This window comes from Cajanus cajan, chromosome 1 (genome assembly GCF_000230855.2).
Source record: "Cajanus cajan strain Asha chromosome 1, NIPB_CcT2T_4, whole genome shotgun sequence".
NCBI classification, from domain to species: domain Eukaryota; kingdom Viridiplantae; phylum Streptophyta; class Magnoliopsida; order Fabales; family Fabaceae; genus Cajanus; species Cajanus cajan.
In genome coordinates, this window is record NC_138517.1 from 9,093,647 (window position 1) to 9,233,657 (window position 140,011).

Below are 140,011 nucleotides of genomic sequence, written 5' to 3' on the forward strand. Positions count from 1 at the left end.
CCAATACATTTTCAAAACTAAAATAAAAGCGAGCTCGACCGTCTTCGCGACCGCCAAGGCCCGTCTGGGCCGGTGGCGACAGATGGCGACTCCACTGGGGAATTTCTCGAGAGTCAGTCCCATTTAGTGACAGATTATTTTAACAAATAATAGTTAAAATTACTTCATTACCCCTTGTTTGTATGATAACATGATTTATTATATGGCTTCAAATAACTGTTGTATTTTTAAATTTACGCAATTGTTTGAAATAAAAACTGCACACAAACCTTTGCACACAACAGTTCCCTCTATACCCGGGGGCATGAGTGATTAACCATAGGGAGTGGATGTTAGTACGGCCGGTTGTCGAATGGGTCTATAGGTGCCCGTAGACCGTTGTCGGAAAACATCACTCAAGGTGATAACCATGAACTTGAGTCCGACGGTGCGTTGGAGCTTTCCATCGACCTACGACGAGAGGAATTGGGTCCCTATAATGGGGGCACCTTGGGGGCCTTTGACCAAGTGAGAACAGTTAGATCCTCCTTGAATATGCACTTTTCTGCAGGAGACCCCTACCTCGTGATTCGCTCGTGACTGTTCGTGGATGAGTGAATTGTTTGTGCATTGTTTATGTGAAATTGTTTGAGCATACATTGCATTTCTTTAAACATACAACATTCCTATTCTTTTAAAATAAGAATAAATAGGAATAAGAATCTTCCATTATACGGTGTTAACATCTACCTTCATCACATTCATATAGGTAGTTTCCCTTTTCACCCAAAAAATACAAAAAGATACAAAATACCCAAAGAAATAAGGAAAAAGGGTTATTTATCCAAACCAAGCAATATCATGCATCATCTTAGGGACATCCCGAAAACATGATAATGCTTAGTTGAATAAACACTATGCATGCATATTCACCACCATCATCTCATATCATGCATATAGATCATGGAGGGATCTAGGAGTCATTCATACATCTCTCCTAGTAATCCATTAATAAACATTAATAAAAAGAAAGGATTAGTCGATGCGTATGTTCAAGATGGATCGCACGCCATTCGTTATCAAGTGTAAGCCAACAACCGCGCCAAGCGAACACACGTCAATTCCGTTGTTGGTAATCAAGACAAACAAGGGGGAAGGTCCAACACCATTAAGGATCACAGTTCCAAGACCTTTCCCTTACAAATCAAATAAGGCTGTGCCGTGGATATACGACATCCACTCTTCTGCCGACAGCGATATCTCCAACATCGCTGGACTTGGGGGCATGACTAGGAGTGGTAGGATCTACACTCCCGATGATCTTCATAACAAAGCCCCCAAGAATAAAGAAAAAGAAGAAAAGAAAACCGAGGAAAAAGAATCCGAGGAGGAGACTGACAAGCTGTTAAAATTTATCCGACAGAGCGAGTACTCCATCGTGGATCAACTTCATAGGACGCCAGCAAAGATTACGCTGTTGTCGTTGATCCTATGCTCCGAACCGCATCGGCAAGCTCTGTTGAAAGTCTTGAACGAGGCATACGTGTCGCACACTATCTCCCAAGACGAGTTTGAGGGGATTGTTAGTCACATCAAGGCTAATGATCACCTCACCTTCATCGATGAAGAAATCCCCGCCGAGGGATCAAAACACAACAAGCCCTTGCACATCTCTATAAAGTGCAAGGAGTATCACATCGCTAAAGTCTTGGTAGATAATGGATCTTCCTTGAACGTAATGCCAAAAAGAGCGCTCGAGCAAGTGGCAATCAAGGGAATCCAAATGCGCCCGAGCAACATGATCGTTCGAGCTTTCGACGGTTCAAAAAGAGAAGTGGTGGGAGAAGTCAATCTCCCAATCCAAATTGGACCCACCATCTTCAACGTCGAATTTCAAGTGATGGACATTACTCCCGCATACAGCTGTCTCCTCGGCCGACCTTGGATTCATGATGTAAAAGCTATTCCTTCTACGTTCCACCAGAAAGTCAAATTCACAGTGGGTGACAAGCTGGTGACTGTACAAGCTGAAGATGACATACTCATCAGCAAGCCATCCACCATACCTTATGTGGATGCAGCAGAGGAAGCTTCGGAAACCGCCTTCCAAGCATTGTAAATTGCCAATGTTGAGACGTTTCCCCGAGAAATGAAGAAGGTAGCCCATATGCTCATCAAGAACGGATACTTGCCAGGACAAGGATTAGGCAAGGATTCCCAAGGAATCCCGAAGCTACCCATTATCAAGGACAATCCGGGAAAACAAGGGTTAGGATACAACCCTGTTAAAGATCAAAGAACGAAGAGGAATCAAGATCCTTCTCGACGTTCTTTAAGCCAGATCTTTAGGAAGGCCGGTTCACAAGCGTCAAGGCCGGTCGTCGTCGTCAAAATGTTTTTCTCCTTCCGATAGGGATGTATAGACTTAGTGACTATTAGAGATCACTCCTCGGGGACAGCCCGACCCCCGAGCCTCGATAGGGCACATGTTTCCATTATGATTATAATAAAATCATTCTTCATTAATTCTTTATTGCTTCTTTTCTTGCTTGCAATAAAATTCTAGACCACATTATTTTAACCCTGTTTGAATAAGCATAAATGAGGTTAAAATCATCTTGATAACAATAAACCCGCATCAGTTTTATGTGGAAATGTGCATGACAGCTTGGAGCACCTTTTCTTGGCATCAATAAGTGTCATCATGGATAAAAGAAATCCTAAAGATAATAAGCTCGGCAGGAAACCCAAAAAGGGGACTGCGCAAAAATAAGAGCAAAAGACCCGCTAGGAATCCCACAAAAGGGTGACTTAGGCAAAAGTTAGGGTTACAAAATGAAGACAAAAACCCGCTAGGAATCCCACGAAAAGGGTGACCTAGGCAAAAGTTAGGGTTACAAAATGAATACAAAAGCCCGCTAAGACATCACAAAAGGGTGTTTTAGGCAAAAGTTAGGGCCGTCAAAAAAAAGAAAAAAAAAAACAAAATAAATCCATGATGGTACCATCAATTGAATTCAACAAGGGGCTCGAGAAAAGCTATCCAAGTTGTCAAAGCACAATCATTAATAACAAAGATGTGCTTAACCTCATAAGTGTTTAATCGAACAAACCTAAACATTTAAGCCTACCATTGGCCAGCCATTCTTACAAAATCCATTTTTCAAAAAATAAAATAATCCCCTCTAAAACACAAACTTCTGAAAAATATACCCTTTCCTTCTTTTCTCTCTTGTCCCAACGATTTTTGAATAATCTAGTGGAAACATGGAGATATAGTGGTCAATAGGAGGGTTGACACATCTTCTAAAGAAAGGGAAGGATCATTTGGTTGATGACACCAAATCTCAAATATAATACGCATCATTCCTCAGTTACAGAAGTCGGCAGCGCACAGCCCGTCTAAGAGGAATGGCAAAATCCAAACAGAGAAACGCATTGGTTAATTCTTTTGAAAAGTGAATCAAATAGAATTAGGTGCATCATACTGCATACATGCATACAGATGATAGGTGTAATGGAAGATCACTTATTCTCTGTTTATCAAAAAAAAAACAAAAAATATATATAAACTTCAGAAAAAACAATGCGCCCGTACCATGTTCAGTACACCCGTACTAAAATTAGGGTTATGAACAAATTTTCAATTCAATACGGGCATACTGAAATGGATGCGGCCGTATTGGCCATAAAGAAATTTTCAAAGACCTCGTCATGAGGCAACCACATAAAATAGAAAAATAGAAAAATTGCTTGTGTATGACAGCAGCAAACAAAATGCAAAGATTCAGAAAATCAACAGCGTCATACAGAATAATTGAGCCTGGAGAGGCTTGCCGAAAGAATACTCTCAGAATAACTGAGCCTGGAGAGGCTTGCCGAAAGAATACTCTCAGAATAACTGAGCCTGGAGAGGCTTGCCGAAAGAATACTCTCAGAATAACTGAGCCTGGAGAGGCTTGCCGAAAGAATACTCTCAGAATAATTGAGCCTGGAGAGGCTCGCCGAAATAATACTCTCTCAAAATAATTGAGCCTGGAGAGGCTCGCCGAAATAATACTCTCTCATAATAACTGAGACATTTCTTTACAGAAAAAGCCGAAAAACAACAGAAAAGGCAAAAATACAGAAAAAGCCAAAAGATGACAAAAAAGGCAAAAATACAGAAAAAGCCAAGAAATGACAAAAAAGGCAAAAATACAGAAAAAGCCAAAAAATGACAAAAAAGGCAACATACAGAAAAAGTCAAAAGTCGACAAAAAAAGACAAAGATTTCACATCTTTCAGAATAATTGAGCCTGGAGAGGCTTGCTGAAATAATACTCTTTCAGAATAATTGAGCCTGGAGAGGCTTGCTGAAATAATACTCTTTCAGAATAATTGAGCCTGGAGAGGCTCGCAGAAATAATACTCCCCAGAGAAACCTCAACTCACGCTCTTGGACTCAAAATCCCCAGCAAGAGCTATCAAGCAAGATCGTCAAAGTCCCTAATGGAAACACGATCGCCCAAGAAGAATATCCAAGTCAAAGGACTTTAAAACTTCCTCAGTGAAGATAGCTCTTCAACTCAGGCGTTGAGTGAGGCTAAGCCTGCAGAGGCTTCATAAAAAATACTCTGGGATACATAAGATCCCCAAATCCCCAGTCGCCTACTCAAGAGGCATCCCTGCAAAAGGAGAAAAATCAAAAAAAAAAAAAAAAAAAATATCAATAAATATTCCCCAAGCGGAATCCGGCACTCAGCCGAACACTGAACCCCATTTCCCAGTCGCCTACATAAGAGGCACTCCTTCAAAAAGGAAAACCCAAAAAAAAGAAAAAAATCAATAACAATTCCCCAAGTGGAATTTGGCTTTTTAGCCAATCATTGAACGTCAAGCTGATACGCCTAACAGAAGAGGCTAATCAAAATCAACGACAGAATCCCCAGCGGATAACAGCCTACATAGAGGCTACAAAAATCAAAAATCGAAAAGAGACACCCGAACAAGGATAACCGGGATACTCCACCAACGTCAAAGGACGTCAGCCAAACATAAGGCATCGCTCAATTCAAGAAGAGCATCTGTGTCTACACCCCAAGGAAACAGAAATTCCTCAATGGGTACCAACAATGCAATGCAAGTTGGGGCACAGGAACCTATGAATGACTGCACATCCCCTAGACGGATCCCTGCGTTATCCAGCCCTCAGTGGCACCAAAATCAAAATCAAACCGTCAAAGCAGCATCGTGGACTGTGGAGACAAAAATCATCTCAAATCCCTGGAGAGGGCAAACTCACATTGCCAATGTCGTCAAGAACACGGAGGCAGACCCTGGAGAGGGCAAACTCACCCTGGAGAGGGCAAGACTCACGCACAAGTCTGGAGAGGCGACGACTAATACTCACCCCGGAGAGGGCAAACTCACCCTGGAGAGGGCAAACTCACCCTGGAGAGGGCAAGACTCACGCACAAGTCTGGAGAGGCGACGACTAATACTCACCCCGGAGAGGGCAAACGCACCCTGGAGAGGGCAAACTCACCCTGGAGAGGGCCTGGAGAGGGCAAACTCACCCTGGAGAGGGCAAGACTCACGCACGAGCCTGGAGAGGCGACGACTAATACTCACCCTGGAGAGGGCAAGACTCACGCTACCAAAGTGACTAGAAGCGCGGAGGTATGCACCAACCTGGAGAGGCTACTCAGCAATTTTCCCACCTGAAGACACTACAAGTCGGAAGGACGGCGCATCACCCGGACAATTGGGTCAACTCCTTTACTTGTCAGCCGGTACACCAAAAGGCCGTCCGACTAAGTAAAGGGGGGGCAGCTGTAGACCCCTAAAATTGTCCGGGTCGGAAATAAAACTCGAAGACCCTCAAAGATCGAAGGAAAAGTCAGCCAGAAGGACTCCTAGAAGACCATAGGATGGCTATCTGTAGATTTAGAGGTCTTAGAGTAGCTTAAAATAAGGAAGTGGAGGGAATGAAGCCCAATACGGCCGTACTACACTTAATACGGCCGTATTGAAGCTTCAACACGGCCGCAGCGAACTCAATACGGCGTATTGAAGTTTCTGAAACTTCAATACGGCCGTACTGAAATCAATACGGCCGTATTGAAGCTTCAATACAGCCGCAGTGAACTCAATACGGGCGCATTGAAATTTCTGAATTTCAATACGGCCGTATTGAACTTCAATACGACCGTATTGAAGTTCAAAAATTTCAATACGGCCGTATTGATTCTGTAGCCCGTATTGCGCCTATTCCCTATAAATATGACGTCAATTGGACGTCATTCCACACTTTTGAACAGAGTTTCAACCCTCTCCTTGAGTATTCTGGGGTTTTTGAGCAGTGTTCTGCCCTAGAAATCACTCGGAGAGTTGATCCGACGAAGTTCTTGAGCCCCGAGCCATTTTGCTTGAGGATCGAACCTAGTCGAAGGGAAATCCTCCGGATTTCCGTAGTCAAATTTTTATAGGAGGGAGCGAGCGGGCTTGTAGAGCGAGGGAACGCCAAAAAGCTTCCCAGTTTTACGAAATATATAAAAGCACGCTTCAAAGGTTTCTTCTTAAATCCTTCCTTTTACTGCTTTCTGTGTGCATATTTAAACTGTCATCATGTAGATAGTTAATTTATATTTGCTTAGAATAAATAGGGGTAATTTAGTAATTTTACACTGTTATTTTAGAAATAATCTGTCATAGGGAACCCGAAAGGGGCGCTGTGGGGTGCTAACACCTTCCCCACGCGTAACCGACTCCCTTACCCAACTTTGGTTGTAATGGCCAAAGTTGATTTATAAAATCAATTGCCTTATCCCTTTTTCCAATGTTTTGAGTAAAACATTGGTGGCGACTCCAAAGAACCCTCCTTTTGCGAAAACCACTAATCCATGGAGGGTCCCGCTTGGGATTAACATGGATTGGTGAGACATTTAATAAATAAATTGGATAAGATCGACAAGGTCTCAGTTTGAGAACAAGTCGTTCTAATAATCCAATACATTTTCAAAACTAAAATAAAAGCGAGCTCGACCGTCTTCGCGACCGCCGAGGCCCGTCTGGGCCGGTGGCGACAGGGAGGTTACTGGAATTTTTCCCTAATAAAAGTTAATAGATCTAACAAAAGTAACAATGATTCATAATAAAAGGGCAAGCATGAATTAATAATATTAAAGTAGACAACTATACTATAAAAAAAAAATAAAAATAAAAATAAGAGTCTGTCATTTGGTCGTATAAAAGAGAAAATTACATTTTCTATGAACAAGAGAAAAATACAATATTCTCGTAGCCTTTATTTGTTGAAATAGATGAATCAACAAAGGAAACAAAAAGATAAAACATATTTTTTAATATTAGCATATCTTATTTATAGGATTAAAATAATACATGGTTTTTATAAGAATTATATTTTGTTTAAAATGTTTTTAAGTTATATATTTTTAATTTTACGCTACAAAACTTATCTAAAAAAATATAAGATTATGATCTGAAAAAAAAAAAATATATATATATATATATATATATATATATATATATATATATGTATATATATAGAAAATCTAACAATGAGCAATATGCTGTGAAAATATTTAGCCCTTATAAGTTTGTAGCTAATTAAATGCATAAAAATGGGATGTGGAGTAGTTTTTGGTCATCTTTGGGCTTCGCTGTCATTTCAACAAATCATTGGGTAATGAAATGCAATTTACTCTTAAAAGAATTATATTCAGCCTTCCCAATGATTTATTTATATATCAGCATCTGAGCATAATACAACCATTTCACTGCAAGGAGGAAGAAACATTTACTGAAAAAATGTATACTTGTTGTACATGGACAAATGACAAACATCGGGGTTTTTTTTTTATCAATAAATTCTAATTATATAGGTAATGAGAATCAAAATGAAATAAAAGTTGAACAAATTTTAGTGAAACAGTCCAAATTTCAGACTGATTTGATCTGAAATCTATACAATACACAATCCTTAAATTTAGAGCAAGGTGCAAGAGGATGTATGTTCTACTAACTTGATGAATTTGGTCCTCACATTTATGATAATTGGTGAAATTAGTCTTTCATCCTAACTCTATTAACTTTATTTACTTGTCTGTCACATGTCTGCCACGTTAAGATGTGACAAACAACTAATCATCACATAGCATTTAGCATTAGGAATTAGTTTCACACATTATGTTAGAGATGTGAGAAAAAAATTTATTGCTTTTAAAGTATAGAAACCAATTAAGATCAAGTTTAGTCAAATTCTCAAGGCTTAAAAACAAATTATACCTTAGGTTATTTAATAGTATTATTACCTTTGAGATAAGCAATTATTGCTGTTAACTATAAAACTGGTAACATCTTGTTTTTGCCCTTATGTAACTTAACTGTACCGTGGAACAACACGTGATTTACCTGAAAATGAAATAAAGGTGATAAAATGAAAAAAAGAAAAGAAAAAAGAATGTACACTGTCCAAGAGAGAAGCATAAAGCGAAGAAAGTGAGTGTAAATCTATTAACTAACCTTCAAATTATTAGAACATATCATCCAACCTCTGCCTGTAAAGAGCCAAACGCTGTGGCCGGGTAATAACATTGTTAGTAAATTTAAATAATAGCTGTGAATAATGAATACATTTTGAAGTGTATTCTTTCTATCTGTTTCTTATGGCTGCAAGTGCCATTTCATCTTTCCAAAGCAACAAACATCAATTCTTATATCAAAACTTCTACAATGCTAAAAGAATCAGCATCTTATCAAAATGGAATGAAATATAAAAGGGGATATGGATGCATACCCTAGTGTAGGCATAAACTCCAGCTTCAGTTGGTCCTATTGGACTCCCCCTTCTAATGAATCTTCCTTCTTTGAAAATATAAAGCATTGGAATTCCAGTTGACAATTCTAAACTAATCACCTGTCAAAAGATGACACAAAAAGAATCATGACTATTTATGTCATGTGAACATAGAAGTTGCCATAATTATGAATACTTAAATCACCTCTTGGGAAGTTAGTTTGTCAAGATACATAATAATGGATCTCAGGGAATTTCCATGGGCTGCAATCATAATATTCTTTCCGGATAAAAGTTGAGGTTCAATCTGCAGTATAATGTCAATGGAATCAGTTCCCGTATAAATGCAATAATGACAAATTTTAACACACATAACACTGATTAATTTTTTTGATGATAGAACTTATATGGTCTTTCTAAATTTTCATAAAAAGGAACCTTGATACAAAAGACTAAACCACCTACTTGGTCTCTAAAATAGGCAACTGCTCTTTCAGCACACATTTCCAAACTTTCACCATTTGGGGGAGGTGTGTCATAACTTCTACGCCACTCATGTACTTGTTCTTTCCCATATTTGTCTGCTGTTTCTTGCTTATTGAGACCCTGTAGTTCCCCGTACCTGAAATCATTACAAGTATAGCTTATAGATTATATGTTGTACACAAGGTTGTAAAGCAGTAATAACAAACGATGAAAGTAGGAAACAGATTACTACATTCTTTCATTCAATTGCCAAGCTACTATGACTGGAATCGATTTCTTTTTTGTATCTTCACTAAAAACTTGACTCCATTCCCTTGCTTGTTCACTCTCATTGCGCATTATGATAGGCACCCACAGAAAGTTTGATAAGTAATAGTTTAGGAAAAGGCATTTGAATACTATATTGTAGAAAATGAAAACAAATAGAGTTAAATTCCCCTGCCTTCATAGTTAAGCGCTAGCCGTTTGATATTCCAAATCCAAATGTCACTTTCAAGAGGAGTATCATACATAAAAGAGTTACAACATATTTTTCCCCTATTCCATCAGTTATTATCGCTTATCACACAATTCTCTTTTCTTTAATATAGAAATAATTTAATGAAATATAATTTCTCTATGAAAGATAAATCATAGAGGTTCACCTTCTCGATCTAGAGAAACTTATTTAAGAAGCACTCCAACTAACTAATCATTTTCTTTCTCAGAATATAACTACATATTGAAAGATTTATAATGGTAGAACAAAAAGACTTAGTTGCTCTGCAACAGATTAATATAGCAACAAAGGTATGGAGAGTACCTCTATTATCCGCAAAATTGGAGTGATAGTGCAAGCACGTAGCCTCAAGCAACTTGGAAACAACATGAGCACTCTCGGAAGCCTTGAGAAAATGATCATTGAGATTAGCAAATATCTGCTGCAGATTGACGGAATGCTTCATAGAACTCGGCATCTGTTGCTTGATCTTGGTGCCCTTGGGCGGAGGGGTCTCCATCATTTCCTCAAGCACAGGAACAGGCTCGGGCTCAGGCTCGGGCTTGGGCTCAGGCTCAGGCTCAGGCTCAGGAACACGAAGATCCTTCTGAGGCGTGATAACCTGGTCCTCGTGAACAACCCTGGCGGGCTTTTCATGGAAGACCTTGGCCTGAACCTTGGAGAGGGCATCTTCTTCGGCGACATTGAGGGTGGGGCCAGCGATGTTCTCGATAGAGGGGAAGAAGTACTCCCAAGCGCCACTCTGGGGATCCTGCGGCATGGATTGGGGCCAGGGGGTTTGGAGGGAGAAGGGGGCATGCGAGGGGGAGCCTAGACCATTCCTACTTCGCTTAAAACCCTAAATATAAGCATATTTACATCGGTTCTTGCTAAAACCGATGTAGAATACTTCATTTTTACATCGGTTTTAGCAAGAACCGATGTAAATTTGCTTATATTTTTTACTTAATTACAACTTTGCCACCGCATATATCTTTTACATCGTTTCTTGGACAACCGATGTAAATATAGCGACGTAAAATAGTATTTTTGTAGTAGTGGTGCCACATGCACCATAATATGCAATCTGTGTCCATTGCATGTGTATCTTATTGTTATGTGTTATTTAATAATTATGTCATGAATGAGTGGTGTGTTATTGTTAATAGTCTACCTAGGCTATGTATATATGTATATCTTGTTTGTATTTAACTATCCAATTATGTCTTATGCCATGAGCTAGAGTAGAATATTTTTCATTCCCATTGTTTGTGTTTGTCTCTATTGTATGTTATTGTAGGTAATTCATATCATGAGGTTATGGATGTTATGAATGAGACTAGTTCTTATAGTTAAGTTTACGCTCTAATAAGATGTGATATTAGAGTTTAGTTATGATTTATTTTTCTTTTGAATTATGTTTTAGGACAATTGTTATTTTAAAGTATTAAATTTCATTTGGTTTCATTTTATTAATATGTGATACTCTCTATATTGAATATTTGAAATTAATTTTAATAACTTTTTTTATTCAATTTTATTTATTCACATACATGGTATATGTGAGATAGAGTGTCATAAGGCCAATTTAGTGTGCATCACTTATTCTATCTTTTTATTTTCTGTTAGTCTATATTACTTAATTTTTTAGGGACAAAAAATAAAGTTTATAAAACTAAAATAAAATATTAACTACATAAACTAAAAATGTTAAACTACTTAGAAAAAAAAATAATTAAACTATTTTTTTAAAAGCAAGTCTTTTGAAAAGGTTAGAACTTAGAAGTTATACATGAATTATTTTTAGAATAAAAAACTATTATATTAATTTCACTAAAATATACCCTTTGGAATTTATCTACACATGTTTCATGGCTAGTTTCTCCAAACAGAACAGCACGTCGGCACCAGTACAATAAATAACTAATATAGTGTAGTAAATGAAGTGGTTGTAGTTTCACTTAATATATATATATATATATATAAGAAAAATTTATTGCAGGATTACCTCCATAAATATGATGAGCGGAAGAAATATTAAAAGAAAGCAAATGGGTTCTAAATATGGAAAGAAAACTCTTAATTTTTGAAAATTAGTTTTAATTAATTTTTCATGTTCTTCAAAACGCCATTCTTCAATATAACTTATTATAGGATCAGAAACAGATATGCGATTTAAATAAAACCGAATATAAATATAATAATCGTGTTTTAAATAATCTTCATACAGATAAATCCATACATGACCATCTTCAAAGTAAATAATCATTTATTCAGAAAACTTACAAGATTTTTACAGACGCAGGGCCAGGGTTCTTAACTATGAAGGAGACTCAAAGGGAGATAGAAGTTTAAGGCTCTGAAGAGTTGTATCTTCTACTCTAAATGAGAGGCCTTTTATAGATAAAACACCAAGCAAATTATTCAAGATAACACATCCTATACATACACGTGTTATCATCTAAGAAAAAGAAAATTACAACTTGGCAAGCACTTACTTTTGGCTGCCTACAAAAGACAAAATACAACTGGCGAATCTTTACTTTAGACCACCGATGCAAAAGACAAACTAAAGAAAGCATCTTTTGGGAGACGTGGGAGACAAGGGACCCACGACTTCTTACTCAGATGCTCAATTATTCAAGATATTTCTTCTAAAGAAGCTGATAAATATAAAACTGCATTTGTAGTACCCTTTGGGCAATACGAGTGGAATGTAATGCCTATGGGACTTAAAAATGCTCCATCAGAATTTCAGAATATTATGAATACTATATTAAATCCATATTCAAAATTTGCATTAGTATATATAGATGATGTCTTAATATTTTCAGAATCTATTGAACAACATTTAAAGCATTTAAGAATATTTAAGAATCTAATTAAGAAAAATGGAATGGTCATATCACAAAAGAAAATAAAATTAGCTCAAACAAAAATAAGATTTTTGGGTCATGATATATATCAAGGAACAATAACTCCTATTAAAAGAAGTATTGAATTTTCTGAAAAATTTCCAGACGAAATAAAAGATAAAAATCAATTACAAAGATTCTTGGGATGTGTGAATTATGTAGCCGATTTTATCCCTAGAATTAGAATACTTTGCAAACCTTTATATAACAGATTGAGGAAAAACCCAAAACCTTGGACTTCAGAACTAACCAAGATAGTTCAGGAAGTAAAAGCCCAAGTAAAAACCTTACCCTGTTTAGGAATACCAAATCCAGAGGCTCAATTAATAGTTGAAACAGATGCCTCAGAACAAGGGTATGGAGGAATATTAAAACAAAAGCTAGAAAACCACCCTGAACAAATAGTGAAATATCATTCAGGAATTTGGAATCCAGCCCAATCCAAATATAGTACTATTAAAAAGGAAATTCTAAGCATTGTTTTATGCATGCAAAAATTTCAGCATGATTTAATAAACAAAAAATTTCTTTTAAGAATAGATTGTAAATCTACAAAAGAAGTTTTAGAAAAAGATGTTAGAAATTTGGTTTCAAAACAGATTTTTGCTCGTTGGCAAAGTTTAATATCCTGTTTTGACTTCAAAATTGAATTTATTAAAGGAAAGAATAATTCAATACCCGATTTTTTAACAAGAGAATTTTTGCAGGGATTCTCCCATGACCACCCCACAAAAGAAAATGGGCTCTCAGCCCAATCCTCCTGAAAAATCTGGGCCATCTAGCCTCTCGCTAGATGACTTTTCCCCCCTCATATTCTAAAGCCTCTCAAACTCGAAAATTACCAAATACTTTGAAAAACCCACTTGAAAACAAATTCACCGTCTTAGCCAATTTGCCAAAAACCCCAGAAAAAACCACTTCATCAACATCTACTAATATTCCAAAGGAATATCACATCCTTGAAAATTGTGAACATGTTGTTACCATCGAAGATCATTGGCAGGAAGAAGATCCATGGAAAATAGTTCAAAGTCTAGCTCCACCTCATTGGAGTTGGATTCCGAAAAATGAAAATTTAAAGAAAAATAAAAAAATTTATCAATTTATTCTTATAGATACAGGTTCTGTTGAAATCACACCCGTAGCAGATATAAAAAATCCATCTATAATAAATTATTCAAAGTTGAAAATAATCAAAGTACTGTCTTATTATGACTGGAAACAGCATCAGTGTTCCCATGAGAGAACTACTTGTGTGATAGGATGGAAAGGTTAATAAAAATATTTAAAGGAAAAGAAAAGTTTGGAGGTATTTCTCCTATTTTTTCTCATGTTTTTGTTTTCCATATTTTAGTAGCATTTTTTAAAACATTAATGGTTAAATTTTTAAAGCAATTTTCTTCAAACCATTTGAAATAAGGAATGTCTTCTTGAATTTCTTCTAAATAATTATAGTATTTTTCTCTAAAGTTTAACACAAATATAAAAAACTTGAATCACCATCATCAATTCAAACATCATCACCATCTCCAAAACATTTCAAGCTTAAAAAGGGCTTTTCCCCCTCTTGTCGATCTACTCAATTGTTCTTGCATCATCATTCAGAATCACTCTCCATGCTTCCCATAGCCTTCAACCCTCTTGGTCTCTTCTTGTTACTTTTCTTCTCCCTAACTTCATATCTCTCTTGGCACATATCAGTCAACCACGCACCAGGACTCACCAAAAGTAGGCTTCTTTAGATGATCTTAGCCCTCTTTTTGGGTCGTTGAGGAAGCTTGCAACCCTTCATGGCGAGAAAATCCTCTTCTTTCTCCTTGCTTGAGAGAGTGATGTAAAGCTTGGGCCAAACTAGGGCACGTTCCTCGCCGTTGTTGCCGTTGCCGGAGACCTTGCAGTTCTCCTCCGCCGAACCCCTCGTTGTGTAGTACCGGTCTTCCTTCTCCGGCGACGCCGATTTCCTTGTCTCGCCGACCGAGGACCGCAGAATCGCCCCGTCGGAATTCCTTGTGAGGCGATTAGGTTGATGATGGTGATGATTATGATGAGAGGCTTCTTTCTCAGCCACAGTGATTATGATGACCAGTAATGGTGGCAGAGCCTCCAAGTTAGGTTCATATAAATTCTTCAAATATCAATACTATATCGGACAAAATTTTTCAGGTTTTAGGCTCTGATACCATTTGGCACCAGAGTAGCATGATAAATATGATGAGCGGAAGAAATATTAAAAGAAAGCAAATGGGTTCTAAATATGGAAAGAAAACTCTTAATTTTTGAAAATTAGTTTTAATTAATTTTTCATGTTCTTCAAAACGCCATTCTTCAATATAACTTATTATAGGATCAGAAACAGATATGCGATTTAAATAAAACCGAATATAAATATAATAATCGTGTCTTAAATAATCTTCATACAGATAAATCCATACATGACCATCTTCAAAGTAAATAATCATTTATTCAGAAAACTTACAAGATTTTTACAGACGCAGGGCCAGGGTTCTTAACTATGAAGGAGACTCAAAGGGAGATAGAAGTTTAAGGCTCTGAAGGGCTGTATCTTCTACTCTAAATGAGAGGCCTTTTATAGATAAAACACCAAGCAAATTATTCAAGATAACACATCCTATACATACACGTGTTATCATCTAAGAAAAAGAAAATTACAACTTGGCAAGCACTTACTTTTGGCTGCCTACAAAAGACAAAATACAACTGGCGAATCTTTACTTTAGACCGCCGACGCAAAAGACAAACTAAAGAAAGCATCTTTTGGGCGACGTGGGAGACAAGGGACCCACGACTTCTTACTCAAATGCTCAATTATTCAAGATATTTCTTCTTCTAGGTTTTTCCACAATTGATCATTATCTGATGAGATCTTCAACCTTTGCAAGATATTTTGAATTCGCTGTTCAATTTTATTTTTACTTTGAATATTATGTTCTTTAATTCTTTGTCGAATTTGCACAATCTTTTCAGGTGATTGCTACAAATTAACAAAATCAACTTCATCGTCGTCTTCAGGATTTTGGGCCATCTGAATAGCAAAACAATCTTCAACATTTTCTTGTTCTTCATCTGATTCTGATCCAAGAGAAGATAAGGCATCTAATAATTTTTTCTTCAATAGGGCCTTTTCTTCTTTAGAGGTTGGTTCTTTTTCCAATGTTAATGGTGTTTCTATCTTTAGTTTGGGTTGGGCCTTTGTTGATGATTGAAGGCCCAAAGTTTTCCATTTTTGAAATCTTTCTTCAACATACTTAACTTCGAACTTTTTCCAACAAAAAACTTTGGTTTTTCGACAGATAGTCTTCGGATAAGTTTCTTCTTTATGCTGGTGTATTTCCAAAAGATGTGCCATAAGCCAGCTAATTCCCATGGTAGAACAAAATTTTATAAGTCTTAGATGAGGGGTTTGATTGGGGGTAAGGATTTTATATTTTCGATATATATTCAGAACATTTTCGGGTATTATAGATTGGACTGGGCTTATTTTAAAGAACCAATCTACAAACCAATTGGGTATTGGGAGAGGTAATTCATTTTTAAAACTAATGTACCAGGAGTGTTTTGGGTTTTCTTCTAAAAGGATATAGGTCCAGGCCTTTTGATAGTCAAAGTATGAATATGAAGGAGGGTCAAAAGGTCTAGAAAAGTTCTTTTCTGTGAAAGGATGTTGTTTCCAGTCATAATAAGACAGTACTTTGATTATTTTCAACTTTGAATAATTTATTATAGATGGATTTTTTGTATCTTCTACGGGTGTGATTTCAACAGAACCTATATCTATAAGAATAAATTGATAAAAAAAATTTATTTTTCTTTAAATTTTCATTTTTCGGAATCCAACTCCAATGAGGTGGAGCTAGACTTTGAACTACTTTACAACTTGAAACTAAACCGTTGTAATCGATTACCAAGTCTTGCAATCGATTACCAGAGCCTATTATTCTAGACTAAACAATAACATTTGTCTTCTGAAATTTAATAACAAGTAACTAAGTGTGCTATATAATCCTATCAGATGCAAACAATCATTGAAAAATGCGTTTATAGTATGTTAATGGAACAATTATTGATTCAAGATCTTGCGTATTTAATTTGTACAATTAATCAACTGTATATAATAACTCATTACTATTGTCCAACATATTATATTCATATGTTCTCATATAGTAAAACTCTAACAATAATAATTATAAAAATTGAATGATAAAAAGGTTATAAATACCTTCAGTAAATCAGAAACCTTCTCAGCAATATATCTTTGTTCAATATTGACTCCCTCCTATGTTACTTATGAACATGAATGCACATTATAACTTCATCAACACATTACACCTAAAAGTAAAACTTAATAAATTCTAGGAACAATATATATATAAATTATTGCAACCAAAACTACATGCCTGGGTGGGTTCAAAACTATATACGGAATAAATAATACAAAAACACAATAACAAAACTCCAGCAACTTAGGTACTCACCAATTCCAGTTTCTGAATTATCAAGATTCCCCTACTTTTGATCTAGAGACAAGCCAGATCCTACTTTTTCCTCAAACAGTTTTTAATAGGCAAACTGAAGTCAAGGCAATACAAAATTGCATTCTCTTAACATCACATCAGATATCAAACGTATCATGATTACCTTTATAGGATTCAAAGACACTGATGCTTTAGCATTATCTGACTCACTATCTGAATCTGCATTCCACAATTGGAAGAAATTCAGAAAAGAATACTATATATGTACTGAATAATAAGAGCAACAAACCAACAACGAATGAATTATCAAGCAAATTTGTGAACATGTGAAACTCCCAATGTAGCACTAGTAAATTTTTGTAATAGTCATTAAAAATAAAATAGTTAAAAAAAATTATGAACATCAAGTGGTATTTTTTTATTTATTATCAGTATAGAAGTATAACTATAATAACAATTGCAATTCTTTTTTTATTTGTCTTTTTTTTATATATAATACAATGAAAAAAATTAAAATGTGATATTACCTTTAGTGTGTTTTCCTGACTGAAATATTTTGAATTTCTTTTCCTTCTATGAGTAACCCTTTTGCTTGCCAACTTGGAGAGACAGAGAGAGAGAGATCATGTCACAAGAAGCTAAACATGTGTCGTGATTTGCCAAAGCCCTGTCAAGTTACTAAGAAATAAAAGTCTCTTTTTATAGCAAAGCATTATATGATAAAATTATATATGCAAGTAAGGATTCCAATTAGTGAGTCAAAATACCAATAAAGAAATTCAAAACTAACACTAGAATTTGAGCTTATAACAGAGGGAAAAGAAAGCAAGCTACAGAGACGGATCAGCACAAGAATTTCTAAGTTGAATTAGATACCTGTATGTCCCCTCTGGTTGCTTTACAACTGCATTGAGGAAAAAGGAAGCAGCAAGGCATCTGCGAAATTGAAGCATATCATCTCCACAAGATGAAGGATTCAGACCCATTTGTTGAACATGACCCTGAATCTGCCTGCAAATAGTATTTTAGAAATGAGAAAGCATAAATGTATGGACTAGAGTACATTATAAATAATATTTTTATATTTAACTTAAAAATAATAAAATTACCTGTGAATGTCACGAGCATGTCTAAGAGACCGGCTATTAATAAAGTTTTCCTTGCACCATTTTCTATAAACCTTTTATAAAATAATGTAGATTTGGACTAATACTGCCGTAGAAAGATCTTCAACACCTATAATGAAATTCTGTTAGAGAAAACGAGAGAAAACGACTAAAATTGTTAGAGAAATATAAAATAAAAGGGATATAATTGTTCTCACCGAGTTCAGCCAGAAAATCAAAGGCATCCAGCTTCCTAAAACCACACAAGAACCAAATAGTAAAACACTAACAATTCTAACCAAGATCTTACCTATCAATTCGGGTAAAGATATTCTCAGAAGACATAACCACCACTGGAATCTCTCTAAATACAGACGACTCCTGCAGAGATTAACAGAAGGAAAAAAATTAAAAATCAAGAAGAAAAGGGGGAAAACCCACTACTATTAAATCAGCAAAACACTAACAATTCTCCCTTCTCTCTTCCATTCATCTACCACAACAAATTAAATTTAAAATAAAAAATAAAAAATCTGATTTCTCACCTTTATCTTCTTGAGTAATTCATATCCAATCATCCCCGATATAGAATAGTTTGTCATAACCAATGGAGCTCTTATCCCCATCCAACCCCAAATACTACAGAGCCATGCTCCTACTCTCCACCACCGTCACTACCAAAACCAAAAACCCATTTCCAAAAACTATCAAAACCCATTTCCAAAAACCATCAAAACCCGATCCAAGTGCAAGAGAAAACACCAAAATTTTCCACCTTTAGTTACATACCTTTGCAAGACGAGATTTTTAGCAAGCGTTCAATGACCTTGCGGTTGACGTGGCTGTCATCAACGACAAGCACGTGCAAATTTCCAGCACCCATTTCTGGCATGAGAAGATCAGCGGCGGCAACCATGTTCCCTCGGTTGAATGAAGAAAGAAAAGGGGTGTGAGAAAAATAGGAGAAAAAAAGGGATATGTGTAGGGTTAGGAAATCGGGGACGGTGATGCGGTGGTTGAAGGAAGTGGTTGGAGTGGTGTTAGACGAGGAGAGTTTATCGAGCGCCGTGGAGTCGAGACGCACTTGAGCGCGGGACGTGGCGACGGCGAAGACGGAGGTGGAAGAGGGAGGCGCGGGTAGTTTAAGGGAGAAAATGTGAAGAGACAGAGAATGTGTGAAGAGGGCTCCCTTCTGCCCTCTTTTAGGGTTTCTGAAATTACCCTTTTGCCCTTCTAGAAGGCTTGGGTCAAATTGGGCCCAAACTGATTTGAACATTGCAAAACAAGGCCCAAAACGTTTCCAGATTCCGTGGGTCATTTTCGGGCTCCATTTTGACCATCTTAGGCTTCGAATTAGGAGATGCACATCAGTGAGACATTTGTAGCTTTTTCTCTTTGCTTTCCAACGCCACCAAGATTGCTCAATTCGGAGTCCTGTAGCTCCAGATATGGCCAAAAAACCGAGCGAAGGTCAAACTGTCCAGAAACAGAAATTTGATTAGTTTTGCAATTAGGCCCATAATTCAAATGACAATTAGCAAACATGATAAAATCACGAAATTAACCCTAAATGTGAGAAGTAATCAATGCCTTAATGATATGAATTGAAGCACTAAATTACGGCTCATCAATCAGTATATAAGAAAAAGGACTACAAATTTTAGTTCCTAGCCAATCAAACCATCTTGAAATCAATTTTCTTTTCACCCTAATAGTCACAACTGCACTAATAAGCTTTTTCATACACAAAATTACTACAATTACAACAACATGGCTGAAGTTCAGAAAAACCTTGCACTTCCAATCATGAAAAACTATAATCATAACCTCTATCAGATAACCCCTCGCATTGGCCGCAACATCCATCAAAACCCTCATACAAACACAATGGATGCAAAAAAATTTGGAAATCACTCAACTCTCCAACTAAAACCAGTAAGGAGAAAGCCTCATCTAAAGTAAATGCTATAAAACACGGGTTTGTGGAGTAGTTTTATATTGTTATAAATTTCTTGAAATGATTTTGTAATATAGTTTTGTTGAAATGATTTTGTAATTTTAAGGGAAATATGTTAACTGATATGTCAAATAAATATTCTAATTATTTTATATTAAATTAAAATAAAAATATAATAAAATATGTTAACTAATATGTCAAATAAAATACATTAAAATATTATAATCAAAAGAAATTTATTATTAAATCAAAATATTATATAAATCATAATTAAAATTATAATAAATTTTCTGATATTAAATTTATTATATATTAAAATTAATTACAGATTTGTATCAAAGAAATTGCTACAGATTTAAGATTTTATTTATTATGTTTTATAATAAATAAAATCCAATATTAAATCAAAAGATTATAAAAATCATAACTCAAATCTAGGTAAATATTTTGATATTAAATTTATTATATTAAAATTAATTAATTAAATATTTGTATTTAAGAAATTGTTAAAGATTTTAGATATTTATTTTAAAGTTTTTATTTTATTAAATTAATTAAAAATTAATTAAATTTTATCACTTTTTAATAAAGTAAGTGAATGATAATCAATTAACTAAAATTCAAAAATATATTTTAATTAAAAATAATTTTTTGGTTAATACGGTAACTAAAAAGTATTATAATAAATAATTAAACTAAAAAAAATAAATTTTATAATGGTTATTTTTTTAATGATGCTAAATTTAATATTTTAATTATTTTACAATAAATTAAATATAATAATAATAAAATATGTTGATTGATATTTTAAATAAAATATATTAAAATATCATAACCAAAAGAAATCAAGTATTATATCGAAAGATGAATAATTGATTTATACCTAATTTTATTTAAAATGTGATCCCAGAACGGGCGTTCTGGTTTAGGAACGGTCCGTTCTAGTTTCGGAACGGTCCGTTCTGGTTGCAGAACGGGCCGTTCTGGCCGCAGAACGCTCTGTTCTGGAAAATATAAATATAAATATACATGCTTATTTTGTTGTTTTTCTTATATTTAAATATAAATGTATAATTTTAATATCTCTATGATTCATATGAAAAACCTAATGGTGTGTTTGGATGAAAAATTTATATAAGGTAATTTATTTATTTGAAGAATTTCAAATTTCTTGAGGTGAAATGCTTTGTTTGGATGAGGAATTTACAAAGAATTTGAAATCCAAACATTTGTGAAATTCCTTAAAATAGTATAATTTCAAATTCTCCCAAAAATAGCAGAATTTGAAATTCCTCATATTTGTTTTTCTTATTTCACCTATATATTTTATCTTTTCTTTTCATTCTTTTAATTATTAGATATTCAAAAATATTTTTAAATTTATTAAATATTATCTTATATTAATTTTTAAAATTCTTAAATATTTCAAAATTAGCTAATATTTATTTTTATAAATTTTTTTTTAAAAATCTCAACATATAAATATATTTTTAAAATTAATTTTATCATGATGGAATCAAATTATCATATCTAACCTAATAATTTAAAATTTGAGATATTTGAATTGACTTAATTATCCAAACAAAATATTTTAACAATGATAGAAATTGAAATCAAAGTAATTCAAATACCAAGAATTTCAAATTCCTTGAATTTGTAAAATTACTCATCCAAACACACCATAAGGGAATGCAATTGTAAGAGACAATTATGAGTAAGATGTTTATTGTATGGATTATAGTACTTTGTGGGTTTTTAAGAAAACCCTGAGAGAAACAAATAAACTATGCAAGTTTATATTTTGCTTTTTGATTGTTCTGTTGTATTCCTTGTTGCGTGAGATGTATGAATATCTATTTAATTCCACAAATACATGAGTTTTGATTTAAGTTAAACATGTTTGGTATTTTAATTATGAAAAAGATTATGTTATTCAATTTTTGTTATTTGTGTTATGGTATGTGGGGTAGAGGGTGTCACACAAATGATATATATTTATTATTAATAAATACATAATATATATATATATATATATTATATTTTTATAATATTATTTATAAATTAATATCAATAATATTTTTAGTATATTTATACATAAACTAATAATTTGATAAATATAACTTATTATATATTAATATAATTTTACAAAAATATAAATATACATATCTTATCTACTATATTTATATTTTTGTAAAAGTATATTAATATATACTTAGTTATATTTATCAAATTATCAATTTATCTATAAATATACTAAAAATATTATTGATATTAATTTATTAGCAATATTAAATTATTAATAATATATAAATTTTATTTATTTAGTAATAATAAATATATATCATTTGTTACATTAATAAAAATTATAGTATATGTTAACTTAAATAAGCAAATAATTGTATAACTTTAAATTATTATATATATATATATTAAAATTTTAAAATTATTAAATTTTTAATGGGAGAGATTCAAATTGCACAATTATGATTTTTGAGGGACTAAAATTGTTCAATTAAAAATTAAAGGACTAAAATTGCACAATTACAATTATTTAGGGACTAAAATTATCCAATTAAAATCTTAGTGATCAAAATTGCACAATTACAATACTTGAGGGATCAAAAATGTAATTAAGCCAAAATTAAATTAATATTCTTTTTTTTTTTAATTTCACAAGTTTTTTTTAAATATTTTTAATGAATGTCTTAGTTTCTTATGTTCAAAATTGACAATTTTTTATTTAATTAAATGAATTTCATAATTTTTTCAGTCCTTTAATGAAATAAAATATTTTTAATTTTATTATTTTTTTAAAAAAAATTTAACATATTTTCTTTAATTATGCATAATTCTTAAATATAAAAGTTTCATAAATAAAATTTAATATTTTGAGAGGGAACAATTTGTCACAAATTTTTTCACAAAATATTTTAACCTATTTGTGACGGAATTTTGAGAGGGAACAATCCGTCACTAAATTTTTTCATTTTAGTGACGAAATTTGTGACGGATTTTTTAGAGACGAAGTTCATTCCGTCAGAAAATCCGTCACAAACATTTTTTTTTTATTTAGTGATGAAATTTGTGACGGATTTTTAGAGACGAAAATTTTTTCGTCACAAAATCCGTCACAAATATTTTTTTTGATTCAGTGACGAAATTTGTGACGGATTTTTAGAGACGGAATATATTCCGTCACAAAATCCGTCACAAAAGTCAATAAATTCTTGTCCGTCACAAAACTTAAAATTCTCTCACAAAATGCGTCACTATTAGCGATGCTATTTTTTCCGTCACAAAATTCGTCACAAATATTAATTTTTCTAGTAGTGATGAACTTTTCTTCTAGAATTGTTAACCTTCATTTTCTTCGGCACTTCCTCTCGATTACCCCAAGAACAATTGTTGCAATTCTTGCAAGGACATAAAAATTGATCTCCTTGGGCAACATTTTGAAATGCAAAGTCTAGAAAATTTTTCAATCCATCCAAATACCTACTAGATGATCTAGGTTGTTGTATCCAACTCTTATCCATAATTATTCTCTCATGAAAAAATCAATATACCTAAAAGAAATAAGAAAATTCAATATAGTACAATACAACAATTATTAGAAAATGAAAATTCTTAAAAAGTTGAAGATGCATGAATCTAATAAAATGGTGTAAAATTCATCATATGAATAAGATTCATTCAACTTATTAGATGGTATAAATGCACAGGAAAAGAAATAAGAAATTGATTATTTCTCTTATGAAAATCACAATGAACTTACCCTTTAAGAGAAATGCACTAGGTGAGAGTCTAGTAGTCAAAAATCTGTCATTTTCTAAAATGTACCTGCGCAAGAAGTTAATATGAGAGAGTTTCTACAAATTGGCTTTCCACTATGTTGGATTAGTCTTTTTTTTTTCTATCAGAACACTATGTTGGATTTTCTTGATCAACTACTTTTACTAGACTAAGTTCCCTGGCAAATTTTATAGAACTGTTAAATTAAATAATCAACTGAAAAATACGAGTCTAAACTGAATAATACATTGAATTTAAATCAGAGTAAGAAAACTTTGGCAACATGAATTCAAAGTTTTGATGCGTAGCACTTGCTGAAAAAGGTTCACCAACCCTTAACTACTTGTTTGATAATTGTTTCCTGCAACTTTTTCCATACCTGTGACAATAACATCAGTGAGGTTGGTGTACCTTCTTGCTGTTGCGTCTCTTCCTCTACCGTACGATGGGAGTGGTTCAATCACATGCCATTCACAAATATCCTAAAACAAATTTATATTTAGTAATTAAAATTAATACAAAGAATAACTTTGTTAATGGTGTCACACATGAAAGTGCCACACTAGGAACTGTTCCCCATTAAAAAAATGACAAGTCATAAGTCGTCAAGTGAATCCCTTTAAAAACGTATATTTCCAATTTCATCAACAAGTCATAAGTCTATGACAATGATAAATTATACTATTTTTGTTGTTGCATAGTCCTCAAATTGAATGCTAATTATAAACAAAAATGAGGGATCAAAATTGTTACAACTGGATAGTTCCAACCACATTCTGATGACTTATCTTAGAGGTGTATAGGTACTAGCACATAAATTTTGGGCCCAAAAAAATGTTATATATATATATATATATATAATAAAAAGTGTTGTTTCATTTATATCATGCTGCTGCCATGGCTTCATAGGGACACAATCCTCATATTAGAGGCAACATTCCAAACCATGGCCAGTTGGCCACTTAAATAAAGAACTTTTTCCATATATCTATTTAGATACAAGTTAGAAAATTTTAGAGAATTTTGCTACTAAAAAAAAAAGAAGTATCTCTAAAAATTCTCAAATGCACTTATAGTACTCAAACATGCTCTTAACTTTTTAAGGTCCTCCCACAGTCTAGCACATATGGAACAACACTACAGTCCAACAGTACAAAAAAAAATAACAAGATTGACGAGCCACACACAATACTATAAGCATAGTTATCAATCCCAAAAGTGGTGCAAAGGGGCAGATACTAAAAGAATTATAGTGTTATGTGATATCATGTAACAAGATTGCCACCCCTATACTAAAGTTTTGATGCACGAATTAATATAATTTGTGCATAGACATATCAGCCACAATTCATGATCATCTAATTAGATGATTAATCTGAATAGCAATTAGAAGCTCATGTTCTTAGAGCTATTAGTTTAACAAAAATAATGGAAACATCCAAAGTGAGCTTAACCAAATAATACCAAGAATATAGATGCATGTCTTTATGCACTTGAATGAAAAGTTCACGTTATCACTCATCTTTTAAAGTCCAATATCTATTTTCTCAAGCAACATTTGAATAAACCATCGATTTAGTAGCTCAAGTATCTCACTCCTAAATTTGAGACAAATTTGATAGATTTTTCAAAACTTGATGGACTACTTAATGATTTCTAATATCTAATAATTTGGGGGATTAATTATTTAATTTTCATAATTTAAGGATCACTCAGTAGTGGAGAGAGTAATACTTTAGGAATGAAATTGAGGGTCAACTCAATATATTCCTCAACAGAGAACATCCTAAGGGCAACATTCACATTCTTAGGCAGTCTCTTTCAGCTAAAACATGGGAAAACAAGGAAAACATCAAATTAACCATATCATTTCATCATTTGTTATTTCTATTCAGAGGTAAATGTAATACGGAAAATAGAGAAAAATACCTTACCACAGAACCAATCCAACTTCTTCCAACAGAGAACAACACACTGATTCTTAACTTCAACACAAGAACTTCTTAAGCACAGCAGAAATAGCTAGACAACAATTGTATAGAACAATGAACCAATAAGATATCTCGCTCACATCCTTAATTCAATGAACAATATGAGAGAATCAAAAGATGCTGGTAACTCAAAATTAAAAATCGTAAAACTTACTTTAACGTTTTGATAACAAGGTCAAATGATTATGTGGCTTCCGATTTTGAAGAGTAAGAGAGTAGAATGAGAGATGAAAAGAACTAGGTATATGAGTGTTTGTGGCTTCTGAATGTGAAGAATAAGAGAGTAGAATGAGAGAACGTTGCCATTGCTTAGTCTTCCAATTTTTCGATTTTTGTACTCTGTTTTTCTTTCTTGGTGCAGAAAAGCAAGTATTTAATCGATCTTTTGTTTTGAGGAATTGCAAGTTTTTGCCAGATTAAGCAAGTATTTTTTTTTAAATAATAAAATATATTTTAAATAAAAACTAGTTATTATTTAAAATTAGTAAATAAGTAAATATTAGTAAAATATATTATTAAAAATGTTTAAAATGTTAGATAAATTAGTAATATTTAGTGTTAGAAAGTAAAAAAAAATATAATTTAAATAAAACAATAACATTTATGATTAAAAATGTTACTAAAGAGTATAATTCAAATTAATTGGTAACATTTATTGTTAAAAATGTTACAAAAATATATAATTAAGAGAAATTAGTAACATTTTATTACATGTTGGCAGATAAATGTTACTAAATGTGATATATGTAGTAGTGACAATTGATTGTAGAGATCACGATATCGATTTTAGCTTTCACCTTTCCCTTTTCTTGATGTGTGTTATAAAAAAACTACTACTTAAAAGTTAAAAAGAATAGAGAGAAAATAGAACAAGTCAATGACACTATCATTTACGTACAAGAGTTTCACCAAATAAGGGAATAAAACGGGAATAGTAGTACATTATTATATATGAGCAGTAGTGCAATATTATTAGTAGAGAAAAAAATGGAGAAGACATGAGCATAGAAAAAAAAAAGATGAAAGTCACTTCAAACAATCCTCCAAAATCTGATGGATTTGGATGAGATTGTTTTATGAATTTGGTATTTATAGATGAGTTAATCATTCATACATTGCCAATGTAAAGTTTTTTACACTGACAATCAATCATATCTTTTAAATTATTTTATTATATTCTTATTTCATTAAATAAGCATCTGACATGACATTGTTAAAAGATATGATTGGTTGCCAGTGTAAAAAAAAAACTTTACACTGACAGTGTATAGGCGATTAACTCTTTATAGATACCACTAAAATGTCCTTCAAAATCTTTCTAATACAACAATTATTTAAAATCCTTATATTTTTGAATACCAATGGATTATTTTTAAGTTGCAAAAAGTCTCAACGAATGCCAATGGATTTTAATGGACTCTTTAAACAATCTTGAAAATTCATATTGAATACCTCTAAATTGTTTTTAAGTGACAAAATCTTGATTAAATACCAACAAACTTTTTTACTCAAAAAAGTCTTTTAAAATCTTGTGAAATCCTAAACCAATACAGTACTCCGTTCAATAACTCATGCTCTATAACAAATTTTAACAATTCAATCGTTGAATTTAAAGCTCTTAATGCACATATCAAATCTGCAAAATTTTTAAAAAAATTGAAAATTATTTAATACTTCGTTTCATTAATTCAAATTTACGGATAATTATAAAAATATTTTATACGTTGATTTGAATTAATAAAAATAAGTATCAAATAATTTTCAAATTTTTTAAAAATTTGCAGATTAGATTTATACATTAAAAACTTTAAATTTAACAGTTGAATTGTTGAGATTTGATATAAAACATGAGTTATTGAACGGAGTAAATCTAGCTAAACTTACTCTTTGAGTAAACGAATCCCTCTTTTATATATATAAGAGAATTATAATAACACCGGTATAATTTTTATTAAGTATTACACCGCTCAATAACTTTATATTAAATATGAATTTGTAACCGATATATTGAAAGTTTATATCACTTTATATGTTTATAGCAAATTTTGTTAAAATTGAACAATCTGAAGGTAATTAAAATGTTCATATTTTAGTATATTTTGAAATGTGTATATTACGTCAATTTTGTTTTTATAAGAATAAAGTATCAAATCATCTTGAATTAATATAAAATTTTGTATATATGATCTAAGAGTAAAGAACATTTAATCTAATGGTTGAATTTACAAAATTCGTATTTAATATAAAGTTATTAAGCGGTGTAATACTTAGTAAAAGTTACACCGGTAACTTTTATTAAGTATTACACCGTTCAATAACTTTATATTAAATGTGAATTTTGTAAATCCAACAGTTAGATTGAAAGTTCATATGACTTTATATGTTTATGTCAAATTTTTCTAAAATTTGAACAACTTAAAGATAATCATAGTGTTCATATTTTATTATATTTTGAAATGTATATATTATGTAAATTTTATAAAATTATATATATATGATCTAAGAGTAAAAACTTTTAATCTAACAGTTGGATTTATAAAATTCACATTTAATATAAAGTTATTGAGCGGTGTAATACTTAGTAAAAATTACATTAGTGTCGTTTGAACCCTCCTATATATATATATATATATAGGGAGCGTATCATATGAGAGGACATTTTATTGTGAGAGATGAGATGATTAAAATATAACCCTTAGATTAATTTAACGAATCAGATTAAAACTAATTATTGTCCATGTTAAAATATTAGATATTGCATTCACGTTCTTTTCTTCTCTTTTGTGATCGTAGACGCGCAACAACAAATATGATATTCGAACCCCCACTTCCCAATATGGCTACCACACTCGGCTCCATCAATGTCGTCTTCCCGTAGCTGGTGCTTTTTACATTCTCAGTTTGGGACTCTTAAATCTCTACCACACTCGGCTCCATCTCTACTTGGCCCTTTCCCTCTTCCTCCATGCTACGACGTCATCTTCTCACAGCCTGTGCATTTTGCATTCTCAGTTTGGGACTCTCAAATCTCTATACACCGTTATATTCCTTTGCCCTCAAAATGGGGTGCGTTCAATCTCTTTTTTGGTACTCGCTACACCATCCACATAACTCACTTTTTATAAATTTCTCTCGATTCAATTCAATTCAATTGTCTCTGTTTCAGATCCAAATTGGATGTCTACACCAAGTCTGCCATCAGAATGCAAGCAGGTTCTAGGATTGCCTTTGAACATGTTCGGTTTCTTTATTTTTTAATTTTTCTTTCTTTCATTTTCACGGATGTTGGTGTTGTGCAGGTAAGAACTTGGCTGAAAGCATTGTCTAAGAGAAGCTTGCAGCTTGTGTCAACAGGGTACCAGGTTAATATATTTCCCACCTTCTTTTACTTATAATCAATCATTCACTACACTTTTGTGCACCTGTGGTTTATAATTAGTAATATTTGCCAAGAGTTTGGTACTTCTAGAAATTTTATTATTGCAAGGAAGGAGACATACACTCTAGTATTGGTTCAAATTTATTTTGTAAATCAAACACTCTAGTATTGTTTCAAATTTATGAAAAAGAGTTTGTTCACATACTCACTATATAACCAACCATATTCAGTGTTCATGATAGTGATATGTTGAATTGGAATGTTTCTTTTAAATTTAAGAATACTTCTTAAAGTTAACTACCAGTCAATCTACTAAGACTATGCTCTTTCATTGTTGGAAATCTTAAGCACCGAACTTCCCAAAAGCTTATTCAAAATATCATCAATATAAATTAAGAAAGATAATTTTTAAAAGTTAAATACTTATAAGAAGTTAACTACGGTCAATCTACTAAGACTACTAAGCTCTTTTAAAAGTTAATAGGTTCTGCATGCACATTCATATGACTAAGGCATAAAATATTGGGTTCATTTGCTTAATTTTCTTTTAAATTTGTAATAAAATAATTACTTTTTTGTGTTTATTTAAACTTTTTTTAAATAACTCATATTTTCCTCTTAAAAGTATTTTTTAAAACACTTATTTTTTAATTTTAAAGAATTAAAGTTTTTTTTTAAAAAAAAACTATGCATTGCTAAGTTTTGGCTTATATTTAACTATTCAAAATAAAGGGGAAAAATATTCTACAGCACAATATTTTTCTCACTTGATTACTTGGTAATTCCTATCTGGGAATTCTCCTTTTGCCTCATTCAAATCTTGATTCTATGAATGCTAATTTTACTAAGGTTTAAAATGAAAGAGATTATCAATGATAATGAGATGGTGTAGTCGAGAAATTCAAATTCCTATCACATAAGCCAACCTACCTTTTTCTGCAGCACAAACATCATTTACATCATTTACTACTTTAGCATATATTTGCCACTCATTCTTGAAAGAATTACAAGGATAACTATATTATAATGGTTTCTCACTTTAGAGACTACTTTTTCTTCCAAATAGGAGAGTCTCATTTTCTTGAATATTTGTTAGTATCATTGGAAATTATTTATGAGAATGAAGGTTTCTCTATATTATAACTAATACAAAAGCCATGTCAATCATATGTTGTTTGTCCCTATGAACTTACCAATAGGATGAATTTTAACAAGAAATTGACAGTAGATAGATTTTTCTTTTGTAGTGAAAGGAAGTTTGGATCATACATGACTTTAAATAAATAAATGTGTCCAATAATTTCATCCAAGGTATCAATGCTCACTATTTCTTTCATCTTTTTTTCTCTTTGCTGTTAAAATCATAAGGTGATGATAGTGGTGAAATGAAGAAATTTTCATTTGTTGATACTTTCCATCTGAAAAAGATTTTGCAGCCATGCATGCAAGATAAGACACTGCAACATAATCTTGGTCCAACCAACAAGACATTGAGCCTAAATCATGAAATTTCTAACTGTGATCAAGAACGACATCTAATGTCATTCGATACTAATAGAAGTGCAATAAGACCTCCAAAATTGGCACAAAAGAATGACACAAGAGAATCAAAATCAAAAGCTGAAATCGAATATACTACCTATGGTTTTAATCTTTGCAAAAAAATTCTTTAGGAATATTGGATCCAGTAAAGGCATGTAAGTCATCTATTTTAGTTTATTTAGAATCCCCTTCAAAATCAACCAATTGTTTTTCAATATCCATGGTTCCATTTATCACTACAAGCAATTTTTCTTTACTTTGTCCAGCTTTGTCCATGCGCTTTAAAAAGTTTTCCCACGCATCTGAGATGAGCTTGCTTTCACTTTTTGGTTTAGAACACCTTTCCAAGACATTATCAGCAATATCAAAAATAGGTTTTCTATTTGCCAACTTAGTCCACCTATTCACAATATAATTACTTGGTATTTCATTTAAACCCTTCCCTTTTATAACACAAAGTATGTGTCTACATTGTATTCCATGAGATTTGAACATGTTGCATGAACAATCTGCATTGTGATATGAAGGATTATAAACCACTTCACATATTTTACCATTGACCTAGCTATTATCAATTACCTGCAATATTTCTTTTCCATCTTCCTCTTTCTTATTTTTAACTCCACAATCTAAAAATGCAATCCATAACTCATTTTGAAATATATAAAAATTCTCATGAGTATAAACATTTCTTCCATGCTTCTCCAAATCAGAATCCAACTTCAATGTCACATAGAATGAAGTGAATCATTATCATCAAGTGTAACATCCCAAAATCGCTGGGCTAGAGGCCCAATTGATTACCCGAAACGGGCCATTTCAAATGTGAAATGGGTCGTTCCGAAATAAGAGAAATGCCCAAAATTGGAGAAGCAGAACGGGCCTTTTTGGTTTGGAGAACGGGTCGTTCTGGTTTGAAGAACGGGACGTTTTGGTGGGAGAACGGGCCGTTCTACTGAGATTGAGAACGGGCCGTTCTGGTTTTGGAACGGGCTGTTCCAGTTGAGAATTTTGCGTAGTTTTGAAGGGTCCAAAACGACCGTTCCACTTTTGGAACGGGCCGTTCCAATAGGTGAGCCTGAAATCCTATAAATAGCGCCCCTCACCTCTCATTTTCACAAATCTCTCATTCTCTCTTCTTATTCTATTCTGTTCTCTCTTCTTTTCCTCTTCTTCTCTCTGAAGACCAAGGGACATTTAGAGGAGGAGACCAAGAGATTCCTGTTTTAGTTCAACTGCTGTTTATGGGCTTCAATTCTTCATCACAAATCGGCACCCATTCATTTTCCTAAAAAGTACAAAATATATAATTTAAGTAAAATGATAGAAAAAAACATGGTGTTAATAATAAAATCATAGCTTTTTTACAATCAAACAAAGTTACCTGAGGTGTGGGTGGCCTAGGACTTGTGGAGTTAAGGTTAGAACACTACAAAAAATATGCAATTTAACGACCACCAAAATCGGTCGCTAAATTGCAAAAATGGTCGCTATTTACATTAGCAACTGAATTAGCGACCGAATTTAATCAGTCGCTAAAACCCTGGTCGCTAAGCTATTTAGCGACGGAAAAATTTTCGATCGCTAATTAGCGACCGAAACTTTCTGTTGCTAATTCGGTCGCCACTACAAGAAAAATGCTGATTTCCAACGGAAATTTTCGACAGAAACATGTAAATTTCCGACGGATTTCAATCCGTCGAAAAAAGTGGCGTCGGAAAAAAAAAATTCGTCGGAAATAACTTTTCTGACGGAAAATTCCGTCAGAAATTTCCGAAGGAAAATTCTGTCAGAAATTTCCGACGGAAAATTTTGTCGAAAATTATAATTTTTTTTAATTTTAATAAATTTATTAATGTAACAATACTCATATTTGGCCTCCCAAGGGTTCCATTTCACGACTGTTTAGCGTGTTTTATCCTTACTTGTGCAATTTCTGAGAAACTTCCCAGAAGGTCACCCATCCCAGTACTACTCCAGGTCAAGCACGCTTAACTGTGAAGTTCTGATGAGTAAGCTACCGAAATGTATATGTATGTTGTCAGTATAACTTGTACAAATTAATTCATTTAAGTCATCATCAAATATACAATCTAATATTTGTATTATAATAATAATATATAATAATTTTATATTATGAATAATAATAATAATAATAATATATTTAATTATTATTTATTTATATGTACTCACTTTTATAATTAACATATACTTATTTCTATTTAAAATTATAATTTAAATTATTTAATTTTATAATTTATAATAATAATATAATTTTTAAAATTATAAATATTTATTTATTACATACTTATAAATTAAATTTTAACATTTTAAATAAATTATTAATTAATTTAATATATTTATTTAACTTAAATCAAACATATAAAATTCAAAAAATGTATTTATCCTTGTTTTTTTTCTTCTAATTATCAACTATTAATAAAATACTAACTTAAAATCTTATCTAATTATATATAATATTCTCATATCAAATTTAAAATCAGATATTAGTTATACAAAAATATTAAGATCATATAATAAATTGTCAATAAGATTTTAGTTAAATAATTTAAAATAATTAATGTTTTAATTATATTTTTAATTAGCAAATAATTTATTCCAAAACTAATTAATTTTTTATATATTAATTATTAGTAAAATTTAATAACTTTTAATTTAACAATTAATTAGATTGATGAAATTCAACACACACCATGAATTATTGAGCAGAATTACTTTACCAAGAGTTATTTTGTAAGTTATCTTAAATCAAACATATAAAATTTCAAAAAATGTATTTATCCTTGTTTTATTTTTTAATTATCAATGATTTTCAATTTAACGGTTGAATTTACAAAATTCACATTTAATATAAAGTTATTGAGCGGTGTAACACTTAGTAAAATTTACACCAGTATAATTATATCCCCCCTCATATATATATATATATATATATATATATATATATATATATATATATATATATATATATTAAATGTGACTTTTACTAAGTATTATACCGCTCAATAACTTTGTATTAAATGTGAATTTAGTAAATCCAACCGTTAGATTGAAAGTTCATATCTGTTATAGATTATATATACAAAACTTTATATTAATCCAAAATGATTTAATACTTCATTTTTATAAAACAAAATTGATGTAATATATTCATTTCAAAATACACTAAAATATGAACACTTTGATTACCTTCCAGTTGTTGTTCAATTTAACGGTTGGATTTACAAAATTCACATTTAATATAAAGTTATTGAGCAGCATAATACTTAGTAAAAGTTACACTGATATAATTATAACCCCCTATATTATATATATATATATATATATATATATATATATATATATATATATATATATATTTCAATCTCTTAAAATTTGTAAACAACGTTTTTGATCCTCGTAAAACAAACTAATTCTTATTTTGGTCTTTATAAAATATTTTTATTTGATTTTTTATTTTTCTAAAATTTAAAATCATTGTTGTTAGTCCTTAATAATCATTTTAAGATAGATAAATAGCATTTCTTTTAGTGATCTATAAAATGTTCTAGAGGTAACATGCATTGATAGGATATTGCTAACAATTGTGAGTAACATCTAGAATGATCATTTAACTTTTTAATAACTAAATAAGTAGTTAAAAATTATCACATGATAATATAGATTAAAGAAGATAGTTCCAAATTTTAGAAGATGAAAAATAAAGAAAAAAGTTTACTTAAACCAAAATCAAGACTTGCTCATTTTTCTAGAATTAAAAACATTTTTAAACTTAAAAATAAGTATAAAATTGACTATGGTTGACAAATATCCATTATGTGACATGTTTGAAGTGTACTAAAATTATATAATCTATTATAAATTTGACATAGTTGCTAATATAAATGAAGGTGCTCCAAATAAACATAACATAATTGATTATATCAATTAATTATAATACTAAATTATATAAAAAAAATACTATATATAAAAGAAGAGAAAGAGATAATATAATAATTAGTTAAATTATTTAATTTTTTATAAATTTTTTAATCACATAAAGTACAATTTTAAAATATTAAATATCTTTTATTTTTTACTTAATTCTCCTGTATTAAATAGCTAGTTACGATTTTTACTTTAATTGTCAACTTTTTTTATTAAACCATTTCTCATATATTTTATTTTCTTTTATTACTTCACTCTTTCAATAGAGCATTAATTTTTATACAATTAAATAATATAAAAAAAGCATTGTATTTTCTATTTATTATTATTTTCTTAAACCTAACAAATTAATAAAGTATATATACATCTCTTGTGAAGTCCCACATCGGTTAGGAAGGAGAACGAAGCATGCCATATATATGGGTGTGGATACCTTCCTTGTGTGGACGCGTTTTGGGGTGGCATGCGTGCCATTGCCAGAAGCAAAACCGTGAGGGCTGCGGCCAAAGCGGACAATATCCACATGCGGGTTGCTGGGCTGTTACATTTGGTATCAGAGCCGGGACCCGGGCCGGTGTGCCAGCGAGGGCGCTGGACTCCCTTGAGGGGGGGTGGATTGCCAGAAGCAAAACCGTGAGGGCTGCGGCCAAAGCGGACAATATCCACATGCAGGTTGCTGGGCTGTTACATTTGGTATCAGAGCCGGGACCCGGGCCGGTGTGCCAGCGAGGGCGCTGGACTCCCTTGAGGGGGGGTGGATTGTGAAGTCCCACATCGGTTAGGAAGGAGAACGAAGCATGCCATATATATGGGTGTGGATACCTTCCTTGTGTGGACGCGTTTTGGGGTGGCATGCGTGCCATTGCCAGAAGCAAAACCGTGAGGGCTGCGGCCAAAGCGGACAATATCCACATGCGGGTTGCTGGGCTGTTACATCTCTTGTTATCATATCATATATTATTTTAAAGTGGGCTTATGTTATTTTAGATGGGACCAGGTTGATCAATGGTGTGTGATTGATGAAGGAACCAACCAACATCATTAGAATGGTATAAGGTCTGCACCGAATATACTACGTTTGATCATTTTTATATTTTTAATACTGTTAAATTATTATAAAATAAGTCTTTATGATTGTAGTTCTACCCAAACATTTAAAAAATGTCTATGATAGATAAATAAGTCATACTTAAGATATATATTTTTAAAGAAAGTTGGGTTCAAACTAACTAAATTATAATAAAATATAATGTGACCTAATTTATTTTCATCTTTAATATTAATCGTACATATAAAAAACTTGTAATAAATAATTATAATATATATTTATTTCTTTAAAAGTTATATATAAAACTTTTAATACTACAAATATATATAAGAAATTAAAAATAATAAATTAAAAATAAGAAATTAAAAATAAAAAATAAAAATAATTAAAAATAAGAAATTTCCAACAGATTTATATTTCCGTCGGAAATTTCCGACGGAATATTCTATCAGAAATTTTTTGTCGGAAATTTCTGACGGATTTATAAATCCGTCGAAAATTTCCGACGGATTTATAAATCCGTTGAAAAATTCTGACGGAATATTCCGTCAGAAATTTTCTGTCAAAAATTTTTGACGGATTTATTTTTCGTCAGAAATTTCCGACTGAAAATTTCTGACGAAAAATTCTGTCAGAAATTTCCGACGGATTTATATTTCCGTCTGAAATTTCCGATGGATCCAAATCCGTCAGAAATTTTCCGTCGGAAATTTACGATTTTTTTGTAGTGCGCTAAATGGTTGAAAAGATTTTCGTCCCTGAAGTGTATGGGACCAAATTAGTGACCGAAAAAATCGGTCGCTAAATATTTATTTTTTATTTTATTAAATTTTATAGACATCGCAAAATTGGTTGCTAAGAATCACTCATATTTGGCCTCTTAAGGATTTTATTTCATAATACTTAAGTTTTTAGCATGTTTTGTCCTTAATTACACAATTTTTGAACACTTCCCAAGAGGTCACCCATCCCTATATTACTCCAAGTCAAGCACGCTTAACAATGAAGTTCTTCTGAGATAAGCTACCGAAAAGAAAATCTATGTTGTTAGTATAAGTAGTACAAATTAATTCATTTAAGTCATCCTCAACTATCCAATCTCATACTTATATTATTTTTGGATCCTTATCATTTTTGGTATATCTAGACCGTTATAAATATATAATAATTATATTACTAATAATAATAATTATATTATATTTAATTAATCTTTATTTATATATATAGACTTATTTTTATAATTAATAATCTACTTATTTCTATTTAAAATTAATTTTATGATACAATTTAAATTATTTATTATAAATAATAACACTGATATAATTTTTACTAAGTATTACACCGCTCAAAATTTGTATTAAATGTGAATTTTGTAAATCCAACAGATAGATTGAAAGTTCATATCACTTTATATGTTTATATCAATTTTTGTTAAAATTGAACAACAACTTAAAAGTAATCAAATTGCTCATATTTTATTTGGAATGTATATATTACGTTAATTTTTTTACAAGAATGAAGTATCAAATCATCTTGAATTCATATAAGATTTTGTATATATGATCTAAGCATAAAAAACTTTCAATCTAACTGTTGAATTTATAAAATTCACATTTAATATAAAGTTATTGAGCGGATTAATACTTAGTAAAAGTTACACCAATGTTATTATAACCTTTCTCTTTTAAAATATTATTTTTATAAATTAAATTTTAACATTTTAAATAAATTATTAATTAACTTAATATATTTATTCATCTTAAATCTAATATATAAAATTCCAAAAATGTATTTATCCTTGTTTTATTTTCTACATATCAACCATTAATAAAATACTAATTTAAAATTTAAATATAAAAATTTATTTAAAAATAAAGTTATCATAAGTTAGAAATATATATTATAAATATGGATCAAAATAAATAAGAAATTTTAACTAATATTTAGTGACCGAATATAATTTCGTTGCTAATTTTAACTAATATTTAGCGACCGAATAAAATAACATCGCTAATTATAAATAATATTTAGTGATCGAATTTAATTCTGTCGCTAAAAAAATTAAAATTTCTGATTTAGAGATCGAATTCAATTTCGTCACTAATTTTAACTAATATTTAGCGACTGAATTTAATTTCGTCGCTAAAAATTCAAAATTTCTGAATTAGCGACCGAATTGAATTCGGTCGCTAAATTTAACTAATATTTAGCGACTGAATTCAATTCCGTCATTAAAAAAATTAAACTTTCTAATTTAGCAACCAAATTCAATTCCGTCGCTAATTTTAACTACTATTTAGCGACCAAATTCAATTCTGTCGCTAAATTTAACTACTATTTAGCGACCGAATTCAGTTCCGTCGCTAAAAAATCAAAATTACAATTTAGCGACCGAAATAGCGACTGAATTCAATTTCGTCACTAACTTTAACTACTAGTGCCACGCCGGGCGCGACTAGGAGTGCGTCGGGCGCGAAGGTGATGTTGAGTCATATGTTGTTAAATGTGGTGAATTGTTGAGAAATGATGTTTTATGCTGAGCTGGGCGGTTATTGATGAATATTAATGCTGAATTAAAATATTGCTATACTGGGGACTGTTGAGCTGAGTTGTGAGTAGTAAGTTGTGTTGTATACTACTTAGCTGTGCTATATGCTGATTTGTTGTGTTGTGTTTTGAGCTATGTTAGCTCGGTCGTGAGTTGTTTGGCTGTACTGCTTAATGCTGAGTTGTATGCTGATATAGCCGCTAAGCGGTGCTGTTATAGCCGCTAAGTCGGTGCTGTTATTGCCACTAAGCGGTGCTGTTATTGCCACTAGAGTGGTGCTGTTATGGCTACTATGTAGTGCTAGTATTGTCGCTTTGCGGTACTGATATTGCTGAATGTTGTGATGTAGTATAAGCTGGTTGATGTGCTGATAGCTGTAGCTGTTTACCATTCATATTGTTATATATGTATATTGATTTCTTTTCACTAGCTTACCCTTTGTTGTTTCCATTGTGTTTGGGCTGCGATGATCATATTGTTATATGGGAGCAGAGCAAGGATAGGTTGGTGGCTGGTGGTAAGTCTGCAGCTGGCAGATAGAGCTGATCCTTTCGGGTGTTTTGTTGTTTTAGCTACTTGGTGTAGTAGCATTGATGTATTTTGTACACTTTGACTCTAGCCAGACTTGGACCTTGTATATATATATATATATATATATATATATATATATATTCTAGACACTATATGTATACACTTGTTCCTTTCTGTGTGGTATTCTGGTGTGCTGTGCTGTGTGTAGTGACTAGTCGGGTCGTTACAATTCTAGCTTAAAAAAATAACTAAAATCATTCTTTCAAACGGGTCGTTTCAGATGTCAACTTATGCGTAAAACCTTAACTCTAGAACGGTCCGTTCTTAGCCCATTTTTATTTTAAAAAAAAAGACTCTATGTGTTTAAGCAGAACGGCCAGTTCTGCTTTCGGAACGGGCCGTTCCACTTCCAGCATTTGCCCAAAATGGGCCACAAACCCGGAAAAAAAAATTAAAACAACTCAAAATTCGGTTCCGCGAGAACCGAATTCTGATAAAAAAAAATATTGAAGCCCAGAATTCGGTTCCTGGGGAATCGAATTCTGAGCATGAACAATGATTGATTCTAGCTGAGTAAATAAAGTTACACAGATGTTACTTTTGTAATTTTTATAAAAAAAATATTATTTATGTAAAAAATTCCCATAAATCTTATAATAGAAGAATGCGAATTGTTGGTGTTGTTAATTAAAGGGGGAAAAGAGTGTGATTTCTGGTGGGTTTAGGGTTTAGTGTTTAATAAGGTAGAAAACATGTCAAGAACTGTATATGACAACATGACTGGCTGATGGAGATTTTTGTCCACAAATCCTCATTTACCTGTCCCAAAATTTTGGTTCTTTGAAAGTACCCGTTGTTGATTCTCGTGCCTTCTCTATTATATAATAAATAAAAACATGTATTTAATTAATATGTCATTTATTTATTAATATTATAATTAAGTTCTTATATTTTTTTAATAATTCCTTTAATTTTATCTTTCCTTTTTACTTTTTTTATTCAAATGTTTTCCCTCTTTTTTGAATCCAATTAATATTTTTTTTGAAGCATAATTTTTTTACATGATTATTTATTTTAAATTTTTCAAATGTTAATTAAGTAAAAATCATTAAAGTTATTTTAATTTCTTAAATTTTAGTTGAAAAAGATATAATAAATATATAAATATATATTAATAACTATTTTTGGTGCATTTACATGTAAAAGTATAAATTTGTGTCTTTTTATTTTTAATTATGTTCTTTATAATATTATTTTCTACTATTTTTTATAGCTTACCCTTTATATATTTTTTTTAAAATATTAATCTATTATCATTGTAGTAATGTTTTTTTAATTTTAAATTTATGGTATTTATCTGCTATTAGTTTTTTATTTGAATCATATATATAGTCACAATTGAATTTCTTTTAAATAATTATTTTTAAAAAAAATTAAGATATTAATCAAAATAAAAATTTTAAAATTATTTCGATTTCATGTGTTTTAAGTAAATAATATATATATGTATATACATATATATATATATATATATATATATATATTAATAATTAGATTTGGTACCATATATAAATATGTAAAAAAAATTATTTTTTAGTATTTTTTAATTCTTATAAAACTTTGTAATTATCTTTATTATTATAACAATTTATTAGTACATATTAATTTTTTATTATGTTTATTTTATAGTATATATATATATATATATATATATATATACTATTTTAGATTATTAATATATTATCGTTATAATAATATTTTCATTTCTTAAAATTATATCATTAGTTTTCTACTTTTGTTTTTTTTTTTATGATATCAGAGTTACTAAAATTCATTGATAATTTGTTGAACAAATATAAGAAGGAATGTGTTTGTATTACACGCACTAGCTTGAAATTCAGTCGTCCTTACAAGTTTGTGGGTTACTGAATTTGTTTGTCTTCTAGCAAAACTAACCATACAGTTTTCTAATCTAGCTAAAAGAGTTTTTTACAGATACTAATAATAACACCAAATTTGGATAAATCACAATGGTGACTATTTAAGCTATGAGAAACACGAATACAAATCAATTTCAAATAATGTAACAATATTGAGGGTTCTTCTTCCACACATTTTAACACCTCTAGGGCCCCAAAGCTTCACACTCATGAGCCTTAGGAAACATATACAAATGGCAGGTTCTAACTTTAATGAAGGAGCCCATATGATCACAAGCACATGCTAACACTAAAGGAACCATGCAACGTGAACCATGTAGCATCATGAGACCATTATAAACAAAAGGTTGTTAGTAATGTTGCATTTGGGATCTATCAGACTGATGAGGGGCTTTCATTTTGAGACTATATATATATATAAACACACACACATACGCATTAGTTCTCATAACTATCATAAGCTAATACATGAACTCTTGCACATGCACTATGCAATGGGTACATGAGTTACAATTAATCATGCATGTGACACCAATTAAAATCAATTGTTAATTGTTAATTATTTCTTAAAGGCTAAGTAGCCTAGGAGTCTATGCTAAGTCATACACTTATTGTGTAAGCTCTACTCCAAGCACACAATGGGCGAAAATGGGCTTTAATAAACCTGATTGTCCCCAAGGACTAATCCCTAAGTTTTACACAAGGGGGTCTTTCCTAATGATGATCTCATATCATACTCTTCCAAACAAGTATGCATGTACGTCATCAACTATTCCCAATTATTTAATTGACAAACTCAATTGTATCAATTAGATATTAACAATTAGTAGTACAGAGATCCAATCAATCAATTCATACATAACTCATAATCGTATTGATAGCATACTTACATACTATAACTAGTTATCAATATTAATTAGTACAATAATTAAATATGTTCGTAGTTTAAACACTACAATTATGCAACATGATTCGATACACCTCCAAATATAATTATTATAAAATTGTCTAATAATAACCATATATTAATACCTCAATCATAGTCACTAACATATCAACATCACTAAGCATTTAAATCAATAACTTAACTAATTTAGCAACATTAATGATATCACACATTAAGTCCTTAGGCATCGTTGTCACCAAAACAACACCTTAAATCATTAACAATCAACTTACATCATAGTTTATTCACAATTGATTTCTCCTATGGTTTATCTTTCCTAAACACTAAATATAGGTACCTCAAACCATTTATAAGATCAAACACGTAAAGGGTAAAACCATTCAATACTAACACTATGAATCATAATCCCAAGCCACACCACTAAAACACTCTGGCTATAATTATTATAAGAACATTCATCACCACTATATCTTTTGAACATTAACTTAAATATTTCCTTATCATTACTAGATTGTATACCTAAGCTAATCATAGTTATCTCAAACTCATAAGTATAACTCATCTTAAGCAATAAAAGTGATAAAATGGATAAAAGACAAGAAAGTAATGGAAAAAAAAAAGCAACAAAATGAGTCACATCCATGACTCATTGATCACAATTATGACACTGGTCACTTGTGTCTACTTATTAATCACGCATGTGACTAGCTCGACGAATTCCAAGAGAAAGGTTAGGGTCAGGTTAGGGTTAGGATGCATCACAGCCATGACTCATTAGTCATGCCTGTGATGCCCATGACTCGTCACTCATGCTTGTGACTAACCAATCACAACCATGATTCCACGATCACACCCATGCATGACAAAATCTAACAAATATGATTTGATTATTTCAATCTCTTGTCTCGTCTTATATATCCAAGTTCACCAAAAGTGACCATTCCATTCAATCATAGATTTAAAACCTAAAAATCACTCTATTAAGCCAACAATTACATATATTCACATGCTCATACTGACTCCTCATACATACACCAAAATAATTTTTTTTAGGATTCTCATAGAAATCAATGGGTCATCCAAGATTCACAAGATTAATTTAATATACAAAATTAACCACACATATACATTAATAACATAAAATAGAGCACTGAAGAATCATATGGAAGATAAAAACACAACAAAAGTCACAAATTGGGATTTTTCCCTTCATACAACACATGCAGTAGAGAAGAGATTGGTGGTCAATCTCACAAGCTAACATACATCATACGCCCAAATCGAGACTACTTATTCCCTCTTATCTCGATGAAACCTAGAAGATGAATGTGGATCTCTAGAGTGTTCTCTAGCAGTCTTTGGTTCTCCCCTTTCTCCAAAGCATGAAGCATAAAAGAAAGTATTGAAAAGTGTGAAAATAAGAAATTAACGTAATCCCTCTTTTAAAAATCTAACCCTCATTTAACCCTTCAATAAAAATATTTAATCATAGTTTTCTTTTCCTTTCCCTCAAATATTAAAATTTATAAATAAATAATATATCAAACAAACCCAACCTAATTATAAATAAAATAAAAAATATAAGCAATTATAATAAAAACACATCTTTTCCAAAAAAAAAAACATACTTTTAATTACATAAATAATTAGAACATGTATTTTCTCAAAATGATTTCTATAACAAAATAACTTGACAAATCTTCTTTATTAATAAAAACACTCATAATTTGTTAATGCATATAGTTAATTTGTTGTGTATATGCAATTAATTTGTTGGGTTGTGTGGTGCATATGCCATGTTGTAGTGTTGTTGAAGTTGAATATTAAGTTGTGCATGTAACATGTTGATGTTTATGATGTTCACTTGCTACGTTGAATTATGATGAGTTGCATTATAATGTTGTTCTAGTTAAGTATCATGGTGTATTCTATTAACAAGTTGCCCGCTAATGTTATGTTGAAGTAAATAAGTTGCTTATGTTGGTAATATAGTAGTTTCATTCTTATACTGATGATTTGTTGATTATTTTGAATACTAGTTTACCCTTCCATATTTCTATTTTGTTAGACTACAATAATCATATTTAGTATAAGAGTAAAACAAGGATAGGTTACCGATGGAACTCCTTTTGAGGTGATGTTGGTGATGACAACGTTGACCATTTTTGAGCTACGCGTGTATCTGGTATGTAGACGTTGCTTGATCGACAACTAAAATTGTTTATACTCTTTTATCGGATTACTATGTGTGAATGTGTGTGTATATATCTATCTATCTATAAGTGTAATAACCTAAAGAGTCATTACATTTTAAGAAAAATTGTTATTTCTTAATTACGAAAAAATAGTATTATAATTAATATTTGAGATATGAAAAATATTATTAAAATATTAATAATTATAAAGAAATAATCATATAAATTTTAATTTTCAACCAAATAAATATTACTAATAATTTTGAAAGAATAAAAAATTAATATTATAAAATTTCATTAATTTCAAGAAATATAAAAACGTTACTACACTAATAATATATTAATAATATTAATAAAATAAAAATAGCAGAAGATTTATATTATAAGTTGAAAAAAAAAAACAAATTACTAAAATGATAATATCTTAATGATCTAAAATAGTAAAAAATAATATTATAAAATAAATCAAATAAAAATTCTAAAAGAAACTATTTATACCCATTATGTACAAGTACTAAAGTTTAAATATTAGTATATTTATTCTATGTTGTTTAATTAAAATACAAGAAATTAAAATAATTTTAGAAATTTGTATAATACCGTAACAACTTCTTGTTAACATATTGTTAACAAAGTTTGTTATTATATAAGATATAATTCTGAAGTTGTTATGTAAATTAGAAAAGATTGATTATTTATTTTTCTGTTAGAATCTAAGAGATATCTTAGGAACAATTTTGTGTATATAAACAATAGACTATTGAGGAATAAAAGCCATCTGGAACCATTTTTCACATGGTATCAAAGCAAACATGGCAGACATAATGGATAAAGGTGCTCAGAAGAAAAAGCCTTCGCCTTACGACTTGAATTCCAGTGACAATCCTGGAAACGTGATCGCCCAAGTACAGCTGAAAGGCGACAACTATGATGAATGGGCTAGAGCTATGAAAAGGTATTTGCGAGCAAGAAGAAAATGGTGCTTCATTGATGGAACACTACTACAATAACAACATTTTACATCGGTTCTTTTAACTATTCTACATCGGTTTTGAAACCGATGTAGTTACAGATGACGTAGAATGTGTAAGATATTCTACATCGGTTATTGAACCGTTGTAGAAAGTGAGCAAAACTACATCAGTTCTTTTATCACCCGATGTAAAATGTTGAACGTGATTGAATTAATTTTTTTTTATCAAAACTACTTTTTAGCAGGCTTTAATCTCTGTGATAGCAGGCTCTTTATCCTTTTTTTATTATATAAAACCATTTTTTCATCATTCCCATAACACGGTCATAGCTCTTGCAATTGCCACCGTTTGCTTCTATCCTCTAGATAGTTGAATCCTTCTCTCCCCTACTACTGTGTCATAGCCCTGCATATATAAAATAATGCTCTCAACAATTCATATGCTATCTAAATAACTTGTACTAATTCAGAATTTTTAATATACACACCAATTGCAAACTACTAATGAAAAAGACAAGATTTGAAAATTAGAAAGTTACCTTGCCGTGGTCAATGGTCAAACAAAGATCTCTGAATATTTGAACTTCAGGTCTGGAAGGATACTTGAAAATGACATGGTTAAATTCAATCTCTCCTCCCTTGACTTCTTCTAGTGTCAATCCAGATTCATCACTTGGGTCTATTTGTGATTTTCGATCAATAATAATAGCAAATATGGAAGCAGCATCACTTTTTGAATTAGATGAATCAGGGACCAAAGAACCAGATTGAGAAATTCCCATAGCTGCCATGCTGAGAGCAAAAAATACCTGGAAATCAGAAATCAATATCATCAATACAAGAAAACACACATGGACCCTCTCCTAATCGCACTCCTCTCTCTCCTCCCTCTCCTCCTCTTCCTCCTCCATCGCTCCAAGGCCCAAGCCCCGAAAGAGGCCCCATCAATCCCCGGCGCGTGGCCCATCCTTGGCCACCTCCCCCTCCCTTGGCCACGCGAATAGCTTGAACCAAATTGGCGAGAAATCGAAAATCAAAACAAATGAAAAAAAAAAAGCAGATTTGGAGTTTTCAGATCTAAAAGAGAAGAAGAGGGTTTCACAAAGCGAAAATGGAATACATAAATGCTTACTTGTGGATGGACGAAAGGCTGCATTTTTCGCAAAGCAGATTATGAGGAAGACAAGGAGTGCGTCGGCGAAGAGAAGAGCGAATGCGAAGGGTGTTTTGGGGTTTTGGAGTAGAGAGGTTCTTCCTCTTGTTGCTTGCGGCGGCTACCAAAGTTGCTGAGTGAAATCACTACTACAAGGTGTTCTCGGGGTTGACGACGGCCTGGTGCTTGGCGATTTGGCCGATGAGCCTGTCGCCGTTCTTAGTGTAGGCGACGACGGAGGGGGTGGTTTGCTGGCCCTCGGTGTTGGTGATGATGGTGGGCTTGCCGCCCTCCATGGCGGCGACGACGGAGTTGATGGTCCCCAAATCGATGCCGATGACTTTCTCATTGACGACTCTGAGAGGGGGAACTCTCTGAGGGGTGGTCTTGACCTTGATGAAGGCCTTGGTTTTAAGCCTCTGACCTAGGAATAGGATTCTGGAACCAGCGAAGGAGGGGGTTCCAAGGCCGTGTATTTGGGCGCTTGAGCAAGCCATTACTGCGTGAAGTGGAGGATTCTAGGGATTTTGGTGTTCGCATATAGGGTCTATTTCTACATCGGTCGTAAAGAAAAACCGATGTAGAATAATTCCTGATTCTATTTCTACATCGGTTATAAGCAAAACCGATGTAGAATATATTTGTATTTTTTATTTATTTACAAGTTTGCCACCGCATTTATAATTTACATCGGTTTTACTCCAACCGATGTAAATATAGCGATGTAAAATCTTATTTTTGTAATAGTGGAACCATAGTAGAACCCGAAGAAGGATCTTCAGACTTGGAAGATTGGTGGACTGTTCAAGCAATGTTGGTGTCATGGATTTTGAGTACAATTGAGCCAACTTTGCGAACAACCATGTCATACTTGGAAACTGCCAAGGAGATGTGGGATGACATAAAAGAAAGATTCTCAGTTGTGAATGGCCCACAAATTCATCAGCTGAAATCAGAACTGGCACAATGCAAACAAGGAAGGCTGTCCATGGTAGCCTATTACGGGAAGTTAAAGGCACTGTGGGATGATTTAGCTGTCCATGAACCAGCTTTGACCTGCACCTGTAAAGGGTGCACATGTGGCCTTGCGGGAAAGCTTGAAAAACGCAAGGAAGAAGAAAGATGCCACACCTTCCTGATGGGGCTAGACGATGCATTGTATGGAACAATTCGTTCCAACCTGCTCGCTACAGACCCTATGCCATCCCTGAACAAAATGTTCGAAATTCTTGTACAAGAAGAACGAGTGCGGAATATCACCCAAGAAAGAGAAGAGCGTCCGGAAGTAATGGCCTTAGCAGTTCAAGCAAGTGCGAAGGTCAAGGGGCGTGAAAACAAAAGTAAAATTGTTTGCACACACTGTAATAGGGCAGGACACGATGAAGCCGGTTGTTTTCTGCTTATAGGATACCCAGAATGGTGGGAGACCGTCCAAGAAACGATGGAAAAATAGCTGCACGAGGACGAAATCAAAACCGAAGTGGAGGAACAGGATCAGCTACCTCTCGTGCACCAAAGGGACTTGTACGCGCTAATGCAGTACAAAAATCTGATTCTAATCTTGGTGGTGATGCAGAATACGGAGGACTGAGCAAGGAGCAATGGAAAACTCTGGTAGAAATGCTTAATTCATCCAAAGTCACTCCAAATGAAAGCATGACTGGTATGTTTAAAAATAATGCATGGATACTTGACAGTGGAGCATCAAATCACATGACAAGAAATTTGCAACACCTGTGCAATGTGAGGGACGTGTCTGGATGTCCTGTTGGGCTTCCAAATGGACACACTGTTATTTCTAATAAGGAAGGAACAGTAAAACTTACTGATAATTTAAACCTTGAACAAGTACTTTATGTACCTCAATTGAAATGCAACTTGATTTCTATATCACAATTGTCAGATGAATTAAATTGTAATGTCCAGTTTGTTGGTAATATGTGTGCTATACAGGACCGAACCTCGAAGATGCTGATTGGAGCGGGTGAACGAAGGGATGGACTCTATTTCTTTCGAGAGACCCTCATGAAGAAGGTATGCAACGTTGAAGGAATGAATGAGCTAGAAGTATGGCACAAAAGGTTGGGACATCCATGTTGGAAAACTACTCAATTAATTTTCAATGTCAATGGAAGTAGAATTAGTACTATCAAAAATAAAGTTTGTGATACATGCCAAAGAGCAAAGCAAACTAGAGAAACATTTCCTTTGAGTAATAATCAAGCTTTTAATATATTTGATTTGATACACTGTGATTTATGGGGTCCATATAGAACTCGTTCATCTTGTGGTGCTTCGTATTTTCTTACAATTGTTGATGATTGCTCACGTGCGGTATGGATCTATTTGCTAGTTGATAAGAAAGAAGTCATGAAAGTGCTAAAAAATTTCTTTTCTATGGTGGAAAGGCAATATAACAAAAAGGTTAAAACTATGAGAAGTGATAATGGAACGGAATTCATTTGCATGAGAAATTATTTTCTAGATCATGGGATAATTTTTCAAACTTCATGTACAAACACACCTCAGCAAAATGGGAGGGTCGAACGCAAACATCGACATATTCTCAATATTGCCCGAGCTTTGCGATTTCAAGGTAATTTGCCTATTGATTTTTGGGGAGAGTGTGTATTGACAACAGGATATTTGATCAATCGTACTCTAAGCACAGTTCTAAAAGGCAAAACACCATATGAAGTGTTACATGGACAAAAACCATCCTACAATCACCTACGTGTGTTTGGTTCGTTATGTTTTGCTCGCAACCAACACACCAATGGTGACAAATTTGCAAGTCGAAGTCGTAGATGTGCCTTTATGGGATACCCTTATGGGCAAAAGGGTTGGAGAGTTTATGATCTTGAAACTCATGAATTTTTTATTTCACGAGATGTGCAATTCTTTGAAAACCAATTTCCATATCAGTGTTCTAAAAATGAAAAAGAATCCTCTCACTCCTTGCCTGCTGATAATATGGTAGACACTGCTCTTGACGACATGGAATCATCAACAGACCTTGCTCTCAACAAGGGGGGTACACACACAATCATTGTAGCATCCACAGGCTCCGTAATGGAGACTTCGGACATTGCTAGAGGTATTCTTGAAAACTTTGTTCCAGACACTCAACCGCAAACCCCAGTAGAGCACACCACCAACACCACAATGCCTAGTAATCCTGATGAAAATTTGTTACTTGGACGTGGGTATCGTGTAAAACAACCATCAACAAGACTTCAAGGGTATGTAACACACACTGCACAAAAGTTGAGTCCTTCCCCTAGCTCATCAGCTCCATCACATCCTTCAGGTACTCCTTATCCTATTGCTCACTATGTAAATTGTGCCAAATTTTCTTTGCCACACAGACACTTCCTTGCAGCAATCACCGTTGAAAAAGAGCCCCTATACTTTCATGAGGCAGTGAAAGATGCAAGATGGAGACAAGCCATGCAAGCTGAGATAGATGCACTGGAACGTAACAATACATGGAGCATGCAACCATTGCCTTCAGGGAAGAAATCTCTCAGATGTAAGTGGGTATATCGCATTAAGTATAATTCTGATGGCACCATCGAGCGATTTAAAGCCCGTTTAGTTGTGCTCGGAAATCATCAAGAAAAAGACATCAACTACACTGAAACGTTTGCTCCCGTTGTAAAGATGGTAACAGTGCGAACTGTTCTTGCTGTGGCAGCTGCCAAATCCTGGGAACTTCATCAAATGGACGTACACAATGTGTTTCTACACGGTGATCTCCATGACGAAGTGTTCATTTGCATGCCTCCTGGTTTTTTTGTTTCAACACCAAACATGGTGTGCAAACTTCAAAAATCGTTATACGGCTTAAAGCAAGCTCCGCGTTGCTGGTTCACTAAATTTTCTCATGCACTTATATCTTATGGATTTCAGCAATCATGTCTTGATCATTCTCTGTTCACTTTGCATCAAGAAGGGGTTCAACTTGTTGTTCTTATTTATGTTGATGATCTAATTATTGCTTGCAATGTCTCCTCAGCCATCAAACGATTTAAAGCTTACCTCAATGAATGCTTCCACATGAAAGATCTTGGCAAATTGAAGTATTTTCTAGGTATTGAGGTTGCTCGCAATCCTACGGGCATTTTTCTTTGTCAACGTAAGTACACGCTTGATATTATTTCTGAAGCTGGCCTCCTTAGAGCTAAACCTACAGGCACCCCATTAGAGCAAAATCATCGTTTGTCTCTTGCTACCGGAGCTCTTCTTGCTAATCCAGAATGCTATCGCAAGTTGGTTGGGCGATTGATTTACCTGTGTTTTACACGCCCGGAGCTTTCGTTCAGTGTTCACACACTATCTCAGTTCATGCAAGAGCCACGAATTGAGCATTGGGAAGCTGCTCTCCGAGTGGTTCGGTTTCTCAAAGGCAATCCCGGTCAAGGCATATTGCTCTCTCGCAACTGTGATCTACAACTTCATGGCTGGTGCGACTCTGACTGGGCTAGCTGCCCTCTTACACGTCGCTCCGTTACCGGTTGGCTGGTCCAGCTTGGTCAATCCCCTATCTCTTGGAAAATAAAGAAACAACAAACTGTTTCTCGATCGTCAGCTGAAGCTGAGTATCGGTCCATGGCAACTACTACCTGCGAACTCAAATGGTCAAAAGGGATTCTTTCCAACCTCGGCATCACTCATACCAAACCTATGATCATTCATTGTGATAGTCAAGCGGCCTTGCACATTGCTAAAAATCCGGTGTTTCACGAACGTACAAAACACATAGAAGTAGATTGTCATTTTGTTCGTGATGAAGTATTTCGCCACAATATTCTTCCAACCTATGTCTCTACTACCGATCAACTAGCAGATATCTTCACAAAAGCTTTGGGAAAACCGCAGTTTGAATCTTTCTTAGGCAAGTTGGGCATTATCAATCTCCATGCTCCCACTTGAGGGGGGGTAATACTGTAACAACTTCTTGTTAACATATTGTTAACAAAGTTTGTTATTATATAAAATATAATTCTGAAGTTGTTATGTAAATTAGAAAAGATTGATTATTTATTTTTCTGTTAACAATTCTAAAATACTGTAACAATAGACTATTGAGGAATCTGGAACCATTTTTCACATAATTTGTACATCACACTTAATTTTTAATTAATTCATATATCGACAACTAATATATGTATTCATTATAAAGTAAAAATGAAAGAGAGTATACAAAGAAATACTAAAATTATTTTACGAAGAATGGAATTTTTTTTACGTTAATTTATTAGTTTGTGATAAAAACCTTAAATGATTATTAAAAATGAATGGAAGTATAGTGCTAATTAAGACTTAGTTATATGGACAAATGTCATAAAATAATAGTTCGTTATTCATACAATATAGAATATGACAAAAGCATCAATTTTATTCGTCCAACATGCTTTTCCAGAAGAAATATCACATGTTTATTAATTCCACATCAATCAAACCCATTAACAAAACAAGATCAATACAGAATGTAAAGGTGAACAGACATAGTTATTTTTTCATGCATTAATAATGATGCTTCAAGTAGATGGCTGGAACCTAACTTTGTAAGGTTCATCAGTGAGAGCCACACGCTGGTTCCCATTACTATCCCTAAACACCCCAACATTCTTACACAAAGGCTTGCAATAGTTGCACACTGTGGGGCAGAAAACAAGCTTGTAATCATCATCATACTCCTCAATCTTGAACCAATTGCTGAGTGTGTCCACGCTAGGGTTTCCCAAAACACCACCAGTGGTTACAAACCACTGTCGAGTTGAATCATCAAAAGCATCAAGCTTCCACACGGTGGATTCACTACAACTTGTCTTAAGGGAGGTTTTGATGTTCAAGTCAGTAGAAACCCTGATAACCCCTTTCTTAGGGTTCACAGGCATGTAAATGTCACTGCTTGACCTCGAAAACCCTCAACCACCACAACACTAAGTGGACAAGTCTGGTTGGATGATCTTGCTACAAGAACAAAACCACTTCCAACAACACAAGGTCCATGTCCGTCACACGGAGTACTTGGGACTGGTCGAATATAATAATTTATACCAGCTCGAATTATTTTACGTTCTGTATCAATCACTTGCTTTGGAGAGGCATCACCAACTCCAAACAATGGTTGAGTACAAAGAGCAAAGAAAAGTACAAATGAAAGATACAAGAATTTCATTGTATTGTTTAAAGTTTGTGAATGTATGGGTTTTAGAGGAGCTTATAAGATTCAATTTATATATATTTCTATTGATGGTATGAATCATTCTATGGACTTGTATAAAAGAGGATAAGGTCAACGATTTTGGCTAACACAATTAATTAAGTTTTCTTGTTAAATTATACTACTTCAAATTCTCCACGTCTAGCTGTCAGAATTGATTGTCATGAAACGAATGGTTGGGCACTTCAGCTAATATTTTTTCAATTAAAAGGACTTGTTAGAATTTGCTTTGCCTTCTGATGATATCTGTCCTATAGCAGCCGACCTATGCATACTATGATACACTTCAATTGAAATGTACAATATTTCAGAATCTCCAAGGTTTTATTTTATTTTATTTTTTCTTGTGAGTTCTATCTATTGTCTAATTAACATTTTTCTAGCCGTTTTTTTTTTCTCTTGTGAGACATATACCTAGCCTTATAATATAGATCCAAATTTTCACAAGAATCATTTTTTCTTTCGTTTTTTTTTTTTAACTTTTTAATGTAAATTGAAAGAGAAAGGTCCGGATCCATTAAAAACATAGAAGAAAAGAGGAAGAATTTAAGAGTTATTCGGTATATAGGAAAAAATTTTCATGCTTGTGAATCATAAATTATTTTTAAGAATCATGATTTCAATAAATAATCAAAATCTTGGTGGGTTATAAATATACTTTTAAAAATTATTTAATAATTAAATATTTTTATTATATTAAATAAATAAATAATATAATATAACACTTTTAATATATTAAAATTTTATTTTTAATTGAAGAATGTTAGTTTCTCCATCTCTTTTTATAGGAAAAAAGTGAAAAAATTATCTAAAAATTATTTCCAAAAACAATGTAAGAAGCAATTTATTTTAGTACTATTTTTAAATAACAAAAAAATATTAAAAAAAAGTCACAAATTCAAATTTTTAGAAAAGTAAAAACTTTTCAGTAAAATACACTTTCTTACATTAGCCAAAATACCAAAATCTAGAAAAGTAGAATCCAACATAAAATAATAAAATAAAAAAAATTAAAATAAAATAAAAACGAAGTCTATCGTCAATATATCACCCATTATTAGCTAAACCTTTCACTTCATTTGAGAGAAGTTTAAACTATATTAATTTTAATTTAAAAATATATATATTTCCTTTTATTAATTAGGGATTGATATATGTTATATAATTAGTGTTTTGTTAATGTAGAAATGTTTTTGGGGGCAGTTTTCCCCCTCTTCTTATGACTTCTAACATATTCCCTCTGTGGAATGTAATCTGTGGGTGGCTACTTATGCAAATGGAAACAATTGGAGATGGGAGTTCTTCAAACTTTGTTACCTAACGATATTTGTGAATAGTTTTGGATGCAGATTGTAGATTAGGACATTCGGCCAAATTTGATGAGCCTTGGCTAAATGATGCTTGGCTGAGTTTTAACATCAACAACGACAAGGAGCTTACTTCAGTTATAGTAGTAGATGGAATACCATGTTTGGAGTGACTGTTTATCACCAGCAACACCTCTTTCCCCATACACCCTTCTTGTAATTAACCGTAAGCAATAGAAGGCTCTCAGAAAAAAATGAGCAAGATTAACAACCGTGCGATCTTTCATTCCTTTGCAACCCTGTCATTGAAATTATCAAATTTGTTCCATTATTATGTAATTTGTTTAATCTTATTTCCAAACTGTCAGTATGTGACAACATGAATAATATCAAATGGAAAGGGGACGATGACGAAGAAAACTATATTGAAAAACCATAGAATTCTACGCTTTTCCATGTTAAAAATAAATATATTGAAAAACGCGGTTGGGAAAACTTAAATTCTTCAAAACAAAAAGGAATTAAAAAATTGTAAAATTTAAAATTGGGTTCACTACAACAAAATTTGTTATTAACGACAATTATTTAATGATAATAATTTAATTGCCGCCATATATTTAAATATTAATGACTAATATATAATAGTCACTAAAAATGTATTTATATTACACTAAAGTTTACTATTAGCGATAGTTATTTATTAGAAAAAACTTAAGTCTCACATCGATTAGAGATAAAATAATTAAATAGTATATAAGTGAGTAATAACTATCACCTTACAAGTTCATTTTATAGTGTGACACCCTTACTACCCCAACACATTGTCGCAACCTGAATTTTTCCGATCTTGCGACCTATGATTTGACATCCTTTTAAAAGTCTCATCAATTAAGGAATGTCCGGACAGTAGACTAATCCTTAATTAAAGGTTTTGAAAAATGAGTTCATGGAGTCACCACCAATGTTTTACTCAAAACATTGGAAAAAGAAGAGGTTTTTAAAAGTCCAATAATGGTCTTGACAACCAGAATTGGGTTCGGGGGTCGGTTACGTGTAGAGAACGTATTAAGCACCCCTACAACGCCCTAAATCGGTACCCTATGATGAAGATAACGTAATAAGAATTAATAATTAAAATATTTAATCCCCTTTATTAATAATTATTTACATGCTTAAAATTTAAATTATGCAATTAATCCTAAAATGTCTACATGATTATTTTTTATTATAACAATATTTATTATATAGATGAAATAAATAAATAAAAAAGAAGAAAGAGATTAACAGAAATACCTCTTGAATGAGCTCTATTGGATCTTCAAAATAGGGAGATTTGAGGTGCTTTGTGGCAACCTTTTGCACTACAATTGCCTCACAACACTCAAGAAATACAATAGGAGAGAGAGAGAAATAGAGATGCGACACAAATCTCAAGAAATATAATAAAAGGAAGAGAGATCGAGAATTTTCGTGCTCAAAGGAGTCTTATTCGAAATTTCTCTGGCCCTCTTGAGAATTGTGCCCGAGGTCTCTATTTATAGGCATCAGATGTGGGCCGGAACGGCCCGTTCTAGATTTGGAATGGCCCGTTCCGAATCCGAACGTTATATGTTATCTTTGCACTCTAGAACGGCCCGTTATGAAATCAGAACGGCCCGTTCCGGAAACCAGAACGGCCCGTTCTGATTTTGGTACGCCCGTTTCAATCCTACAATTTTAGGCCCTTTGAATGGTTTGGAACGGACCGTTCTGGTCTAGAACGGCCCGTTCCAACCTACAATTTTAGGCCCTTTTTGGAGTCTCAGAACGGCCCGTTCTAGTTCGAGAACGGCCCGTTTCTGGCCACTAAAAATAGATGATTTGGCTTTTGGGCCCTCTGATGTCCTATTTTGGTGTTTGTATGCCCCTCGGACGAAATTGGGTGTCTACACACTAAAGAATAAAATATTCAACATTGGTAAAAAGGGTTCACATAAAACCTTCATAAATAACCAAAATAATTAAAAATAAAATTTAGAAAATAAAACTTGAGAGTATACAAATTATTTTTAAAAATAATAAATACAACTCTAAATCCATATAAAAATTCCATATCTTAGAATTTTCTGCCCGGATGTCACAATATCAGAGCACACCCACAACTCAATAGTGGAAATTTTAGATGTTACTCAAAGTCGGATCTTCCTCTCCTAAAACATCCACAAATTGTACGGTAAGAAAAGAAAACATTTACATATAAAGCACACAAGGAAATCCACAACATCATCTCATCATAACTTCAAGTGTTATTTACAAGCATTTATATATATCATAATTCATCAATCATTCATCATTTTCATATCTAATTTCACTATTACATCAATCCATCACAATTCACAATTACATCAATCCTCACAATTCACATAAATTTTACAATTAACATTATGTCAAGGCCACACCACAACTGACACAAGTGATATGGGTTAATTGTCTCACTCATCCCACACCATGCCAGGGGCACGCTCGTCCTTGTAGCATCACTTACCTAAGGTTCGTCTCATCCCTGATCATTAGTGTGAGGAACCACAATCACATTACAATCCACACAAGTCTAGCAATTAACCCTATGCCAGGACTGCCATATTTGACATAAGTGATGCGTGTTAATTGCCTCACTCATCCCACACCATGCCAGGGGCACGCTCGTCCTTGAAGCATCACTACTCAAGGTTCGTCTCATCCCTGGTCATTAGTGTGAGGAACCACAATCACAATCATATTTACATCCATATAACATCTCATCTCATAGCTCAATTCCATATCACATACACAATTCCATATCACATACACAACAGATAAGTCCAACAAAATAAGGGTTTACATACCCCTCAAGCAATTCACATCTAGATCATCAATTCTTATCAAGTAATATAATAATAACATTCATAAATTAATATAATAATCAATAGAATTATCAGTTCAATATAATTTTAACATAAATAGTAAAACCCCAAATTATTCCAAAACCTGTGACACCCTCTACCCCAACATAAATACACAGTAATTGTAAACAAATTTTTTTTTGAGTGAATAAAATCTTTCATAGATAAAACAATTGTCTCAAAAGGTAGAAGATTCACATTCATAATTCATCAAAACATAGGAAGTCATGTAAGTATCAAAATTCAAGAAATCATATAAAAGAAAATATAGGTTAATTCCAGTAAAAGTGGCAGTGCCTTCTAGTTAGGAATTAATTTATACATTTCAAGTCATGTAATAAAAATATTAGGACAAAGATGTACATTTTGGTCTTTTCTCAAAAATGTTCAAAATTACAAAAGAAGGGAAAATTAAAGCTTTTAAAATAATAACATATTAAACTAAGCTAGCTAAGCCCCAATGTCACATCCTATCAGAGCATGCCCAACTGAAGCCTTAAGCCTCACTACCAACATCCTCATGATGTTGATTACCTGCAACATAATTTAAACATATACAAAGGCAACAAGGGAGTGAGAAACGTCTCACTCAGTTTCAGGTACAGGAATAAAGGCTAGATAGCACTCACACACACACAACAAATATAAGTCACTTATAAACAATACACATACATCATTAATATCAAATATATATTCATTTATCATGCAATGATGTCATGAACTTGACTTATAAATGCATGCATGTGGCGCCATAAGGAAGTTTCACATATCATCACTGGTGACCCAAAGGTACACCTGGTTACATCACTGGTGACCCTAAGGTACACCTGGTTACATCACTGGTGACCCTAAGGTACACCTGGTTACATGTCACGTCACTGGTGTCCCGAAGGCACACCTTGTTAGCATCACTAGTATGCGGCCTCAGCGGCACACCTGGAATAATATGTGCATATGATGCATGTCATATCTTTATTGACTCAACACTCGACTTGTTACACAACTTAGTACATCGCGTTATATTTTCATAATCATAGTTTATCTCGATTGTTCATTAATCCAATAGTCCAATAGTCCAACCGTTCAAGGGTCCAACAGTTCAAGGATTACCTCAAACAAGGAATCAAGTAATAGAAAATAAAGCAAAACACATTAATAATGCATAATATTCAAAGAAACAACACAACAAGCAAGGGATCGGGAGCCAATCCAACAAACAAACTATTTAACAATTATTCCCACACCCCAAAGCGAGGTTTCCCACTCCCCCCCTTACCTGGATAACAGGCGCTAAACTAGAGCAGAACCTCCTCTTATGGATTCCTCTTGGTCTTCAAAGAGAAGAAGAGGGAAAGAACAGAGAGTAGAAGAGAAGAGAAAGATTTAGTAGAGAAGAGAAATGAGAGGTGTTTTTGGGATGATTTGTAATGCAAGAGTGAAGGCCTATTTATAGCCTTCAAAAAACACATAAAAATTGTAAAATAATGGGGAAAAGCATGGACAAAACGAAATGGAGAAGCTGGTGTAGCAAGTGGGATGAGTTGGTGTTGCAAGTGGAATGAGTTGGATGCCATTTCCGCACCGACTTTTGGGCGCCATTTATGACCTTTTATTCGGCATAATTTGAAAATTGTTTCTTCATAAAAGTTGTTTAATTTTCTCTTAGCTTTCTATAGACACCAATTGTGACTTATTTTGAGTTTTGAAGCGAGAGTTATGACTAAAATACCGAGACATGTCACAGGTCTAGGACAGCTTAGCGTGTAGAAACTTGGCCGCAAATTTTGACCATCAAAAGAGCCAAATTAGAATACGGCTATTTCTATAAAAGTTGTAGGTTTTCTCTTATCTTTCCATAGCCACCAAGTTTGTATTATTTGGACAACCACAGCCCAAATTATGTCCCAAAAATTGAGGCTTGTCAATCAGCCCAGCGAAAACACGAAAAAAATTCACCATTATCTAATTAGACTCAACAACACACATATCTTTCTAAAGCCTACAATTAAACATGAATGGAGTATGAATTAGCTACAATTGAAGTAAAAGATAACCATCAAATTATTACTAAATACCATATAATAATATTTTGGAAAACTGGGGTGTTACAAAACCTAACTCATAGGCACTTCTCTAAAGTTTCGTTCTCCCTCTCAGATCATCATTCTTACAAATTAAATATATATTTCTAATCCTCAACACATATAGAATCTAATGGGATCATCAATTTCTCAAACAGAAATAATCCAATTTTTCCAAAACCTAACTTACAGGCACTTTTCTATAATTTTGTTCTCTTTTCCATAGCATCATTTTTACAAATTAATCATATATTCATAGTCCTAAATATATACAGAATCACATAAGACCAATAATTCTCCAAACATAAATAATTATAAAATTACTCATAATCCTAAGGGACTCTTCCTCTACCCAATTCCCTCATGTAACTCTATATATAAATAATTCCCTTTTCCCCCGTACTTGAATAAACAGCAGTTGAAACTAAAACAGAGATCTCTTGGTCTCCTCCTCTAAGTGCCCCTCAATCTTCAAAGAGTGTAGAAGAGAAAAAAGAGAATGTAGAAGAAAGAAGTCAAAACTGAAAGAAGTCAGAACTGAAAAATATGATTTTAGGAGTGTCAAAGCACTCAATTTATAGGCATCAGGATTCGCGAAATGGCCCGTTCTGAAATCTCACGTCATGTGTAAAATTCACATTCAGAACGACCCATTCTCAAACCAGAACGGCCCGTTCTGGGGTTTGCATTAAAACTCTCAACGGCCATATTTTGGAATGTCCCGTTCCGAAACCGGAATGGCCCGTTCTCAATAAGGTTCAAAGGCCATTTCTGAAATTCGGAACGGCCCGTTCCCAACTAAGAATCATAGACAAATTTTATGGTTTGGAACGGCCCGTTCCAAATCTGGAACGGCCCATTCCGAGCTACCAAAAGTAGGTCTATTTAGTAATTTGGAACGACCCGTTCCAATTTTGGAATGACCCGTTCTAATTTTGGAACGGCCCGTTCCGGGCTACTAAACCACCTTAATTGGGCTCTTGGCCCAATGAAAATTGGGCTCTCAAACAATTTGTGAAAATCGGGCTGTTACAATTTTCCCCTCCTTTTAGAAATTTCGTCCCCGAAATTCACTTGAAAACAGAAATAGGTAGGCTCCACGCATTTTGTTTCCTAATTCCCCAGAAACCTCCCTACCTTATTGATATGCAACTCTATCAAATTTTCCAAGGAATATCTATTATCAACAAGGATAAGGCAAGTATACTTGATGAGTCTATCCACTATAACTCAAAAAGAATCAATTCTTTAAGCACCTCAGACAAACCTACAACTAAGGCCTATCCACACATCGTCTCGTTTCCAAAATGAGACGTCTAAAGGCTACAAAATTTGTAAAGACTTCGAGCATACTAAACACAAGTACACAAATTACTCTATTACTCTTTTTATCTAAGGCCACTACACTTCCGCTGCACTACTCTGATACATCCTCCTAAGGTCCTAATACATCTTAGTAGCTCCTAAATGAATGTTAAGAGTACTCTCATGTCTTTTCTCTGAGATCATCTTCCTAGATTCAGGATTACTAAGCACCCAAGTTTTATTCTTGAATTTCAAAATAACATCAACTCCTACTCGAAAAGGGTTATCCATACTCCTAATAAACTTCTCCACTTGGTTCACCAAGAAAGGATCTAACTCCTGGTCTTCTTTTATCTCATCTATTAATTTATTAGTCCTTTCCAACATACTCAATCTAATGCTCTTAAGGCTAATTTTACGCACCAAGCTTAAGTCTCTAAACTCTTCAATCAAATCCAACCTTAAAATCATCAAAGACGAGAGGGGAATGGTCATCCTACTCAAGATATCTGCTACAATATCAGACCCTCTCCAAAGATCAAGCACCTAAGTGTAAGTTCACTAGGTATACATACCAGATCTCTAATTTCACCACTCCATCTACGCCCAAGTCAAACTCTTATCCATCACCTTATCCTATCCTATAGCCTCATATCTTGTCACCAAAATGAATCAATTAATTATACATCTCCAATTTCCTTCAACAATTCACTCTTACTCAAGTTATACCTAGTTTCATACTACTCGGAGTAATCTCATAAGTCAAACTTAAATCTTTAATTTCAGCCAAAAAGATCCATCTCTCTAATCATAAGGAAAAATATTGTAAAGGGTTCCTACTCAAAGCATCAACCAGCACATTGACTTTATGCAAATAACAACTAAGATTGAAATCCAAGTCCACAAAAATTCCAACTATCATTTTTGTCTTATATTCAAGTCCTTAGGGTCAAACAAAATTTGAGGCTCTAATGATCACTAAATACCTCCAGCTTAGAATCATATAGTTAGTGTCTCCAAATCTTAGTGTAAATATCACGATTGCTCACTCAATGTCATGGGTAAGGTAATTCCTCTCATGAATTTTCAATTGCTTATAAACATAAGCTATTACCCTTCCTTCTTGTATCTACACTACCTCCAAATTCATCTTAGAAGCATCACTATATACCACATAAGACTTACTAAAATCCGGTAACATTATCCAATCTTTCCTTAAGAGTTTGAAACCTACTCTCACATTTATTATCCCATACAAAGGCAACTATTTCCTAGTCAATCTAGTCAAATAGTAAGCAACCTAGAGAAGTAAGCGACAAAATGCTTTGGGGAGTTGAAAATAAGCATAGGTCCGGGGATCCTCGATATAGGTTAACCTTTTGAACTACTGTTGAATTCATGGGTAGGCAAAAGAAAATTTAGTGAACTGAAACATCTTAGTAGCTAGAGGAAAAGAAAGCAAAAATGATTCCTGTAGTAGAGGTGAGTGAAATGAGAGCAACCTAAACCTCGAACTGCTATCTTAAAAATTTACTCAGTAAATCTCCTATAAATTATCCTAAGAAAACTCTTAACCTCACTAATTTACTTTTAGTATCTCCCACTTAAGCACAACTTCTACCTTAGGTAGATCTACGTTATACCTTCGCTAGAAATTACAGGGCCAAGAACACTCACCTCATACAATCAAAAATCACACTTAGATAACTAGCATAAAACTGTCTAGCATCCTCAACTCTAATTTGATGATATCACATCCTAAGGTCAATCTTACTAAACATACAAACACCCACTAATTGATATATAAGATCATCTATCCTCATATCAATATACATGCATATCAAATCATATTAAAACACCTAATTCAAACATTCATGTATATACTATACCTAATCATGTATGAATCCATCATCGTTTACTCCATACAGCATGTACATGAACCAACTTTACCACATAGCATCATACAACCTTAAACTACCTCTCAATCTACATGAAAACACCTCAAAACATCATAACCAAATCAATTTTCTTATCCTTGCATTGTCTAACAACTCAAAACATCATGACACCGTACATATCCCTTCAACAACTGGCAAGAAAGGATACCTAGAGAGTTACACTCGTCCAATGATCTCAATCCTATTTCAAAAGAAAGATAAAAGAATAAGCTATAACTCTTATGAAGACATGAGATTCTGAATAGATCATCTTCTTAGTTAACAATTCAAAAATCACAACAGATATATTTAACGCTTACAACTAGCCTCTAATTACCAAAACAACTATAACTGGAGTTCTAAACCTTCATTTTACCTAATTCTAGTGCCAATGAAAAGATCACATCCAAGACTACAACTTTCATGCAGACCACAAAATCTAAATCTATCAATACGGTACTCCTACTGGCATAACAAAACTACAGGGAAAACATCTCCTACACTAGACAATAATCACTACAAGAAAATGACGATTTTGCGACGGTTATATGGCCTACATTGTGACGGTTAGAACTGCCACAAAGACAACATTGCGATGGTTTGGGAACCGTCGCAGAATCGTCCGTCACCAGACAATTTTGCAACGGTTATCAGAACCGTTGCACAAACCGTCGCAAAATTGGAATTGCGACCGTTTCATCAACTGTCGCACCAAATGCCTCTATATTAACATTGCGACCCTTTCATCAACTGTCGCACCAATTGCCTCTAAATTAATATTACAACCCTTTTTTTACCCGTCGAAAATTATAATTTTTTTTTATTTTAATAAATTTATTAATGTAACAATCCTCATATTTGGCCTTTCAAGGATTTTATTTCTCGATATTTCACTGTTTAACATATTTTATCCTTACTTGTGCAATTTCTGGGAAACTTCCCAGAAGGTCACCCATCCCTGTACTACTCCAAGTCAAGCACGCCTAACTGTGAAGTTCTGATGAGTAAGCTACCGAAATGTATATGTATATTGTCAGTATAACTTGTACAAATTAATTCATTTAAGTCATCCTCAAATATACAATCTCATATTTGTACTATAATAATAATATATAATAATTTTATATTACAAATAATAATAATAATAATATATTTAGTTATTCTTTATTTATATGTACTTACTTTTATAATTAACATCTATTTATTTTGATTTAAAATTATAATTTAAATTATTTAAATTTTTTAATTTATAATGATAATATAATTTATAAAATTATAAATATTTATTTATTACATACTTATAAATTAAATTTTAATATTTTAAATAAATTATTAATTAATTTAATATATTTATTTACCTTAAATCAAACATATAAAATTCAAAAAAAATGTATTTATCCTTGTTTTATTTTCTAATTATCAACTATTAATAAAATACTAACTTAAAATCTTATCTAATTATATATAATATTCTCATATCAAATTTAAAACCAGATATTAGTTATACAAAAATATTAAGATCATATAGTAAATTGTCAATAAGATTTTAGTTAAATAATTTAAAATAATTAATGTTTCAATTATATTGTTAATTAGAAAATAATTTATTCCAAAACTAATTAATTTTTTTATATTAATTATTAGTAAAATTTAATAATTTTTAAATTAACAATTAATTGGATCGATGAAATTCAACACACACGATGAGTTATTGACCGGAATAACTTTACCAAGAGTTATTTTGTAAGTTATCTTAAATCAAACATATAAAATTCAAAAAATGTATTTATCCTTGTTTTATTTTTTAATTATCAACCATTAATAAAATACTAACTTAAAATCTTATCTAATTATATCATAATATTTTCATATCAAATTTAAAACCAGTTCTTACATTTTTGACAAATATAAATTTTTCTGAAATTTTCCATCAATAATATAGCTTTTCCTACAAAAATTTTCTCATCGAAAATATAAATTTTCCGACAGATTTAATTTTGATTTTATAAGAAATCATCTTCGATTAATATAACATTTTGTATATATGATTTAACAGTAAAAGATTTTCAATTTAACGGTTAAATTTACAAAATTCACATTTAATATAAAGTTATTGAGTGGTGTAACACTTAGTAAAATTTACACTGATGTAATTATAAACCCCCTCATATATATATATATATATATATATATATATTAAATGTGACTTTTACTAAGTATTACACCGCTCAATAACTTTATACTAAATGTGAATTTGGTAAATCCAACTGTTAGATTGAAAGTTTATATCTCTAATAGATTATATATACAAAACTTTATATTAACCCAAGATGATTTGAGACTTCATTTTTATAAAACAAAATTGATGTAATATATTCATTTCAAAATACACTAAAATATAAACAATTTGATTACCTTCTAGTTGTTGTTCAATTTTAACAAAATTTGATATACACTTATAAAGTGATATGAACTTTCAATTTAACGGTTGGATTTACAAAATACACATTTAATATAAAGTTATTGAGCAACATAATACTTAATAAAAGTTACATTGGTATAATTATAACCCCCTATATTATATATATATATATATATATATATATATATATATATATATATATACAGGCAAGATGTACGTTTGGAATAGTGGGCACTTGCCCCACTACTATTTGACATATACATAATTTTTTATCTAAAAAAATAATATATTTTAAAAAATAAAAATTATATTCTAATAAAATAAAAATATAGATTCAGAAAAAATGTTTATTTATTTTATATCTGTCAAATTTTTGAAAGAAATTAATTCTCATGTAATAAATTTTTTTTCTTAATAATTAATTAATATTTTAAAAAAGTTTAATTATAATATATATATGTATATATATATATATATATGTCTTAATATTCACATATATAATGTAATATATTAAAATAAAAAGTTTTTTGATAAAATAAAATTTTTACCATGCATGTTTATCTTTTGTGGTTTTTATTTATTGTATACGTTGATTGAAAAAATCAAAATAGTAAAATTGTATATATTGATTAAAAAAATCAAAATAAGATAAATCAGAAGATTTATGTTCCATTTAGAATTGTTATTATAAGATATATTTTAAAATAAATTATCATCTAAAAATATATATTAGATATTAAAAACATATTTATATGATAAATAAATTAAACTGGATTTTTATAAAATTTAACATATTTATTTTTATATTTTTAATAGTTTTAAAAAGATGGACATTTAAAATAAAGCTTATAAAATTTAACATTGAAATTATTCAATAATATGTGATGTGATAACTCAAAAATTAAGTTATAAAATGATAATTATACTTATTTATATACTCTAACACATCTTACATATAAGATAAATTCATAAGTTTGTTGAAAGATAAATTTATATTCTAGTCACAATTTTGAAATTATATAAAGAAAAAAAAATCGTGTACCTCATGTTAAAGAAAGTATATATAAAATTGTTAATAAAATATAAGTTCATTAAGATAATATACATAATACTTCAAAAAAAAAACTTTTAAATTCTAATAAAAAAAATGATGAAAATTTTGCGACGGTTTATGACTAACTGTCGTAATGTTAAATTTGCGACGGTTTATGATTAACTGTCGCAAAGTTAAACTTGCGATGGTTTATGATAAACCGTCGCAATGTTAAACAAATTTTATAAATCGTCGCAATGTTAAACAAATTTTGCGACAGTTTATGATAAACCGTCGCAATGTTAAACAAATTTTGCGACGGTTTACGATAAACCGTCGCAATGTTGAACAATTTTGCGACGGTTTTGAAAAACTGTCGTATGAAGGGTCGCAATATCAAAGCGACGACAGTTTCTAGATAACCGTCGCAATTTGTCCATCGCAATTTATCATTTTTCTTGTAGTGAATAGTGCACTAACATCCCACAAAATACCTCAACCTTTCCAAACTTACTTCTTTCTACCTTAAACTCATATCCAAGCTTCCAACTACAATCCCTAAATGAAAATAACTCACCTATTCCACAAAAGACTTAGAGCTGAAATAAAATCCTCATGTAACCTAACCCCTAACAAGATTAATATGCAAGCATCAAAACTTAAGGAAATCACCAACACTTTGACCTTTCATCAAGAACACTCAAAGCTCTAATGCTCGACACATAACCTCTTGGATTCAATCACTACAACTATAGCTTTTAGAAACGCCACCAATCGTAAACTCTTAATACATTCAATAAGTCAATTTCTCACCCACATCCAAGGTTCCACTAGTTCTAGTTAGTTAGCAAGATACCTTGTCTTCTACCACTACTTGCACCTATGCTTGCAACACGAGCGATGCCACCCAACCACTACTTCTTACATAAGCAAGAAGTACCAAAACAATTAAGCAATCATGAGAATAACAAAGAGCAATCAAAAATAGCATCATCAAGTTATATCATGTCTATCAAACAAATCTTGAGAACACAATGCACACAAATAAATAAACAACAACATAATCAATCATCACATTAGCACATCAATAAGTTCAACAATCAATTCATCACATTATTAATTTACCAAACAAGCATAGTAGACTCATAACTCACGGTTGATTGGATCGACCTGCTTTGATACCACTAAATGTGACACCCTTACTACCCCAACACATATATAAATAAATCTTGTAAATAAACTAAAGAATAAAATATTCAACGTTGGTAAAAAGGGTTCACATAAAACCTTCATAAATAACCAAAATAATTAAAAATGAAATTTAGAAAGTAAAACTTGAGAGTTTACAAATTATTTTTAAAAATAATAAATACAACTCTAAATCCATATAAAAATTCCATATCAATCCTAGAATTTTCTGCCCCAATGTCACAATATCAGAGCACACCCACAACTCAACAGTTGACATTCTAGATGCCACTCAAAGCTGGATCTTCCTCACCTAAAACATCCACAAATTGTACGGTGAGAAAAGAAAACATTTATATATAAAGCACACAAGGAAATCCACAACATCATCTCATCATAACTTGAAATGTTATTTACAAGCATTTATATATATTTGTTAGTACCTGAAAATGAAGTCGAAGACACTCGAATTACAAGGGTGCTCGAAATCCTAGATGTTCGGAAAAAGACAGAAAAGTTTTTAAAGAAGGCATACGAAGCTTGAAGAGAATCAAGAGATACGCGAAGACATTTTTCGTGAAACTCTCGCAATCCTCGAACTAGGAAGGATGTTGTCCAGGAAAAAGGGCTCACTGCCTCGCAACCTCTCAAAGTATAAGCAGAATCAGGAAACATTCAAGTATAGTTTTCGTTGGTTACTCGAAATCCCAAGGATCCGGACATGCGCGAATACACTTCGTAACCTCTCAGAATGAAGAACTTAAAGGAGACACAATTTAAGAGTGGTTAAAGTAACATGGGATAAGTGTCAAAGGCTGCAGAACGGTTTGGGGGAAGTTAAATGAGCATTTCCAGAAGTTATCCAAAGACGTGCCCGGGAGTAAGCCACTATGTGGAAGTTTAGAACAGTTATGCACTTCCGGGGGCACGTCAGAAATAGTTATTTTTCCCAAATCTTTGTCTATAAATTAAACAAGCCATGCTCGTAGCAAAAGGTCAGAAATCTAATTCCCACAATACCTCAGTAGGAACTTTTGGTCTAGGGATAGACCTAGTCGAAATAGCCTTTTGTTTTCCTTTGTCTCGGGAAGATCTCCGAGTGGTGGAAACTTGAAAAAAGGTTAACAGGCAAAGAGATTAGTATGACATTCGAGTGACAATTTCGAGTGTGCTCAGAAAGATAACTTACAGATTGCCCACTTTGAGAATCCGAACGAAGTTTTTTCTTAGGAACTTCAACCTCCTGCAAAAAACAAAATGCAAAAACATGAGCGGCTAGAAATTTAGTACAATTATGAAAAAAGGAACATATGTTGTTATTCTTACCTTCGAGCGAGACCGAAGTCGGTCAGAAAGAGTTTTTCGTTTTTGAGGCTTCAACGAAGTATCATCTTCGTCATCCTCGGAAGCTGTCTCCCAGTGTTGAGTGTCCTCGTGATGTTGAGGAACTTTTTGGGCAACAGCAGCTAAACATGAGGAAAGTGGAAAATGAGTAGAGATGTGAAATTCGAAGCCAGCATAAAAAGAAAAGGCAAAGCTTAATTACCAGGATAGACAACAGTATTGTCAACCCAACACAAAGGCCATTGTTTATCCCTGGGAAAATCACACAGAACATCCCGTACTCGTCACTCGATCCTTAACAGGAATGTTCTTATTATCCTCATACGAGGGATTGAGGGTTCTCACCCAAGGAGGATAATCAAGACGTTTCGCAAGGCTAAAAAAGGCATTAGGAAGAGGAGGTATGTCCTTAGGACAAAACTTTGCAAAAATAGTTTGACCCTCAGGATCAATGACTTTATTTCGACGGATGTTCCGTTGTACCATTCTATTCAGGGATAAAGTAGGATCGAAAATAGTTCGAAACATATTTTAGGGGCGATAACAAACTCTGTAATATTGTTCGAACTGGGAATTAATGTTGCGATTATCGTAAATACCTGAAATCTTTGGGCCCTGCAGGGAAAAGGGAGAATTTGTAAGTTTCCGAGAAAAGTCCTCAAAGGAAAATATCTTGTCGGTGTAATATCCACACCACCATCGAAGGTAGCACTTGGACACCAAAAATGCAGGAAGGAAAAAATAAGGTGTAACACCCTGGAATTTCTACTATTACAATATCAATTATTGTCTATTTTTATATATTTATGAATATTATTTTTATAGTTATTTTAGTTAATTAGATAGGTTTTTATATAATATCTTAGAGGTTTGTAACAATTTAAATTATTTGTGAAAGTTTTTATAAAATTTTGTTTCTGTTTACGCCAGAACGGGTTGTTCCAAAAGTGGAACGACCCGTTCCAAACGAAGAAAATAAGTTACTTTTGAAGCAGCAGAATGGGTCGTTCCAAAAGTGGAACAGGCCGTTCCAAATTAGTAAAATGGCCTATTTGGGTTTCTCCAGAACGGGCCGTTCCCAAAGGGAAACGAGCTGTTCCAGAATTCTAAAAATGCCTAAAAAGTTTAGTTAGAAACTGGGCGTTCCAACTAAGGTCAATGTGCGTAAATTGAACTTCAGAATGGGCCGTTCTAGTTTTAGAACGGGCCGTTCTACTTTTTGAAAATGGGTCATTCCGATTTTGGAACGGGCCGTTCCAGTTGAGAATTTTACGTATATTTGAAGGATCCAAAAAGGGCCATTCCGAATTCAGTACGGGCCGTTCCGGGTGCGCCAGGATGCCTATAAATAGGGGCAGGACGGTGAAAAAAATTATACTGAGTAAGAAGTGAAAATTTTAGAGAGAGAAAGAGAGAGAGAGAGAGAGAGAGAGATAGAGAGAGAGAAAGAAACAGAAGGAGAGGGAAAGAAAGAGGGAATCTAGAGGAGGAGGTCCTGCCCAAGTTCCAACTCTTGCTTATCCAGGTAAGGGGGGAGTGAGAAACCTCGCTCTGGGGTGTGGGGATAATTGTTGGATAATTTGATTGTCGGATTGGCCCCCAATCCCTTGCTTGTTGTTCTATTTTATTTTCTGTTTGCTCTATTTTGTCCAACAGTTATTTAAAGCCAAATAGGTAAAACATGTTATTATACAAGCAAGGGGTAATAAAGTAATTTTAAACTATTATTTTTTAGAAGTAATCCATCACTAAATGGGACTAACTCTCGAGGCTTCCCCAGTGGAGTCGCCATTTGTCGCCACCCGCCGAAACGGACCTTGGCACTCGCGACGATGGTCTGACTCGTTTTAATTTTTGAAAGTGGTGGATTGTTAGAACGACTTATTCTCAAACTGAGACCTTGTCGAACTAACAATTTTATTAAATGGTTCACCAATCCATGTTAATCCCAAGCGGGACCCTCCATAGATTAGTGGTTTTCGTAAAAAGAGGGTTCTTGGAGTCGCCACCAATGTTTTACTCAAAACATTGGAAAAAGATATAAGGCAATTGATTTTCAAAAATCAACCTTGGCCATTACAACCAGAGTTGGGTAAGGGAGTCGGTTACGCGTGGGGAAGGTGTTAGCACCCCACAGCGCCCCTTTCAGGTTCCCTATGACGGATTATTTCTTAAATAACAGCATAAAATTACTAAATTACCCCTATTTATTATAAGCAATTATAACTCGGATATCTACATGATGACAATTTATATATATGCAGCAATCAGAAAGTAGTAAAAGAAGGGATTTTAGAGAAGAAACCTTTGAAGCGTGCTTTTATATATTCAAACGGAGTCTAGGAGGCTTTTTGGCGCTCCTTCCCACTACAAGCTCGCTCGCTCCTTCCTAAAAAATAACTTTTGACTATGGAAATCAAAATGATTTCCCTTCGACTAGTTCGAATCCTCAAGCTAAGTGCTCAGAACTCAAGAACTTCGTCGGATCGACTCTCAGAGTGATTTCTAGGGCAGAACACTGCTCAAAAACCCCAGAAAACTCAAGGAGAGAGTCAAAACTGTGTGGAAAAGTGTGGAATGACGTCCAAATGACGTCCTATATATAGGGATGAGGCGCAGTACGGCCCCTGGGGTCAATACGGCCCGTATTGAGTTTTTGTACTTCAATACGGCCGTATTGAATTCAGTACGGCCGTATTGAAGTTCAACAACTTCAATACGACCGTATTGGTTTCAGTACGGCCGTATTGTAGTACAAAATATGCAGTACGGCCGTACTGAACTCCAAGGAGGCCGTATTGAGCTCCAAACCTCCCACTTCCTTATTTTTAGCTACTCTAAGACCTCTAAACCTACAGATAGTCATCCTATGGTCTTCTAGGAGTCCTTCTGGCTGACTTTCCTTCGATCTTTGAGAGTCTTATTTCCGACCCGGACAATTTTCGGGGTCTACAGCTGCCCCCCCTTTACTTAGTCAAACGGCCTTTGGGTGTAACGATTGACAAGTAAAGGAGTTGACCCAATTGTCCGGGGAACGTGCCAACCTTCTGACTTGTAGTGTCTTCCGGTGGAAAATCGTTGAGTTGCCTCTCCAGGTTGATGCATACCTCGGCGTTTCTGACAACCTAGGTAGCCGAGTACCGCCTCTCCAGGCTCAACTTCACTCGACGCCCGAGCCGGAAGTTGAACACCAACGTGTTTCTGACGACGCTGATGGTTGAGTACCGCCTCTCCAGGCTTAGCTTCACTCGACGCCCGAGCCGAAAGCTAGACACCAGTGTGTTTCTGACAACACTGATGGTTGAGTACCGCCTCTCCAGGCTCAACTTCACTCGACGCCCGAGCCGGAAGTTGAACACCAACGTGCCTCTGGTGACGCTGATGATTGAGTACCGCCTCTCCAGGCTTAGCTTCACTCGACGCCCGAGCCGGAAGCTAGACACCAGTGTGTTTCTGACAACACTGATGGTTGAGTACCGCCTCTCCAGGCTCAACTTCACTCGACGCCCGAGCCGGAAGTTGAACACCAACGTGCCTCTGATGACGTTGATGGTTGAGTACCGCCTCTCCAGGCTCTGCTTTGGTTGTTTCTGACGACCTAGGCAGCTGAGTTTGCCCTCTCCAGGGTCTGCGGTTTGCCCTCCCCAGGGTTGCGTACCTCCGTGCTTCTGATCACTTTGGTAGCGTGAGTCTTGCCCTCTCCAGGGTCTGCGGTTTACCCTCCCCAGGGTTGCGTACCTCCGTGCTTCTGGTCACTTTGGTAGCGTGAGTCTTGCCCTCTCCAGGGTCTGCGGTTTACCCTCCCCAGGGTTGCGTACCTCCGTGCTTCTGGTCACTTTGGTAGCGTGAGTCTTGCCCTCTCCAGGGTCTGCGGTTTACCCTCCCCAGGGTTGCGTACCTCCGTGCTTCTGGTCACTTTGGTAGCGTGAGTCTTGCCCTCTCCAGGGTCTGCGGTTTACCCTCCCCAGGGTTGCGTACCTCCGTGCTTCTGGTCACTTTGGTAGCGTGAGTCTTGCCCTCTCCAGGGTTTTGAGATGATTTTGTCTCCACAGTCCACGATGCTGCTTCGACGATTGTTTTTGGATTTTGTGCCGCTGAGGGCTGGATAACGCAGGGATCCGTCTAGGGGATGTGCAGTTACTCATAGGTTCTTGTGTCCCAACTTTCCGTTGCGTAGTTGGTGCCCAATGGGGAATTTCTGATTCCTTGGGGTGCAGACACAAAGATTCTCTTTCTGAGATGAGCGGTGCCTTATGATTGGCTGACGTCCTTTCGACGTTGGTGGAGTATCCCGATTATCCTTATTCGGGTGACTCTTTTTTTGATTTTTCTGATTTTGTTGCCTCTGTGTAGGCTGTTATCCGCTGGGGGATTCCGTCGTATTGATTTTGATCGGCCTCTTCTGTTAGGCGGATTTATCTTGTCGTTTGGTGTTTGGCTGAATGCCGAATTCCGCTTGGGGAATGGTTATTGATATTTTTGGATTTTTGCTTTTTGAAGGAATGCCTCTGTGTAGGCGACTGGGGATTTGAAGTTTTTATGTATCCCAGAGTATTATTTAGAAAGCCTCTGCAGGCTTAGCTTCACTCATTACTCGAGTTGGAAAGCTACCTTCCATTGAGGAAGTCTAAGTCCTTTTGACTTGGATATTTTGTTTGGATGATCATTGCTTCCCTTGGGGAATTTTGCTGATCTCGCTTTGATAGCTTTCACTGGGAAATTTGGTCCAAGAGTGAAAGCTAAAATATCTCTGGGGAGTATTATTTCGGCAAGCCTCTCCAGGCTCAGTTATTCTGTGAGAGTATTATTTCGGCAAGCCTCTCCAGGCTCAATTATTCTGTGGGAGTATTATTTCGGCAAGCCTCTCCAGGCTCAATTATTCTGTACGATGCGGTTGATTTTTTTGTTCAGCCCTGGAATGCAAGCTGAGATGTCTTTTGGAGAGTATTATTTCGGCAAGCCTCTCCAGGCTCAGTTATTCTATATAATTTGTTGGATTTTCTGTATTTTGCCTTTTTTTTGTCGATTTTTGGCTTTTTCTGTGTTTTTGTTGACTGCTGTCATACACAAGCAATTTTTCTATTTTTCTATTTTATGCGATTGCCTCATGATAAGGTTTTTGAATGTGCAACTAATCATGTGTGTGATGCACGAAATGCAAGTTTTATTATTTTGTTAATATTTTTTAGAAAAAAGGAATGGCTCTCCCTATCCTCCTCTTCTTGGAGGAATTTCTGTCGTCGACGCGAGGGAATATTTTTGTGAGCTTTTACGCAGGAGATCACAGATTTTATAGGAACCCCTCCAACTTTCTTTATTGACCGATTATTAAAGGAATTTCATACAAATTTTTTTTTTTTTAGAAACACCAATTTAGAGGCATAATCACATGGTCAAGAGAGAAAAGAAATGAATAGATATTTTATTGATATTCACAAGTGTTTTTACAGAAAGATATACAGAAGGAAATTTCTGAAGAATGGCTGGCCAGGGTAGGCTATATACATTGGGCTTAACAATTATATCTGTAATTGTTGCTCTTTACGTTCCCCTAGTTGCTTCGGGTGAGATGCCTGGGCCAGGAGTGTAGATGCTGCAAGACGCTTGCTTCTAGAAGATAATCACTTGAACCGCCTTTCGGTTTTCGATTCAAGTGATCGTTGCTTGCTTTGTTTTTGCATCTTATTCTTTTGCCCCAAATTTTTGCCTAGGACGTATCCTAGCGGGGATAAATTTGCCTTTGTTTTGCCTAGTACCCTTGTACTGGCGGGCTTTTTATGTTGCCCTATCTTTTGCCTAGGACGCCCTTTTCGGGTTTTCATCCTAGCGGGCCTATGCAAGCAACATCTTCAAGCATAGTACTTCTTTACCACGTCAGCGTTGACTGGGTATCGAAGTTCTTCTCCATCCATGTCTGTGAGGATCAATGCTCCTCCTGAGAAGGCTTGCTTCACCGCGTATGGTCCTTCGTAATTCGGGGCCCGCTTTCCGATTTTGTCCTTTTGAGCTGATAGCAATTTCTTTATTACCAGCTCTCCCTCATGGTAGACTCGAGGGTGGACTTTTTTGTCAAAAGCCTTTTTGATCTTCCTCTGATAGGCTTGACCATGGCATATGGCGTTCAGCCGTTTCTCTTCGATAAGGTTCAACTGGTCGTATCGGCTTTGAACCCATTCTGCCTCGGAAAGTTTTGCTTTCATGATTACCCTTAGAGAAGGTATTTCGACTTCGATGGGTAGAACTGCCTCCATCCCATAGACGAGGGAGAATGGAGTAGCTCCTGTAGATGTGTGTACTGAAGTCCCATAACCATGAAGAGCAAAGGATAACATCTCGTGCCAGTCTTTAAATGAGACAACCATCTTTTGCACTACTTTCTTGATGTTCCTATTGGTTGCCTCGACTGCCCCATTCATCTTCGGCCGATATGGGGAAGCGTTGTGGTGCTGGATCTTGAATTCTTGGCACAGCTCTTCCACCATTTTATTATTCAGATTAGATCCATTTCAGTGATGATTTATTTCTCCATGCTTCCACTAGATTATTCTAAAATCGTTTGGGACAAGAGAGAAAAGAAAGGAAAGATATTTTTGTTCTGAAGTTTGTGTTTTTAGAGGGGACTTATTTTTCAAAAATGGTTTTTGTAAGAATGGGTGGCCGAGGTAGGCTTATGTGTTTAGGCTTGTTTGACTAAACATTTATGAAGTTAACCAAATCTTGTTATTAGCGTTGTGTGTTGACAACTTGGATAGTTCCCCTTGAACCTTTCTTTTGAATTCAGCTCATGGTACCATCATGGATTTATTTTGCTTGTCCTTATTATTGCCTAAAACACCCCTTTGTGGCGTCTTAGCGGACTTTTGTTTTTGTTATTTTTGTAACCCTAACTTTTGCCTAGGTCACCCTTTCGTGGGATTCCTAGCGGGTCTTTTGCTCTTATTTTTGCGCAGCCCCCTTTTTGGGTTTCCTGCCGAGCTTCTTTTATTTTAAGGGATTTCTTTTTATCCATGATGGTACTTGTCGGGGCCAAGGGAAGGTGCTCCAAGTTGTCACACACACTTCCACATAAAAATGATGCGGGTTTATTATTATTAGGATGATTTTAACCTCATTCATGTTTATTCAAACAGGGTTAAAAATAATGTGGTTTAGAATTTTATTATAAGCAAGAAAAGAAGCAATGAGAAAGAATAAAGAATGATTTTATTATAATCATAGCGGAAACATGTGTCCTTATTTCATCACTGATATGGGTCCCAATGTTGACCTCTTTTATTTCTCGGCCCTGCCCCAAATTCACAGTCTCCAATTTCTCTTGACGTGGTTGGAGTAGACGAGCTTCTTGATCTAGCAGTCTTTGCAGATCCGGAGAGATGGCCTCCTCATCACTGTTCAGCTCAACCCATTCATCCTCAACTTTCGGATCCCGGTCAGAGCGAATAATTACAGACATAATTATTTTATTGGTTCTGTTTAGGTTTAGAATTTATTAATGTTAATGAGAGAGAGAAAAAAGAACAAATGAGAGAATAACGTGTGAAAAATGCCTCTTTATTGATATGTATTAAAAATTGTACAAAACCCTTATTTATATGAAAAGGATCTCACGATCTCGGGTACTGATCATGAGTCCTAAAAAGAAAAGAAAAATGTGAAGGGGCCCTATCGTGGCTTGTTCTTCTCTCTACTCCTGCTTTGGCAGAGGATTCTTGCTCACGTTGGGCGCTGTCGAATCAAAAGTGACCCACCCAGCATCGATAAGGTCTTGGACCTCATTTTTGAGAGCTCTACAGTTCTCCGTCGAATGCCCCGATGCCCCCGAATGGTATAGACATTTGTCTTGCGGTTTGTACCAATCGGGATGAGGTGGATCAATCTTCCTTGGTGGAATGTAAGCTAGAAGACGTGCTTCTACTAGCTTCGGCAGGAGGTCGCTATATGTGGTCGGAAGTTTATCAAACCTCCTCACAGGGTTGTATTGTGACTTTCCCGACTTCGAAGTGGAAGAAGATGAAGAAATATTTACGGCATTGACTCCTCCCTCCTTCTTCTTCCCGTAGGTCTTCTTAGCTTCAAATGATTGGGAAGGCCCAGCTAGCTTCCCACTTTTTAGCCCTTGTTCCACTCTTTCGCCAATGGTGATGATGTCCGAGAAAAGTGTTGTCGTGTTCCCTATCATCTTGTCATAATAGGGCCCGGTCAACGAGTTTATGAACAAGGACACCGTCTCCTTATCCGACAGCGGGGGCTCTATTTGTGCCGCCAACTCCCTCCATCGTTGGGCGTGCGCCTTAAAGGATTCATCGTTTTTCTTACTCAAGGCTTGAAGATCGGACTTATCGGGTGTTAGGTCGATGTTATATTTATAGCGCTTGAGAAAGGCGTCGGCCAACTGCTTCCATGTGTACACCTGATTCCCATCTAGCTGCATATACCAGTTGAGTGCGGTGTCTGCTAAGCTCTCTTGGAAGCAATGGATTAAGAGCTTTTCATTGGTGGCATATGCGGCCATCTTTCGACAGTACATGGTGAGATGACTTTTGGGGCAAGTCGATCCCACATACTTTGGGAAATCAGGCACTTTAAATTTGGGAGGGAATTGAATGTCCCTCACTAGGCACATGTCGGCGGCATCTTTGATATCAAAATCATGCCCCTCCATAACCCTCAGCCGATCCTCAAGAGCATGGAATTGCTCCTTTGAGATCTCGGGCTCTTTAATCATAATCCTCGCCCCAAGGGGTACAGCTCGCGGAGGGTCTTGTTCTTCCTCATGATCCTCCTCATGATGGGACTCATGATCACTGTGGTGAGTCCCATGTATATTTTGGTGACGCATGAGTTCCATCATTTGCGCCATCTGTTCTTTAAGCTGTGAGAGCTCGGCTGTGAGCTTTTTATTTTGTTCCTCCAATGCGTCCATCTCCTTGATTTTTTGGGCGCGCGTGAGGACAGAGAGATGACCAGCCACTTTCTAAAATGAATGTTTACTCCAATTAATTTATTTATGGCATGAATACACTCTTGACGTGAGCTTGATAATCCTCCATCTTTAAGGCACTGCCTTTTTAAGGCGGAAGTTTACCGCCCTCCTTGACTTATGATCTCTCCCCTAACGGAGAATCTCAATAGTCATGGGCCTCTTTTACTCATGTCAAGAGGTATTGGTGAGCCTAAAATGAATGGTTGTGAGGATGCATGATGTCTTATTGGTAATGATGCACATGCTCCTCCTTTTTGTTATATTTTCACACATGGTCTTTCCTCTCATGTCATGATATTTTTTATGCATGGGGTTATTCTTAGACCTTATCATGAGGTTTATTATCAATGTACAAACAATGTCACATAAACCTATACATCAAACAATTCACTCATCCACGAACAGTCACGAGCGAATCACGAGGTAGGGGTATCCTGCAGAAAAGTGCATATTCAAGGTGGTTCTAACTGTTCTCACCGGTCTGAGGCCCCCAAGGTGCCCCCATTATAGGGACCCAATTCCTCTCGTCGTAAGTCGATGGAAAGTTCCAACGCACTATCGGACTCGAGTTCATGGTTATCACCTTGAGTGATGCTTTCCGACAACGGTCTACGGGCACCTATAGACCCATTCGACAACCGGTCGTACTAACATCCACTCCCTATGGCTTTCCACTCATGCCCCCGGGTATAGAGGGAACTGTTGTGTGCAAAGGTTCGTGTGCAGTTTGTATTTCAAACAATTGCGGAAATTAAACATACAACAGTTATTTAAAGCCAAATAGGTAAAACATGTTATTATACAAGCAAGGGGTAATAAAGTAATTTTAAACTATTATTTTTTAGAAGTAATCCATCACTAAATGGGACTAACTCTCGAGGCTTCCCCAGTGGAGTCGCCATTTGTCGCCACCCGCCGAAACGGACCTTGGCACTCGCGACGATGGTCTGACTCGTTTTAATTTTTGAAAGTGGTGGATTGTTAGAACGACTTATTCTCAAACTGAGACCTTGTCGAACTAACAATTTTATTAAATGGTTCACCAATCCATGTTAATCCCAAGCGGGACCCTCCATAGATTAGTGGTTTTCGTAAAAAGAGGGTTCTTGGAGTCGCCACCAATGTTTTACTCAAAACATTGGAAAAAGATATAAGGCAATTGATTTTCAAAAATCAACCTTGGCCATTACAACCAGAGTTGGGTAAGGGAGTCGGTTACGCGTGGGGAAGGTGTTAGCACCCCACAGCGCCCCTTTCAAGTTCCCTATGACGGATTATTTCTTAAATAACAGCGTAAAATTACTAAATTACCCCTATTTATTATAAGCAATTATAACTCGGATATCTACATGATGACAATTTATATATGCAGCAATCATAAAGCAGTAAAAGAAGGGATTTTAGAGAAGAAACCTTTGAAGCGTGCTTTTATATATTCAAACGGAGTCTAGGAGGCTTTTTGGCGCTCCTTCCCACTACAAGCTCGCTCGCTCCTTCCTAAAAAATAACTTTTGACTATGGAAATCAAAATGATTTCCCTTCGACTAGTTCGAATCCTCAAGCTAAGTGCTCATAACTCAAGAACTTCGTCGGATCGACTCTCAGAGTGATTTCTAGGGCAGAACACTGCTCAAAAACCCCAGAAAACTCAAGGAGAGAGTCAAAACTGTGTGGAAAAGTGTGGAATGACGTCCAAATGACGTCCTATATATAGGGATGAGGCGCAGTACGGCCCCTGGGGTCAATACGGCCCGTATTGAGTTTTTGTACTTCAATACGGCCGTATTGAATTCAGTACGGCCGTATTGAAGTTCAACAACTTCAATACGGCCGTATTGGTTTCAGTACGGCCGTATTGTAGTACAAAATATGCAGTACGGCCGTACTGAACTCCAAGGAGGCCGTATTGAGCTCCAAACCTCCCACTTCCTTATTTTTAGCTACTCTAAGACCTCTAAACCTACAGATAGTCATCCTATGGTCTTCTAGGAGTCCTTCTGGCTGACTTTCCTTCGATCTTTGAGAGTCTTCGAGTCTTATTTCCGACCCGGACAATTTTCGGGGTCTACAGTGATGAGGCTTAAGGCTTCAGTTGGGCATGCTCTGTTAGGATGTGACATCGGGGCTTAGCTAGCTTAGTCTAATATGTTATTGTTTTAATAACTTTAGTTTGTTTTTTTTTGTAATTTCTAGCAAAGAAATGACGTAAATAAAGTTTGTAATCTTTATTTTGTAATTTTGAACGTCCTTGACAAAAGACCAAAATGTACATCTTTGTCATATTATTTTTAGTACATGATTTGAAAGTTATAAATTAATTCCTAACTAGGAGGCACTTCCACCTTTGCTGGAATTAATCTATATTTTCTTTTATATGATTTCTTGAGTTTTGATACTTACATGTTGACTTTCTATGATTTATGAGTTACGAATGTGAATCTTCTATCTTATAATATGTGAGACAATTATTTTATCCATGAAAGATGTTATCAAACTATGAAAGGCTTTATTTACTCAAAAAGAAGAAAAAAAATTTATTATTTACATTTATTGTGTATTAATGTTGGGGTAGAGGGTGTCACACAAGGGGTAAGGTTCAATTGAGAAGATGGCGTCAAGATGAACTTCAAAAAACTCTCATAATCGACATCTTCTACACAAACATCAGAATTAATTATATCCTTTGGAAAAAGAGGTGTTGGTCTAATCTGACAAAGCCCGAATTGACGGGCAAAGAGTTGAGGTTGATAGGGATAAACTCTCACATCCCTTTGTTTCATACCAGTAAAGATGAGATCCCAAGATAGGAATCCCATCTAGATTTCGACCATCTCCTAGGAAATCTGTCCTATTTGATTGTTACCAATTAACCAAGAAGGCCCTGCCAAATCAAAACGGATGAAAGGAGCCAAATCATTCGAGAACTCCTCGAATTCAAGAATTTCCTGGACATAACGAGCAAAACCATCAACAGACCTTTTTCTTGGGAGTCAAAATAGTCAAGCGAGCGCCTTCGAGAGAATACCGAATGGAGGCTTGGAGAGGAAAAAGCTTCAATTTCTTCTCGAAAATGGCATTAAGCCATAATTGCAAAAGCTAGAGTGGCCCTATGAGGTACTTGGGAACTTGTAGAGAATGGGTACAAAAGACATAAGCAGATAGCCAATAGAGCAAGAAGACAATGTGCTCAGAGTCAGTAACAGGGGTACCTTCTTCGCCATGATGTGCACTAACGAAGGCAGAATAAGTCTTTTTGTCCCAAACAATTGAAGTTTCGGTCATCGGAATTTCTTCTTCGAGAATTTCAGGAAGATAACGGTCCCCTAAGGGTTTCAACCCCGTAATGGCAGCGATAGCCAAGAGAGTTGGGCAGACAAAACCACAAGGAAATTTGAAAGCATGAATTTCCCTGTTCCAAAAGAAAATAGCAGATAATAACATTTGGGGATCGAAAACGTTCAGATCGTATTTTGATAATTGAACGAAATCGAATATTCCAGCTTCTTTCGAAATAGATTGCTTCGAGGGCTCAACACGTTCCAACCATTGAATGTGTTTGTCCTTAGGAGAAGGAAAAGCCCGAAACATCTTCGTGGTATCCAAGAAAAGAGAAAGGTCGATGGTTGGAGAATAAATGAAAGGAAGAGTGGAATTGTCTTCCAGAAGCAAATCAATATGAGTCTTCTTCTTACTCGGATTCGAAAAAGGGCCTAGAATAGCATGTATTGATCCGTCAGAAAGTGAAAAAGGAAGAAGTACCTGTGATTGGAAGATTTTAAGACTGGCTCCCTCCATGCCAAGAATAGGAACGAATGGGTTCGCCCCTTCGCTCAAGGTAGAAATAGTTGCATTCTCCATCAACAAAGGAACGGAGGGAGTAGAGGAAACCGTCGAAGTCGCAGGTGTAGTCGTAGACGCGGACGCAGCGGAATTTGCCATGGAAACAAGACGAAGATGAAAAATTTGAAGGTAAAGAATGAGTGAGTGCTAAAAGGCAGTAAAACATATTCAAATGGGCGAAGTGAAAGGTTATATGAAAGAGCAAAATGGGCCAAAGAGCAGTAAAAGCCCACTGTGAAATTCAAAAAAGGGGGAATTCAAATTTTTGGGTAACCGAAAATATTCACTAATGGACAAAATTTGAAATTGCGTCAGCGTATCCTAGAGAAGCGGAATCAGTGCCACCAAATTTACTGTAGCAGGTACGGAAAGGAGAAATTTGGAATTAATAATGTCAGGGGCATTTAATTCTCGCGAAGAGCACGTGGCTCTAGGGTCTTATCAAAGAAAGTTGAGGTATTGGAAAACATTCTTTCTCAGTTACCTCGAAACAAATGTTTTCCAGGGGCATTTGGTAGTACCTGAAAATAAATTCGGAGACACTCAAAATACAGGGGTGCTCGAAATCCTAGATGTTCAGAAAAAGACAGAAAAGTTTCTAAAGAAGGCATACGAAGCTTGAAGAGAATCAAGAGATACACGAAGACATTTTTCGTGAAACTCTTGAAATCCTCGAACTAGGAAGGATGTTGTCCAGGAAAAGGGGCTCACTACCTCGCAACCTCTCAAAGTATAAGCAGAATCAGGAAACATTCAAGTATAGTTTTCGTTGGTTACTCGAAATCTCAAGGATCCGGACATACGCGAATACACTTCATAACCTCTCAGAATGAAGAACTTAAAGAAGACACGATTTAAGAGCGGTTGAAGTAACATGGGATAAGTGTCAAAGGCTGCAAAACGGTTTGGGGAAGTTAAATGATCGGTTCCAGAAGTTATCCAATGACGTGCCCGGGAGTAAGCCACTATGTGCAAGTTTAGAACAGTTATGCACTTCCGGGGCACGTCAGAAACAGTTCTTTTTCCCAAATCTTTGTCTATAAATTAAACGAGTCATGCTCGTAGCAAAAGGTCAGAAATCTAATTCCCACAATACCTCACACGCACTCCGTAGTCTGCGCATAAGGCATACTATGCATACGAGACAGCTTTGGGTATGATTTCTCGACCACTTTTATTTTTCCTTTTTAGGAGTAGCGTAGCATAGCGTACCATAGCATAATATAGCCTAGTGTAGTGTAGTCATTCTGAACATGTTTTGTTATCCTTACAAATTGTAATTCTGTTACCATTTAATGAAGGATATGATTTCTGCAGTCAATATACATGTCATCTGTTCGATTCACGTTAATTCTTACATGCATGAATTTGATTGTACAATTAGCATAGATCATCTGATGTGCTGAAACAAACATAGATCTTCTGACGTGCTAAAAACTAGCATAGATCTTCTGACGTGGTCGAAACATGAGCATAGATCTTCTGAAGTGCTCAAATAACGAGCATAGATCTTCTAACATGCTGAAATAACACCCTAATCAATTGACTCTGTTTGTTGTTTATACGATTTATTCTTTCCCCAAAAGTCTTTGATTTTGTCATGTCATGAACACGCATAAATTGAAACGTGCAATCGTGCTAGTTCGAATAAAAAGAACCTTCAAACGAAATCCTCCATAAACAATATCATAATTTATCAATCATTCATCATTTTCACATCTCAATTCACAATTACATCAATCCATCACAATCCACATAAATTTTACAATTAACATTATGTCAAGGCCACGCCACAACTGACACAAGTGATACGGGTTAATTGTCTCACTCATCCCACACCATGTTAGGGGCACGCTCGTCCTTGTAGCATCACTTACCCAAGGTTCGTCTCATTCCTGGTCATTAGTGTGAGGAACCATAATCACATTACAATCCACACAAATCTTGCAATTAACCCTATGCTAGGGCTGCCATATTTGACATAAGTGATGCGTGTTAATTGCCTCACTCATCCCACACCATGCCAGGGGCACGCTCGTCCTTGAAGCATCACTACTCAAGGTTCGTCTCATCCCTGGTCATTAGTGTGAGGAACCACAATCACAATCATATTTACATCCATATAACATCTCATCTCATTGCTCAATTCCATATCACATACACAATTCCACATCACATACATAACAGATAAGTCCAACAAAATAATGGTTTACACACCTCTCAAACAATTCACATCTAGATCATCAATTCTTACCAAGTAATATAACAATAACATTCATAAATTAATATAATAATCAATAGAATTATCAATTTAATATAATTTTAACATAAACAGTAAAACCCCCAATTATTCCAAATCCTAACTCACAAGCAGTTTTCTACAGTTTCGTTCTCCCTCTCAGATCATCATTCTTACAAATTAAATATATATTTCTAATCCTCAACACATACAAAATCTAATGGGATCATCAATTTCTCAAACAAAAATAATCCAATTTTTCCAAAACCTAACTTACAAGAACTTTTTTATAATTTCGTTCTCTCTTCCAGAGCATCATTTTTACAAATTAATCATATATTCGTAGTCCTAAATATATACAGAATCACATAAGACCAATAATTCTCCAAACAGAAATAATTATAAAATTACTCATAATCCTAGGGGACTCTTCCTCTACCCAATTCTCTCATGTAACTCTACATATAAATAATTCCCTTTTCCCCCGTACCTGAATAAACAGCAGTTGAAACTAAAACAAAGATCTCTTGGTCTCCTCCTCTAAGTGCCCCTCAATCTTCAGAGAGTGTAGAAGGGAAAGAAGAGAATGTAGAAGAAAGAAGTCAGAACTAAAAGAAGTCCGAACTGAAAAATATGATTTTAGGAGTGCTAGAGCACTCAATTTATAAGCATCAGGATTCGCGGAACGGCCCGTTTCAAATCCAGAACGGCTCGTTCTGAAATCTCACGTCATGTGTAAAATTCACATCTAGAACGACTCGTTCTGGGGTTTGCATTAAAACTCTCAACGGTTATATTTTGGAATGGCCCGTTCCGAAATCGGAACGGCCCGTTCTCAATAAGGTTCAAAGGCCATTTCTGAAATCCAGAATGGCCTGTTCCAGCTGGCAACGGCCCATTCCCAACTAAGAATCATAGACAATTTTTATGATTTGGAACGGCCCATTCCGAGCTACCAAAAGTAGGTGTATTTAGTAATTTGAAACGGCCCGTTCCGGGCTACTAGACCACCTTAATTGGGCTCTTGGCCTAGTGAAAATTGGGCTCTCAAACAATCTGTGAAAATCGGGCTGTTACATATAGGGTTGACTGCTAATTCACTATTCTAAATTGGTATCAAATCACCCATTATTACCAAATTCAATAGTGTTATAAAATAATTAGAGAGCAACTTTCACCTTATAAATTTCACATTTCTTAAGAGACAAGATAATTAAAAAAATAAATTAAAAAATATATAAATAAAAGACAACCCTCATCTTACAAATCCCACATCGAGTAGAGATAAAATATATATATATATATATAAGTTATGAATTTAGAAAAGGAAATTATAGGAAATTAAAGGAGACAGTTGAAAAAAATAACCTTTAATAACCTTTAAAATGGCTACTAGAATTGCCACTAAAAAAATAAGTTTTTTCGTCAATTTAGTAGATCTTTACCAGTATTTTATATAAATATCGGTAATAGTATTAGAGACACTAGATACATCAACCTTTATTTAAATGCTGGTAAAAAAAATAATGATCATTTATATGACTGTTAAATAATAAATTAATTGCTGCAAAAATTAATTTTGGTGTAATGGTTACGGCACTAGTGGAAAAATAGGATACCACGTCACCTATTTTACGTCAGATATACAACAACCCGACGTAATAAAAACACGGTGGCACGTTCGGTAATTTTAGGTAAATTATTTACGTCGGACCTCCTTGGGTCTGACGTAAAGTTTAACATCTACTTCGGTTATGCATTGTGTCCGACGTAGATGTTAAAATTTACGTCGGACATTTCTCGGCCGACGTAAATAACCCCCTGCACCCTGTTAAAAGAAGCTTTACGGAGGTAGATATTTCAAAAAATTTCTTCTCCCGCGTTGTGCAATGGAGGCCACACCTCCTCCTCCTCAAATCCCTCCACCTCCTCCTCCTCAAATCCCTCCACCTCCTCCTTAGATCGTGACTGCCCTCTCCGACGTCGTCATCCACCTTCCTCCACACCATGCGCTGCGAGTGGTTCATTTCAATTTTTCCACTAGTGTTTCACTTACCTTTTGGTTCAATCATCCATTTCTTCTTTCTCTACTGTTTCTTTCACTCTTGGCATATCATAAAATATTTTACAATCTGTAGGTGGAGTAGTACAGGTTTTTAAAATCAACGCCCTACACCTCGACAAGTTCTACCTCCTTCGGAGCTTAGGAAGGTTGGGGAAGAGGTTGATTCGCGTGATGATGGGTTGGTTGCGTTGGTCATGGGTTTTTGAAGCTGGAGAAGGAAGTGGCGAAGTCTGGGTTTGGAGAACCCAGCAGAACGGTCCGTTCTACTTGGAGAACGGTCTGTTTTGCTTGGAGAATGACCCGTTCTCCAAGCAGAACATGCTGTTCTCCAAGCAGAACGGGCCGTTCTCCAAGTAGAACGGACCGTTTTGTTGGGTTTTGTTTTTTTTTTTTTGAATTTTTTTACAACTTTTTACGTCGGGCCTTGGGGTATCCGACATAAATTTACGTCGTTTTTTCGTGTCCGACGTAAATTTACGTCTCCCACTTCCACGTTGGAGGTTTTTCTGACGTAAAAAGCCCAAAATGACCGACGTAAAATGTATATTTTGTACTAGTGCGGGGGTTCAGAAAAGATCAAAACAATTTACTCATCAAGATGTTTTTGGAAAAAAATATGAAAAGGATTGAGACTTATTCTAAACATCTCAATGTATTTCATTGCCAAAATCTGACGAATCAATTATATACCGAAACTCTTAAAATTATTATAATAGTATTAATGTCCATACATTGGGTACACGATTATATGGTAATTAACAACGTCGATACATCAAAACCTCCTATGTAGAATAGTAATTAAGATGACGTTCCACATAATTAAATTATTTTTATTAATCAATAATTCAATTGTTAAAATAATTAAATTAATAAATTTTAAGTATCAGAATTAGAAACGACAAAGAAAACAACAACCAGTACAGGCTTGGTGTGGTAGGGATGGATCCGATTGTTGTATTAATGACATGTTAATGATAAAAGAATTATGAAAGGAAAATAAAATTGTTAAAAGAAAAATAAAATAAACTTCTTTATAAAAAAATATTTAAATATAAGTTAATTTATAAAAATAAAAATAAAAATTTAATTAACTTTTTTAAAATACTAATTTTAACTTGTGCATAAAATTAGTATTAATCTATTAGGAAATAGTATTAATCTATAGAGAAATTTATTTTATTTTTTTAAAAATATTTATGAAAAAAATTATCTACATAAACTCATGATATTAATTCAGTAACTTTTTTTAAAAAATTTACTGTTTAAGCTTAGAATTCGGTTCCCCGGGTTTACTATAACATATTAGAATTCGAGAATCGAATTCTGAACTTCTCACTTGCATTCCGTTGACATCCTGGGCTACCGGAATTCGGTTTCCAGGAAACCAAATTCCAGGCAGCCATTTTTGTTTTTTTTTTTTTCGTTTTTCATAATTTAGGGTTTTTTTTACTTTTAATGTACTATATCTCTTTATCAATGTAATATGAGTTTTGATGTTATGCATTTTTATTTTTAAATACATTATAAAATATTAAATTATAAATTATAATTATTAGAAATTATTAACAGAGTGTATTATTAAATTTATAAATTATTATAATTATACATTATTATATAACTTATTATAATTATTATTTATTGAATTTCAATTTAACAAAAAAATTTATTATAAATATAATTTATTAAATATAATATTTATTATAAATATAACAAATTAAATTTATTATTTATTAACATTATAACTTATTAGCTTTTTAAAATTTGAATTTTATTATAAATATAATTTATTATTTAACAATTACATATTTTTAAATTGTTTACAAATTTAAAATTCTTTTTTTAAAAAATTATAAATAAAACTTATTATAAATGTTATTTATTAAATTTCAATTTCATTTTCAAAATAATTTATTATAAATATTATTTATTAAATTTCAATTTTTTTATAAATATAACTTATTAAATTTATTATTTATTAACATTATAACTTATTATGTTTTTAACATTTTAATATTAATATAAATATTATTTATTATTTAAAATTTGAGTTTTATTATAAATATAATTTTTCATTTAATATATATGAGAAACGAAAAAAAAATGGTTGTCTGGAATTCGGTTCTCCGAAAACTGAATTCTGGCAGCCTAGGACGTCAACGGAGAAGCTCGGAATTCGATTTTCGGAGAACCGAATTCTAAGCTTGAATAGTAAAATGTGCTACTCTTGTAAATAATGTGTCACAAGTTTTGTTTGGATAATTTTTATAAAAAAATTATATTCCTGTAAAAATTTTGATATTTATATCAATATCAAAATCTATATTTATTTTTCTAAAATAAACTAAATTGAAGTGAATTTATAAAAATTATATTGAATTTAAAAGTAATTTATCTTAATTGAACGAAATTGCATATTATTTTAGATGAATTAAATTGTTCTCTTGTGTTAGTGAACTAAATTGAACTGTATTATAAAATTTTAAATTGAATTGTTATAATACTTTGAATTGAACAATTTTGATTTATTGGTCCTTCATGAATGGTACATTTTTTAATTTAATTTAATTTTTTATTTCATTTAAATTTTTCAAAAAAAATATAAAATTGAATCAAATAAACTCGATGAATTTTAATACTAAAAATTAGTCTCTAACATAGTTCGATTGACCCATTAAGTCCAATAAAATTGACAATTTTTTTAAATTATTTTTTTATTTTTCTAAAATTTAAGTCGTTAAACTATTAATTTAATCCATTAAAATAGAACATATTACACATATTTAATTATTATTTTTTTTTATAAAAATAATTTAATTTTTATTCTTTAGTTTAATTTTTATAATTCACGACAGTGTAATTTTCAAACAATTTAGGTCAAATAAATTATTTTAAAAATAATTTAATTCAAATAAATAATTCAATTATTTTAATAATATAATTCACTTCAATTCTATTTTTTTATTATCTAATTTTTATATCATCATCCATTTATTGCTTTTTCTGTCAATACAACTTTATTTTTGGTGAACAATGTTACTACTCTTCTTTATTTATGGTGACCATACTATTTGTATTATTATTTATTTAGTAGTCCTTCTATTTTATCATACAAAACTCAAATTTAAAATTTCATTGAAGTGAATTCATAACTCAAATTTAAAACTTCGGTCAATGTGAATTCAATACCGTTGGATCAAAGATATTTATGGTGTTATGACTCTATTTGGTTCTATATACTAGTATAAACACATTTTTTCTTGTATTTGTTAAACAAGTTATCAATAAATTTTAGTAACTTTGTTATCATTAAAAAAAAAGTAGTAAATAAATACTATAATTTTAAGAAATAAAAAAAATATTATTATAATCATAATATATTACTAATCTAAAATAGTATATATAATATTATAAAATAAACATAAAAAAATTCATATGTACTAATAATTAAATTGTTATAATAATAAATATAATTACAAAGTTTTATAAAATTAAAATAATAAAAAAATAATTATTTATACATATTTATATGTGGTATCTGTAACGACCCGGCTGGTCACTACACACTGCACATCCACACAGCACCACTCAGAAAAGAGCAAGTATATATATATATATACAACTAGAATATATACACAATGTCCAATCTGGGGCTAAAACAAAATAAATAAAATACATTCATCACTACCCCCACTAGGTAGCTAAAATAACAAAACATCAAAAGAATCAGCTCTATCTGTCAGCTACAGACCTGCCACAAGTCACCAACCTAACCCTGCATTGCTCCCATACAACATATGATCATCACAGTTCAAAACACATGAAAACAACAAAGGGTAAGCTAGTGAAAAGAATCATCATACATATATATGGAAATACATGTATAGTAAACAACTACAACTATCAGCACATTATCAACATACGGCTCATCAACTATACAGCGCAAATGGAAATAAACACACAATGCATCGTCACGGATATCAACTAAGAGATCTCCTATAATAGCTAAGCCTAACGGCCTACAATAGCTCAACCTTACGGCCTACAACAGCTCAACCTTATGGCCTATAACAGCTCAGCCTTATGGCCTACAACAGCTCAGCCTTACTGCCTACAACAGCTTAGCCTTACGGCCTACAACAGTTTATATCAGCATACAGCACAACACAGCTTATAGCAATAACAGCTCACAACACAACACAGCTCAGCAATATACATCTAATACAGCTCAACATCATAATTCAGCATTATCAACTAGTTAGCACAACATATTCATCAATTACAGCTCAATTCAGCATAAAACAACATTTATCAGCATTTTACAACATCTAACAGCATGTAGTTAAACATCACCTCCGCGCCCGGCGCACTCCTGGTCGCGCCCGATGCGGCACAACTAGAGAGCACCAAAGGCCAGCGTGCCCGGCGCAAGAGCGCTCGCGCCTGGAGTGACCCAACCAGAGATCCCAAGGCTCACACGCGCCTGACACAATACCAATTGCGCCCAGCGCAAACCTAGGCAAAGACTCTGAGGAGTCTCACTCGCCCAGTGTGCCCAAACCCGCGCCCGGTGCGGGGAAGGTAGAGACCTCCCCAAGGTCTTGCGCCCAGCACAATTCAAATTGCGCCCAGCTCCCCCATGGTAGAGACTCCCAAGAAGTCCACACGCCCAACGCGACAACGGTCGCGCCTGGCGCAGCACCAAAAACCCAAAAACCTGTTACTCACTGATATTGCGCCCGACGCGGTCCAAGTCATGTCCAACGTGGGCCACCCAGAGGCTCACATCCTCAAGCTCGCCCGACGCACACACCTTTGCACCCGACTTGGGAAAGAGAGTTGGGAAAACGGATGCTCCCCTCAGTTAGTCCATTAAGTCATCTATCTGGGGAAGTGGATATTTGTTCTTAATGGTCAACTTGTTCAACTGCCAAAAATCAACACACAGTCGACTACCTACATCTTTCTTCTTCACCAACAAATAGGAGCACCCCACAACGATACACTCGGCCGCACCAACTGCTTCTCCAATAGGTCCTCCAACTGACCTTTCAGTTCAACCAACTCAGCAGGAGCCATCCTATAGGGAGCCACCGACATTAGCCCTGCACCTAGAACCAAGTCAATGCTAAACTTCATCTCCCTAATAGAGGCAACCCAGGCACCTCATCAGGGAACACCTAAGCAAAATCCCTCACCACATCAATCTCCGTAATGACCCTTTCGGTCTCCACACTGATAGCAACAAGCAGAAGACAGCACTCTGCTCCATCTCTCAACAATGATTCAGCTTTTCCAGCTGAAATCAACAGCTCATCCTCTACCTGAGGAAAGATTAACCGCCTATTGGCACAATCTATAAGGATGCGATTGGCAAACAACCAATCCATCCCTAAGATTATGTCAATGTCCACCAAAGGCAAACAAATCAAGTTCACCTTATACCTCTTCCCATTCACAACAATAGGATAGTCAGCACACAACTTAGAAGCAACTATCGAAGCAGAAGCGAGCGTCGACACTAGTAGTCTCAACCCCAAATCACACACCGGCACACCCAGCATAGCATCACAAGCATAAGAAATAAAAGAGTGAGAAGCCCCAGAGTCAAACAAAAACATCACATCCTTACCAGCAGCTTTACCCTTCCCCTTCACAAGGTTAGAAGAAGTAGAAGCCTCAGCCCCACTCAAAGTAAACACTCTCCTAATAGTAGTGGGTCTGCCACCCCTCTGAGCTTCGCCTCTCTGAGTATCACTCCTTTGAGCACCCCTCTCCGATTGGTTTCTGGTGGGACAGTTGAACGACTCAAGGCTCATTTGTTGACACCTGAAACACCAGCTCTCCGTGTGTGGATAGTCCCTGATAAAATGGGGCCCAACATACCTGTAGCATCTAAGGGCAGCACCTCCACCCTGTCTCCCTTCTTTAGCAGCATCAGCAGGTTGCCTAATGACAGGACCCCCTTGCTGTGGTTGGGGCCTATCATATGGCTTCCTCTGATTTCCTCCTTTCTTGGACCCAGCTGGTCCTTCAGCAGTCTTCATCACACGGTTGCCACCTTCCAATTGCTCAACAACCTTCGACTTCTCCACTAAGGCCGGAAACTTAGTGATGGCCATAGGCACCACCACTCTCTTCAGCTCATATTTCAGACCCTCAACAAACTTCCTGCATTTCCAGACCTCAGATATAGCTTGCGAATAGAAATGATCCAGGTGCTCAAATCTCATCGCATACTCAGATACTGTCATCCCACCCTGGTGCAACCGCATAAACTCAGCCTCCTTGGTGTGCCTCACGCTCTCCGGGAAGTACTTCTCCAAGAACACTCTCCTAAAGCACTCCCAGTCAACAACCACTCCTCTAGCGGTCAGCATATGGTGAGTACCCCTCCACCAATGCTCAGCCTCTCCTACCAGCATGTAGACAACATATGCCAGCCTCCTCTCTTGAGAACATTCCAAAACAGCAAAGATCTTCTCTAGTTCACAGATCTAGTGGTCAGCTACCTCTGGATCTGCATCTCCCTTGAACTGTGGAGGATGGAATTTCCGGAACTCAGCAAGATCTCAGCTCTCCTGTGACCCCACAGGCCTTGCTGCACCAGCCGCAGCTCTATCAGCGTCCATCCAAGAAAAATAGGCATTTTGCTGCTGCATAGCCATAGCCATCATCTCCATGGCAAGGGCTATCTGCTCATTAGTTCTAGTCATTGTCTACAAAAGTAACAACATCTTCAGTATACAATAACTAAACCAAACAACAATCAACAGCACAACAAACAATAAGAAATTAGCACAGTACAAAGTTCAGCACAACAAAAACCTAAAGGAACCACCCCCAAAGAGTGTCCACTAGACTCGAACTGCTCTGATACCACTAAAGTGTAACGACCCGACTAGTCACTACACACTGCACATCCACACAGCACCACTCAGAAAAGAGCAAGTATATATATATATACAACTAGAATATATACACAAGGTGGGGCTAAAACAAAATAAATAAAATACATCCATCACTACCCCACTAGGTAGCTAAAACAACAAAACATCAAAAGAATTAGCTCTATCTGTCAGCTACAGACCTGCCACAAGTCACCAACCTAACCCTGCTCTGCTCCCATACAACGTATGATCATCACAGTCCAAAACACTTGGAAACAATAAAGGGTAAACTAGTGAAAAGAATCATCATACATATATATGGAAATACATGTATGGTAAATAACTATAGCTATCAGCACATCATCAGCATACGGCTCATCAACTATACAGCGTAAATGGAAATAAACACACAATGTGTCGTCACGCATATCTGTAACGCCTAATTCTAATACCCAAATTATACAATTTTATAATATTTTCGCAATTATATCATTAACAATATCTATATATTTATTTAATAGAAATAAAAGTAAAGAAAAGAATATCTTGTGAATTTAATACATAACATATCGTTCTAAAATATTTAGAATAACGTATTATTTTACACATTATTCCTTTTCTTACTCTTTTAATACAATATATATATTCATAACGGAAAGAAAATTACAATTAAAATAATATGATTGACAAGTAAAGTTATAACAGATCCATCAAATAGCCTCCGTATTCCAATTTCCTTCCATGTAGGACAGCAGTAACAATAACAGCAAAATGATCTGGAATCTCAAGTTGATCCATCTATTTATAATATATTTAATTAAAAAAAACAAAGAAAAGAAAGGAGTAAGAACAATATCCAATTAATACAATAATTCGAACGAATAAACATAATTATTTATAAATAAAATTTTAACATATATATATATATATAAATATATATTTATACAGATTAAATATTAGATTTTCTTGATACAATAAAATTTGAATTATACTTGTAGTGACTAGTCGGGATAAATGAGCATCATTATAACACCAACCAAAAGATATTCCACCTCCATTTCTTACTCATTTAAATCCCCAAGGTTAAACCTCCAGCTACAAATAATTCAAACTTTATCGTCTATGGCCATAGAGTATTAATTATCTTTAAAATGAGTAAAAGACATTTTAACAAATTATATTAATCATAAAAAAATTACTCAAAATAGATTTAAGAATAATCATAGAATAAGTAATAGTAATTAAAGGTTAAACAAATAGATGAGGTTAGAATCACCCCACTAAATAATAGAAATAACATAAATAAATAAACATGGTAATCAAAAGTTAAATAGTTAGATGAAGTTAGGAACACCTCACTGAATAAATAAATAAATAAAGTAATTAAAAGTTAAGGAGTTAGATGAGGTTAGTAACACCTCACTGAATAAATATAACAATAATGAGGTTAGGGTCACCCCACTAAATAAATATAAGCAAATAGATGAGGTTAGAGATACCCCACTAAATAAATATAATCAAGTAAATGACATAAATAAATATACATAATAGTATATAAAATTTTAAAAAGATAAGGTTCTCCTCCCCCTTACCTAGATAAGTAGGAGTTGAAACTAGTGCAATATCTCTCTAAAAACTTGGGCAGAATCTCTTCCTCTTTCTCCTTAAACAAGGCACTAGAGCAGAACCTCCTTTTCTTTCTCCTTCTCTCTCTCTTACTTTCTCTCTCTATTTCTCCAGAATTTCCTTCTTTCTAGAATTCTGAATTTTCAAAACCTTAGGCCCCTATTTATAGAAATTTTGAAGTTACTATGCACTATGCACTATTCATTAAAATAATATTATAAGTTACAATGCACTATTCATTATTATAATATTATAAATTACTATTCGTTAAAAAATAATATAATAATTTGAAACAAACGTAAGTGCTTACGTTCTTGTTTTTGGAAATTACTATTCATTAAAATAATAATATATTTACTATTCATAAATACGTAAATACGTATATGTGAATAGTAAAATACGTATATAAAAATATGATAAACTTTCTAATAATCTCAATAAATATTTAAAATCAAAATAACCTGTTTTATTTAATAAAATTTGGGATATTACAATATCAGCTCGGAGATCTCCTACAACAGCTAAGCCTTACGACCTACAAGAGCTTAGCCTTACCGCCTACAAGAGCTCAGCCTTACGACCTACAACAGCTCAGCCTTACGACCTACAATAGCTCAGCCTTACGGCCTACAACAGTTTATATCAGCATACAACACAACACAAATTACAGCAATAACAGCTCACAGCACAACACAGCTCAACAATATACATCTAATACAGCTCAACATCATAATTCAGCATTATCAACTAGTTAGCACAGCATATTCATCAATTGTAGCTTAGTTCAGCATAAAACAACATTTATCAGCATTTTACAACATCTAACAGCATGTAGTTAAACATCACCTCCGCGCCCGGCGTACTCCTGGTCGCGCCAGGCGTGGCATAACTAGAGAGCACCAGGGGCCAGCGCGTCCGGCGCAAGAGTGCTCGCGCCCGACGTGTCCCAGCCAGAGAGCCCAAGGCTTACACGCGCCTGGCGCAATACCAATTGCGCCCAGCGCAAACCCAGGCAGAGACTCTGAGGAGTTTCACGCGCCCAGCGTGCCCAGACCTGCGCCCGGCACGGGAAAGGCAGAGACCTCCCCAAGGTCTCGCGCCCAGCGCAATTCAAATTGCGCCCAGCGCCCCCATGGCAGAGACTCCCAAGAAGTCCCCACGCCCAGCGCGACAATGGTCGCACCCGGTGCAGTACCAGAAACCCAAAAACTTGTTACTCACTGATATCGCGCCTGGCGCGGTCCAAGTCACGCCCGGCATGGGCCACCTAAAGGCTCACATCCTCAAGCTCGCCCGGTGCATACACCTTTGCGCCCGACGGGTTTGCCTAAATGGAGCCCTTTGATGGTCACGCGCCCGGCGCGAAGAACGACGCTCAGCGTGGTATCCAGCAACAACTCACCAAGTTCGAAAATCTTGCCCAAAACCTGCAAAACTTCACATTTCCAGCACATGCAAACCAGCCAAAAGCTCACATTTTCATCCAAGATTTCAAAAATATAATATTTCCACACATGCAACCATCAAACAAGAAAAACCCGAATTTTCCTCCAAAACCCCGAAAACCCCAAAACTCCATTTTCAGCAATCTCAACCAAGGACCATCAAACCTCAACCAACAAACGAGTTTCTAGAACTCATTTACAGCCAAAATCAGCAAGACCTAGCTTCCCTTACCTCGGTGCGAGAATTCGAGCTTCGGGAAGAAGAAACGGAGAAGAAGAAGCTCGATCGGAGGAGAAAATGAACGAAGAGATGAGACAAGGAAGAAGAACTTCAGCCAGCTCCGAATGCCACTAGCCAACACCTAAGTTACGACAACCACCACAAGGAAGAAAATGGGCAAGTGAGGAGAAGTGAGGGTTTGAGTGGGAAAGAGAGTTGGGGAAGAAAGAAAAACGAAAATGGGGTCTCATAGTACCAAGTCTAATTATTAATATATATATATATATATATATATATATATATATATATATATTACTTAAAACATATGAAATTAATATAATTTTAAAAATTTTATTTTGATTAATATCTTATTTTTTAAAAAATAATTATATAAAAAAATTTAATTGTGACTATATATATGATTCAAATAAAAAAACTAATAGCAGATAAATATATAGTACAAATTTTAAAAAGAAAAAAAAATTACTACAATGATAATATATAAATATTTTAAAATAATATAAAAGCGTAAGCTATAAAAAAATAATATAAAATAATATTATAAAGAACATAATAAAAAATAAAAAGACACAACATTTATACTTTTACATGTAAATGTACCAAAAATAGTTATTAATATATATTTATATATTTATTCTATTTATTTCAACTAAAATTTAAGAAACTAAAATAATTTTAATGATTTTTCCTTAATTAACATTTGAAAAATAAAAAATAAATAATGATGTAAAAAATTTCTGCTTCAAAACAAAATATTATTTGGATTCAAAAAGGAATTTGGATCCACTTCAACAAATTTCTCTCTCTAGCCTCTCTCCTGCAATATTAATAGCCATTAGATATATCTAATGGCTTAAATTTAATCTTATAATTAATGTAACTTTTTAAATGATTAAATTTGAACTATTAGATATATCTAATGACTATTAATATTGCAAGAGAGAGGCTGGAGAGAGAAATTTGCTAGAGAGGATCCAAATTCTTCAAAAAGAGGGAAAACATTTGAATAGAAAAAATAAAATGGAAAGATTAAATTAAAGGAATTATTAAAAAAAAATATAAGAACTTAATTATAATATTAATAAATAAATGAATATTAACCAAATACAGGTGTTTATTTATTATATAATAGAGAAGGCACGAGAATTAACAACGGGTACTTTCAAAGAACCAAAATTTTGGGACAGGTAAATGAGGATTTGTGGACAAAAATCTCCACCAGCCAGTCATGTTGTGATATACAGTTCTTGACATGTTTTCTACCTTATTAAACCCTAGTAAAGTACCCAACTACCCACCAAATAAAATCACACTCTTTTCCCCCTTTAATTAACAACACCAACAATTCGCATTCTTCTCTCTCTCTGTTTTTTTTTTTTTTTTTTTTTTTTTTTTTTTTTTTTTTTTTTTTTTCCTTTTAACAGCAATCCAACCACATTTTTTATAGTGAACAATATCTCCATTCTATTTGTTTATATTACAAGGTGACAATTCAACCTGATTCATTTAACAACATCGGCAACTATTCACACTCTTTGGAGGAACCAAACCGAACCAATGTCTGCTTCTGAATCCGTTGTTCATGTGGCTTTCCTCCCAAGTGCTGGCATGGGACACCTTAACCCATGTCTGAGGATAGCAACACTGTTCCTCCGCCATGGCTGCAAAGTCACTCTCATCACTCCCAAACCCACTGTTTCCATCGCAGAGTCTAACCTCATCTCTCGCTTCTGTTCCTCTTTCCCTCACCAAGTAACCCAAATTGACTTAAACCTCATCACTCTGGATCCAGCCACGGTTAACACCGACGACCCTTTTTTCATTCAGTTCGACACCATTCGTCGTTCCGTACACCTTCTATCTCCGATCTTTTCTTCACTCTCCACACCTCTCACTGCTTTCATCTACGATGTTACCTTCATCTCCCCTCTTCTTCCAATCACCGACAAACTCTCATGCCCCTCTTACATCTACTTCACTTCAGCATCTAGAATGCTCTCTTTCTTCGCACACTATCACGTCCTCGCTGCTTCCAATACGGACCCTCACCCTCACCCTTCTTCGTTCATAGGTGATGAGGTGAAAATCCCGGGGTTGGCATTGCCAATACCGAGATCCTCGGTTCCCGGTTTGCTTCTTCAGCCTTGTAAGAACTTCTTTCAGAGTCTCTTCATGGAGGACAGCTGCAAACTCGTGAAGCTTGATGGGGTTTTCATCAACTCGTTTGAGGAGTTTGAAGGAGAGGCACTAGCGGCACTCAATGGAGGGAAAGTGGTTAAAGGGTTGCCTCCAGTGTACGGTGTTGGTCCGTTAATGGCGTGTGAGTTTGAGAATGAGGAACAAGGTCAAAGGGGTTGCATGGGTTCGATATTGGAGTGGCTTGATGGAAAAAGTGAAGGGTCGGTGGTGTATGTTAGTTTGGGGAGCAGAACTGAGACGAGGAGGGAGCAGATAAAAGACATGGCTTTGGGGTTGATAGAAAGTGGGTATAGCTTTTTGTGGGTGGTCAAGTTGAAGAGGGTTGATAGAGAAGAGGAGGAGGGTTTGGAGGATGTGTTGGGGAGTGAGTTGATGAATAAGGTGAAGGAAAAGGGTGTGGTTGTGAAGGAGTTTGTGGATCAGATGGGGATTCTGGGTCACCCTTCAGTGGGGGGGTTTGTGAATCATGGAGGGTGGAACTCAATAATTGAGAGTGTGTGGCAAGGGGTGCCTATTATGACATGGCCTCACCATGGTGATCAGAAGATAACATCAGAGGCAGTGAGAATGAGTGGTGTGGGGATTTGGCCTCAGGAGTGGGGCTGGGGGACACAAGAGGTGGTCAAAGCCAAAGAGATTGCTAACAGAATCAAAGAATTGATGGGGAATGAATCTTTTAGGGTCAAAGTTGCAGAAATGAAGGAGGCTGCTAGGAGGGCTGCTGGTGTCGGTGGGAGTTGTGAGGCTATTGTTCAGAGACAAATTGAGGAGTGGAAGAAAAATGCTCAATCTACCTAGGCATTTAGAGTATTTAGCTACTGACAAAGGCTACTTAGTTAATTTGTTGTTCTGTTGTTTGTGGTTAGATTTTCAATTGGTAGAGTTTTGTTGGGTGTTATTATTTCGTTACAATAAGTTTAGTGAGCAGGGTTTGGAAATCGAGGTTATTATTCAGAGATAAATTGAGAACAATGTTCAATCTACCTATAATTATCAACCCTTTCATTCTATTATTTTTCATTTTCGTGCTAAATTATCAACATGAGAGTCTAGCATATGAGGATGCCCTGCACTCAGAGAGAAAGAATTTTAAATCTTAAAACTTTATAAATTTTTTGTTAAATAGTTGGTAAATGATAATTTTTTTAGTTAATTAGGCAATAGAGATTGGGGGAAGGCATCATATATTCTAGTTCTCGGGGCTTCATGTAAACTTCACAGTTGGACTGCTATTTGTTAAACAATCTGAACTTAAGTATTCGTAAACTATGATAAAAAAATGTTAGGTATTTGACAAAATGAATCTCAAATTCTTAATATATAACCAATTCTTAATATAACATGACTTTGGTGCACATGACATGGTTACACAGAAGAAATAAGGAATCTTCAAAGTTACTCAAGTGTGTGCAATGGTTGGAGTTATCGATGCAGTGGTGTTGGAATATAGCGGGTTAATAGAAAAATTTTCAAAAATATTGTTAAATTTGCTTCCTTATTTTTTTATAGATTTCTCACGTTGAGTTCCATTTTAGTTGTTATGGACTAGATAATAAATAGACAAGTTATTTCTATTTTCTCATTAGTTTTCGTATATTTAGGATTTAGACAATGGCGCTTGATTCTCAAATCCCAATTATATAACAACAACTTGCGACTAAATGTGGGTCTTAAAATAAGTGATTAAATTTAAAAAAAAAAAAAAACAAGTAGATCAGAATCTTCTTGAAAAAAAAAAAGTAAAAAACTACTTTTATATATATATATATATATATATATGAAGTAATTTAAGATAACACATAAAAAACACAACTACCATTCAAGACGAGTTGGTCAGCTAGTAAGTGGAAATGGTTGATGGAAGAATATATATTTCTCTTTAAATCATAAAACATGCTCAGATCTTGGAAAATTTCCAAACCCAACCCACAACTTTTTCTGCAACAATAAAACATATTAAACTCCCAACAGGAAATACAACCAAAATAACAAACTAATTATCCTTTGTCAGTATCTAAATACTGTTGAGTGCGAATGCTTAATTAGATTTAACATTCCTCTTCCACTCCTCAATTAGTCTCTGCATAATAGCCTCACAACTCCCACCAACACCAGCACCCTTCCTAGCAGCTTCCTTCATTTCTGCAACTTTGACCCTCAAAGATTCATTCCCCATCAACTCTTTGATTTTGTTAGCAATCTCTTTCCCATTCACAATCTCTTGTGTCCCCCAACCCCACTCATGAGGCCAAATCCCCACACCACTCATTCTCACTGCCTCTGATGTTATCTTCTGATCACCATGCTGAGGCCATGTCATAATAGGCACCCCTTGCCACACAGTCTCTATTATTGAGTTCCACCCTCCATGATTCACAAACCCCCCCACTGAAGGGTGACCCAGAATCCCCATCTGATCCACAAACTCCTTCACAACCACACCCTTTTCCTTCACCTTTTTCATCAACTCACTCCCCAACACATCCTCCAAACTCTCCTCCTCTTCTCTATCAACCATCTTCAACTTCACAACCCACAAAAAACTATACCCACTTTCTATCAACCCCAAAGCCATGTCTTTTATCTGCTCCCTCCTCGTCTCAGTCCTGCTCCCCAAACTAACGTACACCACAGACCCTTCACTTTTTCCATCAAGCCACTTCATTATCCAACTCATGCAACCCCTCTCCACATTCTCAAACTCACACGCCATCAAGGGACCAACGCCGTACACTGGAGGCAACTCTTTAACCACTTTCCCTTCGTTAACTGCCGCTAGTGCCTCTCCTTCGAACTCCTCAAACGAGTTGATGAAAACCCCGTCAAGCTTCGCGAGTTTGCCACTGTCCTCCATGAACATGCTCTCGAAGAGAGAGTTAGGTTGAAGGAGCGGAGGAGGGAGCGAGGATCTTGGTATCGGTGATGCTATGCCAGGGATTTTAACCACATCACGAATGAATGAAGAAGGGTGTGGTTGTGAAGTTGGATCTGAAGCAGCAAGAACAGAAAGGTGTGCGAAGAAAGAGAGCATTCTAGATGCTGAGGTGAAGTAGATGTAACGTGGACAAGAGAGTTTCTCAGTGATTGGAAGTAAGGGAGAGATTAATAAAACATCATAGATGAAAGCAGTGAGAGGTGTTGAAAGGGAAGATAGGATTGGAGCTACAAGATGAACCGAACGACGAATGGTTTCGTACTGAAGCCAAAAAGGGTCCTTAGTGTTAACCGTGGTTGGATCCACAGTGGTGAGGTTTAAGTCAAATTGGGTTACTTGGTGAGGGAAAGAGGAACAGAAACGAGAGATGAGGTTAGATTCGGCGAGAGAGAGTGTGGGTTTGGGAGTGATGAGAGTGACTTTGCAACCATAGCGTAGGAACAATGTTGCTAATCTGAGACATGGATTAAGGTGTCCCATGCCAGCACTCGGGAGGAAAGCCACATGAACAATGGGTTCAGAAGGAGCCATTGGTTTGGTTTGGTTTGGTGTGTTGGATCCTCAGAACAGAAGAGTGTGAATCGTTGCTGTTAAACAAGAATTAGACTTTTGGTGGGAGATTTTATACAGAAATATATCCTCATTTAATTGCTCCAAATTTTGGGTTCTTTCAACAGCACCTGTTTTTAATTCTGACAACGAAATTACATCTAGAAGTGAATATTACTAGTGCTATATTTTTAGAGCAATATTAGTATATTACTAGTGTTTCTTTTTTAATGGATATTTCACAAACAATAATAATTAAAGATAATGGTTTTATAAATATGTAACTAAATTTAAAATAGTTTATAATATATAATTTTAATTAATAATTACACAAGATTGGAATTTACTAAATAAATTATTATGTATATATTTGAATTATTATTAATTTTTATATGTGTGTCATTGAGTAAATAAATATTAACAGTTGATTGAACTTTAATTTTACATTAGTCGTTGATAAGATGTAATTAAATTTGATAAATATAATTTTACTTCACTCGTTATATTAGTCCTTGAAATTAAATGAAATTTATATATTTTTAAGGAGTTTAATTGTTGCACATTAATCTCATATAGTTATATTTATATTTTTCATATTAATATTATAAAGTGAAAAAATCTCTCGAATCGTTATAAAATATATTTCATAAGTAATATTATCTTTATTTTTAATTATAAGACTCTTTCAATTAAGTTACATTCTTTGAAAAAAATAGTTAATTTAGTTAAAATTATTAAATTTATTAATATATAATTTAAACTGCTTTTTTAAAATTCTTTTTTTTATTTAATAATTTTTCACCTAATTAATTAATGTTTAAAAGAAAAAAAATTGATATATTCATTTATCTTCTCCAATCCTAATAAAAGAGAAAATAAAATTTTTTATCTGCGTGTAGCTAATTTTTAAAAGAGTTTGTTTAATGATAAGAATTAGAGTAATATGTACAAAATTTTAGATTCAAATACTATTGTCATCGTTGTAATTTCTATAAAGTTAATTTTAAAAAATTCATAATATACTATTTTAATTAATAATTATATAAAAATAAAAAAAAATAGTAAATAAGTTATTATATATATATATATATATATATATATATATATAGAGGAGGGTTCAAACGACACCGGTGTAACTTTTACTAAGTGTTACATCGCTCAATAACTTTATATTAAATGTGAATTTTAAAAATCCAACCGTTAGATTGAAAGTTCATATCTCTTAGATCATATATATCATATATATATATATATATATATATATATATATATATATATATATATATATATATATATATATTATCGATACCACTCGATAATTTACATTATTATTAAATATAAACTTTTATTTTACTTATTACTGAGCTAAACTGTAGATTCGGGCAACAATACAAACAACACTTACAAAATTCGACGTAAATTTTGTGTAATTAAATAATATTTTTTATATTTTCACATTAAATAATAATATGCTATTTTTTATTAGTTCGGATCTTTTGATGTTTCTATATATTTTGCTAACTACACCCAAATATAGTCAAACGAGTTTAGATTCACCTCCTTTCGTATATATACAAAACTAAAAATTTAGAATTTATAGAAGCTGGTTTATCTCAATATGGCACTCAATTAATTTGTACTTTGTAATAATCCAATTTTGACAAATTGTTCGAGGGCCTAAAGCTCAATACGGCTGATTTAGTAGCCCAAAATGAGTCGTTCCTAAATTGGAATGAGTCGTTCCAAACTACTAAAACGAGAGTGATTTAGTATCTCAGAACGGGTCGTTCCCAAATTGGAACGGGCCGTTCCAAAATACTAAAGTTGCCTACAAATCTTAGTTGGGAATGAGGCGTTCCCAAATTGGAGTGAGACGTTCCAAACTATGAAAAAAACTTGTAACCCTAGTTGGAAACAGGCCGTTCTGGTTTAAGAATAGGCCATTCCAAATATTGACGTTATGGGTTAAATGCAACCCCAGAACGGGCCGTTCTGGTTTGAGAACAGGTCGTTCTGGATGTGAATTTTATACATGCTGACAGAGTCCAGAACGGGCTATTCCAGATTTGAAATGGGTCGTTCCGGCGACGCTTGATGCCTATAAATAGAGAGCTTTGACACTCCCAGAAAGCACACCTTTTAGTCCTGACTTCTTTCAATTTTGACTCCTTTATTCTACATTCTCTTCTCTTCTTTTGCACTCTCTGAAGACCGAGGGGAGCCTAGCGGAAGAGATCAACCAGATCCTTAGTTTCAACTACTGTTTATCCAGGTACGGGGGGAAAAGTGATTATTTATATGTAGAGTTACATGAGGGAATTCGGTAGAGGAAGAGCCCTTAAGATTATGAGTAATTTTATAATTATTTATGTTTGGAAAATTATTGATTTTATGTGATTCTGTACGTATTTAGGACTATGTATATATGATTAATTTGTAAAAATGATGCTTTGGGAGAGAGAATGAAATTATAGAAAAGTGCTTGTAAGTTAGGTTTTGGAAAAATTGGATTATTTCTGTTTGAGGAATTAATGATCCCATTAGATTCTGTATGTGTTGAGGATTAGAAATATATATTTAATTTTTAAGAATGATGATCTGGGAGAGAGAATAAAATTGTAGAAAAGTGCTTGTGAGTTAGGTTTTGGAACAATTGGGGGTTTTACTATTTATGTTAAGATTATATTAAATTGGTAATTCTATTGATTATTATATTAATTTATGAATGTTATTGTTATATTACTTGATAAGAATTGATGATCTAGATGTGAATTGCTTGAGGGGTGTGTAAAGCCTTATTTTGTTGGACTTATCTGTTGTGTATGTGATATGGAATTGTGTATGTGATATGAAATTGAGTTGAGATGAGATGCTGTATGGATGTAAATATGATTGTGATTGTGGTTCCTCACACATATGACCAGGGATGAGACGACCCTGGGTAGGTGATGTTTTAGGGATGGTGTGCCCCTAGCATAGTGTGGGATGAGTGAGGCAATTAACACGCATCACTTATGTCAAATATGGCAGTCTTGACATATGGTTAATTGTAAGAGATTGTGTGGATTGTAATGTGATTATGGTTCCTCACACTAATGACCAGGGATGAGACAAAACTTGAGTAAGTGATGCTACAAGGACGAGCGAGCCCCTGACATGGTGTGAGATGAGTGAGGCAATTAACCCGTATCACTTGTGTCAAATGTGGCGTGGTCTTGGCATAGTGTTAATTGTAAGATTTGTGTGGATTGTGATGAATTGATGTAATTGAGATGTGAAAATGATGAATGATTAATAAATTATGATATATATAAATGTTTGTGAATATTTCATTCATTAAGGAGTTATGATGAGATTATGTTGTGTTTTCCTTTGTGTGTTTTTCATATAGATGTTTTCTTTTCTCACCATACAACTTGTGGATGTTTTAGGTGAGGAAGACCTGACTGTGAGTGACATCTAGAATGCTAACAGTTGAATTGTGGATATGTTCTGATATTGTGACATCGGGGCAGAGGATTTCTAGAACATGGAATTTCTATATAGATTTAAAGTTGTATTTATTATTTAAAAAAAATAATTTGTAAACTCTTATGTTTTATTTTCTAATTTATTTATTTTCAATCATTTTGGATATTAAAGAATATTTGTGAAGGTTTTTATGTGAACCCTTTTACCAACGTTAAAAAATTTATTCTTTAGCTTATTTACATTGTTACAATATATATGTTGGGGTAGTAAGGGTGTCACATACTTTATTTAATCTAACCTAGAATAGTTATTTTCTTATCATTTTTCACAGCCAAGCTACGACCATCACATGTTAATTGCGTAATGGTCTAAAACCAGATTTACAAGCAAGTATTAGTATTATGGTCCAGGGTTCTAAATTGTGGATGCAGTCCTCTGACATGCCATGACATGCCATGAAGATTAATTGCTGGGGCATTGTAACCATCCATCGTAAATCATAAGGAAAAAAGCTATGAAAAGGATTGATGAACTCAAACTAAAAATTTCAAGGGCCATTTTTAAGTTATGTAATCTTAAGATGATGCTTATTTATCAACAATAAAAAATATAAGAAAAGAGCAAAAAAATATTATTTTATATTTCATAATTTCATCTTTGTATTTAATATCATTAAATTAGCTTACCAAAAAAATATCATTAAATTACTTTTTTAATATTATAAGTAGATTTGTATTGAGAAATAAAAACTCACATATCAATGGATTAATTACTTTTTTACATTAATATTTCTTATATATAAATTAAAAAATTGGTGCCCTCCTAAAAACTGGAGTCATGAATGGTTGTCTGCATATAATTGGCCTACAATTTGGATCAGTCAAGGACGAGACCAACAAAACTTTTACTTTAAGTCTCTTCAAAAAAAATTATTTTATATTAATATTTATATAATTTATTTTAAGATTAGATAACTTAAAACATCTTTTACATTCTGAAAAATTAACTTTAAAAACTATCTCTAAAAGTATATAAATATAATTATTTTTTAAGACCCGTGTTTAAAATATTTTTATTTTTTTATTAAAAAATTAACATTATTAATTTTAAAAATCTCACTTTTTAATTTACTTTAAACATAATAATATGCTGATTTGCTCACCTACACTAAAGACAAGTTGTCATGCAACAAAGCTTTTTAAATTTCATACTCTGATTGGCAGGATCAGTCTAAATAGCAATAAAGTTGCTACGGTACCTAAAGAGGGGTTTCGCTACATTCTCTTATACAAATTCATAAAAAAAAAATTTAAAAAATATTAATTTAATTATAAAATAAAAGAATTAATAAATAATAGAAATTAAAAATTTATTATAATATAGAAATAAAAAAAATTTAAGGTAAAAAGATAAAAATATACTTACAGAATTATTAAAATTAAACTATATAAATATATAATAATATTATTAAAAAAAATTAGAACATATAAAATAAAAATAAAATGACTAAATAATTTTAAAAAATGAAAGAATAAAATATCATAAATATTATATAAATAAATCTTAAAGCCTAAACATTAAAAAAGAAAATAATTAATAAATAATAGTGTGAGACCCTCTTCTTTCATTTTCTTTCCTCAGCTCTCACTCACTCAAAAACTCTCTTCTTCCCTCTCAAATTCTCACTTTGCTGATTCTCTCTTTCAACCTTGTATTTTCTTTGCTTGGATTCAAGGTGTTTAGTAGGTGTTGGGTATAGCCGTGCCGTGCAGAGGTTCTCATTCTTCCCCTTTTCTTCTCCTCCTTCATTGTCTTCTTCGTCCCGGAGCTCGAAATTTTTGGACCGAGGTAAGGGAAGCTAGGTTTTGCTGTTTTGGTTGCAAATGAGTCCTAGAAGCTCATTAGATGATTGTTGATGGCTGATTCTTGGCTGAAATTGAAGAAAATTTGTTTTCGGGTTTTCGGGGTTTCGGGCGAAAATTTGGGGATTTTCATTGATTGTGGTTGCATGTGTAAAAAGATGATGTTTTTGAACTCTTTGGTGAAAACGTGATGTTTTTGGGCCAATTGCATGTGGATTTTCCTGGCTGTTTTGCAGATTTTTGAAGAGATTTTCGAACTTGGTGAGTTGCTACTGGGTATCACGCCGGGCGCAGTTCTTCGCGCCGGGTGCGTGACCATCAGAGGGCTTCATTTGGGTAAGTTTGCCGGGCGCAATGGTGTATGCGCCACTTGAGAGTGTTAGCCCCTGGATGGCCCACGCTGGGCGTGGTTGAGATTGCGCTGGGCGTGATATCAGTAAGTACCTATGTTTTGTGGTTTCTGGTGTGGCGCCGGGCGTGGCTTTGTCTCACCGGGCATAGATACTCCTTGGGAGTCTCTGCCAGAGGTGGCGTCTGGCGCAATTCATATTGTGCCAGGCGTGAGATCTTGGGAAGGTCTCTACTTACCTTGCGCCGAGCGCGGGTTTGCACGCCGGGCGTATGAGACCTTGTGAGGTCTCTGCCTCCTACCACGCCGGGCGTAATAAGAATTGCGCTGGGCGCAATGATCCCTGGTTCTCTCTGGTTGTGCCACGTCGGGCGAGACCTTGAGTGCGCCGGGCGCGGATGAGATGATGACTTATGTGCTGAAAATTTGCTGACAAATGTAGATATATGCTGAACTGAGGTGAAATTGATGAATATGTCGTGCTGTTAGATGTTATTGCTGAATAAGGATGTTTAAGCTGTGTTGTGAGCTGTGTTTAGATGTTAAGCTAAGATGTGCTGTATGCTGATTTAAGCTGTATTTGATGATATTTATGTGCTGTGCTGAACTGTATGCTATTATAGCCACTATTGTAGTGCTGTTATAGCTGCTATGTCGGTGCTATTATAGCCACTATTGTGGTGTTGTTATAGCCGCTATGTCGGTGCTGTTATAACTACTATTGTGGTGCTGTTATAGCCGCTAAGTCGGTGCTGTTATAGCCACTATTGTGGTGCTGTTATAGCCGCTATGTCAGTGCTATTATAGCCACTATTGTGGTGTTGTTATAGCCGCTATGTCGATGCTGTTATAACCACTATTGTGGTGCTGTTATAGCCGCTATGTCGGTGCTGTTATAGCCACTATTGTGGTGCTGTTATAGCCGTTAAGTTGGTGCTGTTATTGCTGAATGCTGTGATATTTTAAGCTGATTTGGTTAAGCTGGCTGATGTACTGATAGTTGTAGCTGTTTATCATTCATATTTTACATATGCATGTTGATTCTTTTCACTAGCTTACCCTTTGTTGTTTCCATGTGGTTTGGACTGCGATGATCATACTATGTATGGGAGTAGGGCAGGGCTAGGTTGGTGTTTCTTGAGGAGAGTCTGTAGCTGGCAGATGGAGTTTTATTCTTTTGATGTATTTAGCTACATAGTTAGCATTTGCTGGATGTATTTTGTACACTCTGATTCTAGACAGATTTGGACCTTGTATATATATATATATATATATATATTCTAGATCCTATATGTATATACTTGTTCATTTTTGTGTGGTGTTCTAGTGTGTTGTGCTGTGTGTATTGACCAAGCGGGTCGTTACAAATAGAAATAAAAAATTATTAAAATTACAATATAGAAAATCAAAAATTTAAAGTGAAAAGACAAAAATATACTTAAAAAGTTATTAAAATTAAACTATTTAAATATATAATAATTTTATTACAAATAAAATTAAAATATATAAAATAAAAATTAAATGATTAAATAATTTAAAAAATAAAAAAATAAAATATTATAAATATTATTTAAATAAATTATTCAAAATATAAAATATAAAATAAAATTATAATTACAACTATATCGGTACCCTCTCAAATAACATGAGTACCATATAATTTCTCTAAAATATATTGCCGCTCTAACCCAAAACTCCAACTTTTTGTAAAGGCCATGAATTTTACATGTAGTATTTTTATAAGTTTTAGTTTTAATGAAGATTTAAATATATTTTTATTTTTTTTAAAAAATTGTAAATTTGTTTTAGATTGGTCCTTAAATTTAAAGTTATTTTTTAAAATTTTTTATTTAAAAAAATCTTATTTTAATTCTTTTATTTAAATATTATTATTAATGAATATGTCAAATAAAATTCACTTATTATAATTATATATATTATACAAAATTCATTTATTATTATTATTAATAAAAATATCGCATTAATTAAACTTAAATGATGTTACACAAACTGTTTATAATGCTAGTGGTAGTCTCAATAGACTAATATATATATATATATATATATTAATTTAAAGACTAAAAATTTAATTTTTAATTTGAGATATCAAAATAAATTTATTTTAAATTTAAAAATAAAATTATATTTAAGCTTTCATTAAATTAACATCATTTGTCATGGTTTTTGTACATAATTTGCCATGTTGTAATATAATATTTATTTTTGGTAAAAGAATATTTTGTTCCCTTAAACTTCATTTTTTTGCAAATAGACACTCCAAATATTAAATTTATTCCAATTGATTATTAAATTTTGTTTTAGCAAATAGATACCATAAACTTTAATTTTATTATAATTTTTACTATTTTTACAAATAAACACCTTGGTTGTAATTTTATCTTAATAATATTTTTTTTATGTCTTTTATATTATATTGAGATTAAATTATTATGATAAAAAAATATTAATAACTTATTTTTTAAAATCACACTTATTTATTAATTTTTTTGGTACATATATAGTAGTTTTGCTTCCATATATATTAAAATACCATATAATTTAGAAGAAAAAAAATCAAATAAAGACTTCTTTTTAATGTTTTTAACATTTTTTTTCTAAACTCGTATTTGTAACGTAGTGAGTAGATTATAGGGTTTAGTGAGTGCTAGAGAAAATAGTATATAAGGCTTTCTCTGATAATAGAGCCTCACAAGCTCATTTTCAAAGAAAGTTAGAGAGAGATTTTAGATAGAAGGACTCTGGGTCCATGAACTTCTTTTTCTCCCAAATTTCTCTGATTGATTCTTCTTCTTCTCTAGATCACTAACTCCTTTCATTTCTTGGAATTCAGGCTAGGAAGCTTGTTTTTGGAGGATTGAAGTCTTCGAGTCAAGCTCTGGAGGAATGTCTTTGCTTCTTCTCAGTTCTTGGCCATTTTGAGCCAATCTTCAAGTAAGGGAAGCTAGAACGTATATTGTTTGGTTGCATGTGAGTTTAGAAATTCAATGGATGCGTGAATGTTGAGAATCCATGGTTGGATTGAAGAAATTTTCAATTTTCGGGGTTTTGCGAAAAAATGGGGTTTTAGTGATTTTGATGCATCAGATGGGTGCATGTTGATTCTGAGTTTGTTTTTGAGATTGTGGAGCCCATGAATTGTACTTCTTGGTTTGCATGTGGTTGGGTTTTCTGATTTTCAAGTGTTGGAGGAAATTTTCGAAGCTTTGGAGGTTGTTGTTTGAATTTGCATCGAGCACAGTTCTTGGCGTCGGACGTGCATTCATCAGAGCACCTATTTCTTGATCACGACAAGTGCAAGATTATTCGCGCCGGGTGTGATTGTAAATGGGGGGTCTCTGGATGGGTCACGTCGGGCGTGGGAAGAACCACACCGAGAGCGATATCAGATAGTGGATTTGTTTGTTATTTTTACTGATGTGGCACCGGGTGCAAGGTTGACGTGCCAGGCACGGAGACCTTTGAAGGTCTCTGTGTGGACGACACCAGGCGTAGGGTGAGCACGCCGGGCGTGGAGACTCCTATGAGTCTCTGTTTGAAGGACGCTAGGCGTGGGAACTTCACGCCTGTAACACCCTAGTTTTCATGCTTTTTTTATTGAGGGTAATTTAGTAATTTTTAGGGTGACTTAGTAGTCCAGAATGGGCCGTTCCTCAAATTGGAATGGGTCATTCCAAACTACTAAAAAAAGCATGATTTAGTAGCCCAGAACGAGTCGTTCCCAAACTGGAACGGGCCGTTCCAAACTACTAAAATGGCCTACAAATTCTAGTTGGGAACAGGGCGTTCCCAAATTGGAATAGGGTGTTCCAAACCACCAAAAAGGCTTGTAACCCTAGTTGAGAACAGACCGTTCTGATTTTAGAACGGGTCGTTCCAAACATGGCCGTTGTGAGTTAAAGTGTAACTTCAGAACGAGTCGTTCTGGTTTTAGAACGGGCCATTCTAGATGAGAATTTAATACATGATGAAAAGATCCAGAACGGGCCGTTCTAGATTCGAAATGGGTCATTCTAAAAACTTCTGAAATCTATAAATAGAGCACTTTGACAGTATTTTTGGACACACTCTCTGGAGACCAAGGAGAACCAAGAAAAGGAGATCGACCAAATTTTGCTCTAGCTTCGTCTTTTGCTTATCCAAGTAAGGGGGAGTGAGAAACTTCGCTCGGGGGGTGTGAGAATAATTATTGGGTAGTAGGATTGGCCCCCAGTCCCTTGCCTGATGCATGCTTCTAGGAATAGGAAAAATTGAATGTTTTTTGTTTTTCTTTTTGATTGCTCTGTTGTGTTCCCTGTTGGATGTGATGTGTGAATATGTATTTGACTTCAAAATTAGATAAGTTTTTATATGAATTAGAGTGCTCGGGAAACCCTATGAGAAAACAAGCAAAATATGAATGTTTTCTGTTTTGCTTTCTGAATGTTCTGCTGCATTCCTTGTGTGATGTAGAGTGTAAATATGTATTTGATTTTGAAATTAGATAAGTTTTGATATGAATTAGAGTGCTCTGTGGGTTCTTGTGCGAAACCCTATGAGGAATAATTATAAGTATCACTTTGTGAAATATGAACAAATGACATGAGACATGATGTGAATGAAATGTGCTATTGTGAAACGTGATGTAATGAGATAAGGTATGAGAATGTGAAATATGATGAAATGAGAATGTGAAATGTGATGAATGTGATAAGACTTGAAATTTCATGACAAGTGAAATGTTGAGTCAATGAAATCGTGAATGTGTGACATGAATCATGTGCATATATGAGCTAATAAGGTGTACCTTAGGGTCACTGGTGATGTAACAAGCTAATAAGGTGTACCTTAGGGTCACTGGTGATGTAACATGCTAACAAGGTGTACCTTAGGGTCACTGGTGATGTAACAAGCTAACAAGGTATACCTTAGGGTCACTATTGATGTAACAAGCTAACAAGGTGTACCTTAGGGTCATTGGTGATGTAACAAGCTAACAAGGTGTACCTTAGGGTCACCGGTGATGAAATGATGAGATATGTGATGAGACACGTGACTGGCACCACATGCATTTATGAGTCGAGTCCATGATATCATTGCATGATAAATGAGTGTACATGTGATACTGATTATGTATATGTATTATTTATATGTGATTGGTGTTTATGACTTGTAATATGTTTGTTGTGTGTGTGTGCTATCTAACCTTTATTTCTGCACCTAAACCTGAGTGAGATGTTTCTCACTCCCTTGTTGTTCTTTGTATATGTTTAAATTGTGTTGCAGGTGATCATCAGCATGAAGGTGTTGGTGATGAGGTTTAAGCTTCAGTTGGGCATGCTCTGATAGGATATGTGACATCAGGGAATAACTAGGCTTAGTTTAAGATTTCATTATTATATTATATTTGTTTTAAAAAGACTCATGTTTCTTTTTGCTATAAATTCTGCATTTGACCATGCTTTAAGTTTATGAATGTGAATTCTCTACTCTTATATTAATGGAACTATTATTTTTATTCTAAAGATTTTATTTAACTCAAGAATATGTTTTATAATTGTTGTATATGTATGTTGGGGTAGAGGTGTCACAACCCCGGGCGTTGAGGAGTTTTAGAACTCTCTGGTTGGGTTTCGGTCGGGCACAGGTTGAGCGTGTCGGGCATGAAGGAGCTTAGGTCTCTCGGGTTAGACGTTAGGCCAGGAAGAGCTCTCACAGAGTCTCTTGAGACTGGTGTTTGGATAGGCCACTGTTATAAATGAGAGTGATGCTCAGATAGGCCACTAGTTTGGGTGAGTCTCCTTTAAGTCCTTAGCTAATGTTGGAGCGGAGTATGAGGTCGAGGATTATTCCCTTAACCAAGTACTAGGAAATGTGTGTGGTTCCTTGCGGATAGACGGTGGGCGAACTCCACAAATGACTTGGTAATAATGCATGCCAAGGTCGTGGTAAGCCTGTAACCAGCTATGCTATACTTGACGGTGGAACCAGACTTCCAATTGTGTAAGTGACATCATCTAAGTAAACCTGAGTGAGAATTTATATCTTATTTAGCTGTGACCGGGCAGGCGCATTGGGCGTGAAAACGGTTGGGGTGGTTTCGATAGGATTGGGATGTCACTTATACTACTTTGCTGTTAGGGAGATCTCCTAGGTGTATGCGTGACGACGCATTACATGATAGATATGCATTTGATATCTTTCATGTGTTGCTTAATTGCATGAATGTTGTATGATGAAATGTATGGTGTTTGACTTCATGATTGGATGATTTGATAGTTGAGTAGCATAAATATTTATTCTTATGCTTGTATGATTATTTTTGAACTCTAGCTTACCCTTCTGTTTTCATGTGGTTGGACTGCGATAATCATACTTTGTATGGGAGCAGGTCAAGGCTAGCTTGGAGTTGAGGTGACCGCTACGAGTTGAGGAGTTTTGTCCAAGTGTCAGAGTTACCTTCTTATGTAGCTATTGGTTGTGCTTGATCGGTACGTACTAGGGTGATGTTATTTTGGAGGACTGTACATATATGATGTTATATTTTATACATAGAAACTTAGTTATTTTTATTCTTATATGTATATCTGTATGTATGACTTGTCCTATTTTAGTATTTCTCTTAGTTCACTAGTAGTAGTGCAATTCCACTAAGTGTAAAGACCATGACGGGTCATTACACTTTTATGGTATTAGGGCCGGTCAAGTCTTTTAGATACTTTGTGGAGAGTGATCCTTCTAGGTTTCTGTTGTGTCACATCTATGATATGTGTTAGTTTTGGTGATTTATGGTGGTATACTATTACTAAAAGAATGTTTGAATTCTTTCAGTATGGTGAGGCCTTAGTATGATCAGATCGCTAGGGCCATAGAGATGATGGCCATGGCAATGCAGCAGCAGAGTGCTCACCTTGCTTAGATGGAGGCAAGTAGAGTTGTGGCTGAGGCAGATAGACCGGTGGTCTCTCAAGATGGGAGAGATTTGGAGAGTTCAGGAGATGTCAGCCTCCTCAGTTCAAGGGGGATTCAGATACTGATGTGGAAGATCAGTGGTTGAGTGAGATAGAAAAGATCTTCAGTGTCTTGGGATCTTCTAAGGAGAGGAAGTTGGCCTATGTAGTTTACATGCTAGCAGGCGAGGCTAAGTACTAGTGGAGAGGCACCAAGCAGATGATGGAGGGTAGAGGTGTGTTGGTTGATTGGGATTGCTTTAGGAGAGTCTTTTTGGAGAATTATTTCCCAGATAGCATTAGATATCCTAAGGAGATTGAGTTCATGAGACTGCAGCAAGGGAGCATGTCTATTTTTGAGTATGCCATGAGGTTTGAGCACCTGGCCTGTTTCTACTCTTAGGCCATATCTAAGGCTTGGAGATGTAGTAATTTCGCAAAGGGGTTGAGACATGAGCTAAAGAGGGTCATAGTCCCTATGTCCATTGTGGAGTTTCCTGCCTTGGTTGAGAAGGCAAAGACAATTGAGAGACTGGAAGGTGGTGGTGAAGGCAACAAGGCTGTGAGAGTACAGGATGGATCATTAGGATCCAGGACCGGAGGCCAACAGAGGGGACCCTATGATAGGCCTGTTTAGTCTTAGAGAAGTGTTGTTAGTAGGGGACCTCGTCTTGCTACTCCTCAGGGTGGAGCACAGTTAGTGCGGTTTGCATGTGGTTGGGTTTTCTGATTTTCAGGTGTTGGAGGAAACTTTCGAAGCTTTGGAGGCTTCTGTTTGAATTTGTGTCAGGCACAGTTCTTGGCACCAGGCGTGCATTCATCAGAGCACCTATTTCTTGATCACATTGGGAGCGAGGTTAGTCGCGCTGGGCGTGGGAAGAACCACGCCAGGCGCGATATCAAATAATGAAGTTGCTTGTTATTTTTATTGATGGGGCGTCGGGTGCAAGGTTGACGCATAGGGCATAGAGACCTTTGAAGGTCTTTGTGTGGATGACATTGGGCGCAGGGTGAGCGCGCCAGGTGTGGAGACTCTTATGAGTCTCTGTTTCAAGGACGTCGGGTGTGGCAACTTCATGCCGGGTGTAGAGGAGTTTTAGAACTCTCTGGTTGGGTTTCGGTTGGGCGCAGGTTGAGCGCGTCGGGCGTGGAGGAGCTTAGGGCTCTCGGGTTGGAAATTAGGCCGGCGTGAATTGGTTGCACCGGGCGTGAACGTGCTTGATGCGTTTGATTGAAAAAAATGGTTGTGCATGTTTAATAGTTGAAGATTTGATCATGTATGTATGATATATGATGTATGGTGGTGTATGATTCATATGTATGCTTGGTAATGATATGTATGAATGTTTAAATATGATATGACATGAGTATATGTTCATATGAGTATGATTATTGATCATGATGGTGGATTGACCATGTATGATGTATGATGCATTATTCCATGTGATGCCTTATGGCATGTGTCTAGCCTAAGGCTTGAGGAGAGGAAAATATTTTCGAACTGAAAGAGCTCACATAGTCTTTTGAGAGTGGTGCTTGGATAGGTCACTGTTATAAATGAGAGTGGTGCTCAAGTAGGCCACTAGTTTTGGGTGAGAGTGGTGCTCAGGTAGACCATTGGTTTGGGTGAGTCTCCTCTAAGTCCTTAGCTAGTGTTGGAGCGGAATATGAGGTCGAGGATTATTCCCTTAACCAAGTACTAGGGAAGGTGTGTGGTTCCTTGCGGATAGTCGGTGGGTGAACTCCACAAGTGACTTGGTAATGCATGCCAAGGTCGTGGTAAGCCTATACCCAGCTATGCTATACTTGACGGTGGAACCGGACTTCCAATTGTGTAAGTGACATCATCCGAGTAAACCTGAGTGAGAATTTATATCCTATTTAATTGTGACCGAGCGGGCGCATTGGGCATGAAAATAGTTGGGGTGGTTTCGGTATAATTAGGATGTCACTTATACTGCTCTGCTGTTAGGGAGATCTCTTAGGTGTATGCGTGACGACGCATTAGATGATAGATATGCATTTGATGTCTTTCATGTGTTGCTTAATTGCATGAATGTTGTATGATGAAGTGTATGGTATTTGACTTCATGATTGGATGATTTGATAGTTGAGTAGCATAGATATTTATTCTTATGCTTGTATGGTTGTTTTTGAACTCTAGCTTACCTTTTTGTTTTCATGTGGTTGGACTGCGATGATCATACTTTGTATGGGAGCAGGTCAGGACTAGCTTGGAGTTGAGGTGACTGTTGCGAGTTGAGGAGTTTTGTCCTAGTGTTAGAGTTACCTTTTAAGTAGCTATTGGTTGTGCTTGACTGGCACTAGGGTGATGTTATTTTGGATGACTGTACATATATGATGTTATATTTTGTAAATAGAAACTTAGTTATTTTTATTCTTATATGTATATCTGTATGTATGACTTGTCCAATTTTAATATTTCTCTTAGTTTACTAGTAGTAGTTCGATTCCACTAAATTTAGAGATCATGACGGGTCGTTACAATATTTTTATTATATTTTAAAGAAAAAAAATAATTGAAACATAAAAAATAAAAAGATTAGTGAATGTTTGATATTTAAGATAAATAATTTAATTCTAAATTGATAATATGAAAAACTTTGTAAAAATAATAAATTATCAAATATCAAATATAAAAATCAATTAGAATGAAATTAAAGTTGAGGATGTTTATTTGTAAAAGAAAAATAAAACTTAAAAATTTATTGAAACAAAATTAAAATTAATAATGTCTATTTTCAAATCAAATAAAATTTAAGAATTGATTAAAATAAAATAAAATTTTATGGTATTTATTTAAAAAAATAAAAAAATAAAATTTAGCATGATTGATTACTCTTTCTCCTATATTTTTTCTTATATTACATATTCCTTTTCAAAGACGTATTTAAATTACATTAATTGTCCTTCTTCTGATTTTTAAAATTGTATTTTTTTTCTTTCTTTCATAAACAGAGGTGTATATCAATATAGGCTTAAATATATTTTTAGTCCCTTAAATTAAGGATAAATTTGTTTTTGATCCCTCAAATTTAAAATTATTATTTTTAGTCCCTGTAATTTTAATAAATCTTATTTTAGTCCCTTAAATCACCAATAACATACTTGAAAGTGACTAATTAAGACAATTACTTAATATCAACCAGGTTTAATGTGATATTTTCACTAATATGGACTAAATATGTTTTTAGTCCCTCAAATTAAGGGTAAATTTTTTTTTGGTCTCTTAAATTTAAAATTGTTATTTTAATTCCTGTAATTTCAAAAAATTTTATTTTAGTCATTATATTCAAATTTTATTAAGAAATTTATCAAACATAATTGAATAAAATCTACCTATTCGTGTCTCTATTAGTGAAAATACCACATTAAACCTGGTTGATATTAAGTAACTGTCTTAATTAGTTACTTTCAAATATGTTATTGGTGACTTAAGGAACTAAAACAAGATTTTTAAAAATTACAGGAACTAAAAATAATAATTTTAAATTTGAGAGATCAAAAATAAATTTATCTTAAATTTAAAAGACTAAAAATATATTTAAGTTATCAATATATTAATGAGGTGGAGCTGGATTTGACTAAACTTATTACACGAAACCAATCAAAATACTTCATGTTGGGTTGGACACTTGGGCTAGATGTGTGCCCCTTTTCTAATTGAATCAAAAGAAACCAATTTAATCGATAACAAATTAGTTTAAGTTGGGTCAACAACTTGGGAGCGACAGTTTATAGTTAGCCATCGGCTAATCGATTGCACGAGAACGAACATAGTAAAAGTATCAATGAACGATTCTTGAATAAATTAATATTACCCAAGCATACACGAAAATAAAAAGTGAATAATTGTACATTTGGCAACAAGCTAGCAGCAATGACATAACCAGTTATTCATAGAAGAAAGAACTTTTTTATCAGAAAATACTCTATTTTGGATGGATAAAATTTTAAAAATGATTTTAACTTGTATTCAAATAAGTTCCAAGTTCTCTTATGGGGTTCTCAAAGGTGGTTAATAATAGTTTTTTGTTTCAACAATGTGCCAGTCTCTCCATCTAACTTCAGCGCCTATTGATACAGGTCAACCGTTTTGTGATTCTGTTCATTCAGAGAATGGTTAAGGCTAATTAATACTGGTCGGAGCTGAGAAATCTCTTGTTGAACATCTCATACTTCCCTTCCAATTCACTCAGCAATAAAGCGATATGCTCATAATCCACCCTTTCGGCTTCATTGAATATCTGAGAGTGGTAAAGGAGGCATTAAATTAACACTTGTGCACATAATTCTTGTGTTTCATAAGGGGAAAGGCATCCTGTGGCACTTGAGGACTAGTCAATGTTTCTCAACCGATTGTTAATCTCTGTAATTTCATAAAATTTTCACTTTTGATCCATATAGTAATAGACAATAGAGATTAGTAAATGGAATAAAACCATAAACTTCACTTTATTAAAGAAAATACTTTTTAAACTGTTTAATGAATTGGATAATTCATTTTTACTCACACATAAGTTGTTTAGGTGCATCCAGCCGCCGAAAAGATAAAAGCTAATACGGTTTGAACAGCTAAATATATACAACAAAACTAATCAAATTATAAAATCTAAATACCCCATATCATTTAAGTGTAGCAAGTCAAAATAAATAAAAATTAATATGGTTTGGATAGCCAAATAAACATAACAATTTAAGTTATAAAATCTAACTAAACCATAGCAATTTAGGTAAAACAAGTAAAAACGAAAAAACACAACTCCCATTCAAGATATCCTTAGCAAAATTGACAAAATGGTCAGCTAGTAAGTGGGGATGGTTGATGGAAGAATATTTCTCTTTAAATCAGAAAACATGTTCAGAGTTGGAACTTGGAAGTAGATAATCTTGAGAACATACTCAGGTAGCTTGAACATTTTTCTTCCATTCATCAATTAGCTTCTTAACAATAACCTCACAACTCCCACCAACACCAGCAGCATTTCTAGCAGCCTTCTTCATTTCTTCGGCTTTGACCCTCAGAGATTCATTCCCCATCATCTCTTTGATTCTGTCAGCAATCTCTTTCCATTTCACAACATGCTCTGATCCCCACCCCCACTCCTGAGGCCAAATTCCCACACCATTTATCCTCACTGCCTCTGATGTTATCTTCTGATCCCCACCCTGAGGCCATGTCAGAATAGGCACTCCTTCCCACACACTCTCTATTACTGAGTTCCACCCTCCATGACTCACAAAGCCCCCCACTGAAGGGTGGCCTAGAATCCCCATCTGATCCACAAACTCCTTCACAACCACACCCTTTTCCTTCACCTTATTCATCAACTCACTCCCCAACACATCCTCCAAACCCTCCTCCTCTTCTTTATCAACAACCTTCAACTTCACCACCCACAAAAAGCTATACCCACTTTCTATCAAACCCAAAGCCATGTCTTTTATCTGCTCCCTCCTCGTCTCAGTTCTGCTCCCCAAACTAACATACACCACCGACCCTTCACTTTTTCCATCAAGCCACTCCAATATCGAACCCATGCAACCCCTTTGACCTTGTTCCTCATTCTCAAATTCACACGCCATTATGGGACCAACACCGTACACCGGAGGCAACCCTTTAACAACTTTTCCTTGGTTCAGTGCTGCTAGTGCCTCTCCTTCGAGTTCTTCAAACGAGTTGATGAAAACCCCGTCAAGCTTCGCGAGTTTGCCACTGTCCTCCATGAACATGCTCTCGAAGAGAGAGTTAGGTTGAAGGAGCGGAGGAGGGAGCGAGGATCTTGGTATCGGTGATGCTATGCCAGGGATTTTAACCACATCACGAATGAATGAAGAAGGGTGTGGTTGTGAAGTTGGATCTGAAGCAGTAAGAACAGAAAGGTGTGCGAAGAAAGAGAGCATTCTAGATGCTGAGGTGAAGTAGATGTAACGTGGACAAGAGAGTTTCTGAGTGATTGGAAGTAAGGGAGAGATTAAGAAAACATCGTAGATGAAAGCAGTGAGAGGTGTTGAAAGGGAAGATAGGATTGGAGCTACAAGATGAACCGAACGACGAATGGTTTCGTACTGAAGCCAAAAAGGGTCGTTAGTGTTAACCGTGGTTGGATCCACCGTGGTGAGGTTTAAGTCAATTTGGGTTACTTGGTGAGGGAAAGAGGAACAGAAGCGAGAGATGAGGTTAGACTCTGCGGTGGAAACAGTGGGTTTGGGAGTGATGAGAGTGACTTTGCAACCATGGCGGAGGAACAATGCTGCTATCCTCAGACATGGGTTAAGGTGTCCCATGCCAGCACTTGGGAGGAAAGCCACATGAACAACCGATTCAGGAGCAGACATTGGTTCGGCTTGGTGCGTTGGATCCTCCGAAGAGTGTGAATAGTTGCCGATGTTGTTAAATGAATCAGGTTGAATTGTGACCTTGTTATATAGACAAATGGAATGGAGATATTGTCCACCATCAAAAATGTGGTTGGATTGAGGTGAAAAACAAGAGAAAAATACTCCTAATACCCATGATAATTAAAACGTTTTGGTACCTCTATGTGAACAAATAAATTTTAAAAAATAAATTTAAAATAACACAAATTTTAAATTAAAAATTCGTAAAAGATGAATCAATCAAAAAGATTAATTCAAAAAAAAATAATCAAAAGATTAGTTTTTATAACAGATTTTATTTATATATAATAGAATTAAAAAAATTAAAAACAAAAAATATAATAATATTATAAAAATATTTAAATAAGAAAAAAAAATAATAAATAATATAATTGAAAAACTAATTTATACTATAAATTAAAAAAACAAACTCTAAAAAAATTAAAACGTATTAACAAAATATTAATATTAAATTATTTAATTATAATAGATGCTACATTAAAATAAAATTTAAAAAATATAAAAATAATTTAAAGATATAGAAAATTTTATAAAAATAAATTATTAAAAGTAATAAATTAAAATAAAAATAAAATAAGTAATTACAATAAATAAATAAAAAAATATTCGACTGTACCGGTATCCATGGACTGCCGTAGAGTTTTCCATAAAAATATAGTAATTTTTATATCAACCGTAAATCTTAAACTCAACTCCTGAGGGGTTGTAATTGGTGGGGTACACAGAAAAATATCAAGAAATTTGGTGATTTTAAACCACATGTTCTTTTTTAACCGGTCGGTATCAACATTTGTTAATATTAAAATAATAATTATTCTAGATTTAAAATCTAATTTTATGACTTATGTATAGAATAATAATAATTTGTTAACATTTGTGAATTTCAAATGTAACACTATTGAGGGTTGTTCTTCCACCCATTTTAAATTGATCTGCATGAGGAGCAATTTTAAATCCATCACCGATTATTTTTTTGAAACAAGTCTTTTGAAAGCTTATGATTGGTGTACTTAATTAAAAACATAACTGCAGTATATCTCAATCTGAACAATGATGTGAAGTAAAACCTAAGAAGTAAGAGAAGCTGATCGATGTAATCATGTTTAGATAAGTTTCTCGGTAAATATTTTAAACAGAAAAGAAACGTGAAATAATCTTTTATAAAGGTTACAATTAAGACATACACATCATGAATTATATTGAAAAAACTCATATGTATTAACTTATTTTAACCAAACAAGGCATAATTTAGAACCACCAAGTTAATTATTTTCTATCATGCATTTAAATATTTTAATTTAAAAAATCATTATATTGATAGGAAATATTTATATATTAAAAATCTTTATTGAAGATTATAAATACACAAAATGAATATTCTTTCTTAACATAATATATTCTATACATAATTCATAAAGTTAGATTTTAAATCTAGAATATAACTACAATGATAATATATTAATATTTTAAAATAATACAAACCATAAGCTATAAAAAATAGTAGAAAATAATATTATAAAAAATATAATAAAAAATAAAAAGAAACAAATTCATGCTTTTAAATGTAATTAAATGTACCAAAAAAGTTATTAATTAATACAATAGACAAGGCACGAGAATTAATAAAGGCTTCTTGACATGTTTTCTACTGTACGTTACTAAAACCTAGTATAGGACCCAACTACCCACCAAACTCAAACTCTTTTCTCTTGTCCCCCTTGAAATAACACACCAACAATTTGCATTCTTCTATTATGAGGATCCCACACTTACTCAGCCTCACCTTTTCCTTATTAATAACTTATTCTTCCCCAATTGAGTGGCCCCGTGTGTTTGAGATTCAAAGAAGAGGATATAATAAATAAATTAATATATAATATTTTTTTGGTTACAATAAAATGGTACACGAGTACCGGTGCAATTTTAAATTGAACTGCATGAGGCGCAATTTTAATAATAAATAAATAAATATATAATATTTTTCAGAAAAATGCTCAATCTACCTAAGCATTTAGAGTATTTAACTACTGACAAAGGCTACTTAGTTAATTTGTTGTTCTGTTGTTTGTGGTTAGATTTCCAATTGGTAGAGTTTTGTTGGCTGTTATTATTTCGTTACAATAAGTTTAGTGAGCAGGGTTTGGAAATCGAGGTTATTATTCAGAGATAAATTGAGAACAATGTTCAATCTACCTATAATTATCAACATTTTCATTCTATTATTTTTCAATTTCATGCTAAATTATCAACCCGAGTCTAGCATATGAGGACTCCCTGCACTCAGAGAGAAAGAATTTTGAATCTTAAAACTTTTTAAATTTTTTGTTAAATAGTTGGTAAATGATAATTTTTTTAGATAATTAGACAATAAAGATTTCAAACACAGTTGGACTGCTATTTGTTAAACAATCAGAACTTAAGTATTCGTAAACTATGATAAAAAAATGTTAGGTATTGACAAAATGAATCTCAAATTCTTAATATATAACCAATTCTTAATATAACATGACTTTGGTACACATGACATGGTTACACAGAAGAAATAAGGAATCTTCAAAGCTACTCAAGTAGTGTGTGCAATGGTTGCAGTTATCGATGCAGTGGTGTTGGAATATAGCGGGTTAACAGAAAAATTTTCAAAAATATTTTTAAATTTGCATCCTTATTTTTTTTGTAGATTTCTCACGTTGAGTTGCTTGTGAGTGTTATGGACTAGATAATAAATAAACAAGTTATTTTTCTTTTCTCATTAGTTTTCGTATATTTATGATTTAGACAATGGCGCTTGATTCTCAAATCCCAATTATAGAACAACAAATTGCGACTAAATGTGGGTCTTAAAATAAGTGATTTAAAAAAAATTAAAAAAAACAAGTAGACCATAATCTTCTTGAAAAAAAAAAGAGAGTAGAAAATTACTTATATATATATATATGTGTGTGTGAAAAATAAGTTTACGGGGATGTATTGGATTAAGATTTTAAAGAACGTTTTTAGTTAAAAAAATCTTGTGAATTTTAAAAGAATTTATAAGATTTTCATGACTTTTAAGATTTTACAGGATTTTCATGATTTGTAAAGCTTTGTAGGATTTCGTAAGACTTTAAATCAGGATTTTAATGGATTTTGCAAGACTTTTAAATTAAGATTTTAATGGATTTTGCGGGACTTTATGAAGTTTGTAGAATTTCATAGATTTTTGACATACAATAAGAGTTCAAGATTTTCTTTCATATATTTAAATTTAAAAATAGTCAAAGACAAAAAAAAACAAGGTTTGGATAAATAATAATAATAATTCTTTGTAATATCATGTCCTTCTAAATAACATTCGCCCACATATATATCTATAACTATACTAGTCCTCCAAATATTAGCATTTTTTCGCTCTTGCACATTAGTTTTAATAATAGGTTCAAAATTAAGATTTTCATTAATTGATAATATTGAAGATGAAGGTTCGTCCACCACTCCAATTGAAAATTCATCATAATGACATTCTTTACGAAGAAAGTTATGTAGTGTTGCACATGCTAAAAATTATTCTAAACAATATTTCAAATTGTTTATAATTTGTGATTTAAAATATTTTATTTATAAATGATTAAAAAAATAGTGGGACAACTACCATACTTTCTTATAACTAAATATGTTCCTGCATTTTATATTGATATTTGAGTGAAAGTTTGTCTTTGATACACTTTTATTCATTTAAAATATCTTAGAAATTTACAAACATCAATTAAGAGAAAAAAAAATGAAATTTGTTACAAGTACTAAATAATTTTTTTTAATTTTTTAATTACTTTCAATTATTCACTCGTGAAGAAATATTTTTAGTATTAAATTCTAAGATACTGCAACGTCTTATGTTAATTTTCTTTTTTAAAATATAAAAAATCCTAATTTCATAATATAAAAATTTAAAAAATAAAATTTATAGTAAAAAAAAGAGAAATAAAATAATTGTTGAGTCATAAAAAGGAGGAAGCATAACACTAACAAATTCAAGGGAGGGAGAGAGATCGCAATTTTTGTATTGAGAGGATTCTTTCCCTAACTAAGATTTATTTTCATCTCATTTTACTCATAGAAATCCTAACTCAAATTCATCTTTTATATATATATATATATATATATATATATATATATATATATATATATATTTTCTTCAAATAAATCTAAATTGATTACAAGATCTTGAAGATCTACACTACAACATCTTTCACATTTAACAACATTTAAAAAATGTTACCAAATTGAGAAAAATGTTACCAATCATAATTAGCAACACTTTTACAAATGTAGTATAAAGTCCATGTTGCTAAAAGGTTTTAGCAACATTTTAACATACCAATTGTAACATTTTATAAATGTTACAAATTGACATCTTTTGTAACATTTTAGCATATCACTTGTAACATTTTATAAATGTTGTCAATTGACACCTTTTGCCACATTTATCAAATGTTACAAATTTATGTTTTAAACATCTAAATCATAACAACTTTGAATCCATTGCTTCTTTATTAATTTAAACAATGAATTGAAAACTTACTATATTGTAACACTTGCAAGCATGAAGTTATGCATTTAATGAATTAAAATAAAGATAAACTTCTTATTTAAATATTTTTTGTCCATCATGATATCATTCAAAAGGCAACACTAATTTGTCAAGTTTGCAATATCATGTAATTTCTTCTTTGTCAAAGATAAAACCAAAACCATCCAAGTGTCACTGTTACATTTTTCTATGAATTCTCATTTTGAGTTGTGTAACTTCCATATCAAATAGTAAGATGTCTTCAATATACACACGATCTAAATTGCCACAACCACCACAACCATATTCACTCTAAAACCTGCAACATAAACAAAATAAAGGTATAAAAAAATTAAGAACAAATAAAAAAAATGGCTATTAAATATTGTCCTAAACTCTTAACTCATTCCTTAGAAATTAGAATTGGTAGATTCAACAAACAGGATCAAGTTACAAGAGAGCCTGGCACAGTTGCAGACCCTCATGCGCGCTTTGCAGAACAAGTTCAAAATACCCAGACAACACCCTCTTTTCTTTGCCTCATTCTATTTCAACTTCTTTTCCATTTTGTTCTCTCGTACATTGAATATTTATAATTCTCAGTAATTATGTTCCATGATCTAATTTCATAAAGAAGCAAAAATAGCCACCTAAATATCCTGATTAATGTTTACTTCTATAATTCTTAATTTTAACATTTGTACGAGTGGCGGTACCTAATTATAATAAAATACACTTTGATGATAAAGTTAATAATAACTTCCAGAATCAAATGATTCTCATCATCTAGTGAACGACAACCCAAGGAAATTCATCACAAGTTTAAGTAGTAGTTTTAAATTTAAATATTGAGTAAATACATACATATAGACTAAATTTGACTGTGGATAATCATCTTATCTAATTTGTACTGTATATAATTAGGTCTTGCAGAGAAGGAATCCTTATCTGTGGTGTGCATTAAAAAAATGGACTAGTCTTCATTTACTAGAAAAGATCCACTTTAATTATTTTTATAAGAAAATAATCTTTAATGATAGATTGGAAAACACTTTTTGATGTAGAAAAAGAAATCTCATTAACTTAATTTTTACTCTCATACTAGTCAATATTCTGCACAATAGAGGGGGGACCAATATCATATCTCATTTCTTTCCTCACTAGATCCTAGGACATTCCATTCCAAAACAGGAAATAAAATTAGAACAAGATACTAACCTGAATGGTTTTAGCAAGATTTTCCTTATTCTAAATGTCTAAAGAAAAAGACAAGAATGAAATAAAAGAGAATAAGTTTCTTCATAAGTCAAAATAATATATAACAAAATGAAACCACCAAGATGTAACTCTTTCAACTTACTCTTCTTGTATTGTTTCTTGTGAGTTTTTCCCTCTTTCGACTTACCCAAGTTAGTCATATCAAAATGAACTTTGGGCTTATGTTCTCTTTTTCCCATTTGTTTTATTTGAAAATCATTGATTGTTCTACTTGTGCCAAGTGGTGTGCATTTACCTATTTAGACCATATATCCATATAAATAAGGTAAAAAAAAGAAACAAATGTAGTTAATCCTTATATCGTATACTAATGCAAATTCTAGCTCACTTCATTGTTAAAAACTTGATATAAATTAAAAATTAGCAACATACCTATTTGATTAGACTGAGCCAACCTATTTAGAATCAACAAAATCAAAATGAAAAATGTCATAAATCATTATTTATGTGAATAAAAATCATCATAAAATAATAAATTATAAAAATAACCTTTCATTTAATGCAATATGCTGCAATTTCTTAGACTCTGCATTGATTTTAGCTGCTGTATCAAAATAAGTCTTTTTTTCCTGATTCAATTGTCATATAAAAGAGATTCAATCAACAACAAATTACTTTAAAATGAAACTAAGGCTTAGACTTACCTCATTAGTCATGAACTTCCATGTTTTAACAACCATTTTATTAACCTATATTTTTCAAAATAAATATTAATTGGTTTATGGCTAAATAAAACCAAAAGTAATTATATCAATTTAATAACTTTCACTTACCCTTTCAACATTTTTTGAATCAAGATTTGCTTCATTAATGTAAAATTTTTTAAATTTTTCCTTGTAATAAAGATTATTACTAAATAAAACAATAAAAAAATAGAAAAATACTTTAGAGAAAGAAGATTACAAGAAAAGGGAAAAGGCATTGAGTGGACACTCTGGCATATTAGGATCTTTTTCAACAACAGTTTCTTTAGACTTTTTCTTCATTTGATTTGCTGTATAAAAATAACAACATATGAAGCATAATATAAAAAAAATCAAACAAAAAAATATATAAATAAAAAATTTAATGACTTAAGCAAGTGAGGTGAATTCACCTTTCGACTAACTTCTCAACTTCAGCTAGATTTTCCACAATTTGAATTTCTAAATTAAGGAAGATAAGAAAAAAGAAAAATAAATCAATTATCTAAAAAGTAAAATTTGAATTTGATCATGACAAAAGGAGCAAGAGGTATTATCCAAAGCCAGGTTCCTACTCAAAGCATCAACAAAGAGGACTAATAATCTAAAATAGTTAAGACTTGAAAGCATTCATTGAATCCAAGAAGTATCTGCATTAGATAATACTAAGACTATATGCTTTATTAGACTAAACTCATCAAACTACGATAGATACATATTGAACTCATCAAACTAATAAATATTAACTCAACAAATTATACCTATAAGACTTACTAACGAAACAACATATAAAGCCAAAAACACACTAGATTTTGAGTTAAAAAAACAATTAAAGTTACTATATATATTGGGGTATGGAGCCATGCAAGCTAATACACAAAAAGACAAAACTAACAGAAAAAAAAAGACAAAGACAAAGAAACAGGCTAACTAATTAACAAACTAATTAAGATAAAACAGAAAATTAATTAACTGTGTTCGAGTTTATTAAAACTAATAATAATTTTATGTTCAAAGGTTTAAAACTTGTTAACTGTCTCTAAAGTAAGAAACTGAATCTAGCTAATTTTACTAAATTGTTGTAAAATCTAATCCATGTTAGTTACCCGTATCACATTTCACATGTGATTTTTTCATGCTAGTTAATTACTTTAAGCAATACTACGGTCGGGTTTGAGCAAAATCAGTATGAAAGGTGTAGATGCAATAAAACAGTTTTTAGCAAAAGGTTAAAGCAAAATCATGTCTACCATTATATAACCAGACACTAATGAAGCCATCAAACGTTTAAGAATTCTTTAGTATATATTTTAAGCACAAAATTTTGAGGCATGGATCAAATATTGGGAAGATAAAAAAGAAAGAGTCCAAGGTAACTTGTTTAGTTGGTCCAAAATAGGTAATGCTTGGCCAATAAAAATAATGTTTCTTAGCAAAGATAAGGACAATAAACAGAAAGCTAAAACTGCTTACTTGATCACCTCTAAATGCATAAATTTGGTGATGACAGTTTATAACTAGATGAAGCCACATGAATGGTTTCGACCAGAAAAAAACAACTCATTCTCTTAAAAACCCCATCAGATAATATGATAATTCCAAGCATTTTACATTAATCTCATTATACAAACAACACCATTCCAAGTCAATCCACACAAGAGGTAGCTGTATTATGTTATTATATAGTAAGGTATAAAAGAAATAACTAACCATCATGTTGGGGTGCAAAAGGAGTTTGACAAGGGCTTGATGCAACTTCTTCCAACTCATCAAGAATTTCAGCCATGGAGCCACTTGGATATGAAACTTTACATTTCTTGGGCAGCAGGGTTGTTCTTCCCACCCATTAAATCCACTTTCCAAGACCATAATGTTCTTGGTCCACGAACCTGCAAAATAGCTTATGCCACTTTCAATTTAGAGAGACAATTTATGGTATTATAGAAAAAGTGTGTAGGAAGACACATGTCCCCATAATTAGTAGAAACTAGTTTCTGACATGTCAAGTTGAGTTTTTTAAGGTTTTGAGATATAACAATAGTAATGGAAAGACAAAAAAACAATTCAAGTCAGTCAAGGTATGCATATAAGAAGCTGATCAATCAATCATCCAGAATTTGGACTAACATATTTCTTGCCATCATGCTGGAACACATTTAAAAATGTAAAAATAATATATAAGTAATATCAAACAAGGAATTTAACACAATTTTACATGAAAAAACACAAGTATCTATTATTCAATGGTCGAAAACACTTGTATCTCAAAACTTTGGCTGGAATTGGAGATGAAGCTACCTTATGATGAACTTTTCTTCTAGAATTGTTAACCTTCATTTTCTTCGGCACTTCCTCTCGATTACCCCAAGAACAATTGTTGCAATTCTTGCAAGGACATAAAAATTGATCTCCTTGGGCAACATTTTGAAATGCAAAGTCTAGAAAATTTTTCAATCCATCCAAATACCTACTAGATGATCTAGCTTGTTGTATCCAACTCTTATCCATAATTATTCTCTCATGAAAAAATCAATATAGCTAAAAGAAATAAGAAAATTCAATATAGTACAATACAACAATTATTAGAAAATGAAAATTCTTAAAAAGTTGAAGATGCATGAATCTAATAAAATGGTGTAAAATTCATCATATGAATAAGATTCATTCAACTTATTAGATGGTATAAATGCACAGGAAAAGAAATAAGAAATTGATTATTTCTTTTATGAAAATCACAATGAACTTACCCTTTAAGAGAAATGCACTAGGTGAGAGTCTAGTAGTCAAAAATCTGTCATTTTCTAAAATGTACCTGCACAAGAAGTTAATATGAGAGAGTTTCTACAAATTGGCTTTCCACTATGTTGGATTAGTCTTTTTTTTTCTATCAGAACACTATGTTGGATTTTCTTGATCAACTACTTTTACTAGACTAAGTTCCTTGGCAAATTTTATAGAACTGTTAAATTAAATAATCAACTGAAAAATACGAGTCTAAACTGAATAATACATTGAATTTAAATCAGAGTAAGAAAACTTTGGCAACATGAATTCAAAGTTTTGATGCGTAGCACTTGCTGAAAAAGGTTCACCAACCCTTAACTACTTGTTTGATAATTGTTTCCTGCAACTTTTTCCATACCTGTGACAATAACATCAGTGAGGTTGGTGTACCTTCTTGTTGTTGCGTCTCTTCCTCTACCGTACGATGGGAGTGGTTCAATCACATGCCATTCACAAATATCCTAAAACAAATTTATATTTAGTAATTAAAATTAATACAAAGAATAACTTTGTTAATGGTGTCACACATGAAAGTGCCACACTAGGAACTGTTCCCCATTAAAAAAATGACAAGTCATAAGTCTTCAAGTGAATCCCTTTAAAAACGTATATTTCCAATTTCATCAACAAGTCATAAGTCTATGACAGTGATAAATTATACTATTTTTGTTGTTGCATAGTCCTCAAATTGAATGTTAATTATAAACAAAAATGAGGGATCAAAATTATTACAACTGGATAGTTCCAACCACATTCTGATGACTTATCTTAGAGGTGTATAGGTACTAGCACATAAATTTTGGGCCCAAAAAAATGTTATATATATATATATATAATATTATATATATATATATATATATAATAAAAAGTGTTGTTTCATTTATATCATGCTGCTGCCATGGCTTCATAGGGACACAATCCTCATATTAGAGGCAACATTCCAAACCATGGCCAGTTGGCCACTTAAATAAAGAACTTTTTCCATATATCTATTTAGATACAAGTTAGAAAATTTTTGAGAATTTTGCTACTAAAAAAAAGAATTATCTCTAAAAATTCTCAAATGCACTTATAGTACTCAAACATGCTCTTAACTTTTTAAGGTCCTCCCACAGTCTAGCACATATGGAACAACACTATAGTCTAGCAGTAAAAAAAAAATAACAAGATTGACGAGCCACACACAATACTATAAGCATAGTTATCAATCCCATAAGTGGTGCAAAGGGGCAGATACTAAAAGAATTATAGTGTTATGTGATATCATGTAGCAAGATTGCCACCCCTATACTAAAGTTTTGATGCACAAATTAATATAATTTGTGCATAGACATATCAGCCACAATTCATGATCATCTAACTAGATGATTAATCTGAATAGCAATTAGAAGCTCATGTTCTTAGAGCTATTAGTTTAACAAAAATAATGGAAACATCCAAAGTGAGCTTAACCAAATAATACCAAGAATATAGATGCATGTCTTTATGCACTTGAATGAAAAGTTCATGTTATCACTCATCTTTTAAAGTCCAATATCTATTTTCTCAAGCAACATTTGAATAAACCATCGATTTAGTAGCTCAAGTATCTCACTCCTAAATTTGAGACAAATTTGGTAGATTTTTCAAAACTTGATGGACTACTTAATGATTTCTAATATCTAAGGATTGGGGGATTAATTATATAATTTTCATAATTTAAGGATCACTCAGTAGTGGAGAGAGTAATACTTTAGGAATGAAATTGAGGGTCAACTCAATATATTCCTCAACAGAGAACATCCTAAAGGCAACATTCACATTCTTAGGCAGTCTCTTTCAGCTAAAACATGGGAAAACAAGGAAAACATCAAATTAACCATATCATTTCATCATTTGTTATTTCTATTCAGAGGTAAATGTAATACGAAAAATAGAGAAAAATACCTTACCACAGAATCAATCCTACTTCTTCCAACAGAGAACAACACATTGATTCTTAACTTCAACACAAGAACTTCTTAAGCACAGCAGAAATAGCTAGACAACAATTGTATAGAACAATGAACCAATAAGATATCTCGCTCACATCCTTAATTCAATGAACAATATGAGAGAATCAAAAGATCCTGGTAACTCAAAATTAAAAATCGTAAAACTTACTTTAACGTTTTGATAACAAGGTCAAATGATTATGTGGCTTCCGATTTTGAAGAGTAAGAGAGTAGAATGAGAGATGAAAAGAACTAGGTATATGAGTGTTTGTAGCTTCTGAATGTGAAGAATAAGAGAGTAGAAGGAGAGAATGTTGCCATTGCTTAGTCTTCCAATTTTTTGATTTTTGTACTCTGTTTTTCTCTCTTGGTGCAGAAAAGCAAGTATTTAATCGATCTTTTGTTTTAGGAATTGCAAGTTTTTGCCAGATTAAGCAAGTATTTTTTTTTAAATAATAAAATATATTTTAAATAAAAACTAGTTATTATTTAAAATTAGTAAATAAGTAAATAATAGTAAAATATATTATTAAAAATGTTTAAAATGTTAGATAAATTAGTAATATTTAGTGTTAGAAAGTAAAAAAAAAATATAATTTAAATAAAACAATAACATTTATGATTAAAAATGTTACTAAAGAGTATAATTCAAATTAATTGGTAACATTTATTGTTAAAAATGTTACAAAAATATATAATTAAGAGAAATTAGTAACATTTTATTACATGTTGGCAGATAAATGTTACTAAATGTGATATATGTAGTAGTGACAATTGATTGTAGAGATCACGATATCGATTTTAGCTTTCACCTTTCCCTTTTCTTGATGTGTGTTATAAAAAAATTACTACTTAAAAGTTGAAATTTCAAGCATTTTTTGTGTTATATCTGAAGAACTCAACTAAATAGAATAAAATAGAGTAAGATAATTAAAAAGAACAGAGAGAAAATAGAACAAGTCAATGACACTATCATTTACGTACAAGAGTTTCACTAAATAAGGGAATAAAACGGGAATAGTAGTACATTATTATATATGAGCAGTAGTGCAATATTATTAGTAGAGAAAAAAATGGAGAGGACATGAGCATAGAAAAAAAAAGATGAAAATCACTTTAAACAATCCTTCAAAATCTGATGGATTTGGATGAGATTGTTTTATGAATTTGGTATTTATAGATGAGTTAATCATTCATACACTGCTAGTATAAAGTTTTTTACACTGACAATCAATCATATCTTTTAAATTATTTTATTATATTCTTATTTCATTAAATAAGCATATGACATGACATTGTTAAAAGATATGATTGGTTGCCAGTGTAAAAAAAACTTTACACTGACAGTGTATAGGTGATTAACTCTTTATAGATACCACTAAAATGTCCTTCAAAATCTTTCTAATACAACAATTCTTTAAAATCCTTATATTTTTGAATACCAATGGATTATTTTTAAGTTGTAAAAAGTCTCAATGAATACCAATAAATTTTAATGGACTCTTTAAACAATCTTGAAAATCCATATTGAATACTACTAAATTGTTTTTAAGTGACAAAATCTTGATTAAATACCAACAAACTTTTTTACTCCAAAAAGTCTTTTAAAATCTTGTGAAATCCTAAACCAATACAGTACTCCGTTCAATAACTCATGCTCTATAACAAATTTTAACAATTCAATCGTTGAATTTAAAGCTCTTAACGCACATATCAAATCTACAAAATTTTTAAAAAAATTGAAAATTATTTAATACTTCGTTTCATTAATTCAAATTTACGGATAATTATAAAAATATTTTATACGTTGATTTGAATTAATAAAAATAAGTATCAAATAATTTTTAAATTTTTTAAAAATTTGCAGATTAGATTTATACATTAAAAACTTTAAATTTAACATTTGAATTGTTGAGATTTGATATAAAACATGAGTTATTGAACGGAGTAAATCTAGCTAAACTTACTCTTTGAGTAAATGGATCCCTCTTCTATATATATAAGAGAATTATAATAACACCGGTGTAATTTTTATTAAGTATTACACCGCTCAATAACTTTATATTAAATATGAATTTTGTAACCGATATATTGAAAGTTTATATCACATTATATGTTTATAGCAAATTTTGTTAAAATTGAACAATCTGAAGGTAATTAAAATGTTCATATTTTAGTATATTTTGAAATGTGTATATTACGTCAATTTTGTTTTTATAAGAATAAAGTATCAAATCATCTTGAATTAATATAAAATTTTGTATATATGATCTAAGAGTAAAGAACTTTTAATCTAATGGTTGAATTTACAAAATTCGTATTTAATATAAAGTTATTAAGCGGTGTAATACTTAGTAAAAGTTACACCGGTAACTTTTATTAAGTATTACACCGTTCAATAACTTTATATTAAATGTGAATTTTGTAAATTCAACAGTTAGATTGAAAGTTCATATGACTTTATATGTTTATGTCAAAATTTTCTAAAATTTGAACAACTTAAAGATAATCATAGTGTTCATATTTTATTATATTTTGAAATGTATATATTACGTAAATTTTATTTTATAAAAATGAAATATCAAATCATCTTCGATTAATATAAAATTTTATATATATGATCTAAGAGTAAAAACTTTTAATTTAACAGTTGGATTTATAAAATTCACATTTAATATAAAGTTATTGAGCGGTGTAATACTTAGTAAAAATTACATTAGTGTCGTTTGAACCCTCCTATATATATATATATATATATATATATATAGGGAGCGTATTATATGAGAGGACATTTTATTGTGAGAGATGAGATGATTAAAATATAACCTTTAGATTAATTTAACGAATCAGATTAAAACTAATTATTGTCCATGTTAAAATATTAGATATTGCATTCACGTTCTTCTCTTCTCTTCTCTTTTGTGCTCGTAGACGCGCAGCAGCAAATATGATATTCGAACCCCCACTTCCCAATATGGCTACCACACTCGGCTCCATCAATGTCGTCTTCCCGTAGCTAGTGCTTTTTACATTCTCAGTTTGGGACTCTCAAATCTCTACCACACTCGGCTCCATCTCTACTTGGCCCTTTCTCTCTTCCTCCATGCTACGACGTCATCTTCTCACAGCCTGTGCATTTTGCATTCTCAGTTTGGGACTCTCAAATCTTTATACACCGTTATATTCCTTTGCCCTCAAAATGGGGTGCGTTCAATCTCTTTTTTGGTACTCGCTACACCATCCACATAACTCACTTTTCATAAATTTCTCTCGATTCAATTCAATTCAATTGTCTCTGTTTCAAATCCAAATTGGGTGTCTACACCAAGTCTGCCATCAGAATGCAAGCAGGTTCTAGGATTGCCTTTGAACATGTTCGGTTTCTTTATTTTTTAATTTTTCTTTCTTTCATTTTCACGGATGTTGGTGTTGTGCAGGTAAGAACTTGGCTGAAAGCATTGTCTAAGAGAAGCTTGCAGCTTGTGTCAACAGGGTACCAGGTTAGTATATTTCCCACCTTCTTTTACTTATAATCAATCATTCACTACACTTTTGTGCACCTGTGGTTTATAATTAGTAATATTTGCCAAGAGTTTGGTACTTCTAGAAATTTTATTATTGCAAGGAAGGAGATATACACTCTAGTATTGGTTCAAATTTATTTTGTAAATCAAACACTCTAGTATTGTTTCAAATTTATGAAAAAGAGTTTGTTCACATACTCACTATATAACCAACCATATTCAGTGTTCATGATAGTGATATGTTGAATTGGAATGTTTCTTTTAAATTTAAGAATACTTCTTAAAGTTAACTACCAGTCAATCTACTAAGACTATGCTCTTTCATTGTTGGAAATCTTAAGCACCAAACTTCCCAAAGCTTATTCAAAATATCATCAATATAAATTAAGAAAGATAATTTTTAAAAGTTAAATACTTATAAGAAGTTAACTACGGTCAATCTACTAAGACTACTATGCTCTTTTAAAAGTTAATCGGTTCTGCATGCACATTCATATGACTAAGGCAAAAAATATTGGGTTCATTTGCTTAATTTTCTTTTAAATTTGTAATAAAATAAGTACTTTTTTGTGTTTATTTAAACTTTTTTTAAATAACTCATATTTTCCTCTTAAAAGTATTTTTTAAAACACTTATTTTTTAATTTTAAAGAATTAAAGTTTTTTTTTATAAAAAAACTATGCGTTGCTAAGTTTTGGCTTATATTTAACTATTCAAAATAAAGGGGAAAAATATTCTACAGCACAATATTTTTCTCACTTGATTACTTGGCAATTCCTATCTGGGAATTCTCCTTTTGCCTCATTCAAATCTTGATTCTATGAATGCTAATTTTACTAAGGTTTAAAATGAAAGAGATTATCAATGACAATGAGATGGTGTAGTCGAGAAATTCAAATTCCTATCACATAGGCCAACCTACCTTTTTCTGCAGCACAAACAACATTTACTACTTTAGCATATATTTGCCACTCATTCTTGAAAGAATTACAAGGATAACTATATTATAATGGTTTCTCACTTTAGAGACTACTTTTTCTTCCAAATAGGAGAGTCTCATTTTCTTGAATATTTGTTAGTATCATTGGAAATTATTTCTGAGAATGAAGGTTTCTCTATATTATAACTAAGAAAAAAGCCATGTCAATCATATGTTGTTTGTCCCTATGAACTTACCAATAGGATGAATTTTAACAAGAAACTGACAGTAGATAGATTTTTCTTTTGTAGTGAAAGGAAGTTTGGATCATACGTGACTTTAAATAAATAAATGTGTCCAATAATTTCATCCAAGGTATCAATGCTCACTATTTCTTTCATCTTGTTTTCTCTTTGCTGTTAAAATCATAAGGTGATGATAGTGGTGAAATGAAGAAATTTTCATTTGCTGATACTTTCCATCCGAAAAAGATTTTGTAGCCAGGCATGCAAGATAAGACACTGCAACATAATCTTGGTCCAACCAACAAGACATTGAGCCTAAATCATGAAATTTCTAACTGTGATCAAGAACGACATCTAATGTCATTCGATACTAATAGAAGTGCAATAAGACCTCCAAAATTGGCACAAAAGAATGACACAAGAGAATCAAAATCAAAAGCTGAAATCGAATATACAGATACCTAAGGTTTTAATCTTTGCAAAAAATTTCTTTAGGAATATTGGATCCAGTAAAGGCATGTAAGTCATCTATTTTAGTTTATTTAGAATCCCCTTCAACATCAACCAATTGTTTTTCAATATCCATGGTTCCATTTATCACTACAAACAATTTTTCTTTACTTTGTCCAGCTTTGTCCATGCGCTTTAAAAAGTTTTCCCACGCATCTGAGATGAGCTTGCTTTCACTTTTTGGTTTAGAACACCTTTCCAAGACATTATCAACAATATCAAAAATAGGTTTTCTATTTGCCAACTTAGTCCACCTATTCACAATATAATTACTTGGTATTTCATTTAAACCCTTCCCTTTTATAACACAAAGTATGTGTCTACATTGTATTCCATGAGATTTGAACATGTTGCATGAACAATCTGCATTGTGATCTGAAGGATTATAAACCACTTCTCATATTTTACCATTGATCTGGCTATTATCAATTACCTGCAATATTTCTTTTCCATCTTCCTCTTTCTTATTTTCAACTCGACAATCTAAAAATGCAATCCATAACCCATTTTGAAATATATAAAAATTCTCATGAGTATAAACATTTCTTCCATGCTTCTCCAAATCAGAATCCAACTTCAATGTCACATAGAATGAAGTGAATCATTATCATCAAGTGTAACAGCCCAAAATCGCTGGGCCAGAGGCCCAATTGATTACCCGAAACGGGCCATTTCAAATGTGAAATGGGTTGTTCCGAAATAAGAGAAATGCCCAAAATTGGAGAAGCAGAACGGGTCTTTCTGGTTTGGAGAACGAGTCGTTCTGGTTTGGAGAACGGGTTGTTCTAGTGGGAGAACGGGCCGTTCTACTGAGATTGAGAACGGGCCATTCTGGTTTTGGAACGGGCTGTTCTAGTTGAGAATTTTGCGTAGTTTTGAAGGGTCCAAAACGGCCGTTCCACTTTTGGAACGGGCCGTTCCGATAGGTGAGCCTGAAATCCTATAAATAGCGCCCCTCACCTCTCATTTTCACAGATCTCACATTCTCTCTTCTTATTCTATTCTGTTCTCTCTTCTTTTCCTCTTCTTCTCTCTGAAGACCAAGGGACATTTAGAGGAGGAGACCAAGAGATTCCTGTTTTAGTTCAACTGCTGTTTATCTAGGTACGAGAGAAAAAGGGGATTATTTGTATGCAAAGTTACATGAGGGAATTGGGTAGAAGAGGAAGCTCGAAGGATTATGAATAATTTTATGATTATTTCTGTTTGGAGAATTATTGATTTTATGTGATTTTGTATGTATTTAGGACTATGAATATATGATTAATTTGTAAAAATGATGCTCTGAGAGAGAGAACGAAATTATAGAAAAGTGCCTGTAAGCTAGGTTTTGGAAAAAATGTTTGAGGAATTAATGATCCCATTAGATTCTATATGTGTTGAGGATTAAGAATATATATTTAATTTGTAAGAACGATGATCTAGGAGAGAGAACGAAATTGTAGAAAAGTGTCTGTGAGTTAGGTTTTGAAATAATTGGGGGTTTTACTATTTACGTTAAAATTATATTAAATTTATAATTCCATTGATTATTATATTAATTTATGAATGTTATCATTGTATTAATTGATAAGAATTGATGATCTAGATGTGAATTGCTTGAGGGGTGTGTAAACCCTTAATTTGTTGGACTTATCTGTTGTGTATGTGATATGGAATTGTGTATGAGATATGGAATTGTGATATGAGATATGGAATTGTGATATGAGATGAGATGTTGTGTGGATATGGTTATGATTGTGACTGTGGTACCTCACACTAATGACCAGGGATGGCATGGCCCCTGGGTAAGTGATGCTACAGGGAGGGCATGACCCTGGCATGGAGTGGGATGAGTGAGACAATTGACACGTATCACTTATGTCAAATATGGCAGCCCTGACATAGGGTTAATTGCAAGAGATTGTGTGGATTGTGATGTGATTGTGGTTCCTCACATCAATGACCAAGGATGGCACGACCCCTGGGTTAGTGATGCTACAGGGAGGGCGTGACCCTGGCGTGGTGTGGGATGAGTGAGGTAATTAACCCGTATCACTTATGTCAGTTGTGGCGTGGCCTTGGCATAGTGTTAATTGTAAGAATTGTGTGGATTGTTATGGATTGATGTAATTGAGATGTAAATATGATGAATGATTGATAAATTATGATATATATAAATGCTTGTGAATATTTCATTCAGTAAGGAGTTATGATGGATTGTGTTTTCTCTTGTGTGCTTTCCATATAGATGTTTTCTTTTTTCACCGTGTAATTTGTGGATGTTTTAGGTGAGGAAGATCCGGCTTTAAGTGGCATCTAGAATGCCAACCATTGAGTTATGGGTGTGCTCTGATATTGTGACATCGGGGCAGAGGATTCTAGGATAAATTCTTATATGTATTTAGAGTTATACCTTCTCTTTTGAAAATAATTTGTAAACTCTCAAGTTTTACTTTTTAAACTTTATTTTTTAATTATTTTGGTTATTTGTGAAGGTTTTATGTGAACCCTTTTTACCATTGTTGAATATTTTATTCTTTAGTTAATTACAAGATTTATTTAAATATATGTTCGGGTAGTAAGGGTGTCACATCAAGTATTTCCTTCTGCCTCTGTGCTTCTATTGCAGAATCAAACATTATCCAAAATTCAACCAAGCTAACATGAGGATTCAGAAAAGTTACCGTAAAAGGAATTCTCACTTTCTGATCTTGAGGTTGTTCTCAATACCCCAGCTAAAAAAATGTCCTTAAAGTAAGTTGGGATCCACATGCTTCGAATATCATACATGTGTGAGAGCCAATCATTCTTTTCTAATTTAAACATAATTATTATAGATTTCCATGTTTCTTCAAAGTCATCTAGTGACTCCGATCTCCAAACACTTGAAATCACTATTGAACTCCTTATTAGCATTCAATGACACACCTACTGTTTCAAAAACTTTCTTCATAATGTGCCACATACAAAATCTATGAGAAGAAGAATTAAAAATCTTTTCTACAACAATTTTCATGGCAGGATCTTGATCAGTAATTAAAAGATTTGATATATGCCCCCCATTGCTTCTAAAAACTTTTCACGCAACCAAATGAATGATTCAACCTTCTCATCCGCTAAAAAGGCCACACCAAATGTAATACATCACCTATGGTGGTTTACTCCAGTAAATGGAGCAAAAATCATTGAATATTTGTTTGTTTCATATGGGTATCAACACTACTAGAAAATTGCAAAATAGCGACCGAAATTAGCAACCAAAATAGCGACTGATTTAACGATCAAAATAAGTTGTTGATAGAAAATTGGTCGCTAGCTACTAAATTGTAAAAAATGTTGCGACTGACTTAAATTCGGTCGCTAAATAAGAAATTTTGATTTTTTTAGCGATGAAATTGAATTTGGTCGCTAAATATTAGTTAAAATTAGCGACGAAATTGAATTTGATCGCTAAATATTAGTTAGAATTAGCGATGAAATTGAATTCAATCGCTAAATATTAGTTAACATTACCGCCAGAATTGAATTCGGTTGCTAAATATTAGTTAAATTTAGCGACGAAATTGAATTATTCG

At 33.6% G+C, this 140,011-nt stretch overlaps 6 protein-coding genes, 2 long non-coding RNA genes and 3 pseudogenes across 12 annotated transcripts; 3 read left to right on the forward strand and 8 right to left on the reverse strand.

Annotated features, from left to right (window-relative positions):
- Window positions 1-14,269: 14,269 nt before the first annotated feature.
- Window positions 14,270-19,774, reverse strand: LOC145957811 (uncharacterized; annotated as a pseudogene). The gene is made up of 9 exons (XR_014433784.1): window positions 19,047-19,774; window positions 18,803-18,931; window positions 18,568-18,638; window positions 18,261-18,387; window positions 18,028-18,162; window positions 17,679-17,818; window positions 17,315-17,370; window positions 17,152-17,221; window positions 14,270-17,005 (listed from the first exon to the last, which is right to left on the reverse strand). The product of XR_014433784.1 is annotated as an uncharacterized LOC145957811 (transcript).
- Window positions 19,775-31,023: 11,249 nt separating this feature from the next.
- LOC145957683 (protein FAR1-RELATED SEQUENCE 1-like) lies at window positions 31,024-31,665 on the reverse strand (annotated as a pseudogene).
- A 15,358-nt stretch (window positions 31,666-47,023) lies between these two features.
- LOC145957712 (uncharacterized) lies at window positions 47,024-47,544 on the forward strand. Its single transcript, XM_083074144.1, has 2 exons — window positions 47,024-47,446; window positions 47,530-47,544. Exons 1-2 carry the CDS (start codon window positions 47,024-47,026, stop codon window positions 47,542-47,544), a joined length of 438 nt encoding a protein of 145 aa, XP_082930270.1.
- A 4,034-nt stretch (window positions 47,545-51,578) lies between these two features.
- LOC109793021 (miraculin pseudogene) lies at window positions 51,579-52,391 on the reverse strand (annotated as a pseudogene).
- An 878-nt stretch (window positions 52,392-53,269) lies between these two features.
- LOC145957819 (uncharacterized) lies at window positions 53,270-59,039 on the reverse strand. The gene is made up of 3 exons (XR_014433785.1): window positions 57,898-59,039; window positions 54,994-57,155; window positions 53,270-53,999 (listed from the first exon to the last, which is right to left on the reverse strand). It is a non-coding gene; the product is annotated as an uncharacterized LOC145957819 (long non-coding RNA).
- Window positions 59,040-90,235: 31,196 nt separating this feature from the next.
- On the reverse strand, window positions 90,236-93,943 carry LOC145957804 (uncharacterized). The gene is made up of 2 exons (XM_083074222.1): window positions 93,538-93,943; window positions 90,236-92,743 (listed from the first exon to the last, which is right to left on the reverse strand). The coding sequence occupies exon 2, from the start codon at window positions 91,478-91,480 to the stop codon at window positions 90,236-90,238; it is 1,245 nt and encodes a 414-aa protein (XP_082930348.1). The 5' UTR covers window positions 91,481-92,743; window positions 93,538-93,943.
- Window positions 93,944-96,722: 2,779 nt separating this feature from the next.
- On the forward strand, window positions 96,723-98,476 carry LOC109792446 (UDP-glycosyltransferase 708D1). The gene has a single exon (XM_020351859.3). The coding sequence runs from the start codon at window positions 96,815-96,817 to the stop codon at window positions 98,252-98,254; it is 1,440 nt and encodes a 479-aa protein (XP_020207448.2). The 5' UTR covers window positions 96,723-96,814; the 3' UTR covers window positions 98,255-98,476.
- An 821-nt stretch (window positions 98,477-99,297) lies between these two features.
- On the reverse strand, window positions 99,298-101,046 carry LOC109792448 (UDP-glycosyltransferase 708D1). The gene has a single exon (XM_020351862.3). It carries the CDS (start codon window positions 100,920-100,922, stop codon window positions 99,495-99,497), a length of 1,428 nt encoding a protein of 475 aa, XP_020207451.2. The 5' UTR covers window positions 100,923-101,046; the 3' UTR covers window positions 99,298-99,494.
- A 17,179-nt stretch (window positions 101,047-118,225) lies between these two features.
- On the reverse strand, window positions 118,226-119,999 carry LOC109792447 (UDP-glycosyltransferase 708D1). Its single transcript, XM_020351861.3, has one exon. The coding sequence runs from the start codon at window positions 119,927-119,929 to the stop codon at window positions 118,493-118,495; it is 1,437 nt and encodes a 478-aa protein (XP_020207450.2). The 5' UTR covers window positions 119,930-119,999; the 3' UTR covers window positions 118,226-118,492.
- A 4,598-nt stretch (window positions 120,000-124,597) lies between these two features.
- On the reverse strand, window positions 124,598-130,682 carry LOC114915415 (uncharacterized). Of its 3 annotated transcripts, XM_083074241.1 has the most exons (10): window positions 128,798-130,682; window positions 128,210-128,388; window positions 126,913-126,961; window positions 126,720-126,810; window positions 126,461-126,505; window positions 126,306-126,385; window positions 126,189-126,211; window positions 125,899-126,051; window positions 125,757-125,794; window positions 124,598-124,857 (listed from the first exon to the last, which is right to left on the reverse strand). In XM_083074241.1, exons 5-9 carry the CDS (start codon window positions 126,494-126,496, stop codon window positions 125,787-125,789), a joined length of 300 nt encoding a protein of 99 aa, XP_082930367.1. In that variant the 5' UTR covers window positions 126,497-126,505; window positions 126,720-126,810; window positions 126,913-126,961; window positions 128,210-128,388; window positions 128,798-130,682; the 3' UTR covers window positions 124,598-124,857; window positions 125,757-125,786. The 3 variants fall into 3 exon arrangements, 2 of the variants coding, with proteins under 2 accessions (XP_082930367.1, XP_082930364.1); XR_014433787.1 differs by lacking the exon at window positions 126,461-126,505; XM_083074238.1 differs by lacking the exon at window positions 125,757-125,794.
- Window positions 130,683-134,131: 3,449 nt separating this feature from the next.
- Window positions 134,132-139,179, forward strand: LOC114915807 (uncharacterized). 2 transcript variants are annotated; one of them, XR_003803890.2, is made up of 4 exons: window positions 134,132-134,607; window positions 134,694-134,756; window positions 136,011-136,074; window positions 138,725-139,179. It is a non-coding gene; the product is annotated as an uncharacterized LOC114915807 (long non-coding RNA). The 2 variants fall into 2 exon arrangements; XR_014433788.1 differs by lacking the exon at window positions 136,011-136,074 and having other exon boundaries at window positions 134,133-134,607; window positions 138,725-139,173.
- The last annotated feature ends 832 nt before the right edge of the window (window positions 139,180-140,011 follow it).

What these genes read in the sequence shown, in the direction of transcription:
- LOC114915415 (XM_083074238.1), bottom strand. Translation starts at nt 126,496, where the DNA reads ATGGTTGTTAAAACATGGAAGTTCATGACTAATGAG. An exon ending in GGCTCAGTCTAATCAAATAG is followed by an intron (nt 126,052 to 126,188) that starts GTATGTTGCTAA and finishes TGGTCTAAATAG; the next exon opens with GTAAATGCACACCACTTGGC. An exon ending in CAAGAAACAATACAAGAAGA is followed by an intron (nt 124,858 to 125,898) that starts GTAAGTTGAAAG and finishes TTTATGTTGCAG; the next exon opens with GTTTTAGAGTGAATATGGTT.
- LOC109792446 (XM_020351859.3), top strand. Translation starts at nt 96,815, where the DNA reads ATGTCTGCTTCTGAATCCGTTGTTCATGTGGCTTTCCTCCCAAGTGCT.
- LOC109792448 (XM_020351862.3), bottom strand. Translation starts at nt 100,922, where the DNA reads ATGGCTCCTTCTGAACCCATTGTTCATGTGGCTTTCCTCCCGAGTGCT.
- LOC145957804 (XM_083074222.1), bottom strand. Translation starts at nt 91,480, where the DNA reads ATGCTGGTAGGAGAGGCTGAGCATTGGTGGAGGGGTACTCACCATATG.
- LOC109792447 (XM_020351861.3), bottom strand. Translation starts at nt 119,929, where the DNA reads ATGTCTGCTCCTGAATCGGTTGTTCATGTGGCTTTCCTCCCAAGTGCT.
- LOC145957712 (XM_083074144.1), top strand. Translation starts at nt 47,024, where the DNA reads ATGTCATACTTGGAAACTGCCAAGGAGATGTGGGATGACATAAAAGAA.